Source organism: Crocuta crocuta, unplaced genomic scaffold (genome assembly GCF_008692635.1).
Source record: "Crocuta crocuta isolate KB4526 unplaced genomic scaffold, BGI_CrCroc_1.0 scaffold219, whole genome shotgun sequence".
Lineage (NCBI taxonomy): Eukaryota > Metazoa > Chordata > Mammalia > Carnivora > Hyaenidae > Crocuta > Crocuta crocuta.
In genome coordinates this window covers 819,751-963,929 of record NW_027551572.1, presented here as the reverse complement: position 1 = coordinate 963,929, position 144,179 = coordinate 819,751, and the positions used below count along the sequence as shown (strand labels likewise).

General features: G+C 35.4%; 1 protein-coding gene across 2 annotated transcripts; it reads left to right on the top strand.

Annotated features, from left to right (window-relative positions):
• The first annotated feature begins 34,846 nt into the window (after window positions 1–34,846).
• On the top strand, window positions 34,847–135,945 carry SCN9A (sodium voltage-gated channel alpha subunit 9). Of its 2 annotated transcripts, none has more exons than XM_077751144.1 (27): window positions 34,847–35,104; window positions 41,316–41,434; window positions 41,784–41,873; window positions 42,420–42,548; window positions 43,993–44,084; window positions 45,073–45,282; window positions 51,760–51,823; window positions 53,067–53,208; window positions 56,147–56,353; window positions 58,122–58,409; window positions 60,672–61,010; window positions 64,049–64,178; window positions 65,742–65,980; window positions 68,038–68,211; window positions 69,700–70,056; window positions 74,440–74,916; window positions 97,886–98,006; window positions 107,433–107,587; window positions 111,714–111,887; window positions 116,937–117,059; window positions 120,740–121,021; window positions 121,819–121,872; window positions 122,785–122,922; window positions 129,519–129,616; window positions 130,695–130,701; window positions 131,365–131,635; window positions 134,530–135,945. In XM_077751144.1, exons 1-27 carry the CDS (start codon window positions 34,847–34,849, stop codon window positions 135,720–135,722), a joined length of 5,931 nt encoding a protein of 1,976 aa, XP_077607270.1. In that variant the 3' UTR covers window positions 135,723–135,945. The 2 variants fall into 2 exon arrangements, with proteins under 2 accessions (XP_077607270.1, XP_077607269.1); XM_077751143.1 differs by having other exon boundaries at window positions 60,672–61,043.
• The last annotated feature ends 8,234 nt before the right edge of the window (window positions 135,946–144,179 follow it).

The following is a 144,179-nucleotide window of genomic DNA, read 5'->3' as shown; positions in this document are numbered from 1 at the left end:
CAGATGCTTAACCGAATGAGCCACCCAGGTGCCCCTCATCCGTATTCTTAATTAGTTAGCTGACATGAAGAAAATATTTTATTTTGATTCAGGAGGTATAAGTGGAAATAACAGAATATTCTAAAAATGTAATATCTCAAAGAAGAGAAGGAAGGGGGAGAGGGCAGTGGACAAGGGGGATGGAAAGAAAGAGTGGCAGAACAGTGCCTCAAGATTTCAGATAGATTCAATTGCTTCTCGGCCTTTTGGCTAAGATCAAGTGAAGATTTCAGACAGATTCATAGTGCTGATAATGCTTGTGTTCTCTAAATGCCATTCTTACTAGTTAAGGGTCACCATAATACATAAAAACATTTTAAAAAATAGACCAATCAAATATCATCAAATTGACGTGGGAAATATGGCAGGCACGTGGGTGACTCAGTCACAGTCCCAATCCCCTGTTCTATTTTTAGAAGAGAATTCTAGCAAGCAAACTGAATTCTATCCAGCCTGAGGCTCAAATGATTTGACTGATTTTTCTCAAACCTATTGTACAGATGTCCATTTTTCTATGTTTTTGTTGTCTTTCTGAGTCTTTTCTCTCCTGACTTTTCCATCTCCTATTAGAAGTCCTACACTTTATTATGCTCTTTTATATACCATATACTCTTTTCAATGAGCTCGATTCCTACCTGAACCCAGGCTGTAGAGAGAGAACAATGATAGGTTTCTCTGCACCTGCTCTATGTTTAGAAAGTTTCCAATTCCTTTTGGTGTGAAACAATAGCAGGTATCTCTGAAGTCCCTCAGGTCACTAATGTGCTCAGTTTTGTTGTCAAGGTAGCAGCTGAACCACATCTTTCACAAACAGTTGGGCAGAGCACGTCTCATTCATTAGGAAAATGCCCCTAGAGGACTGGCTCTGTGTCGTCGACATGGCTCAAGCATTGTATAAATTAAAGTGTCTGATGGGTTTTCTATTGAACAATGTTGCATTGCTTTAAAAACATTAAGAATCTAAGTAGATTCTCTTACTTTATTGAAATGAATAAAAGGTGTTCAGTTTGTGTTCACTTTTCCCGAGGCAAGACTGAAATGATATTTTAGAAATGCCAAGTCATGGTAGATTCATTTGGGGAAGAAAGAGAAAAGGTTCACGGTCTTCGGTATTAAGCTTTGGAATTAGGGTTAGAACTAAATTATGAGAAGATTTGCATGATGATTTTTTCCACTTTTACATCCCCTGAGCAAGCCCTTGGCCTTTGTGAGAAATTGACTAAGGCAGGAAAGAAGGGGCAAGTGTTAGGGCATCTCTGAACCATCTTTCCTTGTTTCCAAGTGACAAGTCCAATTACCTCCCACAGCAACACAGGGTAATCAATAGGACCAGAGGAGCAGGAGGGTGAGGCACTGCTATTGGGATTTCAGTACAGAATGCTCCTCCATTTGGTGGTTTCCAGGTAGATGACAAGGGCTCTGCAGCCTGTGAATCCCAGTTAGCAGACCCAATGGAACAGATTTTCATCACATGTTCCTCCGTCATTGTTTTAAGTGCAGAGTATTTCTGAGATTCAGGGAGAATGCTAGGTCTAGTTCTTCTTCAGTGAAAATATTGGAAAGTATAATTTATCATGCCTATGTTTAAGCGGTCTTTTTTTTCCCCCTAGTACCTTATGACTTCCATCATTAGAAGGTGCCCTTTTGTGGTGAAGATAAAAAGATATAAGCTAGGCACTGCCAGTTTTATTTTGGGAGGAGGTGATGGTTGGAGAAAACACCACCAAGGATATCATGGCAACATAGAACTCTGGGAGCTCAGAAGGAAGGAAAGTAACAAATACCTTCATCTTCAACAGGACTTTCTGGCAAACATACCTTTTTAAAATTATTATTATTCCTATATTGATTTTAAATACCTATTTCTATTGTGTTTGCTTGTAACTTACATCTTTTTAAGTCAATAATCCTCTTTTCCCTATTTCCCACTTTTTCAAGAGCCTGCTTAACCTCAACATGGCAAATAGATTCAAAATAGGTAATGCCTGGGGCGCCTGGGTGGCTCAGTCGGTTAGGCGTCTGACTTCAGGTCAGGTCATGATCTCATGGTTCGTGGGTTCGAGCCCCAAGTTGGGCTCTGTGCTCACAGCTCGGAGCCTGGAGCCTGTTTCGGATTCTGTGTCTCCCTCTCTCTCTGACCTTCCCCCACTTGTTCTCTGTCTCTGTCTCAAAGATAAATAAACATTAAAAAAAAAATTTAAAAAAAATAGGCAATGCCTGCTTCTGCCGCTTTCTAGTATCAAATGAAATCTCTCATTCTCCTTGAATTGAAATGAGGGTAAAAACATTCTTAGTGTTGCTGAAGACATTACATTTCTAACACAGCACTGAACGCAGAATAACTGTTTTATATATACATTTGTTTTCTTCTGTAGCATAACCAAACTCCACCTACTCTCAGAAATCCTAGTCTTTCCTGATAGCCTTTACAGCTTTGTATAAGCTCCCTTATCACTGGCTAATTTTCTAAGCGGTTCACACTGCATCTCAGTACTAATTTTGTCATGAAGTGTCCTAAAGATAGCCTAAGAATAGAAATTCTATGAAAGAACATTGAGTACCATTGAATCAAGATATGTATTATAAAGCAGCGATTTGCCTGCTATTCTCCCATACAGATGATAGCAGAAGTCCCCATTACACCACCGGATTCCCATTTTACATGACAGCTGTGATATTTTAACTCCTGGAGTAATTGGGGGTGTATTTGCAATACAGTCAGTTCAAATCTAATTCATCAATTTTATGAAGCCTGAAACATGGTCAAGGCTCTCTTTTGGTGCCTTGAGAAAAAGCCGCTTGCCAAGATAACAAGGGACATGACTCAACGTTTTTCTGACTTGCACTCCTGCTTCACATCAGAGGCAGAGAATTTTATGTTTGGTGACCTTCTCCTCCCACATGTTTTGGATTTTCTCATCTAAAGTCACATCTGTGACATCAGTGGTAGAGATTTCCATCTCTAGCTTTCTTAGCTTGGCTATTTTTTCCTGTCTGCACAAAGAATTTTAGGTGCCTTTTGATAAAATACACATTAAAGGGATCCCTAAAAGGAATGTCAAAATAAATCAGATGTTATGTGCAGTGGAGGGAAAAAAAATCATAGCAACAGAAAATTTGTTTTGTCTTTTACAGAAGACCTAACACATAGTGTTGTGTTGTTTGTTGGTGATGATTATTTATACTGCTGAAATATATCTTCTTAAAATTTATTCTCTAGTTTCTTTCGGCCAAGACCATCATTCTTGCAAGGTTGAACGATTCTCATGACAGATGTCTAGGAAAACCCCTTTCAAAGCTAGTGTAAAAATTACAGAGCCTTAGTTTCAAAAGATGCCTTCTCATCAAAAGGCTTTACTTTGTGGTTTCTCATGTTTCACATTTATGTTAACTCCTAGGTGATGGTTAATGGTATCTTTTTTAGCAGTGAAACATCAGATTCAGATGAAAAATAGATACTAAAAAGCTTTATAAAGTTAAAAATATATTAAAATAAGATTTCAACGATACTTCATTTATTCTAAGCAGTGTAATGTGGTTAATAATTTTTCAATTAAGCATTTTTCTTTGCCAGTTAAATTTGCTTGATCCGAATATGATCTTACTTAGCTCTTGCAGCAGATTGGATTCCTTTAGGAACACTTAGCATTTCTCCATGGAAAGACGTGCTCTCAGACAATCCTCTTTGCCCCTGGCCAGTTATCTCACACAAACATAGATGTGACCCTTAGCATTTTGAGGTTTAATATTTATCGAGTGGTTCTTGTGTTCAGCACCCCTCTCAGCACTTTGTTTTATAAAGTATTTATCTAAAGTAGATGGCCTTAGATGCATTCTCTTCTGTAATGCACACGATAACATGAGAATGGGCACTCGTGTCATCTCTGCTCCTTAAAAGAGGAAACTGAGGCTAAGAAAAGTAAGGGCAACTATCCATCACATACAACCAGAGTATGAAAGAGCTGGAGATGAAACTCAGCTTTGTCTGACTCACGGTTCCTAATACTATGTCATATTCCTCAAACCAAAGGCTCCTTCTTGCCTGATTTTGAAAGGTATAAAATAATTCTTGAAAAAAAAATAATAAAAGCAAGATTTATTTATTTATTTTTCTTTCACAGGAAAGGTATTTGGCAAGTATTTTGCATCAATTGGGACTTCTTTTTTGAAACACAAACATTCATAGTTCTCTGGAGTATTGGCATACGTAATATTTTTTAAAAGCTTGGTGTTCACATTTGTGAAGACTTCTTGTTTTCTTTTCAAAATAAAACATCAGTTAGAATTCTAAATGGGATGTCCCAAGTATGTGATTTTCTCCTATAAAACTAGCAATAGATATGACAAAAAGACAGCACACAAAGTTTTTCAGTGTATAGTGTTTAGTGTATAGTTCACCTGCGCTAAACTATACAGTGAATTTTATAACATCTGGAAAGATGTTAAACAGAAGATATTACAGTTAATCTTTATATTGAAAGAATGCTTGTTTAAAAACCAGATATATGCTATGTGAAACATGTAGTTTTGCAACAAGAAGGTGAGAATTGATGAGGACGTGTTTACCAAAGTACTCCAGGGAAGTTTGGGTGGTGAGTGGGAAATCTGAGCTGAATCTGGCAAGTAGATTAGGGTTTGGACATGTGGAAGGCATAGTCTGTGGTCTCCAAGTGGAATATGCACACCTTAAGAAGGGTGCTGGAAAAGTTTGTTTTTTTAAATCATTGTCTTTACATTTCCAATTACATATATATATATGATGTATATGTAATGTCTTATACTTGATATATAGATTCTTTAAAATGTAGCAATAGTACAAATTCATGTATTGAGAGATGCACAATGAATAATAATTATTGTTATTATTTTGCTAGTAAAAATGAGCCTTGGACATTTCTTATGATAAGGATTGAAAACATGATCCTAGGGACACCTGGGTGGCTTAGTCGGTTAAGTGTCCAACTCTGGTTTTCAGCTCAGGTCATGATCTCATGGTTTGTGAGATGGAGCCCCATGTGGGCTGCGCTGACAGCACAGGGCCTGCTTGGGATTCCCTCTCTGCCCCTCCCCTGCTCACACTCTCTCATTCTGTCTCTCTTTCAAAATAAATAAACATTAAAAAAGAAGAAAGAAAACATGATCCTGGAATTATCACCCGTTTACAGAAAGGCAGGAAAAATAAAGGAGTTGATGGCATGTTGTAGGGGTCATTATTGGCTTATTATATCAGAAAGTGATCAAACATAAACACCTCTATATAGTATTTATTGAATAGATTGGCTCTATCTCTGATCTAAATCACTTATGTTTCCTGCACAAACTTGAAATGACCCAATAATTCTACATATTTTCAAGTATTATTAATATTAGTTATTCTGTACATATGTGTTTATGTTTATTTGCTTTTCTTTTTTTCTCTATTTGATCATAATTTCTCAAATGTCAAAAATAGTATCATCATAAAACACTTTTGGAAACTGTATACAGTCATCACTTAGTTAATTATTACTTTGGTAGATATTTATGACACACACAGAAATATAAGTCTGAGACATTTCCCCTGTATTGACCACAGTGTTCTGCAAGTATGCTTACAAGTCAATATAGGAGAGACTTGGGTCTCCTAGTATTCTTGAAGTTAAGACCCAAACTTGCCTCATATTTCCTGAATGAAATGACAGGTTAATGTTATGGATGAAATGATTACAGCTTGGCTTCCTTGAAACATAAGCTGTTAGTAAAAAAGCAATTAGGAAAATAATGAAGAAATGAAACAGTAATTCCTTTTCCAGTTTTCCTTTGCTCTGTATTATGTCATAACAAAAGTAGTATAATAGCCACTAATTATAGGAAACCTTTCAGACTTTGTAATTGGATCCTTCATTTTTCCCACAGCAACTGTGAACTAGAATCTCTTCACTGATTGCCCCAGTTCATTCCCATGAACTCCTATCAGTGTCTCTTTATAAGAGTCTTAAAGAGATTCATGTATGTATTTAGGCATATTAGCTAAACTGGTGACTTTTTTAAAAAAAAGAGTAAATGTTAGGCTTAATGTTGCTAATTCTTCATCATACCCTATCATTTAAAAAAAATTTCTTTTAACATTTATTTATTTTTGAGACAGAGAGAGACAGAGCACAAGCTGGGGAGGGGCAGAGAGAGTAGGAGACACAGAATCTGAAACAGGCTCTAGGCTCTGAGCCTTTCAGCACAGAGTCCGATGCGGGGCTCGAACCTACAGACTGTGAGATCATGACCTGAGCTGAAGTCAGATGACTAACCGACTGAGTCACCCAAGCACCCCTTATCACCCACTATCAAAATGACCTATCTTAAGCAGTATCAAGTGGTGGAAAGCACTGAACTCAAAGCTCAAAACTTCTAGTCATAGCTCCAATACTTCCTTAAACATGACTTGGCAGATACAAACTCCATAAACCTTGATGCAACCATTTGTATTAAAAAAAAAAACAAAAACAAAAAGAACATTTGCATTTTATATTTCAGAGCATTGCTATATGTGAAAGGGTTGTGAAGAGTGTGAAACTATTGTAATTCAACATATGTTTACATATGTAAATGCTAATCATGAATGTGAAATATATTTTCAACTTTTTTCTAAAAAGTACTATCAATTAAGAAAGTTCACCAAAGAAATTAGTTCTTTAGAAAAAATGTTGACATATTAATGTTTGTGAAAAATACAAAGAAATATAGATATAAGAATAAAATACAGAGGAAGCACACGATGCCACATTCTTGGCATACATTTGTGCATCAAGAAATGAAGTTCCTGATGTGATTAGAGGCCTGAGTCGAAAACATTAGAAACCTGATAAAATAAAAATTAGAAAGCTGAGAATCAGTAGAACTGGTTGAAAGAAAGTAAAACTGAGTGAGAAGTAGTAGTGGAGTTGATGTGGATACAATGTTTGGTAAAAATGTGTACTAGCTTGCTTTTAAATGTTCTATATCTGTGTTACAATTGTATAGCTTAGAAGAAATCCCCATGTCAAATGCAGTCAATATACATAGTAAAATTTCTAAAATTATATTTTCTCCAGTTTGTTTTATTTGGGGATTTTGTTTTCACTCAATCTCATTAAGAAGATAGATGACCTAATTGTTTTCTTTCTCTTTTGTTCTTTGTTTCCTTCTTTTTTCTTCCTTCCTTCCTTCCTTCATTCCTTCCTTCCTTCCTTCCTTTCTTTCTTTCTTTCTTTCTTTCTTTCTTCTTTCTTTCTCCCTCTCTCTCTCTGTCTCTCTGTCTCTCCCCCCTTACTCCCTTCCTTCCTTTCTTCTTGGCTGTGATGTATTAGAATACAAATAACCAGTTTCTTGATATGCCTTGACTTCTCTCATGCCCTCTCGCCAAGAGATTAGCCTGGTGGGTTCCTCACCAGTGAAATGACATGTACGGTTCCTAAGTATCTGAGAAGACAAATCACTTGCTTTTCACACAGCAGTGGTAAAACCAATATGCTTTTGTAACAACAGAGTATATTTTTCAACTATAATATGCTGCCTTTGTAGGCAGTAGGCTAATGTCAAAAAGAAATATTGTAAAAAAATATTGTATATACCTATATTCTTCACAAAGGTTCTCATTTATTTTGCTTTTGTTTTTTTTTTTTTTTGCTATTTTATAATATAAAAGATATTTAACTAAAAAGCTGATTTTTCTTAAGGTTATTTTTATAGTAACAATTTTTTTCTTTGCAATTAATTAACAAATACTTGTGGAACACACACTTAGATGCAAGGGACTCACTTTTGTTGATATTAATGTATTTCTTTTTTATTTTAATATAGAGACTTGTTGGAATAAGTGGTAATAGATTTAAGAAGCTTCTTCACCTTCATTAATTCATTACACTTAGGGGCAAGGCCTATAGAAATACAAGGACCAATATATTTATTATTTATCAACAAAATTCTAAGAAAATGCATTTCCTTTCCACAACATTTCTTTAACCTTCATTTCTCCTCACCTATTTTTGCATTTTTATTAATCTTTAATTACTGTAAGCTCTAAACTATAAATTTAGAAAATCCCAATTTATGTTGCTGTCAATAAAAGATTACACTTACAAAATGAGCCTTTTCGGTGACACATTCAATACCAGAGAGTTTACAATTACTTGTTCATGTCTTTAAGGAAGTTAAAGCAACCTGCCTGTCATTTTAAATTTGATTTTCAATGAGCAGTGTGCCAGAAATGTGACATAAACAAATGAACAAAATGTAGCTTTTAGGTGTTACTGATGGGTAGACATTCTTCAATTAAGTTTCTGGAGATAGTTTTATTTCATTACAAGGGCAGTTTACCAGATAAACTACTCACTGATTGAATTTCTAAACTCAAGCCTGCCAAAAGAAGCCAAATGAATCATCAATTAAAAACTTTAATGATTCAGGAATTGTTGAATCACTGTATTTATTATACACCTGAAACTAATATAATCAGTCAGTTAGCTAACTAGAATTAAAATAAAAACTTGGGGCTCCTGGGTGGCTCAGTCTGTTAAGCGTCCTGACTTCAGCTCAGGGCATGATCTCGCAGCTTGTGAGCTCAAGCCCCGCATCAGGCACCGTGCTGACAGCTCAGAGCCTAGAGCTGCTTCGGGTTCTGTGCCTCCTCTCTGCTCCAAACCCCTGCTTGTTCTCTCTCTCTCTCTGTCTTGAAAATAAATAAATATTAAAAAATCTTTTAAAAGCGCCCCCCAAAATAAAGAATAAATAAAAACTTCAGTGATTCAGATGCCAAGACCTCTTTGACAGGTATATATTCTAACCCATATACTTCTGCATCTTGAATTTTTCAAAACACAGATATCCCTCACCTAATGTTATCTGTTTTTCTATAAGACTGGGGATGAACAGACCCCAGTCCTAGGCCTGTCTCTGCTGTACACAGCTCTGTCTTCTTGGACAAAGTAACCTCTAGATGACATTTCACTTTCCTTAATTTTGAATTGTGAGGTCTGACCTAGATTTCTCTGAACTCCAGTCACTCTAAAGTAGTATTTTTAGATGGGATTTTAGTGAATTATAGCATGTAGTTTTAACACATGCATACATGCTAATGGGAGTAGACTAGGTAGAAGAGAGAAGAACATCAGTATTATTTATAATAACAATAAATATTTTTTATGAAACTTTGTTTCACATGTAAGTGAATATGTATACTTACTCACAAGTAAAATATAGTTTGCTTTGTGGTACTTGGTAAAAAATTATGAAAAGAACTTCTGTAGAACCTTAACCAGTGTTTCTACTTGGTTCATAAGGGTTGGTTTGCAAATGAAAACAACAAGTAACATATGTCCTGAATACAGAATTTTAATTCTCCCAGCCTTAAAAATGCCCCAAAACGGTAAAGCCACAAATAAAGCCCACAGAAGACAGGATATATATGGTATGGAATATATATCATATAGAGTTTTTAAAATTATCCTAAATTTAGTCACAGAAAAGCAGAAATGTGTTTAAGGCACTAAATAGTATTTTGCACTAAATAGAATGAGCTGCGTGTTTAAGTATTTGCTACATCGTAAATGTTAATTGTGGTTAAGTTTTAATGTTGGCTCTGCTGGCTGTGTTCTTTCGGAATGATGAGTCTGATAATTGCCATCTGATATTTGCATATTAAATCAAGATGATTAATAATTGTTGAGCCTCAGTAGATAGTAATTAATGTAGTCTTCCTAAAGTATTCAAATTTTCTTTTTTTTTTCTAGGCTATAAAATATATCTTACTATTATTGGTCTTGGAAAACTTCAATTAGGAGGAATTGCTGGAATAGTCATTTATATACAGATCACTTGGACCAAGGTGATAATTGTTGGAGTCTGTTTGAGTATAATTAAAGTATTATACCTATATTTGTGGGTGAATTCCACAGGATTATCTTTTTTTTAAAATGTTTTATTTATTTCTAGGAGAGAGAGAGAGAGACAGTGTGAGCAGGGGAGGGTCAGAGAGAGAGGGAGTCACAGACTGAAATAGGCTCCAGGCTCTGAGCTGGCAGTCAGCAGAGAGCCCGACGCGGGGCTCGAACCCACGAACCGTGAGATCATGACCTAAGCGAAAGTCGGACACTTAACCGACTAAGCCACCCAGGCGCCCCTCCACAGGATTATCTTATAAGTATAACTGATATTTTGCTGTGACTGGACCTTCTCTTGAATGGTACCTAAGATATAGTGTGATGCTTTATATTTCTCTTTGGAAAAATACTATTAATTACAGTACTAAGGTTGTTTAATTATGGGATTGTTTTTATAGCCTTTTAAAATTCTTAACATTTGTGCTTTTTGAGAGAATCAACCTGTGTGGTAACACATCAAGCATTGATTAAGATAATTTTTTAACAATAAGAATAATTATGAAAAATTCAATAAAGTTTGATATATGTAAAAGAACAAAAGTATACAAAATATATGTCAGTGTTGTATTTGATGCTACCAAGAATAACTATATATACTTAGTTATTCAGTTTAATTTAATGTGAATCAAATTAATATCACTTAATTTGATAACTATTGAATATTATTTTGTCATTTGGAATTAGATTCAGCTGCTAATACTAGAGATGTGAATATAGTAGCCTAAACTCCCAGATTGTATACTTTCATTTAAAAATTTTTCTTAATGTTTTACTTATTTCTGAGAGAGAGACACACAGCATGAGTGGGGAGGGTCAGAGAGAGAGGGAGACACAGAATCCGAAACAAGCTCCAGGATCTGAGTTAGCGGTCAGCACAGAGACCGAAGCAGGGCTCGAACCCACGAACCTTGTGATCATGCTCTGAGCCAAAGTCAGACACTTAACCGACTGAGCCACCCAGGCGCCCCTATCCTTTCATTTAATAGAAAACCAGGGTAGTCTTCCAGAACTGGTAGAGTGTCTATATAAAGTCATTGAGTACCCAGATTCTTCTGTCCTTCTGTTCTGTTACTCCTGACTTCCAGTCTGGTCCAAGATGATTGATTGTTGGAGTGGTAATATTCAAATTCAAGGCAACAGAAAGGAGGGAGGTCTCAACTTCCCCCTTTACAGGCACATGCAAGGAGGTACCGTGCAACATTTCTCCTGTTTCTTTCATCTGTACTAATCCCACACTTGCCTGTTAAGAAGTCTGAGTAATGTCATTTTTCAATTGGGCAGATTCCCCAGGATTCTCCAAGAAAGGTGAGAATGAGTATTAGAACACACATATTTCCTTCCTCTTTTGTTCCAGATAATGGACTAATTTGAGTTTATTTTTTATTTTTTCAAAAGGCAATCTCATCAAATAATACTGAAGGATTTATTAATCATTTACTGTGCTTTTTATTTAAAACATGCTAAACAAATTCTGGTAGTTTCACAAATTCAGAAAAGTCATAGCTATTTAAATACACTTTGTAGACCAGAAAAGTACTTAAATATCATCATTTAAATTTTACATTTTCCAAGTGAGGTAACTGATGCAAGGGTAAGCTGAGTTTTCTGCTCACAGTCTCATAGGTGACCAGAGTAAGAGCCAGGACACTAATATAGGTATTTTCTTTAATTTGATAGTACTTTTTCTTATTATAATATGATGATCTTTATTTCTGTGTTTCCATTTTGCTATGTTTTCACTTTGCTGTGTTTTCACTTTGCCTTTTAGAGAAGAACATTAAATTTTAACATATATTAATCAGATCGAATAAGATACGTTACAGAGGGACATTTTTTCTATTTTAAGCTTTATTCATATAAAGGAAAACTCTTGTCAGAAACACACCAGTGGGTTGCATTGTAGAAGTTCATTTATAAGGAATTCATTAAGAACTCAGAATACATTTTCCTGTGAAGAATATATAATGTTTCCGCATCTGGCTCATGGTAGGCTATTTAACACTTGATGTACCTAGAGTAGCATATACATAATACTATGGAACGTAACCATTCTATTTCATTTGCTTAATAAGTATTTAATATATATCAACATTTATGTTCTAGGCACTGTGCTCTATACTGAGGACACATGAACTTGGTTATTGCCCACACAGAGTTGACCACGTGGCCAAGAGGATAGACATCAAGCAAATAATTTAAAGTGTGATGAGTGCTTCCACTGAAAAGAACAGGGTCCTAAGTAAACACATTAGCTGGAGGATGAAGGAGTAAATACAGTGTTCTGAGGGGAGAGACAGGGAAATAAAAATGGGCCCAAAAGTACACATCCAACCCCAGCTTGATTTCAAGAATTGGTACTGATTTCTAAAGAGAAGAACTAGAGGCATAAAAGAATTTTTTTTTCCTAGCAAAATATATCTTGAACCATTCTCTAAACAATTCCCAGTTTAGAAACTTCTTATTCTCCTCCATTTTTTTCTTTCTCCTCCTCTACAAGCATTTGTGCTTTACAACTCGCTCTATAGTCTAAGAAGTTTCCAGCCTCTGTGGGTAAAAGGTTAACTGTACCCTTTCCTATTCTCCCTGACAATTCAACATTTGGCTAAATTTCTGGCTCTATGTCCTTAGAAGCATATAAAAATGAATAATATCACTAAGTCATGCTGCTTATGTTAACAGAGACTCTGGAGATACAGAGGATCACCAGTCCGCAAACACCACAGTAATAAATACTGCAAACAAGATGCACTGGGGGATACTAAAATTAGTGGGCAAATGTTTGAGGACAAACAGGATTTCCATAGTCTAAGCTATCTTCCCTAAGATACTTAGCAACAACACAGGTATAGTGAGTAACTTGATAGTGGAGAAACTTGACAAAACCCAACTGAATCAAATGACCAAGGTAAACATCTGCATGGTCAGACACATGGACATTATGAATCGCTTGTTCGAAATAAAGGTTTAAAAAATAAATGCACATTGCACAGAGAGGAAGAGGCAACAAATACTGTAAGTATAGTGCTATTGTACATGCGTACATTAGACGGGTTGTGACAGCAACCTTTGGTATCAGTTAAATATAAAGAAAGCTGAAACAAAAGATGAAAAATGATCCCTGATTGGTAGAGCCCATCTGAATTGGAAGAACTATAAATGCCTGATGAGACTGTCTTACCTTGGGCCACCCTTAATGCAGTGACTCATGAAAGTGGACATGCCCTTTCATGCACAGGTGTTACAGCTGATTGGCTCGTATGAAACATGCAGCTTTTAAGTGATTTGATTCCCACCCTTGCTTAACATGAACCTCATCTCCTAGTACTTGTATGGATGTGCCGTGCTGCACTAATACTGTAAAAATTGACAAAAAGACTCCTCTAGAAGGGGAATGTCTGTCATTACTACTGTGCTAGCAACTGTCAGTTCATGTCATCTATCCTCAGGTAGAGTGATACCCTCTCCATAGGCCTCTTATCATTCTTTAACTTACTTTGTGTATTTTGGTGCATTAATGCCTTGGTTCATTTCTCTGCCTGGTCGATAATGACAATTGTTTTTACAGTAATCATAGGCATTTTTTGTGATCTTACCGTTTCTGGTATTGTTCTAAAAAGTTTATACTTATTAACTCATTTAATTCTCAAATATCCTTTTCATAGTCATTTTGCAGATGAGTAAACTGAGACACCCAGTAAAGTAACTTGTTCAAGGAGACATAGTTTCTAAGTGTTAGAGGTAGGATTAAAAAGAAGGTATCTTGGCTTGTACAGTCCAGCCTTATAAATCTGCATTCAACCAGGTTCTTCTCGACCTGACTTGTCTTTCCTATACCAGTTCAAACTCTCTTCTGTGTTCCTTGTGTTTCCAAAATACTTTTTAAATACTTATATTCGAGTAGTCATATCATGCCTTGTAACAGCCATTAACCTTTAAAGAGTAGGAATTTTCCTCGTCAAAATAGTTCTGTAAATTCTGGTGACTCCAAAGTTAACTATTTCCACTCCAGAGTTATGTTACGAGTTCTAGAACAGTAGGGCTAAGTACTTACCTATCATTTTCCTTCCTTGTTCAAGCTTTGTCCTCCTGGTTTTTCTAACATAATGGAATTATGGGAGCATTTACTTTGTTGACTAACTCAGATAGCTGAGAGTAATCCTTGCTTCTAATGTCATACCTGGAGTTTCTCATGCATCTGTCAGTTCTGTCTTTTCATGATCTCTCAAATATGACCACACCTCTATACCATAATTGCTTCTTAGCTGATCTCTCAGCTGTAAATCCACCCTCTGCACTGTGGGAAACATGAGCTTTTTAAAATGCAATTTTGTCCATCTTCTTGCATAAATCAATTCCTGGTCATTGCATCTACCTTCTTCTCCAGTCTCCTTTCTCTCCACTGTATTTTTTTCAAGAACGTTTTTTTAAATGGAAATAATTAGTCAGTATTTCCCAAATGAATTAGAGTCACTGTCCAAGGTCTATAGCTCGGCACATCTATTCTTTACAGAGTACTCTAACATGAGTACCAAAGTTTGAACTAAAAATCCAGTGATGATGGAGTGATTGTAACTGAAAACAGTGACTGACGTTTGTGGGTTTATTGACTGACTACAACAACCATCAGAAGAGAGAGAACTAAAAATGGAGCCCTCCCCTCAGGGAGTTTACAGTGTAAATTACAATTAGCTAATGTAAAAAGCAACTAGAGCCAAATTAGATATTAGAAAGTAAGTTTTTAAGAACCATAGCCAGTGCTAAATCAAAGAGGCCACCAAAAGAAATTGTGATCGAAGCCTAAGTTTCTTGACTCAGCAGGATGGGCATTTGGGACCCCAGAATTCTTTGTTGTGGGAGACATTCCTGTAGAATGTCTAGTATCCTTCCTAGACTCTTCTCACCAGATATTCACAGCAAGTACGCTTTCTTCTTATTGAATTAGGAGTAATCATAAAAATTATACTTCTTTTGGTGGAGATAATAAAAATATAGATTTAGTGGATGTTTGTCTAAAGGTGCAGTGTTTATTCGAACTTGAAACAAAGGACAAATGAGTCTGGATGGTGTTGACTGTTCTGCCATATTGTGTGTGATGAGCAGCACCTGGTATCCTTTTTGTTCGCAGTAATTGTCATGAAATTATTTTCTTATATGAGCATTCTGTTTGAGCTGAACAATTAATTTTTTAAATGTTTATTTATTTATTTAGAGAGAGACAGCATTTGCATGTGCAAGCAGGGTAAGGACTGAAAGAGAGCAAGAGAGAATCCCAAGGAGGCTCTGTGCTGTCAGTGCAGAGCCCCATGTGGGGCTGGATCTCACCAACTGTGAGATCATGGCCTGAGCGGAAATCCAGAGTCAGACACTTAACTGACTGAGCCACCCAGGCGTCCCTCTTGCTGACTTTTAAAGTAATCCATTGAGGGGCGCCTGGATGGCTCAACTGGTTAAGCTTCCACCTTTGGCTCAGGTCATGATCTCGCAGTTAATGAGCTCCAGCCCCACATCGATCCCTCTGCTGTCAGTACAGAGCCACTTTTGATCCCCTGTCCTCCCTCTCCTTCTGCCCCTAGCCTGCTTGCACTCCTGCTCTCTCTCAAAAATAAATAAATATTTTTTTAAATAATAATAAAATAAGCCATTGAATGAAGTGGCTTAGGATCATCTGTCCTCTCCTCCCTCTGCCCTTCCCCTGCTTGTGCTCATGCTCTCTCTCTCAAAAATAAATAAATATTTTAAAAATAATAAAATAATCCATTGAGTGAAGGCTACTTCTTGTTTATAGTTTTCATGATCTCTTTAGCAATAAGATTATGCAATTTGAAAGAGGCGTAGAAAATGTTATTGAGTACTCCATTGCTTAAAAGAACTTGTTGAATGTATAAAAAAGAAAATTACTGAAAATGTTATCCCTTAAATGCCAAGGCTGTTTTTAAAAGAGACAACATTACTTAGGAATAAGTGGAAGAGGGGAGGAGGAATCCATCTTGAGGAGAATAATTTAATGGCAATTGTCATGACTATATTTTGAAATGGATTTCATCCTTTGAAGAATTTGATTCTTCCTATGTGGATGTTGCTAAATAATCTTACAGAATAGGAATAAGTAGAATTATCATATGTATTCAAGAAGAGAATAAAAATTGACAACAAAGTTCTGTCAGTGGACAACATATTTAAAAAGTCATAGTCTGAGAGATACAACTTGATCCTTAAGAATACAAAAGCTTTAGGGTCCATGGGTGGCTCAGTTGGTTGAGTGTCTGACTCTTCATTTCAGCTCAGGTTGTGATCCCGGAGCTGTGAGATTGAGCCCCACAATGTCTCCACGCTGAACATGTAGCCTGCTTCAGATTCTCCCTCCCTCTCTTCCCCCTTCTTTTCTTGCACTCTCTAAAATTAAAAAAAAAAAAATACAAAAACAAGTTATGTCATGAAAGATAGTTTTATGGGCTTTAAACATAGCATGTCTTAGAGTTGTTTACTTTATTGACATAAAGCACATGAAGCACATAAAAATAGCATGTCTTTGAGTTGTTGACTTTATGTCAATATGTGTTCAGTATCCCAGCTCATAAAGCTGATGTCGAACATTTTTTCTCATTACTGAATATTCAAAGAATGAAGTAAGTTGATGTGATTACTATGGAAGATAGGTTACAATGTTAAGAGAACATAGACTTTAATTGCAAGGAATTTTATAAGCAAATTCTGCAAAACAAGTAACTATTAATGAAAGCTAAAACATCAAGGAAATATGAAAGATATATATAACTTAGATACTGATCACTTATTTCAGATAAACAATAAATACATTTTTGGAATAGGCGTGTTGCATCCATATTTTTTATTTATCCCAAATGTGCACAGGCAACTAGAAATAATTCAAATTTAACTGAATGTTGTGTTTTTTTTATTTGCTAAGTCTGGCAATCCAACCTGAAGGCAGGTGAGTAGGGAAGAATTGCCCCACTGGGAACTGCTAGTTTAGGCCAGGATCATACAGTATAGCATTCTTATCATTGTTATTTTAATAGCATTAGTAATAGTATTTCTATTTCTCATAATAATATTCCTATATTTCCATGACTTTCCTAAGGATGAAAAACTACAAACATTTCAGAATGAAATGATTTTAAAATGTAATTTTAAAAGAAAATTTAATTTTGGAGATTTTAAAATATCAAAGTTGTTTTGTTTTATTCTAGCCAGTTCACAATGCTTGTACTGCTTACTGAGGAATTATGATCCTGTCAGGTTAGAGAATGGTTCTGAGTTTGTTTGTTGTATGTACATGGCCATGATTCCACTTTCAAACACTGAGAATAATAGTGGTAAAGATAAAAGAGCAGTATATTTAGAGTGAGTGAGTTTAGATCAAATAATAGAAGTTTGGGACTACTGATTTTGCAGAAACACTTTTAAAAGAGATTATGAGCAAAATAATCATATCTTTTATAAACTAAGCAAGCATCCAAAATGGATTTCACCTTTGCCCACTACATTATTTTTCTTTCAAATCACTACTTCTGAGCTCAGATAATTATTTTTCAGCTAATTCAGAAGAAATGCTTTAACCACTTAGCAAAGCTTTCCTGTCTAAAGTTAGCTTGTTTTTGTCATAACCTAGTTTCTACACAGTGAGTCAAAAGTAATTTCCCTGTGTTAAACAAGAATATTGGCTGAAAGCAAGAGGAACAGACATTGACTGTCTCAAGCCAAAGAAATATTTATTGTAAGGTAATTGGTCCTCATAGAGTCATGGGAAGGCTCTGAGAAGCTGGGTGAGCTGGGTGGGGAAATAAGCAGACCCGAGGGAAAGTTGGAAGCTGCCGCACCATCCTGCCACTACTAGGTGCTACCATAGCTGCACAAAGGCTCCAGCACAAAGGAAATCCAATCAGCCCTTCCTTCATCTTGGCTTCACTCATTCTAGGGTCAAAGTAAAGGGGAATGGAACCCATTTGGATCAACTTGGGAGAGGTGGCTTCACACATGAGCAGGAGTAGATGGGAAGGGTAGTGCACCTTAGATTTCCACAGTAAGAGGCAGGGGTTCAGTCCCGTCACTGCTCCTCACAGTGGGAAATCTTCACCCCAGGTAAGAAGGCTGATTGGATGCTGGATAGGAAAAATGTGTGTGTGTGTGTGTGTGTGTGTGTGTGTGTGTGTGTACACATATGCATACACACATCTATAAGTTGCTTTTAGATTAAAAAACAAAGCAAATTAATATCTAATTATGTAAGATTGGTCATATATGTACAACAGACATAGAATGAATGTTTAGAATCAATGTATTGTATATGCTTGAAGCAAAAGAGGGCATTTTACTTCAAGTAGTATAATTTTCAAATAGTGTCGTCTTATATTTCAGTATAAATGCCCTCTAGTAGCAGTGGATAGCACCTTCCCTCCTAGGTAATAGATAATTTGTGGTGCCTTTCTAACTTGTGAAATTATAATTCTATAGTTTAGAGAATTTCCTTATCTTATAAGTTAACTATGAAATAGTGCATTATGAAGAAATAGGAAGAGTGCAAAAAGTAACACAGTAAATATAGATTATATTAAAAAGAAGCAGTTAAAATTAAGGACATAGCATTTTATCTTTTGCCATTTAATTAACAGACCTTACTCAGTATCTGACACAAAGTGGTTACTCATGCTCTTTACTGGTGCTCCAAGAAAAGAAAAAGAAAAGGCAAAAAAAATTTATTACTTCTAGAAAATATGATAATCTATTCAGAATACAAAATTGACAAACTATGAGAAATGAAAATTAAAGATCACTGTATGCAAAGTCACATTAGTAGCAGTTACCAACTAGAATATATATGCTTTAAAAAAATAGGACATCATTGGGGTGCCTGGGTGGCTCAGTCAATTAAGCATCCAACTCCTGATCTCAGCTCAGGTCTTTATCTCAGGGTTGAGTTCAGGCCCCATATTGGACTCCATGCTGGACATGAAGCCTACTTAAAAAAAATTAGGGTGTCATTTATAATAGCAACATAAAACTATGATGTGTGTAGATTAATGTAACTAGGAATATACAAATCCTTATGTAGGAAAAAATGTAAACTTGAAAAAGGGACAAAAAAGATTGTCTACCTCATTAGAAAGTCATTCTATGCTTTTGGATGGGAAGACAATATTGTAAATATATAAATTCTTTACACATTATTCTATAAGTTTCAGTTGGCTTTTTATAGAAAAGGAGAGGTCTTGTCTCAGTGTGTACTAAAAAGTATTGTAAGAAATCTTTGGTGGGAGGAGAGGTGAAGGAGGCCACATTAAGCAATACTTGCAGAGCATTACAATAAGGCAAATTAAATGTACCTGTTCAATGACGAAAAGATACCACAAAGAAAATTAATGACAGAATAGAAAGTATTTGCAATTCTGAAACTGAGGTATTTTACAATCTGGTATATCCAAGGAACACCTACTAATCAACCAATAAAAGACAACAATCACAAGAGAAATATTGGAAAAAGGATAAGAAGAAAGAATTCACATAAAAGAAACCCAGAGCTCTAATAGGCATACAAAGAGTACTTGACATCATTTTAGACCAGAGCAATACTAACTCAACTAACTGGTTTTTCACCTCTTCATCTGGTAAAAGTTAGAAAAATATTAAGACAGATTCTCCTTGGGAAGAGAATACTGTAAATGTGTAAATGAGTAGTGTTAAATATTGGTGAGGATGTAGAGATACAGAACCTTCGTGCACTCCACTGGGAGAGTAGAAAGGTAAAGCCATTCTGGAGAGGAACTTGGCACTGCTTAGCCCATTTAAATATAGATTACCTTAGGACCCAGCAGTTAAGCTCCCAGGTAACAGCTTCCCAGTAATTCTTATACAGCTCTATGAAAGGATACATACAAAGTTGTTCATGACCCTGTTATTTTGTGCTGGTGACAAACGAGTTTACTAAGCAGGTAATGAAGCGAGGAGGAGCCTCAACAATGTGTTCACATGGTTGTCTATTCTGGTAAGATTTACGAAAGTAAGATACCTTAACTATTACCATAATTTGCCTCCTTTTAAGTAGTGTTAGAGTAGCTATGGGCATATTTGGTTTGCAGTAAAGTGGAGTTGAATTGGGCAGTCTTATTTTTTTTAATTTTTTAATGTTTATTTATTTTTGAGAGACAGAGTGAGACAAAACACAAGTAAGGGAGGGGCAGAGAGAGAAGGAGACACAGAACTGGAAGCAGGCTCCAGGCTCTGAGCTATCAGCACAGAACCTGACTCAGGGCTCAAACCCACAGACCAAGAGATCATGACCTGAGCCTAAGTGGATGCTTAACCAACCGAGCCACTCAGGCTCCCCAAATTGGGCAGTCTTAAAATGAGATTACTTTCATTTTGATTTAGTAATTTGAACAATTGGAAATTGATAATATTTAGGTTGTCTTGCTTTAGTCTTCTGTAGCTCAATAAAGAAAAATTCCCAAATGTATTCCATTAATTCTACTGGCAGTTAGTATAATGGCATTTAAAAATAAATTTTAATACACATAATTATATTGCAGATAATTCAATTGATAGTTGGTGATTTAAGATTTATTCTCTAATTTTCAGTTAGTGAAGGGTCTTTCAAAATAAGACCACTTTGAAAAATAGTAATATTTGACAACAGTATACTCCAAAGTTTTCATGGAGAATATTTTCTACACAAAGAGAAAAACTCCATTTACTTTTTTTTAAGCCTGAGAAAAATTGGTAATAAAACCACTCAAATGTTATAGACTGAAATAATTGAAAATCAGTTAAGATGAAAGGAAGTCTAGTTTGTATATACAAATTGATGAATTTAAGAAAATATATAATTGGAATTCATTTATGCATTATATTTGACATAGTCTTAAAATCTGTAAGATATCATTAATGCTTTGTTTAGTCATTGTTCTCTTTTGCCGAGTACATTTTTATTTATATGCACAGACATACCCGTTCTGATGTTCAATTCTTTCTGCGTTTCCATTTTTTTGTTCTTAGGATCTTTTCCTTTAAGCCTAATAAGTTCCTTTAATATGTATGTAGCATAGTGATGAATTCTCTCAGTTTGCATTTTTTGAAAAATGTTTTTTTTAATTTCAAATTCATATTTTTAAACTTTTCATGAAGTACAATATACTTATATAAAAAGACATATATCCTAACTGTACAGTCCAATGAATTCTCTAAACAAACGATGCAGCCAGCACTGGGATAAAAACATGGAACTCCTACGCTCTAGAAAGATATTTTTACTCTCTTTAGTATTCTGAATTGTCAGATTATTATCAGAATAATATGTGTAATATATTATCAGAATACATTACCATATTGTCAGAAAATCAAGTGGGAGGTCTACTTTTTTCCAAGCACAATTATAAGCTAAGGATACACTGCTCTCTAGGATTTCATAATTTTAGAGGTTCCCAGAGACATCTAATTCTAACAGTTAAGTAAAAACTATCTATTTATGGATGGCAGTTAAATGGTGATACAGATAAGGGCACCTTGCTTTCAGGGAGAGCTCCTTTAAAAATTTTTTTTTTAATGTTTCATTTATTTCTGAGAGAGAGAGAGCATGAGCAGGGGAGGGTCAGAGAGGGAGGGAGATACAGAATCTGAAGAAGGCTCCAGACTCTGAGCTGTCAGCACAGAGCCTGAGGCAGGTCTTGAACCCACAAACCGTGAGATCATGACCTGAGCCGAAGTTGGATTCTCAACCGACTGAGCCACCCAGGCACCCCAGGGAGAGCTCCTTAATATGATGAGGAATAACTATGAGTTAGCAGGGCCTGGGTGTTGGGGAGTATTAATTGATAAGGTTGTATTATATTTGACTCTTTACTTCTGATGACATTGTAAGAAACTATATAAAGTTAAAAGCAAATGGAGATATTATATTGAGGAAATAAAGGTTTGTATGTATATTTGCAAAGGCTGTCTTAATTCCATTCTACCTACCTAAATGTAAAAATTTTGGTTAACTTTAAAATTTCAGATAACAAAGCAAATAATATAGTCATCACCTAAACCCCTAAGTATAATGGATTATAGTCATTGGTTTTACTACACCTAGACTGGGCAAGGGTAAGGTAAAACATTAGAGGTATAACAATCAGCAATTTGAAAATTTATGCAGTTTCCTAAAGTCATAAACTGATATTCATGAAGTATTGGAGGCTTTACCAAAATTAGAGCTAAAATTATGTTTTTATTTTGAACAAAATAATACATAAATTTCAAGACAGCAAATTTAAAAAGTAGCCAATGAGTTTCATAGATCTTTTATTGCAGATTAAATGCAATGCCACGCAGTTTTTGGATACGGCCCATGGTGCTTCTAGTCATCAGCCTGCAGTTGGGAATCTTTAGTTATTGGAGTTCCCAAGCTCTGCAAGTCACTAGGATGCCATTTAATCAAGGTACAGGATTTCCAAACGGTAGGATTAAATACTAAGAATTTAGGAGTTCTGTTTGTGCTTGTTTTATTACTGCTGTGCAGCCATAATACCCGTCTTTTCAGAAGAGCACACAGTAGTTGTGGCATACCTGGATAATGATCATGACAATTGTTTCATATGGTCCCATAAAAAGAAGTATTACAAAGCAGAGCTGGGTCCGAGGTCCTATTTGCTAAGTACTCCTAGGACTTCTCAAAATAAGATGAGCATTTATCTAAGCTTACCCAGAACAGTCCGAGTTTATGCCTGTTGTCTTGGTATCTGATGTGATGTAGCCTTTATTCTTGACCAAAAAAAAAAAAACCTTGGTTTGCAACATCAATTCTATGTTCATCCTGCCAAGTATAGAACCAGATTTTTAAGTATATTTCTTACAGTTTAAGTGTATCTGTCTCTGCTTTTCTCCAATGATGCTGTCAAGTGTTCAAATATCAGTAAAATGAAAAACTATTGAGAGATTTTTAAATTATAATTCAGGGAGCAGATAAGACTCACACATGGTTTAATTATTATCTTTTTCCCATATTCTCCAGATTCAGTCTTCTAGCAACTTCGGGTTTCTTATCTAATGGCAGAGCTACTGGATGAATAAAGTGCACTTCTGCTTGTCTTCAGATGTTTCAGCTTTATCTTCCTTGTTGTTAAAATAGAGGATTTGTATGATCTTGATATTCCTCTCATGCACTGAGGCTGGGAAGACTCATCTGGAAGTTTTCAGTTCCAATGGAAGTGAGCATATATCATAACATTTCATGCTGGAAGTAAACACTGCCTCTTCCATCTCTCCCGATGATGTCTTTCTTTATTATCATGGAATTTCAGATTTTATGAATGGAAATATTATGAACAAATAGAAGATTTTAAAATGCCATGGTGGCCAAAGAGACCTTTATGGTTATAAGAAATGGCTAAGTGAACCCCTTGACAGCCAGCGTGGAGTTGTCCACTGCCTCGTTTTGATCATGGTATCAGTGTTCGTATGTCAGTAAAAGGAGAATTTCTGAATCAAATAGATTTCTTTCATCTCAGTGTTACCCCCATAGTTCCTGAAGTAACACAGAAATCAAAAGAGAGTCTTTTGTATCTTAACAGAATTGTTAAGATCGATGTATAATTAAGTCTTAACTTAAAAAATAGTGTGCTAAAAACACCACCGAGTAAGTTAAATTACCATTATTCTAAAAGGAAATGAACACAGAATCCCTAACAGATACACTTTTTGGCCTACTTAGTCATAATTACTCTCAAGTATAATTAGGACTCAGACATTGTGACTCCAGTCTATTTTTGTATTTATAAGTTGTAAGCTCATTCCTTACCCAGGAGAGCACATTTATAGAAAATAATCCTCCCAAGCATAAAAGTTGATCAGCATTTCTAATACATATCTTATTGATCAAAGCAATGATATTTTGTACTGTGATTTTATGTATTAATTACAACCCATTTTAATTAGACCTGTTATCACTTAGGTATATATACCTATATATGGCAATATACGGCGATATACTTACTTGATCCATTCAAATTTACTGGAACATTGTTAACTTTACATAATATTAGTGTAATTCTACATGTGGTTTCTTTTTTTATATGTGCTTTTTATGTTGAAATAGTTTCAGACTTATGGAAGGATGATGCAGACGGTGTGGAGAATTCTCACGGAGTCAGTACCCAGTTCCCCTGTTAACACTTTATGTTAGTATGCTACATTTGTCACAAGCAATGAAACCATAATGGTACATTATTATTATTAACTAATGTCCTTACTTGATTCAGATTCCCATAGTTTTTCCCCACTGCCTTTTTTCCTCCTCCAAGATTCCATCCAGGATAACACATTACATTTAATCATCATTATCTCCTTTGACATTGCTCTGCTGTGACAGTCTCTCAGACTTCCCTTGTTTTGGATGACCTTGGAAATATCATGACCAATACTGATGAGGTATTTTGTAGGATGGCCCTGAGTTGGGATTTTTCTGATTTTTTTATCATTAGATCAAAATAATGAGTTTGAGGAGAAAGACTATATAAGGAAAGTACCATTCTCATATCCTATCATGGCAACATATTATCAACATGAGTTATCACTACTGATGTTGGCTCTGATTTATTTTACAATGCTTTTGAAAATGCTCATGTATAGATTCTGTGGTGCCTTGAGAATGCTTTAAAATATAATGGTACTTCAGCTAAAATTCTGCCTGTGGGAAAATATCACTATTTCCAGAGAATCCACATTTTCAAAACAGTTTTTCGCTTGACAACAGTGAGCATCAATAAAACATTCTTATTTTCCTTATTTTTACGTTGGTTCACTGTCTTAAATAATTTAGATCTGACCTAATTTGATTCAGATTTTGGCAGACCTTCAAAATGATTTATTGGACCAATTTTAATTTTATATATATAGAATCTAAGTTATCTACAGGTAAGAGACTCAGTGACAGAATATAAAACAGAAACTGACGTTATTACAGAGTTATGAATGCATAATTTTCTCCTCCTTGAAATATGGAAACATTCAATCTTAATCCTACCTTAATCCCTCTAAGCACAGTAAAACAAATTTGAATATTACTTGCTTTCTACAAGAAATATTGAAAGTTGTCAAATAAAGTTCACTGCTAAAAGAATCCAATGGGAAACCTTTTAAGAGAATAACTAATTCCATTTTTTCAATGTAGATTTCATATGTAAGGCAAAGTATGCTAATAATCATTACCAAAGCATAATTCATATTACAAAATTATATGGACATAATACACATAAATCCTATCTGAACCACAACAAAGTTGACACTCTGACATTAATAAATCAGTTGGGAAGTGCAATTTAGCGTTTCAGTATTAGGTACCTGCCACGGGGCCAAGAAGTAATAGAGGCCCCTGGGACCTTTGCCAATGTAAGATAATGAGCACAGCCCACATTTTTTCCTTTCAGTCATTTAGGGAAGAATTGTTTTTGGGGTTCACGTAAGTGATTTCTGGGAGATTCCCAATTTGGATCTCAAGCATGTACAGGAATCGATTCTAATCTCACTCTCAGGAGCTATTCTTATGTGAAAGGAACCAGGAAGTATTCCTATGAAATAGGACCCAGAGAACTAAAGGAATCCCCGAAAGCAGCTTCCTGGAGTCTGCTTCTGATATTTGACTCCAGGAAAACAGTTCTCCAAACAACAGTCTATTAGCAGCCATACCAGGCATCCAGAGTCCCTAAAACTCTATAGAGACGACCTGTGATATTTCTTACTTGAAGGTAGGGACTTTGTTGATTGACTCCATTAATGATATTTAAATGCTTCTCAGAAAGTGAACCAAGTGGAAGAATTCACTGCCTTTTGAGCTGTTCAGAAATACCAATTTAATTTAAAAAAGAAAAAAATCTTAATGATAGCTCTTAAGACTCTTAAATATAGAGAACAAACTGAGGGTTGATGGGGATAGGAAAGTGGGTGATGGGCATTAAGGAGGACACATGTTGGGATGAACACTGGGTGTTGTATGGAAGCCAACTGACAAAAAGTTATATTAAATGAAGAAAAAAAGATAGCTCTTGAGCCACAAAACTTTGTCTAATTAAAAAACAACATTTTCCGACTCTTCATACAAAGTTCAAGGCAACAAAGATAAATTAATAGGAATTTACTTAACTAAAGGACATTCAGTAGCAATCTAAACCTCTGAGCAATCAGTATTTATCCTAGGGTTGCTTGCGGTGTCTAATACTATCTTTTATAAAGTAACTGGTTCTCTTCTAAATGCTTCAATGATTTCAGGTTCTGAAGGGGTGCATAACTTGGATATCCAAGGTCACATACATAGCTAGTAAATGGCAAACCCAGGATTCAAACTCCAGGCTTTTTAGCTCCAGAACTTGCACTTGAATCACTAATGTAAACCAAAAGTCTGCTTATATTATACATATTATAAATATGTTTCATGTTTAAAAGGCTCGTAATTCCTATAAATTGAAATATCCTCAGGATTGATGAAATTAATAGATCTTAATTACAGATGCATAATGAAATTTACCTAAGCAAGGAATTAAATTGGAAGGACACGTTAATACTAACGTGTCTAATGAGTGTCTAAGCACTCATTTCTTCATGTTAACTATGTGCAAAATTCTCTACACACACTTACAGACACATGTGTGTAAGTACTTTACACACACTTAACCATCCCAGTCCTAACCAGTCTTTGAGGCAGTGATTATTAACATGTTTCAAATTAGGAAAACTGAAGCTCCAAGAAGTTATCTGGACAGGGTCAATAGCTATGAAGGGTAGAACAAGGTCACGATGACTACTTATCTGTGAGCTACTGGAACAGTTTTTCTTCTGTATTGAATACAAGTGTTCTTCATGGTATATATTAACTATCCCTGAAGGATTTTACCTATTTTACATTTTTTAATTTTATTTATTTATTTTGAGAGAGAGAGAGAGCAGGGGAGGGGCAGAGAGGGAGAGAGAGAATCTCAAGCAGGCCCCATTCCCAGTGTGGAGCTCATTTCAGGGCTGGATCCTACAAATCATGAATTCATGACCTGAGCTGAAACCAAGAGTTGGATTCTTAATCAACTGAGCCAGCCAGGCACCCCCTATTTTACATTTGGAATTTGTCATATTTTCAATGTCTTGCAGAAACTCAGATTTAAAAAGAAACTAGAAACTCATGTAAATAGAAGAATTGGTTTTTTTTAAGTGTATACACTCCTAAATAGTATTCATAAAGTTCTTTAGTTCTTAATATATTTTTTTAATCTTTGTATTTTTTTCGATGTTGTCATTTACTCCTGAAAGTTGGAAGATCGGCTTTAAAAAAAAATTGGGGTATAATTGACATATTACATTATGCTACTTTCAGTTGTATAGCATAATGATTTGATATTTATTTGTATATATTGTGAAATGATCACTGCAATAAGTAGTTAGTGCATCATACATAGTTATATTTTTTCTTTGTCTTTTCTTTTTGATGAAGACTTAAGATTTATTCTCTCAGCAACTTTCAAATATTTACCACAGTATTATTGACTATAGTCACCACAAAAGATCAGCTTTTTAAAATAAGTACTTGGAAAAACTAGATGTAACTCTTGGTTATTTTACAATAGGAGTGGGTTTTCCTTCTTCTTGCTGACCAGATTGAAGGAATAGTGAAGATAGGGCACTGTAGTGAGGAGTATTGCATGCGTCAAATGAAAATGGAGAGAACGAAGGATACAAGAATAGGGTTTCCAGTCCTCATAGGGATGAAGTGATGTGAGTGACATGAATGATACTTAAAATATTGAGATTTAAAACTAAAAGTTAACATGGCGAAGAACTTGCTTTACTTTTTCATTGTCTTGGATTTCGTAGCTGGAAGTATACTAAGGGAGAGAGGACATTTTTGTTAGACTCTCATCCCTCTCTCTCCTCTTATACTCTCTTTGCCTATTTGGTTTATCATCTTCCTTCCATCCTTCAACATTCTCATTCTCCCTTGTTCCTCCTCAATCCAGCTTTTCTTTCTTTAACTCAGCATAGCAGATTCAGAGTTCAAATTATGTGGTGCTTTTCTTGAATGGATTTTATGTTTATCCTTGCAATTTTAAAATGGAGTTTTTAGACTTTGATATTTTATATTCCTAGTCTTCAGTAAAACAAAATCCAAAAAGTTTTGGACATCTTTAATTGAATTTGTTTTCTCTTACTAAGTAATAAAACCTGGTTGCTAAGTTATGCGTATTCACCAAATATTTTCAATTTAGTGCATTTGTTGCTTTAAAATGGTTCTTAAAAGGAGTTTCACATCAGTAACTTATGCTTTTTTAAAAATATTTTTAATGTTTATTTATTCTTGAGAGAGAGAACATGAGCAGGGAAGGACAGAGAGAGAGGGAGACACAGAACCTGAAGCAGGCTTCAGGCTCTGAGCTGTCAGCAGAGAACCCGATGCGGGGCTTGAACCCATGAACTGTGAGATCATGACCTGAGCCAAAGTCAGGCACTCAACTGACTGAGATACCCAGGCGCCCCCCAAATTATGCTTTTTAAGAGTAAATAAGCTTAGGCCCNCAAAGTTATACAGATGATTCTTTTTTATACTCTGGTTGAGAACCACAATGGAGCATACTTTTATTTTGACATACACATTTTTTAGCAGCAGTAGGGACAAATGGCACTTAACTGCCTTCTTGCAGTTACCTAACAGAAGTGAAAAGAGCTTTTAAAACATAATGTTTAAGAAAATAGAGGGATATAGTCTTGTTAATTCCACACTATGGATTCTTGGTGTTAGTATAATGTAATGCCAATTTCTAAAACCGATTATGGAGGAATTGGTGTCAGATTCAGTGAAATTTGATATTACTAAAAATCATACATTCAGCAAGCTAGCCATAGATGGTACCTAAAAAAGTATTCCATCTTCATCTAACAGAGAAAGTAGAAGACACGTTCCTTACCCTGTGGGAGAGTTTTCATCATGACATGTTACGCCTTTGAAAAAGAAATATTAACAAAATAAATTTCAGATTGTCTCCAATTTACCCTAATATATAGATTATGAGTCTAATACATAGATTTGTTTCAAAACCTTGTCTTTATTAGTGGAATTATCTTTTTAACTGAACTTCCTTCATACTTTTCAGCCTGATGACTCTTGATTAAGTTTCTTCTATCAATTCTTTTATTATTTTCTCTCTTCCATTTGCTGCTCCCTCTTTTGAGACTGATGCTGGGACTACCGAAATTATTCCACATCTTCTGAATTTTATGCTCGACTGTATTGGCAAATCTAATAGACATAGACACTATGAATTTTTTTTTTTCATATTTATGTGATGTGACCATCACACAGATCAAGTATAGAACATATCCACACCTGAGAATTCTCACTTGTGCCCATCCGGGTAAAGTGCCTTTGACAGGGAACTAAAATTTTGACTTCTATTTCTTTTAAGCAAATATTCTATTGAAACTTTTATTTTGATGGTCATTCCTCCAAGAATTTTTATTGTTTTTGATTCCTTTTTTTTGATTGCCTTTTCTTTTCAGTAACAGATTATCGTCTCAAATTTCTCTGAGAATACTAGTTTTAACCCCTTAATGTTACGCTGTTTGCTAATTTTTTCTTTCTTCTAGAGTTAGGAGTTTGATCTGTTCATCTGAATCCTTCAGTTTTAAATTTTTGGTCATCTATGGTTACCAATTCATCCTTAATTATCTGTTAATAGTTTTGAATGAAAGACTATTTTGCTGTTGTTCGGGATTGCTTCTGACTTTATGTGAGTTTATTTCCCAAACAAATCCTCCCTTGACCGGGAGGAATGCCTGTAAGCTTTGTGTATGTATCTGGTTGGCTGCATTTTAGGATATGGGCAAGGCAAAGGCAAGAAAAGTCCACCTTGATAGAAAATCCTAAATAATCTACCAAAATACCAGGGCAGATAAGTGAATTTAGCAAAGCCACAGTGCACAGAGGTAATTAATATTACATAAACAGGTTCAGTTTAACCATTTTAGCAATTGTTTCACTTTGTTCTTCAAACCAGTGTTTCTAAAGTGTCTTCTGAACAACACAGGAGAAATTAACGTGTGAAATACAAAGGGTTCCTTTGGAACAACTTGAGGTTCCCCTGGGGAAATGAGTGGGGAAGTGAAGGTAACTGAATTGAGAATAGTGATGGGGGCTTCAACTGTAACTGAGTATTTTTATTTCTTCAAAAAAAAAAAAAAAGTTAAAGGTCCAAAACAATAGATCTATTATTTTCTACACTTTTCCGTGTGTTTGAAACATTTCATAATTTTTCATTTCCAACATTATCAAAAAAGAACAGCAACAACAGAAGAGTTCTGTGATCTAGCAGATTCAGGGTCTGCTACATATCAACTCTGTCAAACCCTAAAAGTGCAAAGTCCCTAATAGCCCAGGGGCAGAGAAATTTAAGTTTGTTTTCTACACCAGCATTTTCCTAATTTAGCCACAGAACTCTTTCTTAGGACATATCAATTCATATCATGTGGATCGTCATTTGCAGACAGCAGCTTTTGATACACTGCTTTATAATTTATACCCAATTACTTCACAAAATAATTTGAGGAATTATTCAGTGAAAATTTAATATACTTAAAATAGAAGTACAGGAGACCTCTGGGTGGCTCAGTCGGTTGAGCATCTGACTCTTGATTTTGGCTCAGATCATGATCTAACAGTTTATAAGATTCAGCCCCGTGTCAGGCTCTGTGCTGATAGCGTGGAACTAACTTAGGACCTTCTATCTCTTTCTCTCCCCTGCTCATGTGTGATAATGCTCTCTTTTCCTCTTTCAAAAATAAGTGAATCAAAACTTAAAAAAAATAGAAATAGGGGCATCTGGGTGGCTTAGTCGGTTGAGTGTGTGACTCTTGATATTGGCTCAGGTCATGATCCTAGGGTCATGAGATCAAGCCCTACATAGGGCTCCGTGCTGGATGTGGAGCCTGCTTGGGATTTTCTCTCTCTCCCTCTGTCCTTCTCCCCTGCTCCGTGTCTCTATCATTAAAAAAGAAAAAAAGAAAGAAAGAAAAGAAATAAAAAAGATAAAAATTCAAAATACATGAGAAAAAGGCAGTAAATTAACCTGCCCTATTTCTAGTAAAAATGGGAAAGGAACACCTTATGTGATTTCATCTCAGTTAATTCAGAGATTAATTTTGTTTGTTTAGTCTGGGATTAAATTTAGCCTGGGGATAAATCTCATTGCTTCATATTTGAATATAGAGGAGGAAGTGGGGAAATGTGACCTGCAACATTGTTGAGTAGAATTATCCTTAGTCAACTTATTTTCTGACCTACTTAATTCCTGGCCAATTGTAAGACTTCTCTGCTGGACAAAAATATGTTTTTTCTCTCTTCTGACTTTCTCAGATGAGTGTAGGCTGTGGCTTCTGGTCTAATCTTCTCGCTAGGGGAAACTTGTCTGCTCTCTTTTCTTCAGATTTGTGAAAACTCTTTAGTGTCGTCTCTGGTTTTCAGTGATATCATGAAACTTTTCCCTCCTGTCCCTCTTTGTTTACATTGCAATGGGAATTTGGAAGCTAGGGGATGATAAAACATGGGATAAGACCATTGTCACGAACTAGAACCTGACAGTGCTTTGACTGGAAAGATGTATGACCACTCGATCCCCTGCCCCCCTCTCTATCTGCCCCTCCCATGCTCACATTCTCTCCCTCAAAAATTATAAACATTTTAAAAATTTTTGGAAAAATAAAGGTATAAAAATTAATAAAAATTACCCATATTCCCTCATCTGTGAATAACCTTCATTAAGAATATTGTGCCTTTTCACCCTCCTACATTGGTGGGAATGTACACTGGTTCAGCCCCTCTGGAAAATTGTGTGGAGGTCCCTCAAAAAACTAACGATAGAACTCCCCTATGACCCAGCAATAGCACTGCTAGGAATTTACCCAAGGGATACAGGAGTGCTGATGCATAGGGGCACATGTACCCCAATGTTCATAGCAGCACTCTCAACAATAGCCAAAACATGGAAAGAGCCTAAGTGTCCAAGAACTGACGAATGGATCAAGAATATGTGGTTTATCTATACAATGGAATACTACATGACAATGAGAAAGAATGAAATCTGGCCATGTGTAGCATTATGGATGGAACTTGAGGGTGTTATGCTGAGTGAAATAAGTCAGGCAGAGAAAGACAGATACCATATGTTTACATGTAAAGGTGGATTAGGAGGAACTTAACGGAGGACCATGGGGGAGGAAAAGGGGAAAAATAGTTGGCGAGAGGGAAGGAGGCAAACTATGAGAGACTCTTGAATTCTGAGAACAAACTGAGGACTGATGAGGGGAGGGGAGAGGGGAAGGGGGTGATGGGTATGGAAGAGGGCACTTGCAGGATGAGCACTGGGTGTTTTATGGAAACCAACTTGACAATAAACTATTTAAGGAAAAATAAAAACATTGTGCCTTTAATTTCAGACTGTACTTTTAAAAAATTGAGATGAATACACATTTGTATGTGTAACACACATATTAGTTATCCAGATAAGATTTCTGGAATTTATTAAATAGTCTTTAAAAGCATTCTTTTTTTTTTTTTTAAACACGCTTTATGCCTAGTGTAAGGCCCAACATGGGGCTTGAACTCATGACCCTGAGATCAAGACCTGAGCTGAGATCAAGAGTCAGTTGCTTAACTGACTGATCCATCCTGGGGCCCCTAAAAATTCTTGAAATGCCGCTCAACTTTTCATTATATGTTCATTTTTTATTCACTGAAACTCTGTCAGACTTTTAGATTTATTATAATTTTTCAGTATGGAAACATTGCAGTAAACATCTTCATAGGTGTTTGAGGACATCTGAGACTATTGCTTTTGAATAAATCTTATAAGGGAGGTTATTTGCCAATAAAAATGAATTAACACATTTAAGGCCTTTGATAGATATTGCAAAATTCTCCTCAAAAAAATTGTACACATTATTTATTCCCATCATCCAGATGGGAGGCAGTGACTTCCATTATACCCTCCAAATTAGAAGATAATGATGGAATCTGATTGGGTTGTGAATCTGATTGGGCTTAGTGTCTTTCTTAGTGTCCAGGAAAATACCTCCCATGCATGGTACTAGGGACATGAGTAACCCACCAGCCCTGGTGTCCATGTACAGTTTAGTGAATCAGAATATGTATGTTAAAGGTGTACATGAATTGAGAAAGAGGGGAAGAGAAAGAAGGGAAAAAGAAACAAGCGGTATGGAACTAGGAGTTGGACATCTGAGCTCATGACATCTACTTACTTATTGTCAAATAATTCCTGAAGGAGGTAGCATTTCCAGTTGAATGTAGGGAGTATAAAACTGCCAGTTGTCCAGCCATCTTTTCTCCAAGAGACCAGGTATGTGTGCCCTGAAGATACTCTTCCCCTCACCTGTATGATTTCCAAATGTGTTGGGGGAATCCTAAACCCAAGTGGAAACTGTACTCATTGCCTTATTTCTCATATTGATGTTGGTGCTGTTTCTAAAAGGCTACTAAAGTCTTTTTTAAAATACATAGACTTCTGATAAGGGTCTTTCTTATACTGTGCCCAAATAATCGAGGGCAAGAGTCATCAACTTTGTTCTAAACATAAAGTTCATTTTGTTCGATACAGAAATAGAATCCTGGTAAAGAATAATTTTAGCTTCTTCCATCTCTTCTTTTGAATCTGTAATCTGTGGTGTCACCACTGTGATTTGCTAAATTTTTATGGGTCACTCTCCCTCCAGCTTTGGTGATATTACTATATATACAGCTTCTCCAGCTGTTCANCACAAAGTTAGCCTGACTCACTGGAATAATTAGATTTTTACTTCTAAAATAAGAACTATTATTTTTATGCTTTTTTATTTAAAACATTTCAAAGTAATAATACATAGAAATTGACTTTTTCATTTTACATTTTTCTTTTCTGTGGGCTTTGTAATGTTTTGTATACATATATATGTTATTTAGGGAAGTCATAGTTTAAATGCATATCATAGTGGGGTTTTTTTTTTTTTTTACTTTTTAAATAGAATCTGTCACAAATATTTTCCAAATTTCTTTTCTTTCTTCTTCCTAAAACATTTCTCCAAATTGTTTTTAGTTCAAAATGAAAAAAAAAGTTCTGATTTGTAAATGGATATGTAATTGTGATAATATAAATATGCAAAATAGGATAAAACAATGTTTCCACCACATGGTTTCATAGAAATGAGTTTCCCTAAGAAAGAGAAGCAGAGGTTGTGAGCATGTTATGAGATTAAGACAGAAGAGGATCAGGTGATCAGAGAGGCAAGAGGAGAACCTAGAGAGTGGTACTCTCAGAAGCCCTGTTGTGGAACCCTGGCTGACTCGGTTGAGCGTCTGCCTCTTGATTTCAGGTCAAGTCATGATCTCATGGTTCATGGGATCAAGCCCCATGTCTGGCTCTGTGCTGACAGCATGGATTCTGCTGGGAATTCTCTTTCCCTCTCTCTCTGCCCCTCCCCTGTTATCTCTGTCTTTCAAAATATATAAAATAAACTATTAAAAAATAAAGAAGCACTGTCATAAAGAAATTTAAGTAAGGAAGGTTGATTCAAGAGCACTAAAAGTAAATGCAGATAAAAAGTAAATAGCTTTTTTTTTTAATTTTAGAAGCTGGGAAGTGTTACGATCAAATTTTTAAATAAAAATGGTTAGGTAGCATGGAAAATAAGCCTTGAGCATAGTAGTCACTTAATAAATATTAATTTAACATAATAATCCACTGAACACATTACTTCTTGTAGTTGAAACCAAAAAATTTGTATATTATTTCTTGTAATGTGCCATTTCTGGCTGGCAAACACCTACTACTTTCTTTCTTTGTTTCCACTTAGGCCTTTTATGTAAGGAGCTGAAGGGGAAATAAAATATACAGGATGAAAAGATGGCAACGTTACCTCCCCCAGGACCTCAGAGTTTTGTCTACTTCACAAGACAGTCTCTTGCCCTCATTGAACAACGTATTGCTGAAGGAAAAACAAAGGAACCCAAAGAAGAAAAGAAAGATGATGATGAAGAAGGCCCAAGGCCAAGCAGTGACTTGGAGGCTGGCAAACAGCTGCCCTTCATCTATGGGGACATCCCACCAGGCATGGTGTCAGAGCCCCTGGAAGACCTGGACCCCTACTATGCAGACAAAAAGGTGAGTTTATTGTGACCCCAGTAGCACAGTCTCTGCTTCTTTTGTACAGAGAGATACTTAATTTTTTTTAATGTTTATTTATTTTTGAGAGACAGAGACAGAGTGTGAGTGGGGAGAGGCAGAGAGAGAGGGGGAGACATAGAATCTGAAGCCGGCTCCAGGCTCTGAGCTGTCAGCCCAGAGTCCGATGGAGGGCTTGAACCCACAAACCGTGATATCATGACCTGAGCGGAAGTCAGACACTTAACCGACTGAGCCACCCGGGTGCCCCTGTACAGAGAGATATTTTAAATTGAGATTAAGTGGAATTTAGTGAAAAGCCACATCATGATAAAAATACCCAGTTACGTAATGGATATTCAGAATTTGTACTTTTAATTTTTCATCCAAACTGGTTCTGTCGCCGACACATTATTTTGATATCCTTAATATTCTAAAATGCTCAATACAGTGTTCTGCCTTTTGGGACATGACATAGATGCATACCTGTAGGAACAGAATTATTGTCAGTTGAGAACTAAGACCTGGAGATAGGCCCAGAATGCGTTCGTATGCGGGTGCCAACCGAATTTATGGGGATATGTTCCAAGATCGTTCCACTAATAATGGAGTTTAGGCTTCTGCGTCATTTACGGTGTTGAAAAGAGGAGTCTGAGATAGAGAGGTGGGACATAAATCAGAAAATGTTTCCATTGTTCAATAAAGTATTTCACAAAATTACTCAGAAAGTCGAAGATAAAGAAAGGAGATTAAAACGAACAAAGAGGATGAGCTGGTAAGTTTTTTGCAAGCAGTTTGTGTTAGCGGATGGAAAGGAAAGCAAGAAGGTGGTAGAGGGCAAATAAAAAGAGGAAGTGGGTAGCAGTACATTCATGCAGAATAATTTGAAAAGTTTTCCACTAGGAAGATGGGCACTTGAGGCAACAAATAAATTGAAAACTTTTAAAATATAGGATATAAATAGCACCTTGAAAGTTAAAAAAAAAATTCTCAGAAAAATACAGAGGATTAGAATCATGTAGCTAGTTGCAGGTGTTAATAGACAAGATACAAGCTACAGTCCAGATTGTATTTGCATTAGAAAAGTGGAGAGAAGGGGCACCTGGGTGGCTCAGTCCATTCAGTGTCCAGCTCTTGAGGTAGGCTCTGATTGTGATCTCACAGTTCATGAGTTGTAGCCCTGCATTGAGCTCTGTGCTGACAACAAAGTCTACTTGAGGTTCTCTCTCTCCCTCTCTCTTTGCCCCTCCCTCACTTGCATGTGGGTTTCCTCTCTCCGCCCCCTTTCTAAATAGCTAAATAAACTTGAAAAAAAAAAAGATGGAGAGTGGGGTGCCTGGGTGGCTCAGTTGGTTAAGCATCCGACTTCGGCCCAGGTCATGATCTCGTGGTTTGTGGGTTTGAGCCCCACATTGGGTTCTGTGCTGACAGCTCAGAGCCTGGAGCCTGTTTCGGATTCTGTGTCTCCCTCTCTCTCTGCCCCTCCCCCACTTGTGCTCTGTCTCTCTCTGTCTCAAAAATAAATAAACTATAAAAAAAAAAGGGGGGGGTGGAGAGAAGTCTTACTGAGACTTGAGGGGGCAAACAGAGGTTGGATTTAAGAGTCCTGATACACTGAAGTAAAGGCAGGCACATCAGAGGAAATCCATGTTACATGGTGTCAATATTTTCCACACCACAGGAATGGAAATTGTCTCCTGCAAGTCAAATGTTGAGAGTAGCAGAACTGAGAAGGTGTTTTCACATTAGGGAAATGGAAGAGAGTTTGAAACACCTGCTGTAAAGGTTATTCTGTTGAAAAAATGAGAAGTACAGCTTTCCTGACACAGTAGCGGACACAACCAGGTTGAAGGTGAAGTTGACTAAGAGGAAACTCTAAAGTATTAGATTGGCAGTTCTATAACTTTTCTCCAACAGTGCTTTGCCGCATAGCACCTGTAGACTTTGAAAGGCCAAGAAAGATAAAGTCCATTTAAAAAATGGTTTGATTTGTTTAAGATATAACTGAAAGGAAATATTTCTTGATTAGACATCTAGCAAATAAAGTAAAATAGAGAACATATTTGAAATATCTTGAGAAATATAAAATATGATGAGGTTACATGTTGCTAGTAGAAACACATCTGGCTCACTGGTGATTGCTATGAATAGCAGTACCTAATACTTGCTTCACATCACAACAGGCTGACAGCACAGCAATAAAAAACAGAGTACCAGAGAACCCCTTGAAATACTACGCAGCATTCTAATTAATCCATCAATATTCTGGCACAGAAAGGAAGAATGCTAATATGGATTCAGGATCTCTGTGTCAGGCACTAGACTTTTTATATAAATTAGCATACATATTTATCATAACCTGGTGAGATAGGAAGAAATACCGTATTTTTATTTATTTTTTAAACTTTATTTATTTTGAGAGAGAGAGAGCGAGCGAGCTGGGGAGGGGCAGAAAGAGAGGGAAAGGGAAAATCCCAAGTAGGCTCTGCACTGATGTGGGGATTGATCTCATCTCATGAACCCTGAGATCATGACCTGGGCCTAAATCAAGTCAGATGTTTAACTGACTGAGCCACCCAGGCATTCCCTTCTCTCTCTCTCTCTCTCTCTCTCTCAAATTCTCTCTCTCTCTGTTTGTAATACCCTATTGTTAGATGAGACAAAGGGCTTGAGGAAATTAGGCAATTTGCAAAATGTTACACTCCAGTAGTTGTAGATTCTTAAAATTCAAGTTGGTTTGATCCCCTACTGAGATATTCTATTATGCCGCATCTCTTAGTATAGTCTAGTTTCTGTTGCATAGCAACCACTATGCTAACAACTTCACAAAAGTGAATAAAATAATGATGAGTAAATAAGACAGGCAAAAAAAGTACTTTCTCATTTTACTTATTACTTCATTTTGAAAAATTCCTGGCCTAGAATGGATACCTACTACATTTCCCATTTCCAAGGGAGTCTAGATATTACTTGACCAGCCACCTCTTAAGGAGGAAAGGAATCTTTCCAGAATAATCCCTGAGGCATAGATATACACTAATACTAGCTTAAAGTAATTTGAGAGGTAAAGGGAAGATGTTTGCAGTTAAATTTTTTTTAATGTTTTATTTATTTCCGAGACAGACAGAGAGACAGCATTAGCAGGGGAGAGTCAGAGAGAGAGGGAGATACAGAATCGGAAGCAGGCTCCAGGCTCTGAGCTAGCTGTCAGCACAGAGCCCAATGCAGGGCTCGAACCCACAGACAGTGAGATTATGACCTGAGCCAAAGTCGGACGCTTAACCATCTGGGCCTCCCACATGCCCCAAAATGTTTGCATTTGAATGGAGGACAATAGACCTGTTAACTGATGGAATAATGTTGGCTATGTGATAGACTAATTTAATACAGAACATTTAGGGTGGGACTCCTATCCTTCACCTTGACCCTGATTCCTTTCAAATAATATAACACCAGCCACATCAAAAGCCTAAACCATATTTGCATCAGTATAGTTAACTAGGTCAGACAAAACCTCTTTTTCATGGTTCCCTATTCTTGACATGGGAAAAAAAGATCTAAAGGGATAACCAAGTCTTTTTATTTTCTTTTGGTTTGGAATATTAATTTTTTGTGCCTAGCTTCTCAAACATTCTTGATAACAGTAGTTTTGACTTTTGCTTGGAACCTTAGGGTTAGCTTTGTGGATTGATTCCTCTATGTTTCAAGTTATTCACACTAATAGACAAAAACTTTAGTTCTGCTACATTATAATTATTGCTCAGATTAGAAATCTTAATGACCCCTGGGGCGCCTGGGTAGCTCACTTGGTGAAATGTTTGGCTCACTTCATGATCTCACGGTTCTTGAGTTTGAGCCCTGCATCGGACTCTCTGCTGTCTGCTGTCAGCACAGAGCTTGCTTCACATCCTCTGTCTGCCCCCACTCTGCCCCTCCCCACTCACACACATTCTCTCAAAAATAAATGAACATTTTAAAAATGTATCCTAATGACCCTTAATTTGACTTGGGCTCAGACTTTAATTTGTATTTGAGTGTAATTATCAATGCTTTGTTAAAACAAAGAACACTTAATAAATTAATGATAGAAGTTAGGGCTTCATTTTTATGTGTGATGAGTATATAAGTGCTTTTTAATAGTGTTATACAATGCTTTAACTGTAAATGAAACTGTTTTCAGGTAAATTTCACAAATTTAACTGTTTGTGTCTTTAAGAAAAAATAAATCACAAATTACCCTGTGCTGTGGGTATTAAAAGGACAGGTACAACGGCCTACTAGCTTCCTATTTTCTGTGCCTTATATGTTACCCATAATTTCAGCAGCTGCTCCCAATACTGACTAAGAATTTACAATGTGCCAGAAACTTAAAAGCTTTACCGGCACTAAGTACTGGCTTTTGAGCTGCTAAATGGTAGGTCTGGTATTTAGAATCATATCTGTCCAAACCAAAGCATATGCTCTTTGGGTACCATAAATGTCTAATTTTATGTTCAACAAATTCTTAAATAAATGAGCAAAATTAAAACAATTTATTCAGACTTTGATATCTATGTATTTCATAGTAGGATTTTAGAATTTACTAGAGGGACCTATACTGATCCTCCCACATTTCATAGGCTAACCTATTTTTCCTACCTATAATTAACTCCTGGGTGTGTGTAAACCCAGATATTCCTAAAGAAGTTCTTGATATGAATAAACAATGAGAATTTATATTTAAAAGTAGCAAATGAATTCGTTTTTGTAAAAATTTCAAGCACAAGGTAACTTGATCTGGCCAACTCTAGGCAGTAATATGATTTTCACATTAGCTCCGCTGATGTCTCTGGTTCAGGAAGTCTCTGTGATAATTCTCACCTATGTGTGACCCTGTCTCTTTCATACTGTCACACTCCTCCATTTGTAGTTCTCTGTGTTATATCTGTCACATCTTGCCTTGTGTTTGAGTTACTGTGTATGCATCACTTTCCTAGGAAGTTTCTTGAATGCATGCCTCATTTTTGTTCAAATGCCTTTCATCACCTCAGAAGTTGTTCAATACACAATTGCAGAATTTAATGGATGCATGAATTCTAAAAAGCACAGTGTATCAAGATTTAAGAAAACAGTAGTTGTACTCAAAGACTAGATATTAATTTTAAAGCTAATTTTAAGGTAAAAGGGAATTTTATGGAAAATTATATTTAGGCATAATTGGTATAGTGAAAGTGACTAGGAATATAAAAGGATATCTGAAAATAATAGATTCTGATTCACTTACTTGAGAACACTGCCATATACAATTAAAAAGCAAGATACGTGAACTTAGGTCCCCAATTTGGTGAAAAATATTTATTACCAGAAACCCATTCATAAACTTATATGAAATTCAGATTAAACAACAAAAGACCAAGTCAATGTTTTCTAAAAAACACAAGTAATTTGCCTACCAACTATAGGAGAATAAGATGAAAAGCTTGAATTTAGTCTTCTTGATTTCCAAGCAAATTTCTTAGATTGTGTTAATGTTTTGTTGTTGTTGCTGTTTATTTGTTTGAGTTTTAAAATGTTTAACTAAATACCAAAGTTGTGAAGAATGTCAGTTGTGTCACAAGAATATTTTCTTGAAATGTGTTATGCAACTATTACTGTGGGTAGTAGGAAACAAGTCCTTTAACTTGTGTTTTTTTTATTTAGCTGTTATTAATATTATATCTAATATAAGAAAATTAAACTGGGTAATAGGATTCTTCTAATTCTAATATTCCTTAAATCTATGAAAATATGTTTTTGAAAGGACTCATATTTTGGAACACTTACTATTAGCCATGACAATAATCAACAAGTATTAAAATTCTCAAGGTATTATGGCAAAAATCAGGGATAGCTAGTTTCTATTTTGTTTGCTTTTGATTCCAATGGCCACAACTTATGGTTACTGATTTGGGTGTTAAAGGGATGTTAAAGAGAGAAGACATTGTATTTGGGGAGTTCTAGGTAACCCATGTGCATAAATGGCTTACTTCTTAATTCACTCAGAAGAAAGGGAAGGAGTTCATTGGCCAGTGGGATCTAAAGAGTGGCATTAACGGCAGTGGTACCACGTTGCTTGAGTCTGATGGCAGTTTCTTTACCGTGAGCCTACCATAGGCAGAGGTAAATTGCTGATGTAAGTGTGCGAGGGTGAAATTTTGGATTCTCAATTTCATGTTTTCTTTTTCTTCTACAGACGTTCATAGTGTTGAACAAAGGGAAAGCAATCTTCCGTTTCAATGCCACACCTGCTTTGTACATGCTGTCTCCTTTCAGTCCCCTAAGAAGAATATCAATTAAGATTTTAGTACACTCATATCCTTTTTAAATTGTTTACTGACAATGGTGCTTTAAACTGTAATTTTTGCTACGTTTTTCAAATGTAGATTTTAGTCCTCATATACTCGAAGAGACTCTGGTTTTAGTGTGCTGATTTCAATATAATTTGATGTAAGTCCCTGAGAAAATTGGGAGAATGGCAATTTTAGCATTTTAAGATAAGTTATGTTATATATTACTCTCTTGTTCAGAGAGATTAAAAAAAGTTATAAATCATATAGAATTGTTTTCCCGGACAAAGTTGTTAGCATTTTAACAAGTGTCATTACCAAATAGTCAACATTCCGATTGTGGTCTTTTATCAGATTCCTTGATTCTAAGCTACTTTATTCAGCATGCTTATCATGTGCACTATTCTGACGAACTGCATATTTATGACCATGAGTAACCCTCCAGACTGGACCAAGAATGTAGAGTAAGTGGTATAAATACATTTTAATATGGTCTCACTGTTATCATTTAATCCTCTTCTTTCCCGCCACAAAGTTACTATAGCTCTAAAAATTGTGGTGTTTATCTTCCAATGTTATATGGTTGCTTTTCTTTCAGTTAGTTTTTCCTCCTCTGTGGTATTAACCAGTTAGCAGTGGAATAGAATCATTGCTATAGTCTTTTCTAGAAGAATGAATTTACCAGATGTCCTGCCTTGTTCTTAGATGTGTTATATATTTCTTATCCTTGGGTATATTTCTGATAGGAGTAAAGTAGGACTTTTCCAGGCAGATCTAATACCTATGTTTTCAGTCATTTTGAATATCTCTACTTTCTCTAAGAATATCTAATATGGACATTTTAAGATTTTCTGGAAATACCTTAATTGTAGTTTATTCTAATACTTAGAGTGGATCCATAAACCAACAGCTACACTCTAATAGATGGCTTTCTTGCCTTGATCAGAAAAAATATTTATATGGATTCTGTTCTCCTCATATTTAATATGCCATTGGATTATTGTGTCTAGGTACACTTTTACTGGAATATATACTTTTGAATCACTTGTAAAAATCCTTGCAAGAGGCTTCTGTGTAGGAGAGTTCACTTTCCTTCGTGACCCTTGGAACTGGCTTGATTTTGTCGTCATTGTTTTTGCGTAAGTACATTCAGTTTCTTTGAAATGGCAAACTCATGAAAAACAGAGAGCACAGTATTCCAGTAAAAACAAGCCTTTGGGGTCTGACTTTTCCTGCAGGTAATGGTTGCATTTAAAGGATACTGAATGAAAGTAGTCATTGATAGGCAAATAATTAATTTTTGAGAAAGAGCATTTCCCATTCGAAAGTGTATGACATAATTAAGATTGATCATTCTTTTCATGCTCAGCACTTGGATTGATATATGCAGTACAAGTGAGGTTCACACTTTAATAACACCTGTAAGAATCACAGAAAAAGCTCAAGTCTTTAATTAAAAAGTACAGTGCTCTTTTTAGTAACCTATACTAGTAAACTATTATACTGTATTAAAATATAGAAGTAAATTTTTTGTAAGGGCTGTCACTGCATGCTAACCCTAACTTCAGTGCGTTGTGCATATATTACATATGCAGTCACAGTTTATTTTTAAGGGAAAATATTACATTAACATATAATTTTAATTTATCCATACTGCTGTTCTTTTCCCAAATACATTTGCCAGAAATATTCCATTGTTTTTTTAAGTCTCAAACCTACATGCAATATGTTTCCCTCTATCATCTTGAATTTTAAAACTAATGCGTGTTCACTGAAGGAATTTAGAAAACACAGAGGAGTCTTAAGATTTTCAGTTTCTCATTCCCTCACCCCCACCCCACCTCTTTGTCCATCAGGCTCCCTTCTTTCATGGTCACATGACTGCTGCAGGTGTACCACACATGCTGACAAGAGTCAGCATTGACCTTGAGTCAAAGAAGAGTGCCTCATCTCAGGAGTCTTGTTTTTTATTGAGATATAATTTATATACCATAAAATTTACCCTTTTAAAGTAAAAATTCAATGTTGTTTTATTTTAGTAGGTTCACTACATTGTACAACTATCACTAGCTTCTAATTTCCGAATATTTCTATCACCCCCAGAAGTCACTTCTATTCCCTTCTCCCCCTAGTCCTTGGAAACCACTCATCTATTTTTTGAGGCTGTGGACTTGCCTATTTTAGACATTTCATATGAATGGAATCGTACTTAATGTGGCTGTTTGTGTCTGGCTTCTTTCAATTAGCATACAGTTTTCAAAATTGGTGCTGACATTTTATAGGATAGTAAATATCTATATTACCATAATGTTGAGGTCTAATAATTGAAACATTTGATTGTTTATTTAGGTATTTAAATACTTGAAGCTATTTTAATAATGTATCTGTATTTTACTCACATAAAGGGGGTTGAATCAAATCTAATCAAATTAGAACAGTTGTGTTAGGAAAAAAAAAAAAAGACTTGCAGAACAATCCATTTAAATAAGCATTTCCAAATGTAGGCAATACCTTGACTTAAAGGCACGGGTAAGTATCATAGATTCTATCTAAATTCTGAATAACTCTGATTTAATTCTACAGGTATTTAACAGAATTTGTAAACCTAGGCAATGTTTCAGCTCTTCGAACTTTCAGAGTGTTGAGAGCTTTGAAAACTATTTCTGTAATTCCAGGTAAGGAGTGATTGGTGTGGAGCATTAGGCCACTCATAACTCCAACTATTTGGGAGTTGTTCTTTGTTTGTTTGTGTGTGTGTTGTCACTGTGTTGTGTGTGAACTCCCTATTACAGATATGTGACAGAGTTTGTGGACCTGGGCAATGTCTCAGCGTTGAGAACATTCAGAGTTCTCCGAGCACTGAAAACAATTTCAGTCATTCCAGGTGAGAGTGGGGTTAAACACCGGGGCTGACTTTGATCTTTTGGAGCCAAGACAAGAATGACTTTCTCTTACACAATTTTAATTAAATTTGATTTCTTGTGTTTTTCACAATCATTATTATTAAAAGTCAGCCTTTGAGTTTAATCAATTGCATGGATCTTAGAGGATGAAGATGGCCATTTGGCTCACATCTCAACTTGAAATTTTCCTTCCTGGATAACAGATCATTTTCCATTTTGTTTAGCCAGGAATGAAAACTTCAATTTATTCTGATTGCTTTTCATACAGTTAGGAAAAGAGATTTAAAATATCAGCATGGGGGTATTGCATGATATGTTTTTTTTTTTTTTAGCTTTCCACAACAAACCATTTCTTAACTGATTATTAGTAACTTGTCACTCTATGCTGCACTTCAGCCCCTTTCTTTTAATGTCATTATAGAGAGATGTTTGACAAACATTTACTAAATTCGCACTTTGAAAAATTATTTTTATAAGTGAATATGGATATGGCTTAAGAAACCAATTTATTCATTTTGACAGTGTGGTTACTCTTTGGAACTGTTTTATAATTTTTATCATTTGCTGTGATATATAGAAGTGAAATATATATAAAACAGCAAATCCACCCTTTTGAGCTAGTAGACTTTTTTTGAACTAGGCTCTTTAAGGTCATTGATTTGATATAATGCATGAATTTCTAGGAAATCTTGTGTTCTGTGTTTATTTCTCAATCAGAGGCTTTATTTCATTATGAACACTTTTCTCCCCCTGCATTCAGGCCTGAAGACCATCGTGGGAGCTCTGATCCAGTCCGTGAAGAAGCTCTCCGATGTCATGATCCTGACTGTGTTCTGTCTGAGCGTGTTTGCACTGATCGGGCTGCAGCTGTTCATGGGCAACCTAAAGCACAAATGTCTGAGGGATCCGCTGGAAAATAATGAAACATTAGCAAGCATCCTGGATAACCTTGAAGAAGAAGACTATAAAAGTAAGATTGTCCCTGCAGTAATTAAGAGATTGAAGTAAGATTGTTCTCTTTTAGGGGCGCCTGGGTGGCTCAGTGGGTTAAGCGTCTGATTTCAGCTGAGGTCATGATCTCAAAGTTTAATTCATCAGAACTAGTTCTATAGGAACCATATGAATTGGTGTGTACACACAGTCTCAAAGTCTGCTTAATTCACAAGTATATTTTAGAATATTTTACAGAAAGCCCACACTGCTTTCTGAATAGTTGTCCTCTAGTACAGCTCCTCTTGCCAGAGCTATTGATGAATTTGGGTGAGAAGGAGATCAAACAAGATTGTGCTTTCCATCTAATACCTACAGTGTGTGTGTATGACGTTGCCCACATGAACTCATAAACTTTACTGGATAATTAGATCCAAAGGTAGGGGGTGAGGGAATCAAGACACCTTCTAAGTGTATGTGCCTTTGACAGAATGAGATCAGAGAGTAAAGGTCAAGGTTCTCCTTGGATTATGAAGAGTACACATCATTTTTTTTTCTTTACTATATGTGTATTCTTGCACGCACTGGGGAAGATAAAGCAAATAAAACCTAGCTAATACAGTAGATGACTGTAAATAAAGAAAACAGAAAAAATTACAGAAGCCTAAAATGAAAGAAAACTGAAGGTTTTCAAGTAAAATATTTATAATTTCTTTACTATCAATGTTTGATGAGGAAGTTAGTATATTTTCCCTTCCTTTTTATTTTTACTTATTTTTTCAGTTCATAATTTTGGTTAATATGATCTTAAATTTATTTTCAATTTCCAAAGGATCTTTTTCTTTAAGTTATATATACTATAAAAGTAATATATCTTGTGGATAATTGTTGACATTTATAATTTACAATCAGCTTACAACACTTACTTAAACTTAGCTGTTTTCTTCCTCAGATCACTACCAGTTCTCTTATTTTGAATTGTGGTCCTATTCTTGAGTTTATAATCTGAATGACTTTTTTTACCTCTCACATTTCTTTAAGCAATGTTTTTCAAAATGAATAGGAAGAGTCTTTGAATTTTGCAGTGAATCTTCATATTGCATTTATTGCAAATGAGTGAATAACAGCCTAGTGCACAATGAAATTTTATACCACAATCCTTTCCCTTAATTCTATACATTATTCTTTATTTTCTTCTGAAATACAGTTTTAGGGACATATTTGTGTCTGGTCTGAATTTGGTTTCCTCACTTGTTCTCTATCTCATAGAAGCCAGATCTTACTGCACATTTATTTGGATATTTATGTCACAGCATGTGCTTATTAAGGGCCTCCCTAAGGTAAGCATGCTATAACTTTCTGGAGCGATACCAATGAACACAAAAGTCTCAGCCTCTGCTTTCACAGAGCTTATATTCTAGTGGGAATGAAAAATTAAAGGAAAGCAACAGACAATTAAAAAATACTGCAAGTCATAATAAAGCAGTTCAAAGCAAATAAATTTCAGGGGCTGAGATACCAAATAAATGAGGAGACCTTTCTGAAAAGGTAACATTTTAGTCACCAACGTGAAGATCTAAAGGACAATAAGAAGCCATATAATAGTGTAAGTGTTGGTGGGAATGTGTATTTGGGAGCTCTTGCTTGAGTTAGAAAGAATAGCATGTGGAAAGGTGCTGAAGTGAGAAAGAGTATTATGTGTTTAATGAATGGAGGAGCAGCAGAATGGTTAGATTTTAGCAAAACAGAGGTAGAATAACAACAGAGAAAGTGAGAGAAAAAGGCAGGGGTCGTATCATGAAGGATGTTTTAGCCCATTGGAAGAGTTTGGTTTCATTTTATNAGAACTGATGGGGGGGGGGGAGGATAGTGACTGGAATAAGGAAAACCCGTTAGGATATTTCTGTCATCCTGAAATAGAAGATTGTGGCTCCAACTAGACTGGTGGTGGACAGTGAAGAGATAAGGGCTATGTCAAGATGAAATCTATAGAACTTGCTGATTGATTAGATAAGAGAAGAAGGCTTGAGGATATCTTCTAGGCTTCTGGCTACAGTAACTTGATGGGTGACAATGGGAAATGAAGGACCCATAGGCAGGATTATAGATGAAAATTGCAACTAACCAGTTAAAGTGCAGATGACACTGAGACATGCAAGTATAGAGCAAAAGTAGACACTAGGCATTTAAGCATGGAGATCAGAGGAACTGCCTGCTTTGGATATAAATACACTTGGAAGTAATCAGCAAAAAGAAAGTAATGAGCAAAAAAAAACAAAACAAAAAACAAAACAAAACAAAACCATGCATACACACATCTTTCTGAAAATGTCTGATGTTTATAAGCAGGTAAAAAGAGGGCAGTCTGATTTTTTCAAGCAAAGTTGGTGTTTAAAAAATGCTCAACTCCACAATCCTAGTATCTGGAAGGCTGGCAGAGAGGAGGAGCCAAACAGGACACAGAGAAGGAGCAGCCAATAAAGTAAGAAGCAAACAATGATGTAAATAGTGAAGCCAAGAGAAGAAAGTTTGAGGAGAAGGAAGTACTGGTTGGTGTTGAATGATGCTGCAAGATCAAGAATTGAGGATGATGGAGATAGAACAATACACATTAGCTTGAACAACATGGAAGCCATCAGAGACTTTCATGAAAAAATTAAAGTGTAGTGGTAAGAACATAAGATTAGACTTAAGGTGGTGACAGGGGTGAATAAAATGTCAGAAAGAAGAGAGTATAGTATATGTGGACATTTCTTCCAAGAAATTTAGCTGTAATGGGAAGCAGACTAATAGAGGCAATGACTGGCATTTTTTTTAAAAGGCATATTTTGAAAGGGATGTTCTTCTAGTGGTAGAAATGAGTGAATAGTAAAATATAGATGAATAATTCAGGAGAGAGGGGGAGAAGTCAAGTTCTGGAGAAAGTGAAAGAACAAAGAGAAGAGATATCTCCACCACTGAAGCAAGAGAAAAGGTGGAGGAGGGGCAGGCTGCAGACTTACCAGAAGAGAATTAAGTCAAACTCTGTAGCTTTTATTGCCTCAGAAAGGTGTAAAATGGGACAGTTGGCTGGGAGTGCAAATAAATGAGAAAGGGGAAATTCTACAGAAGTTTTGAGGAGAATGCACTATGTGGTCATCCTAAGGAATGGGACATGGAGTCTATTTTGAATTGCAGTTTGGTACCAGAGATCATTTATTTAAAATGCAATCATTCACTTAGGTTTGAGAGTTTCTCCAATAACATTCAGCCACATGGGCAAGTATGAAGAAGGTGGACATTAGAGTATGTGTAGGGTTAAGGTTTCATCAGGTTAGTGTGATAGACTGAAAGAAATACCTGGAAGTTGAGGAAATTATAAGAGAATGATAATAATGAGTGTCTATGGAGTCAAAACTGGACAAAGAAAGAAGTGAACCCAAGAGTCAGTTGACAGGTATGAGAAAATGGTTAGGTAAATGAATTGGGATGCTTGAAGACATGAAAGAATTACCATGGTAAAGACAGCCTACATAGAAACCTCAACATATTCTGAAAGTGTTTTCTGGTGCCTACAGTAAATCACCTTTAGAGGTGCTTTCAAAATTTGTTATCAAAGAAGACCACTGTCTAACCTCATGCTTAAAAAATTACAATCTTTAGATATCCTTTGAAGCCAAGCATTGTCTACTTTGATGCTCCTCAAACTTCCTTCTTGCTGCCACAGGTGAAGGAAAGGCTCGTGTGCATAATTGGAAGCCATATTTTCAGTAGCTATTTACATGAATGTGGTGTGGTTCTGTTGAGATAAAGCAACTTCTGTTTTCTGAATGTTTGACATTTAACAGAAAAGTTCCTGGAAAAACCACAATATTGATCTGTACCTCTACCAGGGCTTTTTCTGTCTTCATCTATGGTACTTTCCTTGTGGGGACTCCAGAGAGTGCAATCTCCCAGAATGCAGTGTGCCACTTGCAGGCACTCTGCCTCTAGCTAATCCCCAGCACTAGTTTTCTCAGAGTTGACTTATTATTGCCTCTTGGTTGAGGAATAAAGTCTTTACTCCAAAAGCCCAAGTCATACATAGTTGCTACCAGCTGTCTTTCTGAACCAGGCTGGATAAAACTAATCATAGAATGTTTAGGTCACCAGTATGTTTTACCATTCTGTACCAATCTGCTTTTGACTGAATGTTGGTTCCAGATTTTAGGTGTGTGGATTTTGCAATTTTCTATTTCCTTTTATCCCCATATGACTTTTACTGTGTGGTTGAGGCTCATCTATTATTTTCCACAATCTTTGTTATTATACTGCATTACATTTAAGAGCTTTATTGAGATAATTCACATACCATAAAATTCCCCTTCTTAAAGTATACAGTTCAGTGTTTTATAGTATATTCACAGAGTTGTCCTAACACCATCGCTAATTATAGAATAATTTTATCGCCCTCAAAAGTAACCCTGTACTCAGGGCACCTGGGTGGCTGGGTCGGTTGTGTCCAACTCTTTATTTCGGCTCAGGTCATGATCTCCTGGTTTGTGGAATTGCAGAGCCGACTTGGGATTCTTTTTACCCCTCTCTCTCTGCTCCTCCCCTGCTCATGCTCTCTCTCTCAAAATAAATAAACATTTTTAAAAAAGAAACCCTGTACTCACTGGCAATTACTGTCCATTTTGTCTTCCCCCAGACCTCTGACAACCACTAATCTACTTTCTGTCCCTATGGATTTACCTATTCTGAGCATTTTATATACATGAAATCATACCATGTGTGGCCTTTGTGTCTGACTTCTTTCACATAGCATGTTTCCAGGTTTCATCCATGTGGCAGTAGTCCATTCCTTTTTATTACTAAATAACATTCCCTTGCATGTGTATACTACATTGTGTGTAAGCATTCACTAATTGATGAACATCTGTGTTGTTTCCACTTTTGGACTATTGTGAATAATGCTGCTATGAATATTCATGTGTAAGTTTTACTGTGGATGTATGTTTTTATTTATCCTTGCATTGCATTTTTTCTTTACATGTGAACCTTAAATTTTCTTGAGGCTAATTATTCCAATAATTTAATGTCTGCTTCTGTGTAGGGATTATCTTAAAGTATTCTATAAGATCAGTGTGAGCCATTGCCATTGCTTTACCTTTCATCATTCTTATACTGACATTCTTCTACTGACGTCATCATTCTGTTCACCCTGCTGCGTGCTAGTGCAGGCAACTCTAGAGCCTGTTCTTTTTTTTTTTTTTAACTTTATTTATTCTGACAGAGAGAAAGAGAGACAGTGAGCACAAGTAGGAGAGGGGCAGAGAGAGAGGGAAACAGAGAATCCCAAGTAGATTCCATGCTGTCAACTCAGTGCCCAATGTGGGGCTCAAACCCATGAACCCTGAGATCATGACCTGACCCAAAACCAAGCATAGGACACTTAACCAACTGAGCCACCCACTAGAGCCCTTTCTTATAAAAATGCCTCAATGACTGGTGTGAGCCAGAGTTACTTTAAAGGATAGTTCTAAAGTAATCCTTCCATAGTCAAAATACCTTGGAAGCTTATGTACAAAAAAATTGCATCTTAATCTCCATCCTCATTCTGCCCCAAAAAGTTGTTCATGTACATGCTCACCTAAATTTTCACTTCAAACTAAGAGGCTTTATTGTTTTATTTGTGTCTTATAAGATTTTTATTTTTTACGTAAGACAAAGTGATGTGTAAGTCAGTCTATTAATCTTAACTGGCGTTGTGTAACAGTTTAATGCCCTTTGAATTTTAGCCACATCTCCTCTCACTATGGTCAATTAACTCCTATCCCTGCTTCCACACCTGCTTTCTTATAATCTACAGTCCATAAAACAACCATAGTGACATTTTAAAATATTGATTATTGTCTCATATTGCTACCTCTATTGCTTCTAATCATACTTAAAATCCTGCTTTACTTTTGCCACTATAGTTCTTTCCACTCACGACCCTATAGCCAGGCTGGCTATCTTACTGTTTATTCTATTCACCAACTTCACATTTGCCTCAGGGCCTTTGCTCCTGCCTTTTCCTCTGTCAAAGTATCTCTTCACCAGGGTCTTTGGATGGCTGGCTTCTTTGCAGCATTTAGGTTCCAGTTCAAATGTCATATCGTTAGAAAGGTCTTCCCTGACCACATTATATCACATTGTCTTATTTTCTATAGGGCATGTATCTCTATCTAAAAATACTTTGTATGTTTATTTATTTACTTGTCTTTCTCCATCCCCAATTTCCATGCTTACCTACATGTAAAGAAAGATCCATAAAACTAATGATCTTCTTTATCTTTTTTTTTATTATTTTATTCACTGTCTGGCCCATAAGAAGTTATCAATAAATATTTGAGGGAGAATATAGGGGAATATAATAAACAAATGAATGCACATTGCCTAGGACTAGGCCTGAATATGTGTGAATATGGCTATACCAATTAACTTAACTTCTGTGTCACTCTTAAAGCTTACATTCTCTAATGTTATATTCTTCAATTTCTTCCTAAACAAACAGGATATTTCTATTACTTGGAGGGATCCAAAGATGCTCTCCTTTGTGGTACAAGCACAGATTCAGGGTAAGTAATATTTGTTTTGTTTTTAGTCTAAAGGCTACAAAAAAAAGGAAAAGCATACTCAATCAGTTTTTTAGTGAGAAATTTTAAAACATTTATAATTAATGCATATTTCTGAAAGCAAAACCTGGAGGTAGTGCTTGAGTTGAAACAAGATACAAGTCATTTGTATATGTCTTAAGAAAGTAGAAAAATTACTTCCAGAAAATTGGCTGGATAATTTTCAAATCTTTCTTCTTTCTGGAAAGAAGATCAACTTTTCTTTCTTCCCGAATTCTATTCATTTTCCAATCAAGAATGATTCATAGGATGACTGACTGCAGTGACACTTTGGCCACTCTAAACAAAAGGAACCCATGGACTTGAGTAAAGATACTTTAAGAATCTCCTAAGAATCTCCTATCTATACAAACTACCTTTCTTGCAGTTTTTCCTATATACCAAGTTCATTTCTGTCCTTGCCCAGATATTTCTTCACCAGGCTCCGGGTACACTGGGAACATTAAGAATAAACAAATAAGGTTGCTGCTCCCAAAGACAGTTCACAACACTATTGAATGGCTCACGATACCAGTCCATCAATTTTATTTTATTTTGTTATTTTTTTAAAGGAGTTAGAAGTTTATTGAACACACCACAAGGAAGCAGTGGGCAGGACAGTGGAAACTGTGCCCAGTCCACCACTTTTAGAATGAAAAATATCATACAGCTACAAATATTTATGAACTTACACAACTGCTCTATTTTGGCTACTTTTTAAATTCTAATTCACTCCAAGAATAATTTGGAGGGACCCAGTTTTGGTGGAGGCCTATACATCAATATTTCTGATGCAAGAACTATTATTTGGCACTGGATGGACTTTGCAGGTTTTGATGATGATGGTAATAGCATCCATTTATTAAATGCTTCCTATATAGAGGAACTAGGCTAGGCCATTTGTATATATCATCTTCTTTAAACTTAACAACAATCTTACTTTTTGAGGTAGATTTTATCGTCTCACAAAAAGAGTGAACTACGCCTTGAAGAATTTATGTAATTTGACGAAGTCACCAACTAGTAAAGAGTGGGATGGGATGCAGACCCAGTTCTTCCTGATTCCCAATAATGTGTTCTTAATCATTATTCAATATTGTCCCCCTAGAAAAGGAACCTTGAATATATAACTGTTCTGTAATACTCCCCTCCGGGAAACATTCTAACTTGTGGGGTTGTTTTTTTTTTTTTTTTTTGCCATATGTAGTCAGTGTCCAGAAGGGTACAAGTGTGTGAAAGCTGGCAGAAACCCTGATTATGGCTACACAAGTTTTGACACCTTCAGTTGGGCCTTCTTGGCCTTATTTCGGCTAATGACCCAGGATTACTGGGAAAATCTTTACCAACAGGTGAGTGCCAAGAGAAACATTCATTGCATATTTGAATGGCATAAAAATCTGGTGAATGTTCCTTACCAGACTTTATATGAGATGTTTTAGTCAATTTAGAAAGGACAAAACCCTTTTGGCTCATCACTAAAATTTGATATGTCTTTACTTCCAGCACTATTAGCGTGGATAATTCTGAAAATTATAATTTGTTATCTTATCCTTTCTTGGCTTGTTTGATCTCCAGTTCCCTTTCCCCCACTTTCTGAATATAGCATCCTAAGGAAATAGCAGGAGACACACGGCCATGGTCTCTTATAGCTTTCCTGTGCACACTGTTTTCTGCTTTTGCCACGCTGCTTGCAATGCATGCCCTCAATACCAGGCTCTTGTAGGTTCATCATATTTTATTTTTGTGAAATCCCATGTACAGTTGCTATGAATTGAATTGTACCCCCTCCCATTTATACATTAAAGTCATAACTCCCAGTGCCTTAGATGATTTTTTGAGTCAGGGATTTAAAGAGTTGACTAAATTGAAATGAGGCATCATGATGGGTCCTAATCCAACCTGACTAGTGTCCTTAAAAGAAGAGGAGATTAGTTCCTGGGGGACACCAGAAATGTGCCCACTGGGACACAGAGAGAAGACCCTGTGAGCACTCGGTGGGAAGGCAGCCATCGACAAGCCAAGGAGAGAGACGTCAGGAGAAATCCAAGACACCAATACTTTGATATTGGACTTGCATCCTCTAGAACTGTGAGAAAGAAAAATTCTATTGTTTTCAGCTGCTCGGTCTCTAGAACATTGTTATGGCAGCTCTAGGAAGGTAATATAAGAATTAAAGACCTGATTCACATCTCTAAGTTTTCCTGTCCCAACTCAATTTCTCCTTCCCCTAGACTTCCATGCCTTTTGAATATTTCTGTTTATAGTATCCATCACTTGTACTGTAATTATTAATTCACATGGCCACCTCCTCCAATGTGATCCTTTTGGGCCTGTGGGCTGTATCTTTTCACTTATATGTTCTCAGCACCCGACTCCAAAAGGAAAGAGATGAAAATGATTATTCTGTATTATAAATAAAAATGAATCACTTTTCTTAGGATTGCCAGATTCTTCTTTTGGCCTGTTTTATGTTTACTTCATTCCTAATATTATAAAGGAATATAGAAATTACGTAAAGATACACTTCCAAGGAAAAAAGGAGTAGAAACAACTTTAAATATGCAAAAAGAAGCTCACTTTTACTCAAAATTAGAGAAATGAAAATTAAAACGAGAATGACAGCTAATTTTTTTACCTGTTAGAATGATGGAGACCAAAAGAGAGATGCTGTCTGGCTGGGACTTGGGGAGGTAGACTTACTCTCACGTCTCTCGGAACCACAGCCAAGCACAACACAGGAACTTCTATGAACATTAAAGTGAATATACCCATTAGCCAAAACTTCCACTACTAAAAAATTATCAAAGAGAAGAAATCGTAACAATGATAACTTATGGAAATGGAAAATGAGTAGGCATCAGAGATAGGAGAGAGATATTTTTCATGTAATGTCTTTTTATACCATTTGAATTTTTTTACCATATGCTGCATTCAAAGATTTTTAATACATGTTAATTAAAAGTAAGAGTAGATGAGCAGATAAGATCATTCAGTTAGGCTCTCTACTTTGTGTGAACATTACGTCATCAATGATCTTTCCTTTATCAGTCAAAGGGACTGTAAATACTATCTGGTCCTCTAATTTGAAAATGTGCGGAATAGCTTGTTTTTTTGTAATTTTAAGACTGCAGATTAAAAAAACCCAGGACTGGGGCACCTGGATGGCTTAGTCAGTTAAGGGTCCATCTCTTGGTTTTGACTCAGGCCATGATCTCACAGTTTGTGAGTTGGAGCCTCACATCAGGCTCTGTGCTGACAGTATGGAGTCTACTTGGGATTCTCTCTCACCTATATTTGCCCCTGTCTCTCTCTCCCTCTCTCTCTCTTTCTCAAAAATAAGTAAGTAAACATTTTTTATTTTATTTTTTTCTTACAAATATTTTATTGTCAAGTTGGTTTCCATATAACACCCAGTGCTCATCCCCACAAGTGCCCTCCTCCATGCCCATCTCCCCCCTCCCCCCCACACCCATCAGTCCTCAGTTTGTTCTCAGCATTCAAGAGTCTCTCATGGTTTGCCTCTCTCCCTCTCCCCCACCATTTCCCCCCTTCTTCTCCCCTATGGTCCTCAGTTAAGTTCCTCCTAATCCTCCTATACGTGCAAACATATGATATTTGTCCTTCTCTGCCTGACTTATTTCGCTCAGCATAACACCCTCAAGGTCCATCCATGTTGCTACACATGGCCAGATTTCATTGTTTCTCATTATCATGTAGTATTCCATGGTATAGATAAACCACATCTTCTTGATTCATTCGTCCGTTGATGGACACTTAGGCTCTTTCCATGTTTTAGCTATTGTGGAGAGTGCTGCTATGAACATTGGGGTACATGTGCTCCTATGCCTCAGCATTTCTGTATCCCTTGGGTAAATTCCTAGCAGTGCTATTGCTGGGTCATAGGGGAGTTCTATTGTTATTTTCCTGAGGAACCTCCACACTGTTTTCCAGAGGGGCTGTACCAGTTTGCATTCCCACCAACAGTGTAGGAGGGTGCCCGAGTAAACATTTTTTAAATCCATGATTATTATTCCTAAAAATAGTGAAGACTTGTACTTGATTTTAATACAAGTTTAATAGATTGCTATATCCTTTGTAGTGGAAAAAGTGTGTATTTTAAATACTGATTGTTTTCCATGGAGGTATAATTTTATTCCTTTATATTTTTGATGACATGAGATTATACTGAACTGCCCCAACTTCCCCATGCCTAATATGCAATTAAAGTTGAGATAATCTACCAAAAATCTTTGTGTTATTAAAATAATGATTTCTATTTTTCCCTAGACACTGCGTGCTGCTGGAAAAACTTACATGATATTCTTTGTTGTGGTGATTTTTCTGGGCTCCTTTTATCTAATAAACTTGATCCTTGCTGTGGTTGCCATGGCCTATGAGGAACAGAACCAGGCAAACATCGAAGAAGCAAGGCAAAAGGAATTAGAATTTCAACAGATGTTAGATCGTCTTAAAAAAGAGCAAGAAGAAGCTGAGGTATTATTGTTTGGTTTAAAATTCTCCCTAGAAGTAGAAATTGAAAGGGCAATAGCAGAGGCTCATACAGAGGCTCTGTGGCCTTCTCCAGGGAGATTTTTCCTTACTGGATTTTTAAGTATAAACTGAATTTTCATTCTGAGGTGATCAAAGAACCACTTCTGGATTGAGTTAGAATTGGCATCTGTCACATTCTACCTTTCCGGATAATCAGCTCACTCTAGCACCAAGAATATTCTAAGCCATTCCTCCTAAACCTGTTATCCATGATTCCTCAGTATGTCTAGCATTATGCAAAGTCCCAAAACATATATGATGTGTTTCCCCAGAGTAACAATTTCATTCCAAAGCTGAGGGAAAATTATTTAAATGTTAAAGATAACAGATACTCTATGGAGTAAAGCAAAATGTGCATCAATTTTCGTTAACGTGTCAAGAACTTTTAAGATAAAAAACATGATATGTTAAAAAAAAGTTATGGTTTTAGATATTTTAGGATAAGGCACAAATTTTTGAGGATTCTTCTTTACTCCTCTCTCCAAAAAGTTACTTCAGTGGAAAAATTTGAGGTTTGTACCAAGAGAACCAAAAATTTAAATATTATGCAGGAGTTTAAAATTTGTTTGGCTGTGTCTGGGTGGCTCAGTCAGTAAACATCCAACCTGCTCAGGTCATGATCTCATGGATTGTGAGTTTGAGTGCTGCATTGGGCTTTGCATTGACAGTGCAGAGCCTGATTGGGATTTTCTCTCTGCCACTTCCCTACTCTTTCTCTCTCTCTCTAAATAAATAAATGAACTTTCAAAAAAAAAATAAAAATAAATAAAATTTGTTTGATGGTTCAACCTAGTTAAATATCTTCAACTTATTAAGGGGAAGGTAGTAATATATAAAGAAAACTTTGAAAAAGAAAGATGTTCAGTGTAGTATTTTGATAATATTAAAATCAGAAAGCATATAAGATTTTTAATTACATATTGATAAGGAGAGTTATGATATTTTTGGGTTTTGGAGTATTATTCACCCATAAAAACGATGTGCTTTAAAAATATTATAATGACAATGAAATGTTTTAATATAATAATGTATCAAGTAGTAGGATATAAAATTGAGCATAATATACAAACAATTTAAAATTTTTATATTGGAGAAATGCACCAATTATTTCTGGATTTTAGGATTAAATGATTTTTATTTTTTATTCACATGTCCTTATTTTCCAAACTTTTACAAGGAATGTTTAAGTAATAAAAACTTATTTTAAAAGGGCTAACACTAGGTCATCCCAGGAATTTTCCAGGAAACCCTTAGAAGTCTCTCATTTTCTTGAAATTCATTTTATAATAATTCATTTTTATTTTCAGACAATTCAGATTTCATTAAACTGAGTGCCTGACTTTTGATTTTATAGAGTTAATTACCTAAAAAAGGTGTATAAATTTTCTTATTGTATGGTTTATGTGAGTTTTATGTTCCAGAATTACCTAATAAAACTTTTACATATACTATTTTAAATTTTTACCATAAATATAGGAATAGTGTATAATAGTTTAATTCCAAAGTGAAATGGGGTCTTATCCTAATGCAAGAGAACCAATAAATATGCTTTGTAAGCTCTCTAGTCACAATACAAAGAAAAAGACATGATGTACAAGGGGCATGATCATATGCACAGTGTAATTAAATTCATGGTAGAGAGGTGCCCCGCAATAGAGTTTCCCAGACTTTGGAAATGACTTACCATGTGCGTGACCCCTTGGTCCAACAGGCAATAGCATTGGCAGCAGCTGAATACACAAGTATCGGGAGAAGCAGAATTATGGGCTTCTCTGAGAGTTCTTCTGAAACATCCAAACTGAGCTCTAAAAGTGCTAAAGAAAGAAGAAACAGAAGAAAGAAAAAGAATCAAAAGAAGCTCGCCAGTGGGGAAGAAAAGGGAGACAATGAGAAATTGTCCAAATCGGAGTCAGAGGAGAGTATCAGGAGAAAAAGTTTCCACCTTGGTGTCGAAGGCCATAGGCGAGCACGTGAAAAGAGATTGTCTACCCCTAATCAGGTACCACAGCACCTATCAAATGCTTAGTGCCAGAGCTAGGATTATAGAGCAAAATGTTTTATTTTGAAGTACAGGATCTTAGGAGAGGAGAATGAGTGATTTCACTGGTATGTTTTTAGGTAAAAACTTACTGTTGGACATTATGGAAAGAAACACAGATGTCCATAGTTTTCGTTTTAACTTGGACCATTTTTGAAGGAGCCTCTACTTTCAGTATTGTCCTGTCTTCTCCAATAAACACATTTTCAGAACAATGTATTTGTGAGAATTGTCGTAGAAATGAAGAAATTATTTCTACTACATATTAACTTTTACATTTTTGTCTAGTCTGTATTTTTTAATATCTCATTGGTTAAAAACTAATCCCAGACCAGGTTCTCCACTTTTCTTCACCACCGTAAGTAATGATACACCAAGAATATCAGTGCACAAGCTGGAAAGTTTGGAGACACTTGATAGCCTCCACCCCTAATAGCATCCACTACTAATAACTAGTTGCAGTCTGTTATTTCTGCTTGTGTAAATATCTCTTTCCTTTTTTCTTATTTCTCTTTCCACTGAAACCTCCATATCTCAGGTTTCCCTGCCTATCGACCTCTAAGAGGAACAGTTGCTTCTATTCTCCTAAATACTTGCCTGTTTTCTCTCATACAACACTCCTGAATCCCTTTTACAAAATGAACTTTCCCTTGGCTCAGCTTGAAGAACAAACAAACCAAAAATCAAACCAAAAAATAAACCCGAAAAACCCAACTGTGTTGAATAACTACTGACTACAGAACAAGACCCACATCTTATCCATGTTGTGGACTGGCTTCAGCCTCACTTCTGACCTTTCTCTACCTTCATATACCCTCAGTCCACCATGATTATTCACTCATACATACATGCCCTGTACCTTTATTACCTAGGACTTGTGGTGTTCTCTACGTGGGGTGATTTTCCTCTTTGTTTCCCACCTGGTATGGTAGCACCCATTCTTCATTCAAAAGCTCAGATGCCACGTATCCCACAAATTTGCCATTGCCCTCACCACTTCTTCAATCTGCTCTTTGGTCCTTACTCTGAATTTCTATCCTTCTCATTTATGTCTTCATTTAAAATTGAGCCAAACCATAAGAGACTCTTAAATACAGAGAACAAATGGAGGGTTGCTGGAGGGGAGGTGGGTGGGGGGATGGTTTAAATGAGTGATGGGCATTAAGGAGGGCACTTTTCACGATGATCACTGCGTGTCATATGTAAGAGATGAATCACTGGGTTCTACTCCTGAAGCCAAGACTACACTGTATGTTATCTAACTTGAATTTAAATAAAAATAAAGAAAAAAATCAGAAAAACAATAAAATTTCTACCTTCTACTACTTACGTCTGTAAGGTACTGCCAGGTAGACATAGAAACCAGAGTCCCTACCTTCAAAGATTTTATAATTTAGCTGGAGAGACAGAACTTGAAAATATGTGATATCAATAAAAATAAATATGACAAGAGCAAAGCAAACTGGATTAAGGCAAAGACTTATATATAACAATTATACTCGCTTTCCATTACTCAGAGTGCCTGCCACTTTGTCCTTTACATAGGAAGCACTAACACTTATTGAATTAGACACTTTCCAAAGAACAACCATTCAGTTTGGTTTATGGACACGGTTTATCCTGGCCATGAATCCAGTAAATGTGACACTTCCTCCTCTTCGGTGTTGGGCAATCTCTTTTTCAAATCCTAGTATTATGTGACTTGTAAACTCACTGACATTTAAAGTTCTTTCTTAATATACCTTGACTGAGCTTCCAACATGTAAAGTGGAGTGGTAAGCAATGGAATGCAAAGAAGCACACAATGTGGTCTTTGGCCTCAAGAAAGTGTCAATTACTTATGGAACTTAGGGATTGATATATGAAAAACTAAATGACAGGTATGAATACCAAATGCTTTTTATAAGTCATATGTTCTTTGTAGCAAAATGAAGGGCATAGAAAGAATGGAGAGATCCCTCTAGGTCAGAGTAGGAAAGACATGTGCGGTAATAAATAATTTACCTGCTCCAGAAGGGATGGATTCATCCAGTCTTTTCATCCCTTATTTGGAAGAATTTGTCTTCCTGCTGAATTGCTTTGTTTTTTAATATGTTTCTTTCAAAACAGTACAGAGCCACCCAGCCTCAGCTCAGTGGTCTCAGAGGCAGTAACGTGCTCTTCTGTTCTTAGGTGCTTCAGCAGATACATGGCTACATGTCATCTTCTTTTTTCCCTCTGCAGTCACCACTCAGCATCCGAGGCTCCTTGTTTTCTGCAAGGCGCAGCAGCAGAACGAGTCTTTTTAGTTTCAAAGGTCGTGGGAAAGACATTGGATCTGAGACTGAATTTGCCGATGACGAGCATAGCATTTTCGGGGACAGTGAGAGCAGGAGGGGCTCATTGTTTGTGCCCCACAGACCTCGGGAGCGGCGCAGCAGTAACATCAGCCAAGCCAGTAGGTCCCCCCCGGTGCTGCCAGTGAATGGGAAGATGCACAGTGCCGTGGACTGCAATGGTGTGGTCTCCCTGGTTGATGGACCCTCAGCCCTCATGCTCCCCAATGGACAGCTTCTGCCAGAGGTGATAATAGATAAGGCAACTTCTGATGACAGCGTAAGGACGTTTTGAATAGCTCAGGCCTGGCTCGGCCCTTGTTCTTGCATCAGTCCATCTGCTAGAGGGGCCTTCTTGGGTCCTGTGAATGGCTCTGCATTTTGCAATACCGCTACTGCAGAAACACACCTTTACATCATTAATGTAATCCTCATGGGATATGCTATAGCTATATAATTCAAATATATTTAAAACTCCATTTTTTTAAAAAAGGAACTTAGCTATTCCTTCATATTCACTTCAATATTATAAACCATCCCTTAGAAAACAATTGTATAATATATATATATACACACACACATATACATATATCTCAGCACAGAAAATGCACTGATTATGCTGATCTTATTAGTTGAATTAAGTCCCACTTCTCTAAGAAGTTTGGATTCTTTCCACCTACTGCTATCTTTTTGAAGACACTGTTTAATATATATCTTGTGTAAGGAATCCTGAGTTTTCATAATAATAATAATAATAGCAAACGTGTTTAGGATTTATAATAGCCCTGTAAGGTGATATATTATTATCATCCCTCTTTTACGTAGGGGGAAACTGAGACATGGAGAAGTAAAGCAATTTCTCCAAGTTCACTCAGCTAATAAACAGTGGTCCTGAAGTTCAACCAGAGGCCTTGTGTTTCAGAGCTTGTGCTCTTAGCCCACCACATTTTTGCTCTCTCCCCAATGTGTGGTAGGTTTTTAAACCTGGAAATAATTTAATGTTTATTTATTTTTGAGAGACAGAATGAGAGTGTGAGCAGGGGAGGGGGCAAAGAGAGGGAGACATGGAATCTGAACCAGACTCCAGGCTCTGAGCTGTCAGCACAGAGCCCAACATGGATCTCGAACTCACAAACTGCAAGATCATGACCTCAGCCAAAGTTGGACACTTAACTGGCTGAGCCATCCAGTCACCCTGAAACTTAAAAATAATTTAGAATAGTTATGCTTCCCCCCGCCCCGTATATAAATGAAACTTACAGTGTTCATTTTAAAAAAAACAAAAACAAAAAAAAAAGCCCTCTGTCTGGAACCTACCAATAAAAATGTAATAACCAAACTGTATACATTAATACAAACATATACACATAAAAGCAAAAACAAAACAACCATTCCAAGGGAACAATTTCAAGCGTTTAGAAGTAATTAAGTCATTAGAGGAAGCATCCAATTAGACTTGAAAGTGAGATCTTTCTGGTTTCTTTAGTTTCTAGGTTACCTCTTTAGACCACTCACTATGTTACATTGTGGTACTAAATATCAGTAGGTCTCTGACTAACCTAACAAGCTTTGAACTCTTGCTAGGTATTCATATATTCATGTTTTCAGACAATATAATATTTTTAGTGAGAATCAAGTTCCATCAAAGTCATGGCCACATACATATTTCATTTGGAATGACTGCATGTGCTTTTTAGTTAACAAGTGACCTCTGTGCTTGCATGATCCTTTGGGCCTTGCATGAGCTTTGGGCCTTCAGTCAAGATATTTTTCTTTATCAAATGAGCATGCTAAATTCTATAGAATCAGATCTTGGCCGTGTTTTGCTTTTCAGTGATGTATTATCTGTGAAATATATAATTTATATCAGATTTGGATATTGTTTCATATTTTTAAACGAAATGTTTTCATGTAAGACTTTACTTTTAGCATAGAAATATAAGTTATTACCATAAATCCTGAAATAAACTACAAAATTAGAGGATACTCTAAGATCCAACAGAAATGCAATAAACATGGCAGTGTGGCAAAAGGTACAGTTTAGATGAAAAGAATGTATGACAAATAACACAACTTTGACAACTAAAACATGTCTACATGAAAAAGAATGTGTTATTCTTGTTTGACTTGTAGAAAAATTTTTGTTTCTGGAAAGTCAGTAAATTAGAGACTGTATCCAATAGAAAATTCTCCATAAAAAGCCAGCTACAGTTATGTGTATGTGTATCTGTTCACAGACATACACATACAGACAGACAGACATGCATACATTTATGCCCATGTGTCCATGTTTTGATATACACACATATATAACTATATCTAAACAACTATACAACTTTAAGACTCTAGAGCTGTATTTATGTTTTTGTAAAATGGGGTGTGTATATTCATACATACATAAATCCCATACATACCACACCTAAAAAGATAGATAGGTGATACATGTAGAGTTGTATAGTTGTTTGTTTGTATATGTGTGTGTGAGCTATATATGTATGTTGTTGGCCTGCACTGAACCAGCACACTGTCTTAATTTTGAATTAGTTGCCAAGATTTAAACACAAGACATTTTCACACAAAAATGAGTGCACCTGGTAAGACTGAGCTCATACTCCTGCATGGCAACAATCCTTTAGAGCTGAGTAGTGGTCACCTCTTTCAGATGGAGCTTACATTCTCCACTTTGCTACAGTGCCCACTAGTCTCCATCATCCTTTTCACACTGAGTCACTTATCCTCATCCACTCAGAGCAATTCATGCGATCTTCCCTGGTAGTAAGAAACCACCATTATAGTCGCTGCCATTAATGCTGTCATCTCAACAAAGAATACTTACAGAAATTTATCAGAGAATACTGAGGTTCTGTCCCTTTACCACACATCACTGCCATACATGTTTAGCTGTTTTCATGCGGGACTCTTATATGGTAAAACTACCTGAATGAATTCGAGACCCAGAAAGATAGGTGATGAAAGTGATTACAAGAAAAACAACGTATTTTATTTTTTATTTCCTAAGCATTAATTCTTTTAATCCTCAAAGCAAGAATATGAGGCAAATGTTATGATTATCCCCATTTTACCAATGATAGAATTGAGACAGGAGTTAAGTAACTCACCAGTGACACACACCCAGTAGATAGCAGAGCTATGATTACAACCCAGCAGGCTTGTTCCTACTTTTATTTACTCACTACAGCTACCTAAGCAAGATTTTATTCTACATATATAATTTATTAGAATTCTATTCTTAGAACTTTAATTAATCTTCCCTTTTTCTTTCAGGGGACAACCAATCAAATACACAAGAAAAGACGTTCTAGTTCTTACATCCTTTCTGAAGAGATGTTGAATGATCCCCATCTGAGACAAAGAGCAATGAGTAGAGTAAGCATATTAACAAACACTGTAGAAGGTATGTAATAATGCTCTCTTACCCATACAGATTTTTAAATAAAATTTAGATAAACCTTGGTTAGCCTTAAATAGGTATGTAAAGTTCTTAGAAAGGATTCAAAGAATAAAAAATGGTCATAAACAATGGTAAAGATAACCAGTGGATACTAGTGGAATTGTCTTTATGTTGCTTAAAAAACTTGATAAAGTTTTTTATGTGTGATTAAAGATATTGGGTGATATGACTTTTCAAATATAAATACTTAACGGTAATAAATAAAAGAAAGCTAGGTTAACCCAGGGCTGTGTTGTTGTTCTCTCATTATATAATCTTAGAAACTTAAACTGGTCTCTGAGTTTATCAACTAATATGCAAGAAAACAATATATACTTCCAGATGTTTATAAATGCCTGCCTCTGAGCACATTCACCAAAATTATAAAATGGTAATCTGTGACATAACATCTGTTAAGATTATGATGAAAAGGTGGGGCACCTGGGTGGCTCAGTCAGTTAAGTGTCCGACTTCAGCTCATGTCATGATCTCACAGTCCATGGGTTTGAGCCCCACGTTGAGCTCTGTGCTGACAGCTAGCTCAGAGCCTGGAGCCTGCTTGGGATCCTTTGTGTCCCTCTCTCTCTCTGCCCCTCCCCTGCTCGCTCTCTGTCTCTCAAAATAAAAATAAAGACCTTAAAAAAAATTTTTTTAAAAAGATTATTATGAAAAGGCATTAGAGAAAGCAATTTAGAGAAGATAATAAGAACAAGTGGTTAGATCTTGAGAAGAGAATGAAGGGCGGCGACTTTTAAAATGTGCTGACTCCCACCTTCTCCCCCTATAATATGTCCCAGATCCCATCTTATGCTTTCATACCATGATGCCTCAGACAAAGCTTCCACCACCTCCTAAACTTAATGTTGAGAAATAAAAAAGACTATGGCATAATATATCTATTGAATGAGCCATTCCATAAATTATTTCTAGTCCCTTGTTTCTGAGATTCTTTTCACCTGTAAAAGTACATATACTGGTGGAAAATATATATTTTTTCATTAAGAAAACGTAGATTTATGGGGTACCTGGGTGGGTCAGTCGGTTGAGTGTTCAACTTTTGATTTCTGCTTAGATCAGAATCACCAGGTCGTGAGGTCAAGTCCAAATTGGGGCTCCACACTTTGCGTGGAGCCTGCTTGAGATTCTCTCTCCCTCTCCTTCTGCCTCTCTCTCCCTAATGTCCTTTCTCTCTATATACAAGGAAAAAGAAAAAAGAAAATGTAGGTTCTCCTGTTTTCTTTCTCTCCATCACATATTAGATGTATGTCTCTCTAGGAGTTGCCTTTATCATCTTTGGGCCATTAATTTCACTGCCTTCCCCTAAATTATGCTTGCTCTAGTAAGTGAACATCATGATAGAAGATTTTTATATAATATGCTATGCTTTCATAGAAGCAGTACTGTTAAATTTGCAAAGTACAAACAGAAGACTTGTTTCAGTGTTAAAGTCTACTGCTGATTTTTACCTTGTTAGGAATAAAATAAACAAATGATTGACTTCATATTTTCTGTTGGTTTTCCCCCCAGAACTTGAAGAATCCAGACAAAAATGTCCACCTTGGTGGTACAGATTTGCACACACATTCTTGATCTGGAATTGTTCTCCATATTGGATAAAATTCAAAAAGCTTGTCTATTTTATTGTAATGGATCCTTTTGTAGATCTTGCTATTACTATTTGCATAGTTTTGAACACATTGTTTATGGCTATGGAACATCATCCCATGACTGATGAATTCAAAAATGTACTCACTGTGGGAAATTTGGTGAGTCTCTTAATGTGTGTTTTGTACCCCTAGTTCTTCTCTTTGGATGTCGTGATTGTCACTTCTTTTTTTTTTTGTAACTCAGATGGATGTGTAGCTACACAGTTATCTATATCCAGGATTCACAATATGAATCATTGTACAGAGTCAAGTTTCTGGTGATACTACGTTAAAATAATTTTGCAGAAGTGCAGAGGTCTATAACAATACTATTTCCAAAGGGGGTCACCATCTTGAGAGTTGATGGTGTTGGTTTTCTGTTTTTTGTTTTTTTCCACAACACTTTTGTCTCTTTGAAGACAAAGTGTCTCTTTGAAGCAACACTCTGAAAATTTGATACTTACCCATTTTATAATTACATTGCAGCTGTCTTATGAGTATACTCCCCACATATTTTTAGAAAAAACTCTGGATGGTTTGTTTTGACATAATAGTGAAGTGTCTGTTCCTTTGGAGTCCCAAAGTCCTGGAATTAAATTCTGATTCTGCCCCTTACTGTTTATATGACCTTGAACAAATATGCCTTTAATTTTCTCACTTATAAAGTAATAATAATACCTCATTTGCAAAATAAGAAAAATAATGTATTATTTATAATATAATGATAACACTTCATTTACCATATTGTTAAGAGGATTAGATACTGTCTACTTATTAGCCTGGTATATCATAAGTCATTAACAAATTAAACTTTTTGTTGTTATTATTATTATCATCATCATGCTTTAAATCAACTAGCAGAAAGAAGTCTTAAAGAATAAGAATACCAAGAAACTAAAATGGTAGGACTAGGCACAGAAGACCCAAGGGCACTCATGATCTGTAGGTTTCAGGAAGATATAGGATCTTATTGGGAAAATGAATGCCAAACTGATTTCTCAAATGTGCAGTGCTGGTCACATTCTAGCTTAATTACTGCCTTATGGCAAACAAGTGCTAGTTTCTGAGAATTTATATGAAGTAGGCAGAAGTGAATAACTCTGGATGTCTTTGTGAATGTCTGTGTAAGATAATTTTACCTTTGCCATGGTCCCAAGCCAACCGATCTTTGAAGCCAAAGACTTTCTATCTGAGTCAGTCTTCTTCCCCATATACTTTATTTTTTAGTTGAGATGTATGTACCCCATATGCTCTCTGAAGGAGTATTCTTCTTTCCTCCTATTTCTCTTTGGAAAAAAGGCAGGCCTATCTAGTTTCTAATTGTTGATGGAGATACAAGCCATGAAAATCAGTACCTTCTTGCTGAGTTGACTGCATCACTGTGAACCCCAAAAGAATTTACAGTGTTTCTTATCTATTGCCACTACCCTAGGTGTGGAGTACTCCCTGATTGTCTTCTTGATGCTGCATCATTTTTAAATTGACTCAGCACTTATATAGAGTTCACCATTTCCCTTTGAGCCTTCTTTGGTGAGCTTCTTTGAGTCCAAATAAACCTGAATGATTCATAAACAGGTCCTTCACTGTTGTCTTTTTAAGTTAGTCCTTGGATACCAGTGTCATGAATTAATGATGTTTTGTGATGCACTTTTGTGTCAAAGCTTTGAAAGTCTTACTTTATCTCCCACTGTGTCAATTAAATACTTTTCCCTCTTCTGCTAATAAATCTTTAAAGAGTGAGTCAATATGTTCTCTATTACTCTAAGAGTAGTCAGACTAGACAAAAAGGCTGACTCAAGATTTTAGTGTCAGCCTATATTTCCTTTTCATTTTCTATCAGAGTATGACCCACATATTTTTTTTTTCAAAAAGTATCTGTGTTGATTGTCATGGTTTTATTTACCTGGAATTTTAATGTATCCCTCTAAAATACTGTCTAAAGAAGATGAGATGGACAAGAAACTTAGAGCTTTTTAACCTTGTAAGGCTTACATTGGAGCTATAGGAATAATGTTACCAGGTTTATGGGATGAAATTAGATAATGTACATTTGTAAAATATCTGGCACATTGTCTGAAGCACAGTGATGCTAAACAAATAGTCATAATCATCATTACTTTGATTCTATACTTCTAATAATACCAGAAAAAAAAAAAAACATTGTATTTCTCATTTAGGTCTTCACTGGGATCTTTGCAGCTGAAATGGTTTTAAAACTTATTGCCATGGATCCATATGAGTATTTCCAAGTGGGATGGAATATTTTTGACAGCCTTATTGTGACACTAAGTTTAGTAGAGCTTTTTCTAGCAGATGTGGAAGGACTGTCAGTTCTGCGATCATTCAGACTGGTAAATATAGACCAACCATACCATTGTGTTCCAGATATAAAGGGGGCTTTCTAAGGCTTTGTATTGTTATTTAAATCTTTTAGATGTTTAAATCAAAAGACAAGATTAGGTTTTGGTGTCTAGTGTAATCAAGTTCATTCTATAGCAAAAGCTTTTAAAGAGCTCAAAAATCACATGAATATTTTAATCTTAGCATCTGGAAGACATAGTCTTAATTTGAGTTAACTTTAGAATCTTGAAGACATATTGAATTATATACTAGTATAATAGAAGTGGGTAAATAAAATATTTCTTTACTAGTAAGGCAATAATTTATTTCCCAGTAAGAAGCTTATGGTTTACAGAATTTCAGTCTTATAATATTTTCATTATTTTGTGAGTTTGATAACTAAAGATCAAACTATTGTCCCCAAAATAATTGTTTTATGTTACCAAAAATATAAAAACTGTAAAGGCTTTTTAAAGTATTTTTCTCTAACATGGTTGCTTTTTTTTAAGTTTTGTTTTTTTTTTTTAATTCTTGTTAGTTAACATATAGTGTAATAGTGGTTTCAGGAATAGAATTTAGTGATTCATCACTAATGTATAACACCCAGTACTTGTCACAACAAGTACTCTCCTTAACACCTATCAACCATTTAGCCCATCCCTCTACCCACCTCCCCCTGCCCCATAACCCTCCGTTCTCTGTCATTAAAAGTCTCTTATGGTTTGCTTGCCTCTCTTTGTTTTCTCCCTTCCCCTATGTTCATCTATTTTGAATTCCATATATGAGTGAAATCACATGGTATTTGTCTTTCTCTGACTGACTTATTTCACTTAGCATAATACACTCTAGCTCCGTCCATGTTATTACAAATGGCAAGATTTGATTCTTTTTGATGGCTGAATAATATTCCATTGTATAAATGTACATATACCACATCTCTTTATCAGCTGATGAACAATTGGGCTCTTTCCATGATTTGGCTTTTGTTGATAATGCTGCTGTAAATGTTGAGGTGCATGTGCCCCTTTGAATCAGTATTTTTGTATCCTTTGGATAAATATCTAGTAGTGCAATTGCTGAGTCATAGTGTAGTTCTATTTTTAACTTTTTGAGGAAACTCCATACTAACATGTTAGACTTTATCCCTATGGTGGCATGAAAAAGTATATAAAAGTATCAGACTATTTTCAAATTAAATTTTTTTAATTATCTAAAAATAGACTTAAAGATAAATTATCAATTCTAAAGGGAATGGTATCTGAAATCATTATAAGAGGCTTTTATAGCAATCCTTCAGAATATGTGTGGTAATTATATTGTGACAAGCATAACAAAATAACAATAATATTGAAAATAGCTGAAAGTAAAAACAGAAATAATCAAGTTTAGCTAGGTAATGATGACAATATTTTAGAATTTAAAATTTGGAACAAAACTCAAGATTGGAAACATAGAAAAATTTCATAATAATTAACATTAAGCTTTGCATTTACTTTTAGCTTCGAGTGTTCAAACTGGCAAAATCTTGGCCAACACTGAATATGCTGATTAAGATAATTGGCAACTCAGTGGGAGCTCTGGGTAACCTCACCTTGGTGTTGGCCATCATCGTCTTCATTTTTGCTGTAGTCGGCATGCAGCTCTTCGGTAAAAGCTACAAAGAATGTGTCTGCAAGATCAACGAAGACTGTACACTCCCACGCTGGCACATGAATGACTTCTTCCATTCCTTCCTGATTGTCTTCCGTGTGCTGTGTGGAGAGTGGATAGAAACCATGTGGGACTGTATGGAGGTCGCTGGTCAAGCCATGTGCCTTATTGTTTACATGATGGTCATGGTCATTGGAAACCTAGTGGTATGTAGTCACATGTTCACACCTTGAAAATTCTGCATAGAAAATTGTTATATGACGACAATAATTTATTTTATAATTATAGGGTTAATTACACATAAAACTATTAACTGCAATAGAATTTTGATTATTACTACTGGAAAAGCAACAGAAAATAAAAGGAAATATTGTTTCAATTTCCCTGACAGATATGCCCATATTTATACTTTTTGCAATATTTATTTTGTTTCCTACTTTATTCTCTCATTTTGATGGTGATGGCATATGAAGTAAATATGTGGTTTTCATGTCTCTTAAATATCAAGTCATACTAGTAAATAGGGTATGATTAAATTAAATTAACAGTAATAAAAATGAAGCTGGAACGGAACAAACCAATTGAAAGGACTGGCCCCATTGCATTATGGTCAGATATAATAGGACCAGCAACTATAGCAAAGATCAGGAATCTTTGGCTCATGGGTCAAATCCAGCATACTACCCATTTTTGTATGGCCTCACAAGTTGGAAGGTTGGGTTTTTATCACATTTTTTCAATGTTTAAAAACTAAAAGGAAGAATAATACTTCATGGCACATAGAAATTGTATGAAATTTAAATTTCAGGCTCTATAAGCAAAATTTTGTTACAACACAGACATGCTTATTCATTTACATACTGTCTATGTCAGTTTTAGTCTGCAGTGACAGTGTTGAATAGTTGTCATAGAGATTCTATGTCCTTCAAAGGCCAAAATATTTTTTTTATCTGGCTCTTTACAGAAGAAATGTGCCCACCAATGCTCTATAGTATCTCTTTAACAAATGATCTTCTGTGTCTCCGTTAGTGTTTTCTTGGCTTGTACTCTTTCTCTGTTTGTTTCTTCCTTTTTTACCTACTTGTTGGTGAAGCCTTTTAAGCTTACAAACAGGAGAAAATGAGATAAGATGCTCATCCATGACGCAGTGACTTCAGTTTTCAAAGCCACCATGTTGACTTGGTTTAGTCTGTCAGCTTGGCATCAGACTCCTCATTAGGTATCCCAAGGGTGGAGTATGGTAACAACTATATGGTTAGTACTTTCACTTCCCACTGGCTTGAAAATAAGTTACTAATTTTTTTTTTTTTTTTTTTTTTTTTTTTTTTTTTGTCCTTGAAGCCCCTGTATCAAAGTAATTCAGAGCCTAGGACAGAAACCTTCATTCATCAAATCGAACCCTAAATGGTATTGTTTTGTGCCATTAAATGGTTAGACATGTACAGAGTAAATTATGCAATACAAATTCTAAATCTGCACAAAATATGAACACAGTGAGTTAGAATTTAATTATTAATCATCCTCCAGTTGTAGTAATAAATTTCCTAGTTTTATGTGGGCTTTTAATTCCCAGTATGAAATAAAATACATATTCTCTCTCTGGTTCTTCTTCTGAATTTAAAATTTGTATTAATAAGCTCCTATAATGTGATTTGTTTGTATACTTCTTATCAAATGTTGACATAAAAATTATGAAATGTAGCTCTTTATATGATACAGGATGTCAAAATATACCACACCAAAGCCATCGGTCACAATTAATTTAAATATTTAGTACTCACTCAGGAATGTATGAAGTAAGGGGGGATTCCTTGGATTCTCTCAACTTATTCATTCAATATTTTTAGTGCTTTCTCTGTGAAAGGAAATGTAGTTGGGTATTGCAGGATGATTGAAAATATATACCTATGAGTTAGTCCCTGTCATCAAAGTACTTGAATTCTATAGACATAGAAAAGTGGTACACAAAATTATCAGATAAGGAAGAGGTGGTAAATGCTAGCAGTGAGGCAAAAATAAAATTCCCTTGACACTTGGGAGAAAAGGAGAGAAATTCTAAATAATGACTCAAAGATTTTTTTTTTAATGTTTTATTTCTGAGAGAGAGAGAGAGCATGAACAGGAGAGGGTCAGAGAGAATGGAAGACACAGTATCTGAAACAGGCTCCCAGCTCTTGGCTGGCAGCACAGAGCCTGATGCGGGGCTAAAATCCACGAACTGTGAGATCATGACCTGAGCCAAAGTCAGACACTTAACTGATTGAGCCACTCAGGCAACCCTCAAAGAAGAATTTTGAAATCGGTCTTTGAATAATATGCAATTATGTAATAATACCTAATGTTTAATCCATATAGAATTGGTAATGACTGACTCATGTTGATATTTCTTCATTATTTACTAGTGATAATGAAAGAGAAGTGTAATTCACAAAATAGATAACCAACTCTTGGTTAAGGAATTACCATTGACATACACTTAGTATCTAAAAAGAAAGACACAAGAAATTATATTTCTGATATAGTCCTCTGCATATTAGAGTTATATGCTAAACAGATCACTTGCTTTTTGTTCTCACTTATGCCTTAGATCATTTTACTACCAATGAATTAAAATGGTTAAAAACCATAAGTTTTAGAGGATAGTTTAGAAAAGTAGATTTTAGTAATCTCAAGTGTATATCAGGAAACTGGCAAAAAACATTAATCAGAATGATGTTGAATCAAAAATACATCTTATTAATATTTTTTCTCTGCTTAATATGATAATGGATAGGTGATATAAAATGGACTTCATTTTTATTTGTGATATCTGGTAGATTTTAACAAAATAGTGGAGTCTTGTGATTTTTGATGGGATAAAAATTATTATTATCCTTAATATGATGGAACAGGAGCATATTCTTGAAATATGTGGAATCTTTAAAAGCCAAACTCATATAAACAGAGACTAAAATGGTAGGTACCAGAAACCAGGGGTAGGGGGACATGGGAAATGGTGACCAAAGTTCAAAGTTCTAGCTACAAGATAAATAAATGCTAGGGATCTAATTAACATCATAGAAATTATAGTTAATAATACCATATTATATACTTGAAAGTTGCTAAGAGAACAGATCTTAAATGTTCCTACCACACACACACAAAAGATAATTATTTGACATGATGAAGGTGTTCTTTAGCACTATTGGTGGTAACCATTTTGCAGCATATAAATATATCGAATCAACACATTATACACCTTAAACTTACACAATTGTATATATCAATTACATCTCAATAAATGTGGAAAAAATAAAGTTAATTACAAATTTTAAAGGGAGAAAGAGAAAGTCTGTTAACACTTGCATTGGTTAGGGAGGCTAAAGTAGTAGAATGAGCCCTTGGCTTCTCATCAACATTCCTGTTAAGATATATACACACACAAACATGTATCTAATAATGAAATACATTTATTTCATTGACAATAAAGACTAAAATGAAAGTAAACTATTTCAGAATTCCTTAGTGATTCATCATAATTGTTTTCTGTGATTTTCTCTTGTTCTTTCTCAGACTCTTCTCTTAAACATATTCACATAGACCTTTTTAACCTGTGCTCTTCTACTTGCCCTGAAAAACTGTTTTAGATGGGACCAAGTTCAGGTGCGAGGTTGTGAGTCCCTTCTCCTCAGTTTGGCCTAATTTTGATTATTTAGTGAGGTCCATGTTTTCGTCCATGGAGACACGTATGTGAAAAGGTATTTTTATTTCCTATATAAAACAACACTTAAATATAATGTAAATACTTTCAACCCTCTATGAGAATTCTTCTTTCTTTTTACAATGTTGAGTTCACCTGGACCCCTGCCTCCAGAGGAAAAACTGAAATGGTTTTGCACACAGCAAGATTTTGCCTCAAGGCTAGGAGTTGTCCTAACCTCTTTTATTATCTCTTCCAAGCCTAAATGATTGGCACAAAGCCACTCAATCATAATGCCATTATCTCATTTGAATTCGGTTCAGTAAACAGGTCCTTCGCTATGCTTTAAAAGCCTCATTAAGTTGCAAGCTGGCACAATTCTTGGACAGAATATTTTATTACAGGAGGTTTGCAAGCAAGTATTCTATGTTCCATTTGTTGCAACAAACTGACATTTCACTTCTGGGAAAAGTGAACATGGAGTTGGCCTAGGTTACTTCAGCACAATAAACACTGTTCACAATTTTCTTGTTCTAGTTTTTTCTCACAGGTAGTAAATATTAATTATAGGTAAATGTTGGAAAGGGTTTTTAGGCCCATAAAAGAGAATTTGGCCAAGGGACTCCCACTTCAGAAATGACATAATGATAATGGGGAGGGAACATTCTCTTTGCTCCTCAGGCTAAGTCCCTCATGGGTGCCACTGAGCTGCGCTTCCCAGAGTTCACAGGAGGTAGGATCCGGAGAAGGTAATGAGGAGTCTGGCCCGTCCTCTACCCCATCACACATTCTTACCTGTGTGTGAAGAAGTGCAGGGATCTTTACTGCTGGTTTGGATTTTGGCCTGTATGTCAGAAAAGTGTGCTTATTTTCTTTTTTATTTCCTGCCTCCCTATTTCTCTTGATATAGGTCCTCAACCTCTTCTTGGCTTTATTATTGAGCTCATTTAGCTCTGACAATCTTACAGCAACTGAAGAAGACACTGATGCAAATAACCTCCAGATTGCAGTCGCCAGAATTAAGAATGGAGTAAATTATGTGAAACAAAACTTACGTGAATTTATTCTAAAAGCATTTTCCAAAAAGCCAAAAATTCCCAAAGACACAAGAAGAGCAGAAGATCTGAATAGTAAGAAGGAAAACTATATCTCTAACCGCACGCTTGCTGAAATGAGCAAAGATCACATTTTCCACAAAGAAAAAGATAAAATCAGTGCTTTAGGAAGCAGCGTGGACAAATACTTAATGGAAGAAAGTGATTGTCAATCATTTATTCATAACCCCAGCCTCACAGTGACAGTACCGATTGCACCTGGGGAATCTGATTTGGAAAATATGAATACTGAGGAACTCAGCAGTGATTCAGATAGTGAATACAGCAAAGGGGTAAGATTGTTTTATGCACATTGTTTCATATGGTTGAGTAGTGTGAAATGAATTGAAATTTCAGATTTTTGCTGTGATCGGTCCTTTCTAATATTGCAAACCGATGGATAGTTTCTTTTCTTTGTGAATTCACACAACGGGTTCTTAAAGATTCCTCTGGTATGGTTGTACCTACTGGTGCTTAATAATTGATTCAATCCCACAGAGCTAGATTTGAAAGCTCCGGGTACCTTTCAGTCTTTCCTTCCTTCATCCCCTTTTGTTATCAATTGTAAAGTCGTTTACGGTCTCCTTCCACTGTGTCTATTGAATCCACCACTCCTCTTCATCACCTTTGCCTTCCCACTCACTACTTCTGCCTAAACCATACCAAGCAGAGTCCCAGCTGCTGTCTCTGCCTCCATTTTCCATGTACTGGAGTCCACTTGTTTGATTCATTTTATTCAGGTTCAATCTCAATCATGCCACTCCTTTGAAGTATCCTTGGTCCCCCAAGTCTCCTGAATTATAGACGGTAGATAAAGTCTTCGCATCATAGCCCCAGCCAGCTGACCAGTTGTGTCACCTACTGCTTGCTTTGTCTCCTTCTGGACCACAAACACTTGGCACTGTGCATGACTTTGCTTGGGATTTCCTTCCTTGGTCAAAATCCTGTACACATTTTTTAAGACATCCCACATGGCTAACATTATTAGTCCTTACATCACAAGGTGGGGTGAGGGTTACAAGAATTAACACAGGTAAAATGCTTCAAACAGTACTCAGTGCTCAACAGTGGCAGCTATTACGTCTTTCCTAATTTCTCTCCAGAGAGATAGGAGCTGCGCTCATTTTAACCCTGCACAACTTTATGACTTTTCCTGGGTTTATTATTTAGCCTTATATTATTATTTTTTGGACAAATTATTGTATGCATTAAGTGGTGCTATAAATCATTGAGAACAGCAAACTTTATCAAAACTTTTTTACACCCTCCTTCTCTATATCTGGTTGCATATATTTAAAGTAATAGTTTTTACTGTTTTTATTAATTGAACTATATTTTATTAATATGGCATATAATAACCAAAAGTGAGTTTTATGACAAAGGATTTTTATGCCATTTCTTTAAAGTTTCAAGATATCACTTAAAAATATTATTCCTTTTTTTAGGTCACATTTGAGAATATTTGACAGGCATTTATCAAATGCTTTCTATCCGCTTAACCCTATACCAAGAAAGACCTGCCTTCCATGAATTGCTAGTGGATTTTGGTATAAAGATACATACCAGTGTGTGTGTGTGTGTATGTGTGCGCGCGCACTTGTCTGTCTGTCTCCTGGCCATATGACCAGTGCTTGGTGCAGAGTAAATCCTCCACAGTAAGTGAATAGATGAATATATTAATTATGAGTATGTATTTCTTAGAAGCCAAAGAAATTCTTTCCAGGATCACGAAAGAAGGAATACAATTTAATATTTTTTTATTTTTAAAACCTGTACATAGAAGAAGTAATATCTCCAAAATTCAACAGGGTGGTTGTTTCAACTCAAAGGTAGAAAATCAGATTCCATATACCCCTTTTCAGGAACAGTGATCTGAACTTGGTCTCACATGGAAAGGGAAACTAATTTAATTACTCATTTTTCTGCTAATGAAGATCAGAGTTGAAAAACCACAGATATGACAGAGAAAAAGTATACACTTTTCCCTATATAACAGACTTTCTCTTGATGCCACAGATTTGTGATGTCATAGTGGCCAGCTGCCTCTTTATATAGGGATTTGGTCTCTAGACTGTTAGATTACTTGAAATAGACTATTTTAACCACCCATAAAGTTACTCTGCCACTTGTCCCGTAAACCCTTCTTAAAAAGCATGAAATCCAGTTCCCTTAAACTGTGTTATCTAAGGACCATTTGATGGTAATATTTTTGATTATCATTTTTGTGTTCATAGTCATAACTACATGAGAAAAATGTATACTTATTCTATTTCATATTTGTGGTGTACATGGTACAATATACAGAGGGCTACCTCATAGTTGGATTAGAGGATATATAAGCTAATTGTTTTAAGCCATTTAGCACCATATTTGAGTTGCTAAGCCCTAAAACAATGTCAGCTATTGTGTTAGTTGTTGAATTCATCCTCATTATTATCATCTAAAAGTACAGATTTAAAATTGTGGACTTGAAAACTTTGCCTTTTTCCATAAACAATTTCCCATGACATATCTCATAGCGTGAGTACGTTCAAACCCACTTTAATATACTGGACTTGAGAAATAACAGAAGTTCAAGATCTATAGGAAATTCGTTAGGTAACTTAGAGGTAGTATTAAGTTGTCATGAACTGGGAAACCTTGTGTCTGGAGTCTTTCTCTCCAGCTGCTTGAAATTGAAATGTTTCTTATTATGACTTGGTTTTGGTTTTGTTCTTATACTTGGACCACTAAAAAAAAAAAAAAAGGCATATTTTCTTTATTGAAAGTGCCTCTTTACCCTTCCATGCTGACCTCCCTGCTAAAATTCCCCTAATTTTCAGCTCCCACTTGAGTTCCCAAATTTTTGAACTGCTTATTCCCTCCATTGCAACTTTCTATTTTTTTATTTATGTCTAAGATATTCTGGAAATAAAGATTGCCATGTTCTTGATGAACCTTGCCCCAAGGATAAATCTTGATTACCCAATAGAAAGTAATAACTTGATTCAATACCTTTAGGTCAGTTAAGTCTTAAGCACTACTTTGTGATGTTTAACAATTCAACCTCTGGAGATAGGCACTACTTGCCTTAAATTCTAGCTGTGATATTTACAAACTCTATGATCTTGAGCAATTTACAAAAAAAAAAAAACTAGTCTCTTTATGTGAAAAAGATAATTTTAATGAAGACTAAATGCTATACATAAATAATTAGATGAGTGTCTGTTGGACAATAAGTGCCTGATTAACAGTTATTATGGTATGGAATTGAGTGGTCACATGTACACTATAAGTAGCTATTTGCTACAGGCTCAATTCAAGAGGGGTAGCATTATGTAGACCAATGGTTCACAATTTTAGTGTGCAAAAGACTCAGGAAGCTTGTTCCACATGCCTGTTTGGAGTCATATCCTTTGAACTCTCTCTGCCTAAAAAGCAGCCTCAGAATCCTTATTAGTGGTGTTCCCAGTGGCTACTGTGATGGATTGAGTTGGCATGGGAAATGAACCTAACTTCATCCCTAGCTTGTTTTGACCCAGATATCTGAGATATCATTTTCTTTATTCAGGGGCTGTGGATATTTCCCCCTTTGCCTGTTGAAGAATCTGCATTTTGAACAGAGAGAAACAATATCACCTTTGACACCTTTCCTTTTTTCTCGCCTCTCCATCAACAAAACAAAACAAAAAACAAAGCAAAACAAAAAACCCCAGAAAACTTCTTTTTTATGGCCTAGCATCCTATTTTCCCAGTGTACGTGATGGAGACTTTTCCATCTTCTACTAATATTAGCTCTCAGATAGGCAAGCGTCCTTATCTTGATAATACACTCCAGAATGAAGTAAAAACATTTTATAATAAAATACCTTCCTAAAGGATGACCAAGAGATGGGTTTAAATAAAGTGTTGAATAAAATAACTTAAACAGTTCCAAGGAAATAATTGGCAATAGAGCAGCAGCATTTCTCTGAAGATAGTGTTTGCCTCAGAATTGAGAAAGGCATACTGTCGTTTCCCATGGACCCATGAGAATAAGACTTGTCCCTGTTTCTCAGAATGCAGACACAGTGAACTAATAGCCCCTCTCAAAATCAGCCTCCTACTGAGGCACACTGCAGTCCTATAAGCACACAGCAAACATTAGCAACACACTGCACAGATTATTATCATTAGCAATGAAGTACTTCCTTATTATGAGCCTCAAATGAAGCATGAAATGCACCCAATCATTCAATAAATATTTGTTGAGATCTACGGTGCTTCAGGCACTGTGCTAAGAGTTGCTGAGGGGACAAAAATATTTCACACATCTTGCAATTTAATGTGACTGTTATCAGACTTAACTAAATTCTTAAGTGTTGGTTTTTTTTTTTTTATTGTGCCAGGTCTCAATGTTTAAAACTCTAAAACACTAAATTAATGATTATTTTTTTTAAATGGAGAGCTCTTTCTTAGATGATTAGAGTCATTCTCTTTGTTTTTTATAACTACAGATTACTTCCTTCTCTGCTTCAAAGATGAAAAAAGAAACAGCTTAGTGAATTGTAACATGGACTTTGGTACTGTATGCAAATTTCAGAGGAAAATATTAAATTAATCAAAATTTATTTCTCCAAATATTTAAAAACGATAGCAGCCTCATATGATTTTATAGTGGTACAGACTCTTACAGCTTTGAGAGAAGCCCTTTATTCACTCTGTATCTAATCCCCAAATACTTCTTTACTGCTCTTTTGACCAATGTATCTACTTATTTAGGCTGCTTAAGTGAATGTGCTCATTTTGTGTACTCAGCAGAGAGGAAACTTTCTGTGTAAACATCTCCTCAGAGAAGGACGCTCCATTCATTCCTCCTCAAGCCAAAGGCAGATACTTAGCTTTACTTAATAGTCTTTAGAGTTTTAAAATATTATTACCAAAGTTGTGATGGAACTAGCCAAGATCCTTGGAGAAAGGAGGCCGATGAAATATTCAAATTTTACATAATCAAACTTCCGTCCTTCAAGAGAGTGTCACTTAAAACACTGCAAACACACTTATGCAAAATTTCATGTTCCATAAGGAACAAAGTCCAAATAAACTCATCATTAACTTTAATCATTAGAGGGAAAATTGCACAGGAATACATTAGAGAACATTTTCTGTAAGCCATTGCTATTCATTTGTTCAACTCACATTTACTGAGCATCTTCCAGTTCCCATTTCCGTGCTAGACATTAGGAAGACACATCATTAGTGCACTCATTTGTTCAGTAAATGTAGGCTGAAGGTCTTTGTCTTTGGCACGGTCCTAAGTGATAAAGAATAAAGCAAGGCTTCCGCCTTTAAGGAGAAATATATATTGCAACAGAAATTATAATTAAACATATAAAAATAATGAAAACAGAGTTTAGTTTTAGGACAAAATACTCAGACAAGATAGAGGATAGTGTAACCGACCTTAAAAATCAATTGGGATACTTCACAGAGGAAACAGCATTTGAAGGGGGTTTTATGTTGATAAGAGAAATTCTTTCTATAGATCAGGTGAGAGATCATTCCAATGGAGGTAAAGAGCCCAGTGGATGTGGCAGACCCACATGTAAAAATGCCCATTAAATACTTATGAAGGGGGTCTGGTGGGAAGTAGTAGGTTACCTAGGTAGACTGGAACCAGAAAATGAATAGCTTGATGTACCATGATAAGAGAGTCAAATGCATTTCTTTTTATCTAACAGAAAGAGACAACTTTAGGGTCTTGTTTTATTATACCTTGTTCATAGCAAACTTATACTTCTAAAGAAAATTTCCTTGCGGAGTGTAGTAAGGCCCAGCCCCAGAAAAGATGAGAAGATGGGAAGTTATTGCAGTTTTTCAAAAGATATTTGATAGAGGCTCAAGATAAGGGAATGATGGTGGCAGATGGGGATAAACATTAAGATACTTGCAAGTTAATATGTAAGGGCTCAGGGTCTGTATATAGGGGTCATGAGCTGTTGCAGATGCAGGGGTCAGTTTCCTATAGCTGCCATAATAAAGTCTCACAAACTTGGTGGCTTTATGCACAGAAATTAATTCTCTGAAAGCTCTAGAGTTCTAAATGTCTGAAATAGAAGTCTGGGCATGGCCATACTTTCTCTAAAGCCTCTAGGGAGCATCTGCCCTTGCTTCTTCCTAGCTTCTCATGATGGGTTGTTAATCCTTGACATTCCCTGTAATCAAATTGTGATCTGCCTGTGTGTCTGTCTTGTCTTCTTCTTCTAAGGACACTAATTATACTGGATTAGAGCCCACCCTAATGACCTCCTCTTAACTACATCTGCAAAGACCTTATTTCCAAATAAGGTCATTCAAGTGGACCAGGACTGAGGACTTCAGCATACCCTTTTGGGAGATACAAATTGACTCATGACAAAAGATTTTACCTTAGAAGACTGAATTTCAGTGCTATTAAAAAATATATAGGGGGAGGAGAAAATTTAGGAGGTAGAGCAGATTCAGAGTTCAATCTGGAGGTATCTTCATTGTGAGCTACTTGCAAGACAGCCAGGTGGTGCTGGACAATATGTATTTGGAAACTTAGGTCTTAAGTAAAGAAGTCAAGAGTTGTAGACAGGTTGGGATTTTATGTGTTAATTTATGTTAACCACAAGATATAAAGGGAGTCAGCCTATAAAGTCAGGGTCCCTGGGATATCAGCTCTGAGAGAGAAATCTGTGTGTAACAGATTTACTGGGGAGTTTTATCAAGAACAACACCTAACACCTGTAAGAAGTGAGGGAACCAAGGTGATTGAGCACAGGGAGAAATTGAAATGCTCTGCAATTTCATCAGAAGCCTGTGCTGATCCTCTGGTCGTCTCCTATAGGTACTAGGATGACCCTTTAGAGTAGTCCCAATTGAAGCAAGAGAGTCAAGCCTTTGTACCCTTCCACCCATGAGTCATTGGATGCAGACTCTCTCTCCACCTTTCCAGGGGAAGAGATGGAACCTTGGGTGAGGCAGCTCTCTTCTGCATGACACTTCCTTTGCAGAGACTCAGCTGTGAGTCTGCAGTCCCCAACACTCCTGGTAGCTGGAGAAATGAGGGGCCCACCCAAAAGGGACATCTGGGCAGTGCACTACAGCATCCACTACACTCCAAGGGCCACAGAAAATAAGAGGACAAGTGATTGACTCAACACTTGAGTAGCGAACCCAAAAGAGGAAGCACCAAAGAGACCAAGGAAAAATTGTACATATTTGCCACTTTCATATACATTCTATAACTTTCCTCCTTATGGCAACCAGAAGAATGGATATCAGTCATCTATGTTTACAGATAACTAAAATACTAAAAGATTAAGAAATGATACTGATAATTCTGGAAGCCTTTTTAAAGTTTGAACCCTAAGCTTTAAACACCATATTGCATACCATAGAAAGGCAAGATGTGAGTAAGAATGCAATAGTTTTCTGTTATGCCCTGTAATGCTGCAGTTAAGCATCAACTTTTCTATAGTGGTATTGTGCATTTGTGATCTAAATTTCGCTTCTCACCCTCCTTAATGCTGATTTATTCAATTATAGTTTACCTCAATAATATAACATGGAGTGGAACAGAATAATAAACCAGTTCATTGAGGATGTATTGAGTAAGACACAATATCAGGTTGATGGCATGTGAGAGAAGGTGGCACTAGAGCCAGACCCTAAAGGATGGAGATCATTTCATTGCATGGCTACAGTGGAGAAGGAAATCTCAGTCAGAGGAGCAGATATTCATGTTGTTTATATGATTCATTCATTCATTAATCCATCTGCCCCTTCACCTATTCACTATTCAGTTTTCAATGCCATTATCTTTGAGAAAGCTTAAATGTGCTTACTTGTTATGAAATATATTCCTTTTATTGATTTGATAAAAAAATTGTTTAAGTATTTGTAGTCATCAAGGTTAAATATTCGGTGTCCTTTATCATATGGAGGTTTTAATTGTGTTGTTATTTGGTCTCTCTTTAGATTTTTATAAAGTTTTTTTCTTCAGACAGTTATTGCCTTCACCAAAAAGGCAGTCTAGATCTTTTCTTACTATTGCATTTTAGAAAATAAAATAATCTCTTCCACAATTTCATTTGACTTGACAAGATTTCGGGATTAGTCACAATTAAAGAAATGTATAATTATAATTACTATTATACCTTAATTATACAATTAAGCTGGCATTTGATCCTACTTTTATCCATAGATTCTTTTTTTTAAGTTTATTTATTTATTTTGGGAGAGAGAGGAGGCAGAGAATCCCAAGCAGGCTTCCTGCTATCAGCACAGAGCCCTACACAGGCCTTGATTCCACAAACCCTGAAATCATGACCAGAGCCAAAATCAAGAGTCAGTCATTTAACCAACTGAGCCATCGAGGCACCCTTTTGTATAGATTCTTAAAAACACAAAACAAAATAAAAGACACTTACAGAATTTTACTTAACCATTTCTTTTTTGCAGATTTGTTTTAAACTATTTGAAAAATATTTCTTCTTTATTGGATATTTTTGTGTCTAAAAACAATCACATTTTGGTTTGACATTTAAATCAGTGTTTCTCATTCTTTTATTTTGATGAATTTGGAAACATTTTTCCTTCAGTGCTGTTAAGAATGTCAAAATTGAATTAATGTGATAATTATAAGTAAATCAAGAATGATAATTTTAGAATATGCTTTTTAAAAAATCTACACTCCTACTGTCACCCACTCTAATAATGAGAATCACTTATGTTTAAATGCTTGTTACACAGAGCAAACAGAGCAAAAGGTTGCTTTAGCATATTTAAATTCATCTCCTAAGTAACAGAATTTTATACCTATTCCGCTGACTTTTTAAAATCTATGTTGAGTGATATTCAGTCTTATTACTATGTTTCAAATATACGGCTTTGCATTGAGCATTTGGCATGTATTTTCTAACGTACAACTAATTTTTACTTACAGGTATGTGACTTTAAATATTTTAAATCAGTTGACTAAACTATTTCATCATTCTGCATTTCTAAACTTCAGTACTTAACCTTCTTACTTCTCACAGGGGTAAAAACAAACTGGATCAATCAAGAATGCAGCTCTGTGCTTTTAACCAGGCAAAGACATATGTGACCACTTTTACACAGGTTATCTAAACAAAATCATACATATATGATATTTTTTTCAGTGTCATGCATGCTGTTCAATACTAAATGTTTCTGCCTGACCCATTGCAAGAAAGTAGAAACATATACAATTGTTCTGTAGATGAATTGACATCATAGCATGTCACCGGGGCAATTCCATCATTTTTTGTGACTCTTGATGACTTCCTTGATACATATCTCTCTCATGTCCTTAGGTGATTCAAGTGCATGATCTATACATTTTTACTGGATGGATTATAAAAGTAATATATAGAATGTAACAGAAACCATTGAAGCAAAATTATTTTGAAAACCTCTAGCAACTTCCCTTCCTAATCTAATCTGATCTTTGACACATTAAATTGTCACATTTATTGCAATGAGAGTAGAACTTTGAGAATATGTTCTCATCCTAACAACAGCAACAACAAAATGGGAATTATGTGCATGAAGGCTGTGGTAAATATATATAGATATATTTATACACAATATATACATGTATCAAACCATTACATTGTATACCTTAAACTTACACAAAGTTGTATGTCAATTATATCTTAGTAAAGCTGGAAAAAAATAGTCACATTAAATTTAGTAAATTAAAACTCTATTAAGAAACCATTTTTGTGAGAAACTATTTCAAGTATAAACATAAAGTCTCAGAACAGAAAAGGAACATTCTAGTACTTGCCCTGTATTTACAGAAATTGAGACTCAGAAACTGTTTTCTAAGTACACATCGAGAAAAGGACAGAGCCACAGTACCCAGCTTCTAGGATAACTTTGAATATATTTTGAAATTATTTTAGGCACAGTGTTAACAAGGGTTTTATTTCTTCAATCAGTTCAGTAACTAACATTTGATTTTTATTTGATTGCATATAAAATGCATCAATTAACATTTAATAGGCCGAGCCTATGAATGAATGAGTTATAAGTGCTTGAAATGTTTAATTTGATTCCAAAAGCAAATTTATACACTGCTGAGAATGTCTCTTATTATGTATATATCTCATCAGGAGACAGGCAGCATAGCCTCAGGAAGGTAAGAGGTTTAAGTGGAACATACTAAGTGAACACTAAATCTTTCAATAAGACATAAAACACTTTTCATAATATTGGAAGCAAATTAATAAGGATTCCTTTATATAGTATTTCTAACAAGTATAAAAGAAAAAATGCCACTCAGATATATTTTGTCTTAATTTTAGTATAGCTTGTTGAATGAACTCTAGAATAATTTTCTGTGGGAAAAAAATCCATGTTAATAAGAATCTTTCCTACTTTCTTTTATAATCTATTGCATATTTTTAATTGCTCTGTCATTGTTGGGATGTTTTTATTATTGTTTTCCATTGTGCAATGTTGAAAGGAAAACTATCTTGAAAATTATACCCTCTGGGGATAATGATGCTAACAGTTTCTAATTAAAAGAACAAACTAATATTGTTCTGGATTACTTGAAGTTAGCTTTAAAGGTGCTCCTAAGTAAAAAAATATATATATTTTTTCTATTTCAGATGGGTAGTGAATTCAGAGGCAATATTCTCTTGTAAAACAATTTTTCTCAGACTGTAGAAAATCTTATCCCCCCCAGAACCTAAATAAAGATGCATACATATACAATAGTATGTATGTATATATAGGTAAAACACATACTTTTTCAGAAAATGGTTTCCAGAAATATGTGTGTGTGTGTGTGTTTAATTCTTTAATTATTACTACTTTTTTCTTGACCAAACTGTTAGAAAACATGAGGTGTATGTTAATGAATGGTCATTCTCTTGAAATCAAAAAACTCTAGATATTTCATTTGTGAAGAATGATTCAAAATGTAATACTTTTCTTTGGCATAAGCTGCCTACATAAAGGTTAGGAAAGGTATACTTTTTCTGTGCCGATTTTTATTTTACATTGTATTTTCAATATTAGAGATCCATGTATTCAAAAAACCGATAACTGTTCCATTCATTAGGATTTGCCTTTCCTTCTCCTTCCCCATTATGAGTAGTTCTAGGGGCTAGCATAAATGTACAGGTAGTTTCTTGTTTGTTACTCTTTTTTAATTATAGATGATTAATGAGCTTGAGTCTTTGAGTTTACATTTTTACCTCATATTTTGCCATCATGGTTGCTTATGTTCCAATCCTTATTTACTCACTTCTAGGAGGCCTCAGGAGTAGAACTTTTTAAATATTTGTTTCTCAAGTTTTTAAGTTATTCTTTCTTATTTTACCCACTGTATTCCAGCTACTAAGCTATCTCTTCTCTGCAGATAGGAGTTCGGTGTTAGTGCACAGAGCCCTTGAATACCATTGGTTGATTGCATAGCAAGTCCATATTGGTGAATGTCATTTGCCTTTTGAAGATCCAAGATGACACTGTAGAATCTGGCTGAGACATCTGTAATCAGTCCAATCTTATTTCGTGGCCAAAATTTGTTTTGTATTTTTGTTTTTATATGCAAGTTCTTATCTTTTAGGTATATAAGTTGTCATGTTTTTGGATAAGAAGTGCCTTAGGTAGAAGATTATGAGAAAAGTGAGAATTCTCGGTGAAATCATTTGCTTTATTTTGATTTGCATGACAGTGCCTGAGATTTGACCTCATTATTTCTCCATCATCTAATACTATATACCACATTGACCCTGTGATGGAACTGTTAAGTGGATATCCTGCTGAACAAGCAGCTGTTCTCTAAAAGCCTACACACTTTCTCTTGTAGTCAGTCATCAAGAACACTAGAAAAGGAAACTTCCATTGCTTACCCTTTCTCTGAAAAAATGCTAGGGTTTTAGTTGCCTGTAACTATAATGTGAGTCAAGAGTTTATTGTAACTAGTAATTAAACTAAAAATTATCTGGTACATTAAATGGAAGTAAATCTAGATAACAGAAAGGAAAATACTATTGTCTTTTCCATTGATAAAGGATATCTTCAGTACTTTTTAACTGACATTATCATTTAAAAAGAATCTTGAGAGCGATCAGAATTTTAGAGAGATCAGAAAAGGATCAGAGGGACTTGAGGGGCCTAAAATGCTAAATCATGTAAAGAAACGAAATATCAATACTCATAAGATGAAAAACACAAATGGTAGTTTCATAGGTAATCTCCAGTTTTAAAAAAGCTGAGGAAGATAATATTTGCATTTCTCCAGAGGGTAAAAATGGCTCTAACAACTGCAAGGAAGAGGAAAGCATATTTTGGTTCTAGACCAGAAAAGAATATTTAAAATTGAAGTTATCCCATGATAGACTGGTAGTTTGGAAAATACTAGACTCTTACACAAAGCATAGTAGCTATCTGTGGAATTCTTCTCTAAAGGTCCTTTGATCCTTTGTTCTGAACTTTACCATTTTACTCCTTTAATGATTCAGAGCCCTCATTATGAATATCAATTGTAAAATTAGACTCTAAAATTAAAAGATGAGTAATACTGATTTGAATCTAATAAAAAAATCTTTCTTAAGCTAAATGACATACAGTAGAGGTTAGTTTATCAGTAATGTCTCGCATAATTTTCCTGCCCATATATACCTATCCCTTCCCTTTGATTTGCTTCTCTCAATTTCTTGCAGTCTTCTGTGTTTCTTTTTTTGCTGCTCAGGTAAAATAACTATTCTAAGCTCTGCTCCTCATAGAATATCTTTTTTTGTATGTAGCAAGTAGACTTATAGTATGTACTTTAAATGTATGATCTTTGCAATGTTTTCAACACCAACTATCTTCTTTAATAAGGTTTATGTTGGGTTCTGTGTTTTCTGCAATGCTGCTATAGGCTTGATTTTTTTTTTTTTTTTTTTTTTGGCTTTTGAATGCCAGATTATCAAATTATTAGATAACCCTACTTCATACCTCTCAAAATAAGAAATGGCCAATGGGCATGAAATAGCCTTATGATGTAAATGCCTATTTCAGGATATGTCAGTAATAAATTTGTAAATTACCAATTTAGGACAGTTTCTCATATGACACCTATATTTAACAGTCTCTACTCTCATCCAGTGTTGTAGAAAACACACCCTCTAAACAATCGAAAGAAACATGATGAATAAAAAAAGCACTTAATTTGATCAGTTTTTTAATGTTTCAAGTTTTGATTTAAATTGTACCTAGTTAACATCTAGTGTAATGCTGGTTTCAGGAGTAGATTTAGTGAGTCATCACTTATAATACCCAGTGCTCATCACAAGTGCCATCCTTAATGCCTATCACCCATTTAACCCATCCCCCCTCTCCTCCCCTCCAGCAACCCTCAGTTTGTTCTCTATAGTTAAAAGTCTCTTATGGTTTGCCTCTCTCTCTTTTTTTATCTTACCTTATGTTCATCTGTTTTGATTTTTAAATTCCACATATGAGTGAAATCATACAGTATTTGTCTTTCTCTGACTGATTTATTACACTTAGCCTAATACATTCTAGCTCCATCCATGTCATTGCAAATGGCAAGATTTCATTCTTTTTATGGCTGAATAGTATTCCATTGTATATATACACCACATCTTTATCCATTCATCAGTCGATGAGCATTTGGGCTCTTTCCATTATTTGGCTCTTGTTGATAATGTTGCTATAAATATGGAGGTGCATGTGCCCCTTTGAATCAGTATTTTTGTATCCTTTGGGTAAACATCTAGTAGTGCAATTGCTGGGTCATAGGATAGTTCTATTTTTAAGTTTTTGAGGAAAAAAGATACTGATAAAATATTGTTAAAACATCTATATTACCCAAAGAAATTTACACATTTAATGCAACCCCTATCAAAAAAACTCTGTTTTCCAGAGTATCTGTACCAGTTTGCATTTCTACCAACAGTGTAAGAAGGTTCCCTTTTCCTTCTCACCAGATTGGTTGTTTTCTGAGTTGTTAATTTTAGCCATTCTGACAGGTGTGATGCAGTATCTCATCATGGTTTTGATTTGTATCTCCCTGATGATGAGTGATGTTGAGCATCTTTTCATGTTAGTCATCTGGATGTCCTCTTTGGAAAAATGTTCATGTCTTCTGCTCGTTTAGCCACTGGATTATTTGTTTTTGGGTGTTGAGTTTGATAAGCTCTTTATAGATTTTGGATACGACTCTTTATCAGATATGTCATTTGTGAATGTCTTCTCCCATTCTGTAGGCTGTAGTTTTGTTGTTTCCTTCACTTTGCAGAAGATTTTTAACTTGATGAAGTCCCAGTAGTTTATTTTTGCTTTTGTTTCCCTGGCCTCTGGAGATGCGTCTGTCAAGAAGTTGCTATGGCCAATGTCAAAGAGGTTACTGCCTGTTTTCTTCTAAGGATTTTGATAGTTTCTTGTCTCAAATTTGATGGTTTCTTGTCTCACATTAAATATTTTGTCCTTGAATTTATTTTTGTGTAGGGTGTAAGAAAGTGATCCAGTGGACAGAATGCTACTCTCCAACTTTCCCAATATCATTTATTGAAGACATTGTCTTTTTCCTAGGATATTCTTTTCTGCTTTGTCAAAGATTAGTTGACCATATAGTCGTGGGTCCTTTTCTGGGTTTTCTGTTCTGTACTATTGATGTGTGTGTCTCTGTTTGTGCCAGTACCATACTGTCTTGATGATTACAGCTTTGTAGCTTAAAATATGAAACTGTGATGCCTCCAGCTTTGCTTTGCTTTCTCAAGGTTGCTTTGGCTATTTGGAGTCTTTTTTGATTCCATACAAATTGTAGGATTGTTTGTTCTAGCTCTGTGAAAAATTGCTGGTGTTTTTTTGATAGGGGTTGCATTAAATGTGTAGATTTCTTTGGGTAGTATAGATGTTTTAACAATATTTGTTTTTCCAATCCATGAGCATGGGATTTTTTTCATTTCTTTGTGTCATCTTCAGTTTCTTTCATTAGTGTTCTATAGCTTTCAGAGTACAGTTCTTTTATTTCTTTGGTTAGGTTTATTCCTAGGTATTATTTGGGGTTTGATCCAATTGAAAATGGGATTGATGCCTCGATTTCTTTTTCTACTGCTTCATTATTGATGTATAGAAATGCAACAGATTTCTGTATGTTGATTTCGTATCCTGTAACTTTACTGAATATAGGTATCTGTTGTGACAATTTTTTGGTTGAGTGTTTCCGGTAGTTTATATAGTGTCATGTCATCTGTGAATAGTAGATATTTGACTTCTTCCTTACCGACTTGGATGCCTTTTATTTCTTTTTGTTGTCTTATTGCTGAGGCTAGGATGTCCAGCACTACGTTAAATAATAATGGTGAGAGTGGAAACACCTGCCTTGCTCCTGACCCTTGAGGAAAAAGCTCCTAGTTTTTCTCCACTGAGGACCCCACTGTGGGTCTTTCATATATGGCCTTTATGATGCTGAGGTATGTTCCCTTTATCCCCACTTTGTTGAAGTTTTTATCAAGAAAGACTTGTATATTGTCAAGTGCTTTTTCTACATCTATTGAGAGGATCATATGGTTCTTATCCTTTCTTTTATTAATGTGTTATATCATGTTGATTGATTTGTGACTATCGAACCACCCCTGCAGCTCAGCAATAAATCCCACTTGATTGTGGGGAAATAATTCTTTTAATTTACTGTTGGATTCAGTTTGGTAGCATCTTCTTGAAAATTTCTATGTCCATGTTCATTAGGGATATTGGCCAGTAATTCTCCTTTTAGGGGTCTTTTTCTGGCTTTAGAATCAAGGTAATACTGGCCTCAGAATGAGTTCAGAAATTTTCCTTCCATTTTTATTTTTTGGAGCGGTTTGAGAAGAATGGGTGGCTCAGTCAATTAAGCAACCAACTTTGGTTTCAGCTTAGGTCATAATCTCATGATTTGTGAGATAAAACCCTGCACTGCACTGACAGTGCAGAGCCTACTTGGGATTCTCTCTCTCCATCTCTCTCTGCCCCTCCCATGTTCTCTCTCTCTCTCTCTTTCAAAATACATAAACTTTAAAAAAGAATAGCACCTGGGTAGCTCAGTTGGTTGAGCGGTCTACTTCAGCTCAGGTCATGATCTCACAGTTTGTGGTTTCAAGCCCCACATCAGGCTCTGTGCTGACAGCTTGGAGACTGGAGCCTGCTTTGGATTCTGTGTCTCCCTCTCTCTCTCTCTGTACCTCCCCTGCTCACACTCTCTCTCTCTCTCTCTCAAAAAATAAATAAACACTAAAAAATAAATAAATAAAAATAATAAAAAAGGATAGATATTAATTCTTTATTAAATGTTTGGTAGAATTTCCCTGAGAAGTCATCTGGCCCTGGACTTTTGTTTTTGGGAGATTTTTGATTACTGACTCAGTTTCTTTGCTGGTTATAGTTCTGTTCAAATTTTTTTATTTCTTCTTGTTAAAGGTCTGGTAGTTTGTATATTTCTAGGAATTTTTCCATTTCTACCAGATTGCTCAGTTTGTTGGCATGTCATTTTTCATAATACTTTCTTATAATTGTTAGTGTTTCTGTGGTGTTGGTTGTTATCTCTCTCATTTGTTATTTATTTATTTGGGTCCTTTCTCTCTTCTTTTTGATAAGTCCTGCTAAGGGTTCATCAATTTATTGATTCTTTCAAAGAACTAGCTCCTAGTTTCATTGATCTATTCTACTGGTTTTTCTTTTTGTTTCTATATCATTTATTTCTGCTCTAATCTTTATTATTTCCTGTCTTCACTTGGCTTTAGGCTGCATTTGCTGTTTCTTTTCTAGCAACTTTTGGTGTAAGATTAGGTTGTGTATTTGAGATTTTTATTCTTAAGGTAAGGCTATATTGCTATATACTTCCCTCTTATGACTGTTTTTTCTGTATCCCAAAGGTTTTGGACTGTTATGTTTCATTTTCATTTGCCTCCATTATTCTTTTATTTCTTCTTTAATTTCTTGGTTAGTCCCTTCATTCTTTAATAGGATGTTCTTTAACCTGCATGTATTTGTGGTCTTTCCAAATTTTTTCTTGTAGTTGACTTCAAGTTTCATAGTGTTGTGGTCAGAAAATATGCATGGTATGATCTCAGAGGTTTTGTATTTGTTGAGGTCTAATTTGTGACCCACTGTGTGAACCTGTTCTGGTGAATGTCCCATTTGTACTCGAAAAGAATATGTATTCTGCTAATTTAGGATGAAATGTTCTGAATATATCTGTTAAGTCCATCTGGTCTGGTGGTCATTCAAATCCATTGCTTCCTTGATGTTTTTCTGCTTAGATGATGTTTCCATTGCTGTAAGTGGGGTGCTAAGTCCACTACTATTATTTATTACAATCAATGAGTTGTTTGTTATTAATTGTTTTTTATATATTTGGGTGCTTTCAAGTTTGGGGCATAAGTATTTAAAATTGTTAGATCTTTTTGTTGGATAGACCCCTTTATTATGATATAGGGTATGATATAGGGCCCTTCTTTATCTCTTGTTACAGTCTTTGGTTTAAAATCTAGTTTGAATCTAGTTTGTCTGACATAAGTATGGCTACTCCAGCTTTTATTTATATATATATATATTTATTTTATTTATATATATATGTATATATATATATATATCCATTAGCATGATAGATGGTTCTCCATCCCCTCACTTTCAATCTGCAGTTGTCTGTAGGTCTAAAATGAATCTTTTGTAGGTAGCAGATAGATGGGTCTTTCTTTTTTCTTAATCCATTCAGATACTCTGTGTCTTTTGATTTAGTCCAAACTTAGTGAAAATCTAGAGATTTTCTTGGTTCCTTTCTACTATTTGTCACTTTAGGTCTTTCTTTCCTCCTTAAAGAGTTCCCTTTAATATTTCTTGCAGGACTGGTTTAGTGGTTGTGAACTCCTTTAATGTTTGTTTGTCTGAGAAACTCTATCTCTCCTATTCTGAATGACAGCCTTGCTGGATATAGTATTCCTGGTTGCATATTTTTCCCCTTCAGGACATTGAATATATTATGCCATTCCCTTCTAGCCTGCCAAGTTTCTGTGGATAGGTCTGCTACTAACCTTATTTGTCTTCCCTTGAAAATTAGAGATTTCTTTTCCCCTGCTGCTTTTAGGATTTTTCCCTTACCTGTTTATTTTGCAAATTTTACTTTAATATCTCTTGGTGTTGGCCTGCTTTGGTTGATTTCACTGGGAGTTCTCTGTGCCTTCTGGATTTTTATGTCTGTTTTCTTCCCCAGGTTATGGAAGTTTTGGGCTATAATCTGCTGAAATAATCCTTCTGCTCCTTTTATCCTCTCTTCTTCTGGGTCTCCTATGATACAAATGTTATTACACTTTAAGGAGTCACTGAATTCTCTAAGTCTTATTCATGATCCAGTGTTTTTCATTCCCTCTTCTTTTGAGCTTCATTAATTTCTATAATTTTATCTTCTATATTACTTATTGATTTCATGCTTCTTTCATCCTTGTGGTCATTATATTCCGTCTATTTCTCATCTCAGTTATAGTATATTTTTATTTCAACCTAAATAAAAAAATAAAATAAAAATAAATAAATAAATAAATAATAAAATAAAAAAATAAAAAAAAATTTTACTTTTACATCTTTTATCTCTACAATAAGGGATTCCCTTCTGTCTTCTATGCTTTCCTATGGTGTCTTCTGTGCTTTTCTTAAGCCCAGTTAATATCCTTATGATTGTTGTTTTAAATTCTGGATCAGGCATATTACTTACATCTGTTTCAAAGAGATCCCTGACCATGACCTTTTCTTGTTCTTTCTTTTGAGATGGATGAATTCCTCCATCTTGGCATTTTGTCTAGGTCTCTTTCTTTGGTGTGTTATGAAAGCTTGCTATGATTCCTGATCCTGAGAGTAATGGCTTTATGAAGAAAAGATGATATATTATCCAGGACCTGTAATTCCAGGAAGGGTTTCTGGTGTATGCTGTGTGCTCTCTGCTATTGTTTTGGCTGCTTTTTCCCTCAGGTCAGTCCTCTGTAGAGGTTCTTCTTGCCTGAAGGGAGGAGTGTTTGGGCCTTGCCCATAGTGCAGTGAGTTTTAACTAGGTGCACTCTGATCTGCTTGTCAAGAGGCTAGATCCTATTTCTCCATGAGCTGAAGCTTTGCGTACTCTATGGTGAGTAGACTTGGTGCACACAGGAGTTTATGCTGGTCTTCTAGGGGAGGAGCCCACTGCTCTGGTTCTCAGGTACACTTGCCCTAGTAAAGACGCATCTGCAGAGCCCAGAGAAGTGGGGCTTGGTATAAGCAGCTCAGGCCTCCACTGTTGAAGCTGTTCTGCTCCCTGACGTCAGTCTGTGCTGATGGGAGGGGGAGAAAAATGGCGTCAACCCTCTTCCTCATCCCTGGAGAGGGAAATTTATGTCTGCCACTGCCTGTGAAGCCCTCACAGAAGAGCAAACAATCTCCCTTCATGTGTCACAGGCATCCCTCAGATCTCTGCCTTCACCCTGTGTCTGGGCCATTCTGCCTTCCCAGCAGTGTAGTGCACCTGTTTTATCTCAGGCATGTTGGCTGCATTTCACAAGTCCAGACTTTAGGGACTTGTGGCACAGACCTGCTCTGGTCCTCTGGGCCAGTGTCTCGTGGCACTGGGGTTGATGCCAGTTTGTCCCAGAAGGGCATTTGCACCAACACGCAGGAGCCTGGAGTTTAGAGTAAAGTACAACAAAAAGCCAGTGTCCAGGTTAGCTGCCTTCAGCAAGTGTCTCTTTTCCAATGCTAAGGAATATGGCAGCACAGTGGCACCGACTGGCTCTTTTGTGCCCTGAGAGCTTATGCCTCCTCTCCCAGAGGCACTCCAAGAAGGAGAAACCATCCATCCCAGTGTGTCCCAGGGGTCCTCAGATCACACCATCTGCTCCTAGTCTTCTGCCCTCCTTCTCCACAGGAGCACCATTCTATCCACTGAGCTCTACATTGACCATGGTGCGAACTTCTAAACTCCAGGTTTTGAGCTTCACTGATTATAAAACCGCATGATAATCAGCTCCTCTCATTTTGTCAGTCAGTGGTTTTGAGAAAGTACTTTTCTTGTGCAATCCCCTGTGCACTTCTCTCACTCTCTTTTTCTGTCTCCGTGTCTCTCTCCTATCTCCATAATCAGGGCTCCTTCCCCTCCACAGCACCCACAATCCTTTCCTCCTCCAAATCACATCTCCATACCTCCTATCTTCTACCATGTGGTCTTTTCTCTCCCTCTATATGTGCAGTTTTTTTCTCAGTCCTTAGATCAATTTACCGGGTCTTTAGAATGATTTGATATTTATCTAGCTGTGTTCAAGGGACAAGGCAAGCATAAGGCCCCCCTACTATTCTACCATCTTAAGCTGATCATATTTTCAAACATTGAAAGGGGCCTCTTATATAGCTATGTAAATTTGTAATCAGGATTAGATTATTTCAAAACTACTTCAGTGTTTTATGGATGCACATTGAAGAATATGGAAAGATACACACACACACACACACACACACACACACACACTATAGATATAGTAGGGAATAGAATCAGAGAGAGAGTGAAAAGGACTTTTGTGTTTTTTTTACCATATATCATTGTACACTTAAAATTTTTGAATCAAGATTATAGATTTTATTTAAGGGAGTAAAAGACAATTTTAGAAACTACCTACAAACAGTGCCATATTATTCAGTAAAAAGACAGGAATGCTGTCTATGGCATACTTACTATTCCTAATGCTAATGAGTCTACATCTATGATCCTATGTTTATACAGCCTATAGGCTGCCAGAGGTAAAAAAAAAATTATATTTGTTGACAAGTAAAAGAGAAATAGACAAAAAGTATGTTTCATTTTTTATTAAAAATAAAATCCACACAAAAATTACAAAATCGGCTATTTATAATATCAAAAGGGAAATTTTCTATACTAAAGTGTTTATTTCTCTGCTCTTAGTTAACCATAACAATTCTTCTATTTCCATAATTACAAGAAAGGAAACTAAAAAACAAATGATTGAGTTTAGAAATATGCAAATAATAGTTATACAAAATTATTCAAATGTTTTGTATGATCTCTGTGTACTAAACAAGAAAACAAGGAGATTCAAGAGTTAAATTAGCGGTACTTGCTATGAGAATTAAATGCATTTCCCCTCAAGAGAAAAATTTTATTGTAGATGTTAGCCTTTCTATTTAAAGGCATCTTTTTGGACCCTGTTAAAGAAACTTCCACTTTAGCAAGTATTAAATTTAAAGGCTGAATAGATTAAATCTAAACTCTCTACATCACTAGGGCATATACATAAATGTTTAATATTATATACAGTATTAAAACAGCTACTTTGTGAATACTTCATGCATTCCCAGAAAAACACCAAATTCCTGAAAACATTCTAAAAACTTGAATTTCTAAAGAGTCATAGCAATTTGCCTTATGAACTATAGTTCATGCTAAATATTTCGATAATGTATATTCCAATGAGGAATAATCTTGAATAACTGTCATTTATAATATAAAATTTGAGCCAAACACTGAATTTAAATGACAAAAAATTGCCATACTTGAAAAAAAGGTTTAAAAATGACAAGATACACTTTATAAAATCATCCTAATTTTTACTTATCAATTAACTTGGCATATATTTTTTGTTAATGCTTACTGAGAAAACCAAATACTAAGGATGAAGGTGTTTTCACTAATTTAGCCTGAGTAGACATTCTGCATATTAGATGCATTTCATTTAAACTTTTATTTTAAAGTCATTTTAGATTAATTCCATCAATTTAAGTCTGCTTTTTAAATGAAATTTCTTAGTGATACTGTGCATAACTGATAATATAAAACTATTCAACCTGGTAGGAATAATGCCCCTATGCCAATGGATTATAAATATTAGAGTAATCATAATTCTTTTCTCATTATATAAAGAGTTTTGCTTATATTGTTTCTTATGTATAAAACTGTATCAATACCTTTTTTACTGGTGTTGAATAATGTGTGATAATAATAGCACTGAGAATGTGGTACCCACATATTTAGCTTCCCAGTAAATCTCTAAAAATCAATATTTGATATTAGGCCTATGATGTTAATACAAATTAATTGATTGAAAAACCAGTTTAATGGAAACGAGTATTTCCTCGCTTTTAGCACTTGTATTTGTTGAAATAGTCTAAAGAAGGAAAGGTATGATCTTAATAAGAGAAGCTTGTGCTGTAATAACTAGTAGTTTTCAATATTCACAAGTCATTCAGTAAATGAGAATGAAAAATGAGCTCTTCTATTGATGTGCTTCTCTACCCCTTATAAAGCAATATTAGGGAAAATTGACAGAAAATTGCTGTATGTATTTTTTCTAAAATTTCTGTGTATATGTAAGTGCATAACATCATGTTTGATTGTAAATTTCTGGGTGGAAAAAACTTGTGTTATGATCAATTGTATGATCATAATGGCAATGAATTCATTCCTCTCATGTGTGAGTCCGTCATGTTTAATTTCGTAAATCTTTGTTTCAGATTTTGCATGTGGTACTCTCTTTGGTAGCCACTATCTTTTGACATTAAAAATAATACTTTATGATCTTTTCAACTATATCCTGAAATTTTATACTAAAATGGGTTGTGTTGGATGAAATAATTAGTATGGTCTTTGGCATTTTGATTCCAATATAAATATTGACTTTTTTTTTTGTCGTGGTGAAAAGCCTTCTATCTATATCATCCTGATACATATTCCTAAATCCAAGAGACAATAGAAGAAATATGTTTGTATTTCATTTTACAATAATTTATTTCTTTTTAAAAAATTTTAAATATCAATAAGCTTTTTCTGCCAACTGTCAGATATGATCATTCAGTTAACAGGCACTGGAAACTTGGCACTTGTATTATTCCTATTAGGGTTTTGGTTGTCTGAATATAATAATTATTGGTGTACACAAATTTGTATCAAACATAAAACATAATAAAAATGTGGCCAATACATTATAAATGCTATAGTTTACCAAAAAATTATCTTATGCTAATTCTGTCTGTATACTTACTTGCTAGCATACTAAAAATAATAAAATTTAATTTTCACAGGATGTGTAGATAGAAAGATCAAACATAGATGCATTGTAAGGTTAACTTGACCTCAGTATGTGTTTATATGTTTTTATGACCATCATACTTGTTAATCTTTTCTCATAACACTTTGCATGACTTTGATTATTATTAAGTATGGCTTGAATATAAGATTTGAATAACCTCTAAATGAAGTGCCTGGTGGGGTGGTGCATTTCTTTTTAGAGATTGAACCGGTCGAGTTCCTCTGAGTGCAGCACAGTTGATAACCCTCTGCCAGGAGAAGGAGAAGAAGCAGAGGCTGAACCTATAAATTCAGATGAGCCAGAGGCCTGTTTTACAGATGGTAAGAGAAAAATCAAGACCATGGTCTACAGATGGTAAGAGAAAAATCAAGACCTTGGTTAGCCATCCATTTATTGGTATTTGGGATTTTATCTTAAAACCTAATACTTACCAGGGGTTATTCAGTGAAGTCAGAAGACTCCACTGTATGCTGATTCAGCCATGGCTCTATGACCAAGGGTAATCATTGAAGCTTTCAAAGCTTCAGCTTCCACACTTAAGATACTTTACTAACAATAATTTATGATGACAGGATGTTATACTATAAAGCACTCTACTTACTCAGGATGCTCTTACTTCTCATTTTAGATCCTTAATTCACTTTTCCAGTTCTGTGGAACCACTAGAATACAGCTTAATGGGATAGAGGCTACTACTGTCCTATTTATCATCAAGAGTTGAAGCCACCCACCAACTTTCAGTACATCATTTGATACTGTTAACCACAGTCTGTCTCAAAATCCTTCCTTTCCTTGGTTTCAGAAGCCACACTCTGCCTTTGTTCTTCTTTTGCATCTCTGAGAGTTGAGTTTCTTCTCCTCTTTCTTTCAGTGACTATTTTTATACACATCCCTTGAATACCAGTGTCTCCCACGTCTCAATGCTGTTACCTTCTTAATCTCCAGCCCTAAGGGGTTTTATCCATGTCTACACCTTAAACATTTATTTCTGTGTTGTTTGACTCTTAAATTATTATCTTTCCCCCTGATCTCATACTTGAGTTCCCGGTATGGTCATCTCCACTGGTTGCCTTTAAATATTTGAAGTATACTAAGTTTAAAACAAACTTTAGTGAGTTCTCACCCATATAATCTAAGGGTTCTCTGGTCTTTATTTCACTTAGTGACATCATGATCTATCCTGCCTCTCAGGCTAAAGACTTTGATTCAGCCCTGGCCTCTTTCATTCTAGCCACAAGTTGATTACAGAAACCCCAGTTGATCAGAAACTCTGGGGATAGGGTGTAGTCTCCAGGGAATTCTAATGCACACTAAAAGCTGAGAACCATTCATCTGTAGGATAAAACCTGAAGTCCTTAACAGCATTTAAAGCCTTTTGCATTTCAGTCTCTTCTAACAGTAACTCCTTTGATTCCTTTTCACTTTCTGACTTATTGAACTTACTACTCCTGGAATTTTTCAAGGATTTTATTCAAAGTAGTGACTTTGAACTTGCGCTATAAATGTATGCAATATTTTCTAATCAAATATTGTGTTATTCAAGTAAATACACAAGTCTATTCTAGAGTTGCAGTATAATACAATAACACAGACCACAAGCTTTAGAGCCTGATAAGTATGACTTCTACCTGGCCTACTGCTAATTCTCTGGGAGACCTAGAGCACATTTTTCAATCTTAAATTTCAAATTCCTCATCTGCAAAACAGATATAACAATCACATCTGAACCATAGGGATACTGAGGACATTAAATGACAAAACACAAATTAATTACCACAGTTCCTAACATCCTTCTTCTCCTTTTCTTTTAATTTTTTAAAAACTATTTTGATGGGGGTGCCTGGGTGGCTCAGTCAGTTAAGCGTCCAACTTCAGCTCAGGTCATGATCTCATGGTTCGTGGGTTTGAGCCCCGTGTTGGGCTCGGTGCTGACAGCTCAGAGCCTGGAGCTTGCTTCAGATTCTGTGTCTTCCTCCTTCTCTGACCTTCCCCTGCTCATGCTGTCCCTCTCTCTCTCTCTCTCAGAAATAAATAAAACATTAAAAAAATTTTTAAAAATTAAAAAAAAATATTTTGTTTACAGTCCTGTATAGAAGTTCTGATAGCACCGTGTTGATGCTAATGACTTGGTATCTATTATTCTCAGAATCAGTATTTTTTGTAGAAGTCATTGACTTGTGCTCATCCTCTGTGATTTTCTCAACCTGCCTCTAGCACTCAGGCAGTGAATAAAATACATGTCAAATAAAGAGATCTTTGAACTACAATGGGTGCATGAACATTCTTTAAATACAAGCTAAATTTCATTTTATGTGAGCAGCAAACAAGTATGACACCCAATTGGTAGTAATGTTTTCTTTGCTGAAATTAGTACCATGAGCAAAACAGTTTCCTTTAGAAGTGTTTCCTTTAGAAAATTTAAGAATTTCATCAGGTGTTGCCTATTTCTCAATATATTGATTAGCACCATTAAATATGAACAGATGCAACCAAGATTTCCTCTATTGAGTTTATTAATGACCCTAACTTAAAATTCAAGATAACTAGAAAGAAGTTGGGTTTATCAAATTATGTCTTCAAATTAGAAAATGGCTTTAGAAAAATTTAAGCCTTCTGCAGAAAGGATTCATGCTAAGCTATTTCAGACTGTAGGTGCTATCTCACTGAGATTAAACTTTACAAAGTTTATTTTAGTCCTACAAAGCTCCAATGAGAATACTTATGTGAGTCCTCTCAGATTACTTATAACTTCTAAATTGAGTCGAATGTATAAGAGGTTTATAGAAACACATTTTCAGATGAACTTTGACCTTAAAAATTGAAAATTTACGAAGGGCCAAAGTTTACATTAGGTAAATACGTTCTGAAGAGCTACAGCAAAAATGGGGCTATCATTAACAATACTATATTGTATACTTCAGATTTGCTAAGAGAGTAGATCTTAAATGTTCTCATCACACAGGTAAAGAAGAAATTGTAACTGTGTGAGAAGATGGGCTATGTTAATTAATTTGACTGTGATGATTATATTACAATGTATATTTAATATCAAATTATCAATTCACACACCTCAAATATATACAGTTTTAAATCATCAGTTATATCTCAGTAAAGCTGGGGATGGGGGATGAATAGGCAAAATCAACCTACAGTGATAGAAATCAGACTAGTAGTTACTTCTAGAGGGTACAGACTGGGAAAGAACATGGGGGTGCTTTCTGGGTGCTTAAAATGTTATGTCATGACCTACAAGACTATTATGTGAGTATTTTAATCTATATATTTATGATGGGTATACTATGCTAAATATATGTTCTACCTCAATAAAAAATGTAAATGGGGACACCCAGGTGGCTCAGTCCTTTGAGCGTCCAACTTTGGTTCAGGTCATGATCTCACAGTTCGTGAGTTCAAAACCCTGCATTGGACTCGCTGCTGACAGTGCAGATCCTCTGTTCCCCTCTCTCTCTGCTTCTCCCCCACTCACCATATCTCTCTAAAAGATATATAAACATTTTAAGAAATTAAACAAATAATTTTTTAAAAAAAAAGGCAAGAAAATTTATGAGGAAACACACATCTATAAGTCACATCACTCTGAGCAGCTGTGCTCCACTAAAAATTATACTTGCTGAACCCTCTGGGCTAAGAGGCTCAGCCTGGTAAATCAAACAGGGCATCTAATTTGCTGAGCCTCTCACCATTTATTCACTTAATTATTCTTGCATCCAATCAACAAATAATCATTAAACATCTTCTGTATTTCAGGCCCAGAGTGTGCACTGGAGAGAGATAAAGCAATAAAAAAAAACACTGTCCCTTGCCGAAATAAATATGTAGATATTTAGTAGGGCAGATAAGTGATACATGGGAGAGGTCAGTGATGGTTAGGGTTTTCTTCTGTGTCGGGGATGGGGGAGGTGTGGAGAGGACTACTTTAACATGATGAAACCTAGTATAGAGTTTATGAAACACATCACGAGAACAAATTAATGAAACCACCCAAAAGAAATAGCATTTACCCATGGGGACCCATTAAAATGTTTGAGAGGTTCTCTGTTATGTTTACATTTAACTAATAGTCCCTTTAAAAAAGAAGATATGGTAACATTGCCAACCAGCTAGGTTGGAAATCTCTTAGGATATGCCTTTGCATAAAAGCCAGACTGGTGGTCGAGTACTCCTGCCTCAAAATAAGAGTGAGAAATTCCCTGAGGTGTGATAAATCCTGAGGGCAATATTTATAAACCTTTGTCTTAGATAAAAAGCTTACTTTTCCAATTAGAGTGTATAGTCCCTGTTGCTGCCTCAATCCTACGAATAATATTTCTCTTCAATTTTAAGACTGACAAAAATAAATCTCAGATAGTAAAATCTTAAGAGGGACAACTTTATCCTCTGGTAATTATACTTGAGGCAGATATATTGTGTTCCACAGAAGACCTTTGTTTTTATTTTGAAATAAGTTATAAAGTCAAAAGCATTACGTTAATATAAAAAAATTCTATCCTAAATTTTTTCACTCCTTCTGGTGTTCTTTTGCTCAGGAGGAGATTATCTGGGAGTTAATTTTTGATCCTACTTTTTACTATTCTCCCACTTTATAAAATATTCCAGGGGTGCCTGGGTGGCTCAGTAGGCTAAGCATCCGACTTTGGATCAGGTCATGATTTCATGGTTCATGGGTTTGAGCCCCACATCAGGCTCTGTGCTGACAGCTCAGAGCCTGGAGGCTGCTTTGGATTCTGTGTCTCCCTCTCTCTCTGCCCCTCCCCCGCTCGCACTCTGTCTCTCTCAAAAATAAATAAATATTAAAAATATATTTTAAAAGCCTCTAAAATATTCTAACCTTATTGAATACATTTGAGAGGTATGGTTGTTTTAAATACAATGAAGATAAATTCATTCAGATCTGAGGTTATGTTAACTATAATTAATATTGGATAATAAAGGCACACGTATATTTTCTGTTCACTCTGGGGTTTTTTTTTCATCCTATCTATTCCAGTTTTCATCCAATATTTGTGAATTCTAGAATTTGCAGAGATATGACCTTTCAGATCATGACTAATGCTTGGATTATTTTAGAACTATTTTTGGAGGGGAATTATGTCTTTTAAGTCAACTATACCTGACATATTAAACCATGTAGAAGAATATAGTTGAGTACTGTGAGCAGAAATAAAGGGAATAACTGATATAGTTTTAGCCTTCTGGAAGCTTAAAATCTTCCAGAGAGAAAGGACAGGAACACATAAGATACACACAATCGCAAAAAACACCAGACACCTTTGAGAAACAACACAACACAAAATAAAACAAAACATAGCTTGCTACATTTTTATAGTGCTGGAAATTCGAGTGCCATATATACCTTATATTACTTGGATCAATGAACTAACTACATTTTAGAATCATGAAAGAAACTATAAAAAGACGTTGCCTAAACAGTACAGTTTAAGAGAATTCTAGTTTTGTTATTTCAAGTCATACACTTTATGATTATCTGAGTTTTCACTTGATAGGCTCAGTATTTTTAATTAAATACATTGTTTTATAAAACAGGAAATTATTTTTTTAATGGCTACCTTTCCGATCTCTGAAACAAGTATCTAAAAAGTGCTCTCCCACCTCTTTACCTTCCCTCCAATTGGAAGGGAAAACATGTTTTCAGTGTTTTTTTAATTGAAGTATAGTTGACACACAATGTTATATTAGTTTCAGGTGTACAATATAGTGATTCCACCAATCTGTACGTTATGTTACTGCTCACCAAAAGTGTGGCTACCGTCTGTCACCTACCATGCTCTTCTGTGTAGTATCATTGACTGTGTTCCCTATGCCATACCTTTCATCCTTGTGTCTAATTTATTTCACAAGTGGAAGTCTGTACCTTCCACTCCTCTTCACCCCTTTTGCCCATCCCCCCATTCCCTACCCCTGAAAACCATCAGTTTTTTCTCTATTTATGGGTCTGTTTCTGCTTTTTGTATGTTTCTTATTCATTTGTTTCTTAGATTCTACATGCAAATGAAATCATATGGTATTTGTTTTTCCCTGACTATTTCACTTAGCAGAATTCCCTCTAGATATATCTATATTGTTGCAAATGGCAAGATCTCATTCTTTGCTATGGTTGAGTAATAACCCATGAGATATATATGTATCAGATATATATATGTATGTATATTATACATATATTTATCTATCAATGGACGTAGCTATTTTAAATAATGCTGCAATAAACACAGTGGTGCATGTATCTTTTCAAATTAGTGTTTTTGTTTTCTTTGGGCAAGTACCCTGTAGTGAAATTATTGGAGCATATGGTGTTTCTATTTCTAACTTTTTGAGGAGCCTCCATGCTGTTTTCCACAGTGGCTTCAGTAATTTACATTTCCACCAGGAGTGCATGATGGTTCTGAAAGGAAAATTTTTAAGAGAGCAATTGGTTGTAGTTCCCCTTTTTTCAATCCTTTTCTTCTTCAAAGTAATTGTGGGTTTATTTATTTATATTTACTTTTTAATTTTTTTTCTTTTATAATTTGTGAGGTTTTTAAAATCAACTTCAATTTTTTATATTTACATTTTAAAATTTCAGTCATTATCTTTCTGGATCTCTCTTGGTCATGGTTCTGTTCGCCAGTCCTTTATGAACCTAATTACTCCCTGACTTATTGACTGCAGCCCCTTGTACATCTCTCCCACTTCCACTCTGTCTCCTTCTCCAAGCTTTTCTTTTATTCCACGTGTCCTAGTGGAGTACAGGTAAATGTTTCACAATTATTCTTCAAGAAAAAAAGTATGCAGATATACATCAGTTTATTATAAATTTTATAGATACAAAGAATGTGTGGCACATGATTTACAAGTAATAATATAAACAATATTCCTTGTTGTACATATAGCTCATTGATTCTCACAGAATGCTTTTGTTAAATTTTGGTAAATTTTGGCATTGATAAATAATCAATGATTGCAATTGATGAACAAGTATAGTTTTAACCCGAAGGTTGGTAGTATTTTCAATTATGTTAATCAGTAAGGTGAAAGTGAGACAAAGAAACTATATGTTAGAACTTGACTCATTCGTCAATGATGTTTGCAAACCTCTGATAATAGAATTTGAATAATGAAAGAATATTTACTCAATGTTTTGTGTTATTCATAGTGTCATGGCTACGAATATGACATTCTTATTGTTTTATATATTTTACTAACATGTCCTCCATTACTTTCTTAAATTTACTCTAGAAAACCAACAAGCCCTGGTTTATAGCATTTGATGATTTTTGTAGTGTAAAGATCTCCATCATTGCTTATTTCAAACTACTGATGTGACTTTACCAAATGTGGAGTTGGGAAGAGATGATAGTAGTCCAAATTTTCCATAATCCAGAGAGAAGATAGAAATATACTCAAGAACACTGATAAAAGTAAAATGATTAGAAAGTGATATGTTTGAAGTATTTCTTGTCTTTTCAAAAGTAAGTTATAATTTCAGGGAGCCTGGGTGGCTCAGTCGGTTAAGTGTCCGACTTGGACTCAGGTCGTGATCTCACAGTTTGTGAGTTCCAGCCCCACGTCAGGCTCTGTGCCTACAGCTCAGAGCCTCGAGCCTGCTTTGGACTGTGTCTCCCCCTCTCTCTGCCCCTCCCCTACTCACACTCTGTCTCTCTCTCCCTCTCAAAAATAAACATTAAAAAAAAAAACAAAAAAACCAAAGTAAGTTATAATTTTAAGTTCATATGATTTAATTCTTGAGGAGTGCTACATTTAACAGGCTCACAAAAATTTCTGACAATTTAACAATGAGTTATCAAGAGCTTGGGTGAGCTGACTCCAACATACCATTGCATTCTGTTCCTTAATATTACTGTTCTAAAATGCTCCAGACTTGGTCGTTTTCCTTCCTTACCCTAAAATATATTTTTGGTGTGACCTCAAAAACTGTTCTTTCCTAGCCCAGACTTTCCCCTGAGCTTCAGTTTAGACCTCTGAATATCTACAGGATATTTGTATTTGGAAGTCCCACCAGCATCTCAAACTCAAACCCTGCCAAGTGGCTCCCTCACCTTTGCTTTTCATTTCATTGCTGACATTCACTCAGTTGTTCTGGGGTCCTTCCTTTCTCTTACATCACATATCCAATAAGTCTGTAAATCCTGCTGACTTCATCTGCCAAACATGTCTTCAGTCTATTATTGCTCTAGAAACTAGAAGTTGCCATAACCTATCCATCTTGTTAAGGCTACTATACCAGAATTCTAAATGGTTTTCTGGCTCTGAGTCTTTCTCTACTTTCAACCTCCTTTTTCTTCTCTTCCAGAGTCTCCTTCATTTACCTGTTGACATCTATTTAAATTGCATCTGCCTATATCATTTTCTGCTTACAACCCTTCACCTACTCCTCAATGTCTATAGGATATGCACCAAACTCCTTCATGTGGTAGAAAATGCTTTCCATAATCTGACCAATTACTCTAACCTGATTTCTCACACGTGCCTCCTGTATATACTGTGCTTTCATCACAGTTCTGAACTGCTTATAATTCCTATGCATAACACAATTTGCTTCCTCTTGGCCTGGCCTTCCACCCATTCTCTTTTTGGCTAATACTTTGACTCAATTCAGGCTCCAGCTCTTCCTTCCACAAAGCCTCTTCCAGCCTTCTCCACGGCAAACAAGCCAAGTTAGGTGGGCTTCTTCCATGCTACCAAATAACCCCGTTACAGCTGTGATTTTAGTTGCCTTATCCAGTTACAGTCATTTATTTCTGTATCCATCTGCCTAACCAAAACCAAGAATAAGTTCCCTGAGGAAAAGAAACTATGTACACAGCTAAGTATACAAAAGATACTTAATAAATGGTTGAAACATTTTAAAGTAAATGTTCCTCAACTTACCAAAACAGCGTGTTTTACACCTAGGATTCTAAAGACAGAGTTGTTTTGTTTTTTTTTTAACATTTTTTAAATGTTTATTTTTGAGAGGGACAGAATGTGAGCAGTGGAGGGGCATAGAGAGAGAGGGAGACACAGAATCTGAAGCAGGCTCTAGTCTCTGAGCTGTCAGTACAGAGCCTGATGTGGGGCTCCAATCCACGGACCACAAAATCAGGACCTGAGCCCAAGTCAGAAGTTTAACCAACTGAGCCACCCAGGTGACACACATTGTTTTTAAAATAGACTACTTGAAACAATTTTACCTGCATCTTCTAATCTCCTAATCAAGATCTATTTCTTTTGAATATAATTTTAGAAACTTCTACCAATTCCTTAATATTGTCTAGAATGGTGCTCTGCAAAGATGGTTTTTTTTTAATAGAGTATCAGAAAATTGTAGATGAGATCCACATTAAGGAAAATTAGTTTGTCAGCAAAGAAGATCCTGAAAAGCATTTTGTCCTCAGATTTGAGTTTAATATTCATTCAGTGTTCATCATGTACCAGCACATTATTAGTACTGCAGTAAAGAAAAAAAATAAGTGGGTTAAACATTGTGGAAGAGATTGATGAGAAATCAAGGAAGTACAGAAGACAAGAATACACTTCAAGTTAGAAATAACTGACACGTTATTTTTAATTGAATCTATTCAAGTTGAATCTATTTAAAACCATATTGTAAACATTAGCAATTATTCCACTGAGGGGCATCACAGGGAAAGGTTCACATTAAATAGGGTATTTTAAGCATTTTATTTATTCTGAATATCAAGATTTTACATGCATGTCTCTCTTTCCAGGTTGTGTGCGGAGGTTCCCATGCTGCCAAGTTGACATAGAGTCAGGGAAAGGAAAAATCTGGTGGAACATCAGGAAAACCTGCTACAGAATAGTTGAACACAGTTGGTTTGAAAGCTTTATTGTTCTCATGATCCTGCTCAGCAGTGGTGCTCTGGTAAGTGATGTGACACCTAAAGAAATCACTGGAATAAGTCAGTATTGTTAATAAATGAGTTGGAGGATAAAAAGTTGTTTTACCTAAAACTGAAGCCCTATGATTAGTGCTAGGGCAAAAGTTTAGCTTAGTTCAGTAAGTATTTGCTGAGCACTCCTACAGGTCGGGCATTATTCTTGCTGCCTTGACTGTGAAGGTGGCTAAGATCCAGGTACTTTTCTCAAGGATTCCAGAGAGGACTGGGGAGAGAGGCACAAGTGATTACAGCACTGGGATGTGTTTGTAAGTGAGGAATATACTTGATAAAGGTCTGTAGCAAGAGACAAACTATTGTCTGCTTGGAATTTCAGAAAGGTAGTAGGTGGTTTGCAAGATCTAGAAAAATGAGTAGGAATCTTCCAGCCAGACAGGATGGGCTGAGGGGAACAAGCACAGAGTGATAAGGAAGCATAAAATATCATGAGGTATTCAGAAAATTAAAAGTTGCTCATTAATAGAAAGTGATGTTGGAGGAAGAGCAAATACAGGGAGGAGAGTGGTAGCCATGGCACAGCAACAAAGATAGGTAGTATCAGCTTATGAAGCATCTTGGAAAACAAACTGTAACATTAGGGTGAGAATGAGAAATGTTCTCATTCTTGTACATATAATATACCAAGCACTTGCTATGAGAGTTGAAAGGGATCTAGGAGGGTTTCATGCTCCCTGAGCCTTTTCTTACTTCTCTATCTTTTCTGCTGACACGACCAGAGATGAGCCATTAGAAGCCCAGTTCCACCTAGAGATACCACTGAAAATTCTATTATACTAAAAACAGAATACTCAAGAACATTGTGAATTGCTTCATAGATAGTCTTCATGGATCTGGGGTTGGATTTTTTTCTACTTATAAGAAGTTAACCTCTGACCATTTCATGGATGGTGGCAGAACATAGGAAACTTCCAAGTCAGAGACAAAGGATTTTTATTACTCATTATGTTGGAAGCAACACGACTTTCAACATGTTTGTGTTGGCCCCCTAACCCCCAAGTCTCATGGGGGCATGGCAGGGGGGTTAAATGACTAGTACACACACAGTGGGTTAGCATCACATCTGAAGAGCCCTAAATTTAGGGAACCCTGTCCTTTTATAGCAAGCAGTATCCAAACTTGCTTTTTGTCCCAGACAGAGACACTGTCTCATTTCTCAAGGTTGCTCAATGCAAAAGCCATCCTCAGAAATAGCCGGAATGAAGAGCAGTCAGGGCCTTGTGTTCTCGGCCTCTCCGATGAGAACATGCAGGGATGCACAGGGCCCGCAGTGATTGCCTCTCCTGAAACAGAAAATGAATTTTAAAAAATGCTACTCTTCTCATCTGGTGGAATGCAAGCACGAATCTTGACAATATCTGCATTATCCTGTATTCCTAATAAGTAAGGAAGTTTCTTCCATGCTGAGTCACCCATGTGACTGAGACTGTTAGAAAGGAGAGTACAAAAAAATTAAAGTTTAGAGTAACCCCTTGTTCAAAATGTCCAAAGGAAGGTGACGCTTTTGGCAAGGGACACTCTCAAAACTGATATTCAGTTGAATTATATGAAGAAGAAAAGAGAGAGGTAGTTTAAGAAACTGCTGTTTTTACTCGGAGTTTGCCATGTGAGCTAGATTTTTAAAATACCTGTCTATAAAATGAATGGAAGGTAATGACTCTAATTTAGTACATATTTATTATGCTTCAAGATCCTTATATAGGTTTTTCACTTTAAATGTAAACAATCCTGTGAAATTACAATTATTTTGCTTCTTTTACCGACGAGGAAGCTGGGTGGAGAGTCGAGAAAGTTGTTTAATGTCCTAAAGCTAGTAAATGATAGACTCCTAACTGAGGTCTAAAATCAAAGCTATTATAATTTTTCACTGACTTGTGGTTCCTCAAAAAGGAGAGTACACACCACGTAGAAACAAATGAGTGGTGACTGAAATGAGTAACAGTAGAACCTACACCCCACATTGATAGAGCTCATAATACGTCCTTGCCCCCTTGCTCCCACAGGCACATAACTCGTCCGGGAAGGCAGCTAGGCGCCCTACAGACTGAATCCTGGTCCCAGCTCTGGGACTAGGCAGAGCAAGGTGTACTCAGGCACAGTATTTGGCTCTCAGCATCAAGACGTGCTACTGGTCCTGCTCTCCGCCTCAGTTCCAGGAATCTCACTCTCATTCTTTGTGATAAAGCCCCTTCCTTAAACTTTGCATTTTAAGGGGGCACCTGAGTGGCTCCGTAGGTTGAGTGTCCAACTCTTGATCTTGGCTCAGGTCATGATCTCACAGTTCGTGGGTTCAAGCCCCACATCGGGCTCTATGCACTGATGGTACAGAGCCTGCTTAGGGTTCTCTCTCTCTCTCTCTCTCTCTCAGTCTCTCTCTCTCTCTGCTCCTCCCCCACTCACACTCTCTCTCTCTCTCTCAAAATAAATAAATAAACTTAAAAAAATTTCGCCTTTCAAGTACTGAAGCATTGCCATAGTTTAACTCGGTAGCTTGCCTGATTCCTCCACAACCTGGAGAAGGGAGGCCAGAAACCCCTGAAGTCTGGAAGTTTCTTCTTGCACTTCAGTACTACTGACTTTTAGAACCTCTGCCAGGTGCTAGAACATTCTTTTAGGGGCGCCTGGGTGGCTCAGTCGGTTAGGCGTCCGAGTTCGGCTCAGTTCATGATCTCATGGTTTGTGGGTTTGAGCCCCGTGTCAGGCTCTGTGCTGACTGCCAGCTCAGAGCCTGGAGCCTCTTTCAGATTCTGTATCTCCCTCTCTCTCTGACCCTCCTTTGCTCACGCTGTCTCTCTCTCGGAAATAAATAAACCTTTTAAAAATTAGAAAAAAAGAACCTTCTTTTATCATCTTGGTAGGTCTCCCCATTGTCTGTGTCCCAACTTCTCTGTCTTCTTCAATACTGATACCAACAGTTTGCAATAAGTGCCAAGGGTCATTTTGAAAGTATTGACAGAAGAACTTGGAATAAGAAGAATAAAGTGGACAAGCCCATGGCTATGGATAGGTAGTATAATGTCAACCACTATAAGGGTACAGTCCCTTTTGCTTTCATGTTATTCAACAAAGTGACTATTGTTTAAAAACAAAAGAGAAAATCCTGAGGTGCCCAGGTGGCTCAGTTGGTTGAGCATCCAGTTCTTGGCTTTGGCCAGGTCATGATTTCAGGGTCATTGCATTGAGCCCTGTGTTGGGCTCCACACTGAGCGTGGAGCCTGTTCGAGGTTCTCTCTGTCCCCCACCCTGCCCTTCTCCCCAGCTCACACTCACCCTCTCTCTCTCTCTTAAATCCTAATACTCTACAGCTGTTTAGGTCAGCAGTCAATTTCAGTGTCCTCAGTGAGCTCAATTTGTTAAGTCTCTTCAAATTATTTCCCAAGAGACTTGTGACTATGACCACAGAATCATCATCTGTTACTTAATAAAAGTTCTAGAAGAGTGTTAAAAGATGCCACATTCATGGAATCAATGTAATAGTGATTTGTAAAGCTAAAGCTTTCAATGAATGATAAAATATTGTGCAAAATTTAAAAAAAAGAAACCATCCTCTGTGTTTTAGAGCCCTATTAAGCTACTGCACTCATTCACTGAGCAAACTTTTCCTTGCCTCCTGCTGTGTTCTTGACACAGTGCTAGGCACTGGGAGTGTGCACGCATATAAGAACTGATGGAGAGGCTCCAAATTCTACTAGTGTGTGTGAAGGAGAGTGTAGAGTGAGAAAAATATATATGACAAGCTGATCTGGGGATCATGTCTTAAGTTATTAGGATTTATCCCACTTGAAGAGAGATCAAAGGGAGTCAGATGAAGTGGAAATTGCTGTAAGGTTTCAGAGATCATGGTTAGTTTTAGAGGATTATAAATAATTTTATTCTTTGCATCCTTTCTCTTAATCCCTGGTGCCCAGCAGCACATACTGGTAAGAAGTCTAGAGCTAAGTATTACATAGTAGCTGTAAACTAGAAGAAAGTCAGCCAGCCCATAATAGTATTATCTTTCAGTGGTTTCTCCATCAGAATGTTATTTCCTGTGTTTGTTATGAATCATAAGTTTTAAGTTGGATGTGACTTGAAATTTGACTATTATTTTCACAGGCTTTTGAAGATATATATATTGAAAAGAAAAAGACCATTAAGATTATCCTCGAGTATGCTGACAAGATATTCACTTATATCTTCATTCTGGAAATGCTTCTAAAATGGGTAGCATATGGTTATAAAACGTATTTCACCAATGCCTGGTGTTGGCTGGATTTCTTAATTGTTGATGTAGGTACTTTAAGTAAATTTTAAAAGAGGATTTATTCTTGTAAATAAGTTTTCTGAAGAACCTTCATTAGTGTTGTTTGTTATCGTTTTAATTTTGGTTAGCTTTTTATACTTTCAAATTATACCTTTATGAGGTTTTTTGAAATATTAATTTAACCAGTAGAAATACCTCTGTAAAGAGTACTAAAACAGAATTTCTTCAATGAATGTGAATTATTTTTTGTGCCATTCTAACATTTATAATTTACTTTTGCATGTGTTTTCTGCAATAAGGAAAAATATGATTCTATATACAGGTATGCATACAGATTTCAAATATCACTCCTGTTGGGAAGAACAAAAGGAAACACTAGGAAGTGGGGGGTGAGAATGGAAGAGGGTAGAGGCACAGATTAAAAGGATAAAATATATTGGGGTGCCTGGGTTTCTCAGTCAGTTAAGCATCCGACTTCGGCTCAGGTCATGATCTCACGGTTCGTGGGTTTGAGCCCCGTGTTGGGCTCTGTGCTGACAGCCAGCTCAGAGCCAGGAGCCTTCTTCAGATTCTGTATCTCCCTCTCTCTCTGACCCTCCCCTGCTTTCTCTCTCTCTCTCTCTCTCTCTCTGACCCTCCCCTGCTTATGCTGTCTCTCTCTCTCTCTCTCAAAAATAGATAAAACATTAATTTTTTTAAAAAGATAAAATATTGATTTTCTTTACAATATAAAATTAGAAAATAAAAGACAACCAAGTATGTATCAAGTTGATATGATAGCTGAAAGTTATGTGAAAGTGGTGGTACAAATGCGATACAGCTGCCTGTCAGGGAAGTGGAGAGGCATGAATTTCAAAATATTTATCTCTGTCCCAATTAAAGGGAAAACCAAAATGAGTCACAGCTCTTGCCCCCACCTGAAACATCCACCCTACCCTTTGTCTCTGGAGGGGCAGTGGAGAAAAATAGGCATTGACAATGTCAAGTAATACATTCAGAGAACTCTGCAATACTTGAGTGATGGAAAATATATAAGAATGCTTCAGTTTACAAATTATTTTTAACAAAGCAAAAATATTTTGGGGAATCTTGTTAAAATAAGAAAGAGATCCCAAAACAGCCATGAGATTAAGGCATCTCAAATAGAAATGGTGCAACATCCAATTTTATTAATTTATTCTTATTTAGTGTTCTCTATTTTATTTTATATGTTAAGGTTATAATTTAATAGTATATCACATATAATAAGTACATTATTATATTTTATATTATTTCAAAAGGCTTTCTTAATTTATGACCTCAATCTCCCAATCTAATTTTTCTTAATGATATATGTTCTTCCATCCTTTACTAATTTTCCTAGATTTTCCAAAATCCAGTCTTTGTGGCTAGGGAAGCAACATCTTGTAATAAGTTATAATTTTTAGAGAGTTGTTTTCCATCTGATGTCCGGAATTAGAGGGTAACATGCAAATTTTTATAATTTTAACAAGTACTCTAACATTTAACCAACAATTTGGATCCTCAGACTTTTCAGAAAAGAAAAATATAGCATCATTCATAGATATCAAAATTATAAGTAAGAATAACTATAAATAGCAAAACCTGACTGCAAAATTAAGCCAAAACTCATCATATCTACTCAAAAGTTTAATTTCTCAATTATTTTCCAAAGTTCAGTAAGCTCTTTTTAACAGGTGAAAATATAAAATATTAAAAACAATAAATAACATTTTTGTTTTCCTGATAGGTGATGTGCAAAAACATTTTTTTAATTAAGGAATCACTAGCTATACATTACACCTCTTATATTCTCTTGGGCTTTCTCTGTGATATCTGATCTCTAATTTTTGATACTTTGTATTAGTGATTTCATATTGTTTGTTTTTTTAATTTACCTTTATATATATGTTATCCAGTTACTGGCTAGAAAAATAAATGGTAAGAAAGATGCTTTTGTAACATAATAGATTTAAAGAAAGGCTAACCAAGATAAGAAGAAATGATAGAAAGAATGGAGGCTTTTTCTTTTCCTTTCTTTTAACCATTAAATATGTTTGGATCTTTTAAAGGTTATTTAAATATTTAAGACATTTAAAATCCTTTAAAAACATTTTCAGAAACATAGTTATTTTCATCAGTCAGCCTTTGAAATAAAAGTTTAGAGTTATAACTGAATGTTTTTAAGAAGAGAGGGGTGCCTGGGTGGCTCAACCGGTTAAGCATCCAACTTCAGCTAGGTCATGATCTTGCTCTGTGCTGACATCTCAGAGCCTGGAGCCTGTTTTAGATTCTGTGTCTCCCTCTCTTTCTGCCCCTCCACTGCTCATGCTCTGTCTCTCTCTCACACACACAAATAAATAAACATTTAAAAAATTAAGAAAGAGATATGGCTGTTTAATAAAAAATTATTTTGTTTTGCGTTTGAAAATCTGAACTGGTGATTCTTACTATTCAAAAGGATGTAATATACAAAGTTCAAAGATGTATATAGGTTCAATATGAAGTATTATTTAATATTCTGAAAAAAGGTAAGTAAATATATATGTAAAAACAAATATATATACTTTTTTAAAATTTATTTATTTATTTGGAGGGGCAAGAGGCAGAGAAAGAGGGAGAGAGAGAATCCCAAGCAGGCTCTGCACTGTCAGCACAGAGCCCAATGTGGGGCTTGAACCCACAGACTGTGAGATCATGACCTGAGTCAAAACCAAGAGTCAGATGCTCGACCGACTAAGCCACCCAGGTGCCCCCCAAAATATATATTATATATTCTGTAAATTATGTATTCCATATAGATATAATATTTTTATAATGCAGCAAGGAGAGCAGAGCTATATGCTAAATTCTTGCTGGTAGAGATGCAGATTTAGAGGAGGAACTGAGATTATTTTTTTTTTTCTCAAAAACCAAGCCAATTATCTAGAGGAGTTGTTCTCAAAGTATGATCCCTGGACCAACAGCATTGATGGAAATTTGTTAGTAATGCAATTCTTAGGATCTACCCAAGATCTATTCAGAAGCTCTGCTGTTGGAACCCCAGCAAACTGTTGTAACAAGCCTCCAGATGATTCTGGTGCCTACTGAGGTTTCAGAGCCATTAATCTGATTTGATATTCACAGGATGGACTTGTTTGATTTCTGGGGGCTCCTTGATTTGAAACTTACTTGGCTGAACATTATTTATCAGTTTAGGTATATATTGTGTACATACATATGTATGCATAGATAAATAGATGTGTATATAAATGTATATGCATATATATACGTATATTATAGAGTAATCTATAGTTTTCTCAATAATATGTATCTATTATATTCAATATTATAACACTTAACAGTGGTTTGGAAATTAGGTCTACCATTTCTGTAGGGCCTATTTCCATTATAATAAACATTTGAGGGGTGCCCGGATGGCTCATGGGTTAAGCATCCAACTTTGACTCAGGTCGTGACCTCAAGGCTTGTGAGTTTGAGCCCCGCATCATGCTCTGTGCTGACTGCTCAGAGCCTGGAGCCTGCTTTGGATTCTGTCTCCATCTCTGCTCCTCCCCTGTTCATGCTCTGTCTCTCAAAAATCAATAAGCATTAAAAAAATTATAATAAACATTTGAAAACTTTTTTCTTGATTAAAAAGGAATACTTGTTATTCTGATTAAAAAGTACATTTTCTTAAGTGTATTTAAGTGGAAAAGAACAGACCTGAATGACGTAGGTGAATTTCAGAATGATATGAGGGACAGAGGATTAGTTCTGCTGGATATATTGTATAAAAGACTTAAAAATAAACAATGTTACACGGAGACATTTGGAAAGCAGCCATGCTCACCACTGTACCACCAAAGTTGCACCACCAAGTTGAGACTTTTGGAAGTAACTGCGTGAGAAAGAACAAAAGACTTCAACACATCTTGATTCATAAATCAGTTTACTTGTCTCTGATAGCAGGAGTGGTGAACTTGTGACAAATTAATTTTTCTACTCTGTCAATAGTTAAATATAAGACAATGGCTCTCAAGTGTTCCTAGTCTACCCTGGAAAACATGAATCTTTTAGTCATGACTTCATTCATAATGAAGAGCTGCATTCCGGACATTGTTCTTAGACATTGCTTCTTGCTACACACAGTGTAAAAACAAATGAATATTTTAAATGGAACGTACTCAGAAACTTTATGCATTTACAGATCCAGATGTAAGGTCATCGAGGAGCTCATTACTCTGTTACCAAAATGTGTATTGATTTTGTTTCTGTCCATGTTCTTTCTTCTAAGATAGTTTATTATAAGAACACTAATTTCTGTTGCATTATGATTATGGTAATTGTAGCAGGTATAACATGATGGTCTGTATGTCTGTGTTGATTATAAAGCCAGTGAGATCACCTACTTTTGTGCTCTCTTCAATACAATTGAGGTTTTCTCCCAGTATCTATTACTAGGTAAATCTTTTTGGTGCCAGTTTTGAGATATCACAAGGCAGAACAGTCTTGTGAGGAATTAGCTCCGTCTCAAAATCATGAGTCTTCAAAACACTTTTGAATAAGGTTTATACTATGACATAGATTTGGCTGAATTAATGCCACACTCTTATGACTTAGCTTTGGAATCACACACTTTCTTATGCCCTGGGTTTTATTATAATTGAAATTTTGATAGTTGCTCTAATTAAATGCATAGCAGAAATGTATAACATAAGTTTCTCTAATTAATTATATAGCATATCTAATTAAGTATATCAAGCATAAGCATATTAATAAGTACATAACCATTGACTACAAAAGTATAAACAGAATGTGTGATTTTTACTCAGATATAAGAAATAACCAAAAAAAAAAAAAAAAGAAATAGCCTACTTTCCTTATTATTTCTTTTATTTTTATTAACCTTTCTTTAAATGTATTTCCTTACAAAAGTGTATATCTTACCTATTTTTAGGCAATGATTAGACAATTTGATATGTAAAGTCATATTATTCTTATTGGTCTGCTGTTTGTGATCTTTGAAATTGACTTTTCCTTCTTATGCTTTATTATTTCATTGAAATGATTAATGAAAATTTTATTTTTTGCAGGTTTCTTTGGTTACTTTAGTTGCAAACACTCTTGGCTACTCAGATCTTGGCCCCATTAAATCCCTTCGGACACTTAGAGCTTTAAGACCTCTAAGAGCTTTATCTAGATTTGAAGGAATGAGGGTAAGAAAATGTCAAACTTTCTAATATAATATTCTTGTTTCCTAAATGGAGCATAAAATATGAAAAAATAAGTATGTGGAAATTGTGGACTGTTTATATTTATATACACATATGTGTATGTATAGGCATATAGATGGAGTGTTTATATATGTGTGTGTAGATATGCATATACACAGTATTCAGTGCATATTATTTAACAAAGAGTAAATCAAATACAGTAATGCCTCCTTCACATAATACTGTTAGACAGTAATCCAAATAAGTGACTTCTCCCTTTTTAAATGAAAATCTTCTCTATGCTAGAAAATTGAAGTGAAAGTTCTGATAACATCTCTCATATACAAAGTATCAAGGACTTACCTGTATCAGGTGCTCAAAAAACATTTTTTTAAAGAGCTCTCCTGTAGGAGTAATAAAAATCATGGAAGTAAGATGGCATTAGCCACCACCTTAAATTTCATCCTTAAGATAAATATTTCAATAATAGCAGAATGATATACAAATTACATTTGATAAAACTAAAGCTCTGAAAATTTACTGAATTTGCACTAGGCTGCATGGTGTCTGAAAAGAAATCATTTTGCAGAGACAAACAAGTTGAGATAAATAATAACCATTGGCAACTTAGCTTTCAGAGCTGTATTAAACTAGCAACTTCATAAAATACATGGATGATAATGACCTTATTTTCTCTAATTAGTCCATATCCTCATTTATTGCTGCCCTCCTCAAATTTATTTTTCACCAGATTTATACCTGTTTTCTCATGCTTCTGTTGTTCTCTTGGCTGGGAGTGCTTCTCCCTGCCCTGTCTCAACCCTAGCTCACCAGCATAGCAGACACCTACCCAGCCATGAAGCCTCAATTTAAATTTGCTTTGTCTCTTCACCACCAGGCATGTTCAGACACACAAAATCCTTATTTTATATATATATACATTATATTATATTCTTTTGTACTTATGTGTCTGACTGCCTCTCTACCTGTAGTCCCTGAACAACTTAACACGCAGATTAGTCTATCTCACTGCTTCTCCAAGTGTGATCCACAGACCAGCCATCAGCATCATCTAAGAACTTATTAGAAATGCAGATGACCAAGGCCTCCTGCAGACCTATTGAATCAAGAACTCTGGGGTGGGGCTCAGAAATCTGAAGCCTCAAGTGACTATCAGAGCTTTTAGTTCAGCAGATCTTCAGTGTTATCCCTGCTAAACTATGACTGTCATGTCTACTGTTGGATGCATCCAGTGTCTGATGGCTCTCGTGTATATGAGAGATCATAATTATACAAAAAAAAACATAAGTGTAATTCAATACTTTTATCACATAAGTATTGAAAAATTACAAGTTGTGCTATCATACAGAAAGACACTATTGGAATCCATTGACATTAACTTCGTTTTTTGAGCATTGGTAGAATGTTACAATCGATCTAGAACGTATGACTCATATCTGGACTCAAACAGACCGTATATGACATTTTCATGAATGAAGAATTTACTTTCCCTTAGAAAACTACTTCCCTCAGCAATTAAGCTAGCCCATTATTTTACCCTCTTTGCTCTTTGTTTTTTGTCTATAATATAGCTGAACAGGATACAGGAGAATGTTTTAATATATTTGGAGGAGCAGATACATCGCTTTAGCATTTATTAACCATGCAAAAAGGATACATTTCTTCACACTGCAAGATAATTCTAAAGAGTAAATGAAATAGTGATTTGAGGTATTTTGTAGTGAGCTTCCTTTGAATCTTGAGGCTCCTAAGCTTACTAACTTTCCCAAATGGCTGCTCACCAGACCAATATGTACCTATCTCCCTCAGAGACCACCATTGCTCACATTCTTTCAGCAAACATTTTAAACACCAACTATGTGTCAGCTATTGGACTATAAAAAGAGTACAGTGGTGAAGAGACCCCTACCGAGTAGGGACAAAAGTCATGGAGAGACAGACAGGAAAACAGTAGTCACTCTATGACATCTACTATAAAATGGTAAGCACACAGTACTTTAAGACCGTAAGCTAGAGTAGCTGCCTGGGGAAATCTAGGAAGGACTCACAGGGAGGTGACTTTGGAGCCATGACTGAAATAGTGGGCTCCAAACCCCAGGTACCTAGACCTTCCAGGCAGAGATGCTACCTGGTAGAGAAGCATAAGGTTGAGTGTGCAAGGCATGTTTGAACAATGACTAATAGGGTAAATGTGCCACGGTGGTAAGCACAGTGGGGAGATTCGCAGGAAGTGAGGATGAAAATATAGGCTTGAACAAGAGTTGACCACTTTGAACTTCATTCTCTACTCCTGTGTTTCCTAGCCCTTTTATTTAGTACCATGTACACTGTAAAGATCTCATAAAAGTATGACTCATCTCTTTAAAAAAAAATGCATCCATAATGTTTTTCATAGAATTGTATGCTGGCATCGAAGCTCGATGGCCCACAGACCCTACCGTAATAACTATTGCTCTAGGCCAGAGGTCAACAAACTAAAGCCCACAGACTGATTGCCTGTTTTGTAAAAGAAGTTGTATTGCCTCTGAGCCATGCCCATTTGTTTATAATCTATTGCTATGGGAGCAGAATTGAATACTTGCAACAGAGATCATATAACCCTCAAAGCCTAAAAATACTTAAGAAAATGCTTGCCAACTCCTGCTCTAGAAAATCAGAGAGAGTCAAAGATTCTTAATGTTTCACTGTTTGGAAAAAAAGGGGGAGCACAATGCTCTTAATTAACAAATTAGTCTTTAACACATTTGAACTCACAGACTAGAACTGAAATATAAAAAGACAGGTAGTTTTGAAAGATGGGATAATTAAGAAAATCTGGAGAGTGATAAATGCTACAATAGTCTCCATGCAGGAAAATTGGAATGGCAAGAGGCACCAGTGATTAACAGCAGTGGAAATGCTGAAAGCTGAAATAATGGAAGTATTAAAGATAAACTACTTCATTCTTGTTTTAACCGAGGCAAGCATTATCTATTTTTGGCCAAGGACTTATATATAAAGGATACTTAGACCTAGAATAATAAATTTGAACAGATGGCTCTTATTTTGTAGATGAAGAAACCGAGGTCCCAAGGTCTTAACTGAATTCAGTAGCATACAACTAGCAGGGCCAATTAAATATAAGGGGTTCATACACTAAAAGACTCCCAACCTTAACTCCAGTTTATATATACCAATGGTTTCTCTATATGGGAAAATTTTAGCGCTGACAATTCTAGGACTAGGAACCTTTAAATGTACATTTTATTTATTTTTTATCATTTATACTTAGAAATTTCTTTTTTCTAGATTATGCAGATTTACAACTTCACCTTACATATATCAGGTTTTTGGTTTATTGTTTTTATTGCTTCATTTATTTGAGCTATGGTATCATTGTATTATTATATTAATTAATTAATATTAATATATGATATATATTAAGATATATATCATGTATTTTAGGTAAACTTATTGATCACAGGGCTCCTGTCTCATTTTGTCTTGGTTGGCATACTACTACTAAGCATAGACAATTAATACATGTTGGTTGGTGATTTGATGTCTTAAACATGTAAGGGAGACTTTTCTAATTTCTTTAATTCTGCGTTATGTTTCATTAATGTTGACCATTTAACATTTTTACTAATCCTAATCATCCTTTTCTTTCCTTTGAATACTAGGTGGTCGTGAATGCACTCATAGGTGCCATTCCTTCCATCATGAATGTACTACTTGTGTGTCTTATATTCTGGCTAATATTTAGCATCATGGGAGTAAATCTGTTTGCTGGAAAGTTCTATGAGTGTGTTAATACCACAGATGGGTCACGTTTTCCAACAAGTCTAGTTAAAAATCGTTCTGACTGTTCTGCACTGATGAACATTAGTCAAAATGTGCGATGGAAAAACCTGAAGGTCAACTTTGATAATGTTGGACTTGGCTACCTGTCTCTGCTTCAAGTTGTAAGTGAGCCCTATCTTGAATGCTTGGTATTTTAGTAGACTCTGGATGAAGGATATAATTCATTGTGTAATCTATTAACTATAAATTAAAGATAATGAACTCTGTGACTTTAAAAGGTGGCTTGGAATGAGAAACAATGAAATCTGGCCATGTGTAGCAACATGGATGGACCTTGAGGGTGTTATGCTTAGCAAAATAAGTCAGGCAGAGAAGGACAAATATCACATGTTTGCATGTATAGGAGGATTAGGAGGAACTTAACGGAGGACCATGGGGGAGAAGAAGGGGGGAAATAGTGGGGGAAAGGGAGAGAGGCAAACCATGAGAGACTCTTGAATGCTGAGAAACAAACTGAGGACTGATGGATGTGGGGGAGAGGGGGAGATGGGCATGGAGGAGGGCACTTGTGGGGATGAGCACTGGGTGTTATATGGAAACCAATTTGACAATAAACTATTTGGAAAAAAAAAAAAGGTGGCTTGGTCTTTCTTAGAACATGTGCCTATAAAACTTGTTCTGGAAAATTCTACCTCAGGAAAAATTAAAGTTTATGTGTAAAATTTTCAGGAATTGTATGAACCTAGAAATAATTAACTAGGACTAAGATGTATAATGGGACTTGGGACTACATCCTTTTGGTTTTCAACATAGCATCTTTATATTAACTCAATATTTTGAAATTCAGTAAAATTCAGTGATTTGATGTCACTTAATAAATGTAACAAAAAATGGACAGAGCTCATGTGTGGCTATTTTAGAGTATGAGTTTCACATTCAGATTCTCTTATATTTACAGGCAACATTTAAGGGATGGATGGATATTATGTATGCAGCTGTTGATTCTGTTAATGTAAGTATTGGTCAATATAACACAAACTCTACAATTTTTAAAGCTCCTTAGTTTAGGTCAGCCATTTTCAAATAGTAGCTCCCAGGAGTCCTTGGTATATACACACAAAATTAAGAACTTCCTTCCACCTAATAATAGCCTCGTGATGATGTGTGCAGCATTTGGGGACAGAGCTTAACTCAAATTCTGGCTCTATCATATATAAGCACTGCAACTGACTTTGAGCAAATTACTCTGCCTCTCTCAGCTTGTTTATTGGCTGAGAGAAAAGAAAATATTTACTGTCCGCCTCATGGGACTGTTGTGAGGAACCAACAAGAAAATGTAAGCCTGGAAATTGCACAGCCTGGCAATAAGTGCTCGATAAATACATTTATCAAAATAAAAATTAAATATCATAAGTTATTCATGGGTTTTAAAGTTTTTTATTCGTAGATTTTATTGTTTTTATATTTAAAATGCTGTGGAAGAGTTTATGTAAAATGAGTTCCATGGTAAGAAGTTAAATCCAGTGATGACATTTCTGTAATCAAATGAAGAAAAGAATCAGTAAAATTTATATAAATATAGTATCACCTTCTTTACAGTTTTTTTTTTCTGGAAATAAAAAGCATACTTCAGTTCATTTAGTTACTAAACTGTCCTACCAATCTGAGAACAAGTAATACATATGGTTAGGTCCTTTGTAGTCATTTGAAGATTATATTCATGTACATAATAAGCATGCAATAAATATTTACTTAATGTTGAATAAATTTTTAAGAATATTTAGGCTGATCCTCAAAATGCTGTGGCTTCTGAAAAGCCAAGTTCACCTAGGACAGCACTGTTTGGATTAACATGTAAAATATGTAAAAAACAAAATGATTAATGTTATTGTCAATATACTGCTAACTTCTGTTCATTTTATAGGTAGACAAGCAGCCCATCTATGAATACAGCCTCTACATGTACATTTATTTTGTCATCTTTATCATCTTTGGGTCATTCTTCACTTTGAACTTATTCATTGGTGTCATCATAGATAATTTCAACCAACAGAAAAAAAAGATAAGTATTTTAAGGTTTTTTACTGCACTGAAAAATATGAACAATTATTGTCCTAAAAATATAATGTAAAATTTAATTTTAAATCAATCAGTAATTAGCTTCATTATAACTTCATTTATTTCTTAAATAGTTAAATACAGATATGCTTAATCTCATTTATCTCTGCACAGAAAATAATTATCTCCTAAGTCATGTTTTTAAGCAATATGACAAGTATTCAGTTTTTTTTCAAAGTTTGCTATAGAGGATTGACTAATTTAATACAGATATGCTTAATCTCATTTATCTCTGCACAGAAAATAATTATCTCCTAAGTCATATTTTTAAGCAATATGACAAGTATTCAGTTTTTTTCAAAGTTTGCTGTAGAGGATTGACTAATTAAGAAAAATTAAAGCACTAATTGTTTATTCAAAACATATTTCATAAGGAGTTACTTCATTCATTCTCCTGAGTCACTGCTCTGTATGGTATATATTGGACTGGACCTTAATGGACAACAACACAGGGTATGTTTCCTGACCTCAAGGAGTTTGTATCATAGCAGAAGAAATGATACATGTGATGGAAATTAAGATTTGTTGAATGTTACAAGTGAGATACCCTCCTGAGATTTATGTCTCATTAACCTTCGCATCAACTGTATTAATTTTTTTGGGCTCCTGTAACCAAGTACAACATTGGTGGCTTCAAACAACAGAAATTTATTCTCTCACAGTTACGGGGGCTACAAGTCCAAAATCAAAGTTTTGGCAGAGTCATGCTCTCCTTAGAGGCTTCACGGGAGGATCCTTCCTTGCGTCTTTCAGCTTCTGGTAGTTCAAGTGTTACTTGGCTTATGGCTGCATATCATTAATCCCTGCCTCCATGGTCACATGGAGTGTTTTCCCTCTCTGTGTCTCTCTCCTTTGCTTATGAGAACACTGGTCATAGTGGATTAAAGGCTCACTCTACTCTAGTATGACCTCACCTTGATTTATTTACATCTGCAATGACATTTCCAAATAAGGTAATTCTAAAGTAGTAGGGACTAGGACTTAAAAATATTTTGGGGGGAGGACATAATTCAACCTAAATATTACCCTAAAATATATTATTATTGTTGTTTTGTTGTTGTTGTTGTTGTTGTAGACTTTGTCTAAATGTGGGCAGCCACAAAGAGGTTAAGTGATGTACCCAAGATCATGCATCTAGTAAGTGATAGTTTTGATAAAGTCAGTAGTTGATCCTATATACTGCACATATTTTTTAGACCCTGCACTATGCTAGATCCCTAAACACTATAATATGAAATAGTGATAAGTGTAATAAAAATTAACAAAACCTACGATGATAACAACAACAAAATAAGTGGGCAGAGAAAAAATAGATATAAATAGAAAAAAACAGCTATAAAAAGCTGTATGATTTATGTGACAATTGGTAGTCCTTGTAAGATTAATAAGAAGACGTAGCTACTGAGAGGCAGTAAGATGGATAATCCACAGGGAGGGGTAGAGAAAAGTGGAGCACATTCATAGGGCTGACAAAAGAGGCAATAATCCAGGAGGAATAGCCTTCTAACCAGTTTGAATGGACTTTGGGATGGAGTTTTAAGAAGCAAAATAGTACAAGATGAAGTCTAGGCTGAGAACAGATCTGAAAAGCCATATTAGATATTTTTCAGTAGGAGCTGATGTGTCATTGAGGTATTTTGAGCAAGGGAGCACATATAGGCTTTAAAAAATGCCAGTGGCATTTATTAAGACTTGATGTGTCTGATTCTGTGTAAAGTACTCCACACGTGTAATCTTGGTCAGGTTTTATAACAAATCTAGAAGGTGTCATATCACTACTTCCCTCATCAGAGAGGATGTGTTGCTTGCGTGTGATCTGACAGGAAGTAGCCTCATCACAGATCCAACTCTGGAGTCTCTTCTTCCTGAGACCATGAAAACTCAGTTCTAATTTAAAAGCTGAATCCAGCAATGATGCGTAGAATGACTGGAGAGAGACCAAAGACTGGGTCAGATTCTGCATTACCTGCAACCTGGACCACATTTAACTCTCCAAATTAGTCATTTGCAGCAATGGAGAATATGGGATATGTTCAGTGAAGAGACTGTGGTGGGTACAGTCTACAGTATTATCTGTGATTTGCAAGAGAATAAATCATCTCAGAAGTCTCAGTGTCAAAGTTGGCTGAGTTACTTTGGCTGTAGCACCACACACAGGAAAATAAATGTTTCCAAGATAAGGGCCAGAATTCCAAAAGAGAGTCATTTTAGATAATAGCTTAGCATTTAAGAAAAGATGGACGTACAAGAAAAGAAATGTCATTATTGTACATGATCGATATTCACAATTGGAAGAAAATCTAGTAAATGTTAAATGTTATTTATGCTTATATTTTCAAATATAGGTTTTTTTCAAAGATTTTTTTTGAAAATTCCATCTTCCATTATTACATTTAATATCTAAGAGTCACACTTGACTAACGTTATCATATATTCAGAGAATCTTTAAAAATTGACAATTAACATTGAAAATAATTTTACAAAGTACACTCTAATTTTCTTTAGAGTCTTTAAATCTTTAAATCTTCTTTAATCTTTAAAAATTGACAATTAACATTGAAAATAATTTTACAAAGTACACTCTAATTTTCAATTTAATTATTTTATTAAAATATTTTTAATTTTATTTTAAAATAATTTTAAAATAAAAATAATTATTTTAATTATTTTAATTATTTTTAAACCCTAGGATTTATATATGTGTATATGTAGTATATAAGCATATACATATGATTCCCCAATATTCCCTGCATAGGATAAATCAAACATGTATCTAGATAAAGCCATGTGACCATGGACAGTATACCACAGCCCTAGTTGCTTCAATCTTCTTGCTTTAAACGTTATTTCTACAAGAATTGCCACTGGAGGAAGATGGAATGGGTTGACACCCATAACCATTACTGTCAGGCAAAAGTTACTAATTTAGAAGCACTGCCAACTACCACTATCCCCTATGTTTCTTCTAGTATTCCGTTTGCAATTTAAGCTTACCTTTTATATTCTGACCTTTTCTGAATGGCCTAGGGTTTCTTTTCCACCCTACTGACAGGACCAACACTTCAATTAACCTACTACATAGGAGCCCTTCTGCTAGATAACTTTGTGTATGTGAATTTATCTAATCCACAGACAAGCTAATGAAAGTGGCATCTTTATAGAAAAGTATATACACTGGGGTCTGGTTAGGATAAGTAACTTGTTTCATAGCAATCAACAAGTCCATTGGCATTCAGGATCCATTCAAGGCTTTGTTTGACTTTAAAGTCCATGTTCTTTTCCTAGTGTGTTCTTAAGGCTTTCTAACTTAGTACTTTGGTCTCAGCTCATAGCACTTCTAATGACCAACCCCACTTTACTAGTTTCTCCAAATACCCATCACTTCCATAAGTAATGTTTTCATTTTAATAAGTTCATGTGAAAATAGGTGTTTAATAATTCATTAGAAAACATACTTTGGAAAATTAGAACACAAATTACTAATAGGTTCAAGTTATAAAAGGGAAAATATGTACTATATTTACACAAAGACCTAGTATAGCCCTGGTTACATATGGGTACATTCTAAATAAAGCAACCCCTTTTAGTAACTATAACCTTATCAGGAAAGGTCAATAACAACAATAGCAACTAACAATTATTGAGGGCTTGTGTATCTAGCATTATTCTGAGTGCTTTGAATGCATTACCTCAGTTGATCCTCCAAACAGAACAACAGAGGTATGGCTACTCTTGTAATGATGAGGTGACTTATCCTTAAAGAGATTAAGAAACTTGCCCAAGGACAACAGATATAGGATTTGAACAAAGATGATCTGATACTAGAACTAAAGTCTTAAGTACCATGTAACACAGCCTTGACAGGTAGTGTGTAATATTGAAAAAGACCAGCCTGATTTACAGTGTCTTCCATCTAGCTTTTAAAGGGATACATTTTTGCACAGGTCTCTAAAGCTACAGTACAACCAAACCAAACAATGCAAGTTCCTCTATTGGAGCATTTTGTAATCTCCTCATTTTATTCCTACCTTTTATTATTTTGGCAAACAAGGTATCATTAAGTAAAGTTAGAATTTGTCACTTTGATTTTTACCTCTAATTCAGAGTTCTCTTCCCAGTGTTTTCCTAGCTTCTTCTGGTAAGTTCTTGACACGCTATGAAATTCAGCTTCTGCTCATTCTTAGTTCTGTTAACATTGGCCTGAAGGCTCTCCCTGGTACCTAGCATGAATATGTAAGATAAATACCAAACTCTATATATCAACTAGAATAAAGGTGAATTAAAACAGTTAAAGAAAGGAGAGTCTGGTTACCATGAGGTATTTGATGAATTTTTTTAAATGCAATATAATAGGAAGCTGACTCTTGCCTAATCCAAGAAAACTAAAGGGAAACAATAACCAGATCATCTTTAACTCTGACCCCACAAGTTAAGTAAGGATTTAAGAACTATAAATTATCCAAAATAAGTTACTAATTACATGGATTATATTAATTTATCCCATAACTAAAATTTTGATATCACAGATCAATGTAGAAAATGTGTGAATCTGTAAAAATTACAGATAATTTTAAGAAAATTAGCATACCCTAAGAGAATAGGTAAAGCTTCTAAGGCCCCCTTTGTGAGATAAAGATCAAAAAACTTCATTTAAATTTTTTCTCCATATTTCTTTCTTTTTTAAAAATTTGTTTAATGTTTATTTTTGAGAGAGAGAAAGAAACAGAATGTGAGCAGAGAAGGAACAGAGAGAAAGGAAGACACAGAATCCAAAGTAGGCTCTAGGCTCCCAGCTGTCAGCACAGAGCCTGACGCAGGACTTGAACTCATGAACCGCAAAATCATGACCTGAGCTGAAGTCAGACACTTAACCGACTGAGCCACCCGGACGCCCCAATGTTTATTATTATTTTTTTTTTTTGAGAGAGAGAGAGAGAAAGAGGGTGCAAACTGGGGATGAATGGGGAGAGAGAGACAGGATCCAAAGTAGACTCTGCACTTTCAGTGCAGAGCCCAACATGGGGCTAAACTTAACAAACCATGAGATCATGGCATGAGCCAAATTCGGTCACTTAACCGACTTAGCCACACAGGCAACCCCCAAAAACTTAAGAGTTAGTTATTTTTACTGTTGAAACTTAAAGGTTGTCTATTTAGTTAGGAAGTCCTTCAGGTCAAGGATCCTGGATCACCAGTAATTCCCTCAGTACCTCGAACACGATTATACATAATGTTGACCTGTTTATGTTGAAATTTCTTCACTGGAATGAAAAAAGTAGCTAATGAGTTCTCTTGAATCACCACCCCCCCACACACACACACACAGATATTGTGTGTTCACCGTACAGTAGTCTCCCTCACCTGTTATCTATAGGGCATATGTTTCAGTAGATGCCTGAAACCAGAGACAGTATAGTACCAAACCTTAAATATACCAACCATGTTTTTCTTCTACATGCATACCTATGGTAAAGTTTAATTTATAAATTAAGCATAGTAAAAGATTAACAACAATAATAATAAAATAGAACAATATACCATAATACAAGTTATGTGACTATGGTCTCTCTCAAAATATCTTATTGTACTATACTCACCTTTCTTGTGATGGTGTGGGATAATCAAATGTCTATGTAATGAGTTAAAGTGAGGTGAATATCTATAGACATTGTGATATAGCTTTAAGTTACTATTGACCTTCTGACCTATGCCAGGAGGATCACTTGCTTCTAGGCCATAGTTGACCATGGGTAACACAAACCATGGGAAGCAGAACCACAGATAAGAGGGCACTATTGTGTATTCTTTTTTCTGTGCTAAAGGAATAAGGCATTTATAAATGAATACAAATAATATAAAACTATTTTTACTATGGTTTTGGCCCCTACTTTGCATTAGAGTCCCAAATATTAGCCAAATCATCAAAAAAGATATTCAGTATTATTTTTTATAACTCTTCCTAATATATTTGTAATCTAGCAATAAAATGCCTGAGATAAGTAGCAGATAAAATGAAATGCCAGCACATAGTTTAAAATGACACAGGCTACCGCACTAAAAGAAAATAGAGCCAATAATTATTACATATAATACATATATTTTGGGGCGCCTGGGTGGCTCAGTCGGTTAAGTGTCTGACTTCAGCTCAGGTCATGATCTCACGGTTCGTGGGTTCGAGCCCCGCGTCGGGCTCTGTGCTGACAGCTAGCTCAGAGCCTGGAGCCTGCTTTGGACTCTTTGTCTCCCTCTCTCTCTGCCCCTCCCCTGCTCACGCCGCCTCTCTCTCTCTCTCTCAGAAATAAATAAAGCATTAAAAAAAATAATACATATATTTTATATATGCACATTACATTATTTATGGAGAGTAATGTGCCTACATCTAAGTAATTCTTTAATATAGATTTTATTTACAGCTACGTGGTGCATAATAAAATGCATGTTAGTTCTATATTAATACATTTTTAACCTGTCTTAATAATCTGAGGAAAGATCCAGACCATGATTCTGGTTTTAACTAGATTTATTTTTTTATTTCTTTACCTTGGAGGTCAAGACATCTTTATGACGGAAGAACAGAAGAAATATTATAATGCGATGAAAAAGCTGGGATCTAAGAAACCGCAAAAGCCAATACCTCGGCCANGGGGTAAAAAAAAAAAAAAAAAAAAGAAAGAAAAAGAAAAACCAGTTCATCCTAAAACAACACAGGGGTTAGGGGCACCAATTCTCCACACAGGCAAAATCTGCATATCAACTTTGACTCCTCAAAATCTTAACTACTAATAGCCTACTGTTGACCAAAAATCTTATTGACAAACTAAATGGTTGATGAACACATATTTTACATGTTATATGTATTGTATATTGTTTTATATAAGGTACGCTAAAGAAAATGTTATTAAGAGAATCATAAAGAAGAGAAAATATATTTACAGTACTGCCCTGTCTTTATCTTTAAAAAATCCATGGTTAGTGGACCCAGGTAGTTCAAAATTGTTGTTCGAGGGCAACTGTATATTTCTACAAATATACCTTTAGCATATAAAGTTTCAAATTATTTTTAATTCCTCTTTAATGTGCAACTAGTTCTTAAACATGAATGCTAATATTTGAACAAAAGGCCTTATAAAACCGAAATATGTATGTATTTTGAACATTATCACTGTTCTTAATATTCCTATAAAAATGAAAAAAAATTATATATGGTTTTACTTTTATATTAGCTACACAGCTTAATACTAGTACAGTGGCCTGTAGAGAATATAAACAAAATGTAATTTGATTAAAATTTATTTATCTAAGTGATGACTTTATGATGCAGCAATTGCTATCTATTAGTAGAGTAAAACTAACATGAAGATTTTTGATATTGCAACAAATAGCAAGAGAAGCAGTTGGACTCGTCATGAGTCTAAGCTTTTTCCTACTGTGAAGTCAAAGACCAGAATGGGCTCAGATGGAAATAGTGAGTCTAAGCAGTCAAAGAATAGTTTGTATTCCTCTAACAACTGGGGAGAAAAAATTAAATGCATATAATGCACGTAAAATTTAAATGCATATAACGTATTCAACATAACACACCTTGCCAAAGAGTCATGGCTAACAACAAAGGCAGCTAGTACCCAGCTGGCAACATGAGGAACACCCAGAACTTTTAAATGGACATGCTGCCAAGTCTCAACCAGACCTACTGAATCACAATCTATGGATTTGAAGCCCTGGTGTTTAATTTTTTGCATGCCCTACTTGATCTTGGTATAATGCTTTAAAGCTTTCCTTTAAAGCCTTTCCTAAAAGGATTTTAAAGAAGCCGTGTTTCATAGAAAGTGTAATACTAACAGTGAGACTGAAAAGAAAGGTGATATGTAAGTATAAATATGTATGGAAATACATATTCCACACATGAAATAGAGAGGAAAATATAAGTCTCTGATATGACAGCTGTCATATAAGTACAAAACAATGCAACACAGTAGTTAAAGTAATATGGCAAAGTGGAAATTTAGAGACATGTTATTTTATTAACTTGAAATACTCCAGGTAGTAGAGCTGAGGTGTTTTAGTAAAAACTTACCAGTGACTGAAATAATTCATATATAACACACTAGGGTAGATGAGCTTAAAAGCAAATGTTAGTATACAACATCAGCAGAAGTGTGGTTTGTCTGGTATATACTGAAAGTCAACAACAATAACAAAAATTTTCATTCACTCTGACTTTGATTTAACTCATGAATAACACCTCTTGTAGAAATCAAGAACCTATGACCAAAGATAATTTATGCAACTTTTGAAGACATAACTTAAAAATTTTTTTTACTAATGTAATGATTAATGGATTTGCAAAATTTACTCTAAATTCCATATTATTCTTGCTTCTTTACAGAACAAATTCCAAGGATGTATATTTGACCTAGTAACAAACCAAGTTTTTGATATCACCATCATGGTTCTTATCTGCCTCAACATGGTAACCATGATGGTAGAAAAAGAGGGACAAAGTGACTACATGACTGATGTTTTATACTGGATAAATGTGGTTTTTATTATCCTTTTCACTGGAGAATGTGTGCTGAAACTGATCTCCCTCAGACACTACTACTTCACTGTAGGATGGAACATTTTTGATTTTGTGGTTGTGATTCTCTCCATTGTAGGTAAGACCATTTTGAATCAAACTAAACTTCACACATGCTCAGAAAAGATCCTGAGTTCTTGAATGTAACTTTACTTTTGAATATGTTAGGAAAATGAAGAATGGAGGAAACTTAAAAACAAATGTAAATAAAACAATGACTTCTGTGTCTGAATTCCTTTGTTCATGCTATAGGCCTCAAAGCCACAACTTTTCTATTTATTAAAAGCATGTAATACTTCTTGATATTTGATTTCCAAGATTACCCTTCACAGAAGTAGCATCTTTGTATATATATAGGGTTGTAGGTAGAAAGACCTATATATGTAGGTAGAAGACCAATGCAGAATCTGAAATCACCTCCAATTTTACCACATATGAGAACTGTCCCTTGATTGACGATCACTAATAGCCAGAATATCCCTGACTCTTCATGAAAATTCTTTCTAAATTCAAAGTGAAGGTAAGGTCTTAAGAAGGGCCATTTTCATTTCTTATGGCTTCATACTTGGCAAAGACTTGCCAGTGCAATCATTTGTCAACAAGCCTCAGTCATGTCCATGAATCACAACACAGGATGGTATACTTTCTCCTCTTTCATTACCATAGCTGTTTTCTGTCTTCTTGTTTTCTCATCATCTGTACATGCTTTGCCCAGTATTTTAGGGTTGCATTTATTTTTAGGATTACAAATTATAGACAGAACGAGATTGCGGAGATTATTTCATACAAATTCTATTTAGAGATGATAAAACAACAGTCCCAGAAGGATTAAAGCCCACGTGACCTAAAACCTCCTTGTTGAGTACCATGTAACTTAGTAGAGGCATTCAAAACCAGTCTTTGAAAAAAGAGAATTAAGAAAGTATTTAGATATAAGAAAACAAATTAAAATTTAGGTAGGAATCTCAGAGTAATAACAAGCAAAATAGTGGGAGCATTCCCATTAAATTAGGAAAAGAAAAGAGTGTTCCCCTATCATTTCTATTTTTAACAGTATTGGCTAATACAATTAGATAAGAAAACAAAAAAGAGCATGGAGCAAATTATCTTCATCTTCAGATCATATTATAGCATTCTTTAAAAATGAAAGAAAATCAACCAAAAATATGGATTCAGTTAGATTTCCGAAGATACAAATTAGAAATCACATGTATCAATATTCATGAATGTTTTATATGTGGGCAAAAATTTTAAAAATATACCTAAGGAAAAATCTCATTTACAGTGGTAATAAAAATAAAATAAAATATCTAGTAACAATTTTAATAAGAATTGCATAAGACTTCTATGAGGAAAGCTAGCACACATAAAAGAAGTCTTAAATAATTTAAAGTCTTTTCTTTTACATGGATAAGAAGGCTATCACTCTAATCATGACCCTTCTTAAAATAAATTAATTATATGTACAGTGTTTTCCCAGTGAGAATATAAATAAGTCTTTTTTGCACGATGGAGATAGTAAATTGGCAATATAAGTCTAAATGATTGTAAAATTCATCTGGAAGAAAAATTAAACTATTGCTAGATAGACAATTATAACATTGATGAAGTAACACAGTGTTTTAAAAACCTCAATGGATTCAAATAGATAATTCAAAATTTAACTTCAAATGTATAGAAGATAAATAATTTGCTCAGTAGAAAGATCACACAAATCAAAGATTAATGTGTAAAACAAAATGGATTCAAGAAGAAATAGATTTATAACAATGAAGCTGAATGGTCCTGCCTATGTCATCTCACAAATTTGAATCTATGAAGAAAAAAATAACAACTATGTCAAAATAAAAATCAAAATATTCTATGGAGAAAAACTCACCACTGCCTCGCCCCAAAACAAAAAGTTTGAAAGACAAAATACAGGGGAAAAACTTATGTAACATTTAAGAACAATGAAGTATTAGCACTTCCAGTAGAAAAATAGTCTTACTCAATCAATAAGAAAATAGTAAATCTTTCAATAGGGAAATGGGCAAAGGACTTAACATAGCCAAAAGAGAAAGTAGAAAATAGCCAGCAAGCACATAAAATGTCCAATAAACAAGAAAAATATGTGTATTTTTTTCTAAGAAAAATGCAAATAAGTTATGATGAGATGTTTTGAAACATCATAAAGATTTTCTGGTAAAAATTATAGGAACTACGATACTAATTGAGCATTAGAGTACGTGCTCTTTCATATATCACTATAAAGAGTTGTATAAACTTTCTGGAGATAGATTTTATGATATTTAACAAAATTTTAAATATACTGTTTGATCAAACTTTTATTGATGTATTATCAAATGATGTTTACGTAACTAGAAAAAATATACCTACTTAGATATTCATTTCAGCCAAAAATATTGAAAACAACATAAATCCTTCAATATGTGTTTATTTGAACAGAACATTGTAAAACTATAAGAAATTACTTTATTGTCATTTGTATGGAAATATTTCCATGACATATGATGAAGTGACTAAAGTAAATTATAAAAGATGCTTATATGACATAATTACATCCATGTGACAATGTATGTGTGTGAGTTTGCATAGAAAAATATCTAGAGTGATACTCAGCAAAATAGTAACAGTGATTATAATTGGTGATATTTCAGGTGACTTATATTTCCTTTATAGCATTTTACTGTACTTCTTGAATTTTCCACATGAGGAGGTATTACCCTTAAAATTAAAATTATTATGGAGGGAAAAATATCAATGTCCACAAACTTAGCAAAAGGATAGAAAATGTCACAAGGGTAATTTCAAGCATTTTCCTTTGGGATTGCTCAATCTTTTGATTGTTATGAAATTGCTTTCAATATAAAATGACAGTCTTGAAATCATAAGAGATAAGATGGCAGATAAATATATTTAAAGTCATGATTTTCTGTAGCATGGAAATTTAACTTTCTATCTCCTCACCAGGCATGTTTCTGGCCGAGCTGATAGAAAAATACTTCGTGTCCCCTACCCTGTTCCGAGTGATCCGTCTCGCCAGGATTGGTCGAATCTTGCGTCTGATCAAAGGAGCGAAGGGGATCCGCACGCTGCTCTTTGCTCTGATGATGTCCCTTCCGGCCTTGTTTAACATCGGCCTCCTGCTCTTCCTGGTCATGTTCATCTACGCCATCTTTGGAATGTCCAACTTCGCCTACGTTAAAAAGGAAGCTGGAATTAATGACATGTTCAACTTTGAGACCTTCGGCAACAGCATGATCTGCCTGTTCCAAATTACCACCTCTGCTGGCTGGGATGGATTGCTAGCACCTATTCTCAACAGCGCACCTCCTGACTGTGACCCAAAAAAAGTTCATCCTGGAAGTCCAGTTGAAGGAGACTGTGGTAGCCCATCTGTTGGGATATTCTATTTTGTCAGTTACATCATCATCTCATTTCTAGTTGTGGTGAACATGTACATCGCTGTCATCCTGGAGAACTTCAGTGTCGCTACTGAGGAAAGTACTGAGCCCCTGAGTGAGGATGACTTTGAGATGTTCTATGAGGTTTGGGAGAAGTTTGATCCTGATGCCACCCAGTTTATAGAGTATAGCAAACTCTCTGACTTTGCAGCAGCCCTCGATCCTCCTCTCCTCATAGCAAAACCGAACAAAGTCCAGCTCATTGCCATGGACTTGCCCATGGTCAGTGGGGACCGGATCCACTGTCTTGACATCTTATTTGCTTTTACAAAGCGTGTTCTGGGTGAGAGTGGAGAGATGGACTCTCTACGTTCACAGATGGAAGAAAGGTTCATGTCAGCAAATCCTTCTAAAGTGTCCTATGAACCCATAACAACTACACTAAAACGAAAACAAGAGGATGTGTCTGCTACTATCATTCAGCGTGCTTATAGACGTTATCGCTTACGGCAAAATGTCAAAAATATATCAAGTATATACATAAAAGATGGAGACCGAGATGATGATTTGCCCAATAAAGAAGATATGGTTTTTAATAATGTTAATGAGAACTCAAGTCCAGAAAAAACCGATGCAACCCCATCCACTGTCTCTCCACCTTCGTATGATAGTGTAACAAAGCCAGACAAAGAGAAATATGAAAAAGACAAAACAGAAAAAGAAGACAAAGGGAAAGATGGCAAGGAAAGCAAAAAATAGAGCTTCGTTTTTGATATATTGTTTACAGCCTGTGAAGGTGATGTATTTGTGTTAAGAAGACTCTTTTAAGGACGTCTATGCCAAAACTTTTCACCAAATAATCTCAAAGTCATTGCCGTAACTAGCTTGATTCCCTAAAATAGATGGGCAGCATTAGCAGATGGTTATGTTTGCACTGGTAGATGGTTCTGTAAGAATTGTAATAGTACTCTATAGGGATTATTGACTACAGCAAACAAAGGTGATTTAATTTTATTTGTTTTAATAAATGAGAAGACCATGTGGAAAATGTTCACATCTGCCTTGTCATCTTTTCACAGGGTGGTAAACATTCGTGTTTCCCAGGCAAATACAGCTGCACACATGCATCTATCATTTGGATACCTATAAAAGTATTTTACCTTGGCTTTGCAGTGAAATGCCCTGATAGAAGGAATGGACATTAGTAACAAATATTTAGTTAACACATCTTGTTATATTAGGGAACAAGACTCTCCCCCATGTACAGAGGTCATTCTATATTTTGAGGTGCTTAAATTTATTCAATACTGCAACAGAACCAATTTTCATGTGCCTATACAATGCCGTGAGATTATAAACATATGTAGGCTGTTCATTTCAACAAATACTTTTCATTCATCTTAACTCATAGACTAATCAGGATAAGACTTACCTGTAGAGTATTGTGCTTCATAGCCCATCTTTTAAAATATCCTTCTTTGTTCATGCAATAACCATACAACATGAAAAGTTATTTTAAATACATATCACATTTCCTCAAAACAAGATAAAAGTGAAGATAGGAAAAGGAGGAAGTGAAGAAAGCGTTATTCACTATTATTTGTACAAACTAACACTGGACTTTGCTGCCTAAAAATACAAATAATGACCCAACTCTTCATGTTTGTTCACAATTTTCTGCTTTCTCATGCAGTATTGTCAAGTCATTCTTTAGCACAAAGCAACATTGATACTTTCCTTCAGTGAAGTGATTCCTGATGTACAGATACTTATTTGATACTGTGGTATATGTTTGAGCAGATAATTACTTGGGCATAGTATTTACTGCATCACCTGCATACCATCCTAATGTGTATGGCAAACTTTCAAGTCATGATATATGGCAGACTTTCAACACAGACTTGTGTTTAGTATGAGTTAAAGATCATTCAATGGGGGTTCTTGCCAACTTGCTCTCTTACCACTAACTTACTTTTCTAATTTGTGCTATTAATCCTTTTGAATCTTTTTCTTTCACTTATAAGATGAATACAATGTCACCTTCTCCTTAAAATTCTAAGACTATGAGGTATATTTTACATCAATCAATAAATTACCCTGAGCTTATAGTTTACCAAGCACATATTCATTTTGCTTTCGCTGTTGTCCTCCTATCAGGGATTTTAAGTCTAGCTTCTTTTTCTTTTTTTTTTTTTTACAAATAGTTTATTGTCAAATTGGTTTCCATAAAATCTAGCTTTAAAAGTCCTTGTTGATAGTGGCTTAAAAAGAAATGGCCATGATGCATTTTTTCATGGGTTTATTTTAGGAATATGAAATATTTGTTCTATCAAGTTACTCATGCATTACACAGTCAGAAGTAATTTTAGTTAGAAGATTTTATAGGAGTGTTCAAAGCAAATATACATATCATTCATTTGCTTTTATAAATTAAAAAGGGACATGAATTATATTTCTATAATAAATACTTGCAACATATTTTTTGTTGCTCTGGCTAGTTAAAAATAAAGATTTAAACATGCCAATGGAGATGAAGAGTATGGGTAGAGAATGATAGAAACAGGGAGAGACTAAAAAACACAGATACGAGAAAAACAAAAACAGAGACATTTCCACAGAACTTTGTATCTTGAATGTTTTAAAATTGTGACATATTTTACAGCATCCGTGAGGGAGATGATCACTTCTAGACATTTGTCGTAAGGTACATATGAAATTAAATCTAGGGCCAAAGCTTCTACACCAAATTCAATCACTCATCTTAGGTTATTTGAGCCTCTTTTTTATTTAATGTGAAAGATACCATGCAGTGTTTTCCTAGACCATGTAGAGCATTGCATTGCATACCTGTTAAGCCTGTTGAAAATAGGTTTTGACAATTAGGGAAACATACAAAATATATTACATTTGTAAGATTTTTAATACTTCACATTATGAAATTAATATCCCCTTAGATTTAAATTCAGCCTACCCTCATTATTTTAAACCCATATAAATATAATGGCATTTTGCATATTTACATATTATGAAAAGATATACAGTAGACAGATTTATGTGTGGTTTACTATTAATGTTTTTACATTGCCTTATTTTTATGTAAAGTAAAAAATACTGACAACTGGTTCCTCAATAATTTCTTCTTAGCATTTCAAAAACAATTTACAAATTTGCACTTTTCTCCTATTTCATGCTGAACCAATTTGATGCTGAACAATAATTTTTTTTAATATAACATAGTTAGTTTTTATATATATGTTTTCCCAGGAATGTCTAGTTATGACTTTTTATCAATTAAATACAATACTTGGAAAAGAGCTTGTTTCGTACTATGTAAGCTTAAAGTAAAATTATACTTTGCTTTTCATGTAAGTTACTGTTTGGTACTGATGATGAGATACCAACCTCCAGAAGGCAGTGTCATATTAATATTTAAATCACATAATCACTGAACTCATTTTACCAAAGGATATAGAATGGCAGTTACACTGTAATATTTAAATTAGAACAAAATGGAAGCAAACACAATGGAAACAAATATTTGAACACAAATCCATACATATCATTTGGAGAATAGTGGGAGAATCTCATTTTGCCTTTTTGACTATCACATCGTCTGCAACAGATATAAATGACTTGTGGGCTGTTTCTAGATGCTGATTGTTGAAAACTCAACCCAAAATGTTCGGCATGATTTTATAGATTTTTGATAGCTTTACTACAAATATTTAAGATAAAATGCACATGTAAATAAAGCAATTTTAAATAGCAATTTTGGAGGAATGTCACTGGAAGTAATGAAAAGAGGGCCAGCTAAATTAGGATGGCCAAGTAATTGGCCTGGGTTTAGGATCTATGTATAGAGACATTTTTTTAAATATCTGTGGTTATGATATAATATTCTTGAGGAAAATAATCAAGAATTGCTTTATAAACATAAATGAATAGCCATGAGTATAATAATGCTGTTTACATAGAATTCTTTAACAATTTCATACATCTGTGAATGCTCAAAATGTTTGATTTTGTCATACATTATACTGTAGTTATACCTGAGACATACACATTGTAATAGAATGTAAAAATAAAAATCATTAACAAAACAGAGCCATGTGTGCATGTATTTTCTGTTTCTGTGAGAATAACCTTTAGGAAAACAAGTTCAGTGCATCCCTACATAAGTTGAAGCTGATAGCTTTTTTTTTTCTTTTTTAATGGAAAGATGAACAGTTTCAAATGTCCTCCATATGAAGTCTTCCAGGATAAGAAATATGGGGATAAAGAATATAGAGTTCCAAAGCAATTCATTGAATTCCACAACAGTTTGTGCAGAAGAAAAAAATTTAGGCAAGAAGCGAAAATATGCAAACATTTAGTTACACAGTGACTGTAGGCATCTTTTTCATGGAAAGTGTTACTTGTGTAATTGATAGTATAACACACATAATGGCTAAGGACTTGGGGTTCTAGACCCAGAACTCTATTTGGATCCCAAGTAAGCCATGACTCTCTGAGTTTCCTGAATATATTAGTTAACCTATATGTGTCTCAGCTTTCTCACCTGTAAAATGAAGATAATTGTTCTACTTCACTATATAGTCATAGGATAGAATGAGGAACTCCACAGGAAGCAATTAGAACAATGCCTGACAATACAGAATCTATAATTTACATTAGTAGTAGTAGTTAGTGTGGCAACCAGTTTGCTACTCAACATAAAAGAACTCAGGCTACCTCTCTATGATCTAAGAACAGAATGCATTCTTCATGACGATATTTTCTCTATTTTATATGACTGTATAAAGATAGAACCCAAGAGTCTTACATATTAATATGTAAAGAACATTTAGTGATGTGACATATACACAAAAATATTTCAAGATGGAGATTTGTGAATTCAAGTAACATGCTAACATGAAGAAACATGTATATTTACAAAGGTTTGGCTTATTCCAAGAATGAATTTGGTGGAGGTAGTTCTCAGAGTTAGCTAAAGAGTCAAGCCAAACCTCTATTTTGTTTTAGCTGTGAGCTGCTTTTGGTCTTTAAATAAGACACAGTAACAATAATTGCTGCCATGACAGGCCATCATTTCAGCCTTGTATGCTATTATAATGGCATGTAAAAAAGGCATAAGACATTCCTAGGGGCCTCTGTACTAGCAGTTGTGATAATCACTGCAAAACAAAATTATGGGCCCTGAACATCACCATTATACATCTAATAGAACTGAGTGGCAATCACATGAAGTTCCTACAACAAAAGACCGAACTTCTTCCTTGCTATAGTTAACACTATACCATAATCCAAGCAAAATTAGCTCTGGAGCACATGGTAATCTCTCTCAAGGGAGGGAAGAATTGCATACTGGCTGGAGCAGAGAACTGTGCTGCAATACCATTTGATGCACACAGGAATAGAAACATGAATAATTGATAGATCGAAACAAGCAGTAGAGCAGACATGCTTCACTTTACTCCCTGTTATTCTGAGTAGTGTAATCAGATCCGTGCATTAACAACTGAGCTAAGAAAAAAGCCAGTTTTAAGAGATTTACGAAGTATGTGTAATGCCCTTATCATATATTTTAGCTTGAATCTCATTTAAAATATTTTTCAGGAACAACTGAAATGCAACAAAACATTAGACAAAACAATGGACAAAAGTGTAGGGAAAAGATTTAAGTCTTGTTAACATTTATAAAAGCCTAGTTGAACTGTTCCAGATGTAATATTTGTTGGCATGTTCTATTTTTGGTTTTATTTCATAGGAGAGACAAAACGTCTTCTACTTAGTTAATTTCCACTAGGAACAGCTTTGAATGTCTTTATGAGCCAATCAGAATAATGAAAAGCAAAGACAAACCATATTACTAAGTGAGAGAAGCCAATTTGAAAAGGTGATGTACTGTACAAACAAGCAGATGGTTCCAGTGGTAACATTTTAATGCAGTCAGAACACACTGAGGTTTCATAAATTGGGGATTTTAATAGAATTTATTTTTACAACATTGGAACCCTAGCAAAGTTGAAATTAGCAGTACCAAGGAAAACCTTTTTTAATGTATTGGTGGGGGGGTGGGGAAGCAGTTCAAAGATGAGGTCTGAAAAAGACCCCTGATAAAATCAAAAACAGGTAAGCAGAGTTTTCCAGCCTTCCCAAAAGGTGTTCTACTTTGGGCCCTTATGCAGAGTTTTAGAGCTGCAGATACATTCACTTCCATCTCAGCCTAAGGGAACAAAGCCATGAATTCAAAACTTTTCTGATTCTTGATTAATCTCTAGAAAGTCAAACTTAGCAAAATTTAGTTAATGGTCAAAGAGAACTAAACGTCACATATGAGTTTGTTATTCATTATTCAAGATCTACTGAGCACCTTCAATCTGTCATTCCCCTTCAATCTGCAGACATTGATAAGTCCCTTCCCTCTTGAAGCTTTATTTGAGAAGGAGACAAAAATGATGACCCATGAATGATTATAAATATCAAAGAGTAATATTATATTGATTTTACCATGCATTATTAATCATGAATGTATATGTATTAGGTTATGTTTTATTGTATGTTGTGTAATCTATGTTATATACTATTTTATGATACTTAGACAATATCAGGATGTTTTACTCTCAAAGCTTCATAATTTTTGGTCACAACTTAAAAATAGTGACTTGAGGGGCACCTGAGTGGCTCAGTAGGGTAAGTGACCGGCTCTCAGTTTCCGCTCAGGTCATGATCTCACGGTTTGTGAGTTTGAGCCCCACATTGGGCTCTGTCCTGAAAGTGCAGGGCCTGCTTGGGATTCTCTCTCTCTGCCCCTCCCCCTGCTTGATCTCTGTCTCTCAAAATAAACAAATAAATAAACTTTAAAAAATTTAAATAGTGACTTGAAGATGTGCCTTTTCTTTTACTGCATATTTTCATAACTCCAGAAATACTTACTTTGCTCTTTCATTCCAATTATTTATAAGCTGTTTTGCCAGAGAAAAATCACTCAGGAGCAAGAATTTGATTCCTAATAGTTATTTTGCTTTTCATTCCTATGATGAATGATTTAAAAAAAAAAAATTCAAAGTAGTCATTTTGCTTTGGCATTCATGCCAAAGATTTAATAAGACAAAGGCTAAAATTTATAGTTAAAATGTGCACTTCTGTTTGAAGCTATGTTATTATCTTTGATATTCTTCTCAACATTAAAAATCAAGAACTAACTTTAAAATAAAATGTTATGGATGAAAAATAGGTATCAAAACTCCACAAGCTCCATAGGTATCAAAGCTCACCATGATGAAGCTTCTAAATATCAAACTCTCATTCCGCCTCCCTTTAAGAATGAATTCTCTTTTAATCTCCTTGAACAGCTCGGTGCATTTTGAAACATTAGTTCTAGATGATGCTTTCAGTTGAATCAGTTCTAATAAGAGAAGACTGAGAAGAAACAAAAATGGGAAAAGAATTTATCCATGCTTTGTTTTCCTGTCTTGTTTACTTCCTTTTATATACTCATATTACCCTAACCATCTTATTTAGACCCTACATTCAGAACAAAGATTGATAACTAGTTTCGAGTCACCGAATTTGGCCCTGGTGCTTGAAAGTAAAAGTTATGTTTATCTCCAAAGAGTTGCATATTGTTCATGTGTTTTAGAGGCAAGTGGGTCTGCCGCCTACAAACCTCAGCCAGAATACCACCTAGAGCTGGGTTATGGACAGAAAGAGATCTGGGAGGGAGCAAGGGAGAACAAGAGATGCAATCTACTTTACTTTGTGACACAAGCCACAGCATCTATCAGAAATCTGAAGAATGGCTACAGTCGAGAAGTGAATGTTTTTAGGTAAGCATATTTTAATTTTTTCTCTGAAATAAAGTTAAAACTTCACTTAACTCATGCCTAGAGCTAGGAAGGGCTTGAATAGCTTGCTCTAAAGAAGCCAGTTCTGGTACAGAGAAATGCCCTTGAAACTGCACAAACCTGAGGACTCATTCTGACACCTTAAAATGGCAGCCTTTGGCATTGTGTTCTCTACTGTCATTTCTTCCTGCCCAGTTATTTCCTCCCGGAGTAAGATAATTCTTTTTTTTCTCCCCGCTTCTGTCATCTCGGGAGCTAAAATCAACAAAACTAATCTCTTCGTCTTTATAAGATCAATAAAGCAAATTAGACATGACATTGCAAGGACTTAGAGAAATCTACACTCTTTTTTTCAGAGTGGAATAGCATCTTATACCTTTAAAAATTGTCAAAAAATGTAAATGTACAAATATATACACAGCAGCAACATGTTCTGTAATATGAGTTTAAATCTGTCACTCACCAACAATGTGACTGTGAACTTGAACAATGTACTATATTTTCCAAGCCTCAAGTTCATCTGCAAGAGACTGACACTCAGTTGTCCTACAGTATGTAAGTACGTGGTAGAACTTTAAGGTGCGGCAAAGTATTATGCATTGTCTGAAGTACCTCTCAATCTAGGATTCAGTCATAAATTCGATAAAATGATATTGAGCATCTATTGTGTCCTGGAAGAATCAACAATAATAGCACTATGCTATTTTTCCATATTGTAACATGTGTACATGATGGAGAGGAGCTTAATTTAGTGAGAGCAGACTAGAGCTGAGTATTAAAAACTGAGTAACAGGGGCACCTGGGTGGCTCAGTCAGTTAAGCGTCTGACTCTTGGTTTCAGCTCAGGTCCTGATCTTATGGTTCATGACTTTGAGTCCCACATCAGGCTCTATGTTGACAATGCAGATCCTGCTAGAGATTCTCTCTCCCTCGCTCTCTGCCCCTCTACCACCCACTCTCTCTGTCAAAATAAATAAACTTTTAAAAAAAACTGTGTTATGGTTTTTTGAATGTGTTGGAATTTGAGGTACTGTGGGTCAAAGTAGGAGTTCTGAAGGCAATTGAATATAAGATCTGAATAATAAAGAATATAAAAATATGATTAAATGAAGTTCAAATAGTGAAGGACAAAAATCCAGGAGTCATTGCTTCCCAGGGGTGGGTGAATCCAAAGGCAAGCTAAGTCAAGTAGGAAGAGTGTACACAAGTAGAAGCTTGAAACAGTTTTAAGGGGAGTCAACAGAATATTAAGAAAGAGAAAGCGATCAGCATTACAAACTGCTTCAGAATTGTCACACAACTAAACACTAAAAATGTCAGTCTTTGAGTACAAATGCTTTTGGTGGAATTGCAGATGCCAAAACCATAG

Coding starts and splice junctions, on each gene's coding strand:
- SCN9A (XM_077751143.1), top strand. CDS start 34,847: ATGGCAACGTTACCTCCCCCAGGACCTCAGAGTTTTGTCTACTTCACA. Junction 42,549..43,992: donor TTTGTCGTCATTGTTTTTGC/GTAAGTACATTC, acceptor TTAATTCTACAG/GTATTTAACAGAATTTGTAA. Junction 65,981..68,037: donor TACTCACTGTGGGAAATTTG/GTGAGTCTCTTA, acceptor TTTCTCATTTAG/GTCTTCACTGGGATCTTTGC.